Source organism: Cantharellus anzutake (genome assembly GCF_015039405.1).
Source record: "Cantharellus anzutake strain C23 chromosome Unknown EI90scaffold_129, whole genome shotgun sequence".
Classification (NCBI taxonomy): Eukaryota; Fungi; Basidiomycota; class Agaricomycetes; order Cantharellales; family Hydnaceae; genus Cantharellus; species Cantharellus anzutake.
Genome location: NW_024067079.1, coordinates 1 through 138,899, shown reverse-complemented (window position 1 = coordinate 138,899; position 138,899 = coordinate 1). Strand labels below are relative to the sequence as shown.

Genomic DNA, 138,899 nt, shown 5'->3' with positions numbered 1-138,899 from the left:
TTGAATGATATGTACAGGGTACATCAGAGGAATCAGCATCGGAAGTTATGTACAATGAAATTAAGTATGGTACACGAGGGGGGGAGAGGGCAGACTCCTTCCCAGTCGCTCACATGATTTCTCCGAGGTTTAGCCGCAACTTACGTTGCCCTCCGAAATCTGTCGAGCGACTGGTACAACTTGCAACACGTGATGTTCCCACGCTAAGTTGTAATGAGTTGTACATAGGTTACGGAATATAATTTGTAGTATTTACGCATGCGGTCATTGCACCCAACCCAACCCGTGGAGACTAAGGGAGCACATCCAAGGTTGTGAAGTCAATATCCGGGGGTGCGCGAAGTTTAACAGTTTATATATTACTTAGTTACAAGTCACTTGTTTGTGCCCGGTGGCGTAAGTGGTATGGCGTTAGCTGAGGCTATGCAGTCTTTTTAAGTGGCACATGTTCAATTCTCACTTAGGCAAACTTTTTTTGGGCCCTCCCATGGAATAATTGTTTGAAATGGTTGTTTTCTGTACACTAAGGAATGGAGGGTATGAAAAAAAAAAGTTTCCTAAGTGAGAATTGAACATGTGCCACTTAAAAAGACTGCATAGCCTCAGCTAACACCATACCACTTATGCCACCGGGCACAAACAAGTGACTTGTAACTAAGTAATATATAAACTGTTAAACTTCGCGCACCCCCAGATATTGACTTCACAACCTTGGATGTGCTCCCTTAGTCTCCACGGGTTGGGTTGGGTGCAACGACCGCATGCGTAAATACTACAAATTATATTCCGTAACCTATGTACAACTCATTACAACTTAGCGTGGGAACATCACGTGTTGCAAGTTGTACCAGTCGCTCGACAGATTTCGGAGGGCAACGTAAGTTGCGGCTAAACCTCGGAGAAATCATGTGAGTGACTGGGAAGGAGTCTGGGGAGAGGGACGCTATGTAGATGCAAGTTATGGTACAAGATGCCATCGTGTTAGGAACGCCAAACTGCCCCCAAACCCATGCAGAAGAACCTCCCTGGTGGGAAGCGGTATTGGTCATGCAGTTCGAACACATGGAACGAATTGGACGCAGAATTACATAATCACACCAACTTGATGATGAATTGTATTATAAGTACACGTGATGTCAAAGAAGAGTTGAACACGTAAGCACAAGTGGGAGAGTGTGCAGGTATGTAACGCCGCACATAGCTTCGGAGTGAAAGGAATGCAGTTATTCTGAAGGGTTCACCAGCTCCAGAGCGGAGAATAGTTTGCGTTTGCACGGTACTTAAGCCAGCGTTCGAGATCGAGATGTGTCCACCAGAAGTTCCCCCGCTCTCTCAAGTATGGTCTTCTCCGCAATCATACACGTTCTTGCCTATATCGGGGTCATCTCCACCACCCCCACGCCATTGGAGCTTGGCCAAAACCCAGTCTTGCCACTCTCTCCCCTGATCACCATCGTATATGACTCGGATCCTTTGGTTCCAATCCCCCGGCTCGAACATTGGGGCTACGTGACCTTCCAGTACGAGTTGGATCAACTCCATATTGCCGACGTTACCATAGGGCAGAGAGTCAACGTCAAATTACTCGGGTATGTCTTAGGAGAGCGAAAACACCTTACCGATGCGCTAGATTTGCTGAATTGTCTTGGCCCAATTAGAGGAAATTGGACGAATCCGGATGGATCGGTGCGTGCCAAAGTCCTTCCTGACATCGGAGGAGAACAAGGGTACATTGATCCTGATGGGGTATTCCATCTAAGTCAGTCATACTCCTTAATTTTTTTTTTTTTTTTTTTCGTATCTTAAACTCCCAATGAACTTAAAATGTGAAATCCATTAGATGTCCGACAAGTCATAGAGTTTGTGAGTGATAAAAGGTTCGGTTTCGTGAAACTGCATGGCTTCGGAAAAGTTGGTGGTGCCGCCAACGTCATCATGTTAGTTCACCCAATCTTCCTGGCCGGTTTTCGTCCCACCCCTAGTTCACTTACTGAAGCTTACAACACCCGAATATTCAGAAACGTCGAGACAGACTCTGCCGATAGTCTCAAATTCAATAACCAGCCATTGTGGGCCCCTGGAACTTTCTCCGCTACCTCCGTGTCAGCTCCTTTATGGGCGTTGGTGAGTTTTTGGGACCGGATCCTAAAACCGACGCGACCCCTGCTCATCGAAAACTCTTTCTCTCCGTATAGGGACCGCCTAGGGGCACACGCGTGAATGATGATGATGATATGTGACTGAGTGATGACTAAGCAAACTCTTCCTGACTTTTTTTTCCTCGCGACAATTTGTTGGCGGCGTCGTTTGTGTTCCTTGTAGATCAGACATTACATTCACTGAACGATATTCGCCTATCAACGTCCGTGAATTTCTCTGTGGTTGACTGTGTTATTCCTTTTGTAAATTGTGGTGCAGCGAGCCAATTTGGGGCCTTCGCTTTGCAAAACCAACTCATCTTCTAACCGATAGCCCGAGGTCTGGCTGGGGCTTGGGCCGTAACTAGTGTGTGCGTGTGTGTGTGTCAGGGCAACCGCATCGCGAATACAATATGTATGTGAGCTGACGGACACGAAGCCGTCGACCATTGTCGCTCCCCAGTAGTTCGGAGTTCCTACCCACGGTCGGGGGACGTATCGTATAAAGTCACCCATGACAATTGCCATGCAGTGGCAACGATCAAGTAACGGCCTCGAAGTTGTACATTAAGCGCACAAAATTTCTGGGGAGATAGGCAGTTCCACACGTGTGACAAATGCCCCTCACAAGTTCTGCCAATAATAATCCTGGCCTGTAGCCGCAGGATCCGTGTGCACAATTTGTGTATGTCGGCTGAGGCACTTGGTCTTTTCCATCGCATAACCTCATAAGTCATAACGGAGGGTCCTCTGAATAGAACTTCACCGTCCCTTCCTGGAGAAATATCCCGGTTAATATCGCTTACGATTCCCATGTCACAACCTATTGAACATCTTGCAGCTGCAGCCTTATCAACGGGAGTGAACACAGTTCCCCCTGGCTGAAAATTCGTCAGTGATATTTAATATTTAAGCTAAAAACCAGATTTCTCTTACCACATTCGCTCATGCCTGACGCTTGATAGGTACCGATCTGGCGGATGAGTAATGGCTTTCAGCCCCTGTTAGCGTGCATTAAGGGGTGCGGTGTGGGAGCGGTGCCAAAATGACGCGCACTGAACACACGTCATATCTCACTTGTCCACAAGAGAAGATGCGAACAATCCTATGTCACTACAAATATGTCAGCATGAGCAGTCGAAGCGTCGATGTCATCGCACATAAAGCTGATGGTACAACTATAAACTGAACCAGACCGATCTGGTGCGCTGAGGTGCGCTGAGAGTAAGTTGCCCATGACTTTCCTTTCCACATTTGGTTTAGTAGTATTCCCCGATATGTGGGTGTCCGCTGCGGGATTGGATTCAAGCTATGAGGGAGGACAGAGAGAACGGTGTCGCGTTAAATGTTATCATTCTGCTTACAACAACCAGGAAACATGCATTACGACTGGGGTTTGGTTTGCAGCCTGGAAACGCTCATGTATTTTAGTCAACACAACAGTAGCAACCCATCGTCATCCCCCGACAACGTAACATGTAGCTCTGGACTCCCTGTGAATGCCTGAATGACGCATTTTAGCCATCCTGACCCCCCGAGTAACACAGAAACCAGTGAGCGGCAAGTAGTGCAATAAGAGCTCCCTTGTAGAGGCGAAAGTCAGTGAAAGCGTTTGAGCTGTTTTCGAATGTACAACAAAGGGGACATCGCTACTTTCGCTTTCCCATGTTCACTCTTCCTCCGATGGGTCCGCAGTTGAGGGAGTTCAGGTAGAACGTTGCGTGCCGCGTTTGAAAGAAACTCATTGTATTGCTTGCCGTCTCTCCGAATACTCCATCCAAACTAACTTGGCTGCTTCAATGCTATCATACCTCGCATTCAAGGGTCTATTCATGATGGATTCTTTCTCAATACGCTCGCTCCCTTAATCTTTTCAGCCTCAACTTCTGCGATGGGATGTTTCCAGAGCAACCATCATAGAGGCCCGTTCATCCGTGAACCCTTGAATGCGAGGTGTGAAACATTGTCGAGGGAGCGAAAGTGTTGAGAAAGAATCCATCATGAGTGAGCGTTACTTCTCAGTCTGTCGTTGACGGCGTCGACATTAGAAACGGCGACATAATCTGACGTTCCATCACGTAGAAGCTCAGCGTTAAAAACAAAGCCATAAATTAAGTGCGAACTAATGGTAGCCAGAGACAACGTGAGAAACCAACGCCAGTCAATGGGTGAGCAAGAATCTCAAGCAACCTCGCCCGGTCGGTGGAGCCCGCGTCATGTTAGTAGGGGTTGATTGAGAGTGAGCCGTCCCTTCAATGGCGACCCGATGGCGACCCACAAATGTTTGATGGTTTGATCTTGTGCTTGTGCTTGATAATCGATGCATTGGTTTTAGAAAGACTAAACAGATCCGTGATCACAAACCATCGGATCTTATGAATAAGGCGGGGCTGTGCAGCTGCCAAGCAACGCGAGCCCTCACTAGCAGATGTGTCATCAGTTCCCATGAACGTGCAGGTTTACTGAGTTCTGATTCAGACTCACTACGAAAGCCCATGCGTCGCAAACATACTTAAGCCAGGCCAGGCGGCCCCCCCCACCAATCATAACCTCTTACACTTCGAGATGCTCTTTGCTTTACTTTTGCAAATCCTTCTTCACATTGGCAGCATCTCCTGTACTCGTAATACATTGCCAGAGCTTAATCCTCTATCTCCAAAATCACTTGTCCCGGAGAATAACTTGCTAGGTCGTGCTTCGAGCCCAACCCCCTCGCTTCAACTCAAAGGCTACGTAAACATCATCGTGGACCTCAGCCAGTTTCGTTCTATCTCCATTCCCGAAGGGAAAAGACTCAACATCAATATACTCGGGTAAGTCTCAGGAAAGCGACCTTTATTGGAAATTCTGAGTGTTTTCGGCCAAACAGAGGGAATTGGACGAATCCAGACGGATCGCTGCTTGCCAAAATTATCCCTAACATTGGAGGAGAACAGGGATACATCGATGCCACAAATGTATTCCATCTAGGTTCGTTTATGCTCGGAGTCCCCCAGACCAACCCAATGAACTTCAACATGTCGACTGTATAGATGTTCGATACGTGGTGCAGTTCGTGAGCGACAACAAATACGGTTACGTGCAGGCAAAGGGCCCGGGAAAAATTGGGGCATCTAACAAAGTTATCCAGTAGGTCGCCTAAGTATATTCTACACTTTGCTGTTCTTCATCGCTCATTCTACCTCCCATTTCCAACCCGACGCACAGGACCGTGGAGACGGACTCAACTGTCAACCTTACATTCAATAATCAGCTGTTGTACTCTCCTGGTATCTTCTCCGGAAACTGTTTGACTGCTCCTATATGGGCGTTGTAGTGAGTTCGGATCAGATCTGCACTTTGTTGCTGGAAACCATGTCAGTGAATCCTTTTCATCGTTTACCTTGCCTGTACCATTTTCGGGGGGCAGTTCCTTCGCGTAACTCGATCCAAAAAAAATACTTTTTTTCGGTACATATTCATTTCAACCCTTTCGCCAAAAAAAGCAGACGACAAATTATTTAATCCCTACTAATCGAGAGCCCCATAAACCACCTGGTCATCGGAAGGGACCTGTGGCTCCATGAACAATCGAGGATTCAAGATTGCGCAGATTCTACAAATATTCACCGGAGGTTAAATTCATGCCAACATCGACCTAACCCTTCAGGGATTGAATTTTGCACTTTACCCAATTACTGCATATTAGATTTTAAGGCCAACCTAACCACTACGATTGCGATTTTCCGACGCATAATAGTCTTTAATTGTAGACTGAAGGATCTTGTATCTAGTGCTTACATACCGCTAAATCCTAATACTGTACTATGAATGCGAAGGTATCCTTGCCCGCTTCAAGGAACGCCGCCCTCGGCGCGCGCGCAGGCTTCCAGCCCAACCACCCCTACGTCCGAGATGATGAGCATTCATTTCCAACGCCCTATATAATGGGCCTATATAACATTGTAGACCTCACGCTTCATACTGTGAAAACCATCCTAATTTCGCCCACGGAGGATGAGCGCCCCATCGGTCGCGCGCGTCTCACAGGCACACATTTTACCGTGAATGGATAAATCTTCGGATTGCTTCTTCTGGAGAACAATCGATCGCTAGCTTGTACATGAAAGGTGGCAACTATCATTATCGAAGCTCAGTTATTCAACGCATTACGTTAGCCCTCAATTCCTTGCGTATGCACAGGCGTTCATCACTGAATCATTGAACAAGAAACGGGGCCATCGATCGCTTCCTTCAGCGATATAGGGATTATGTCCTACATATGAAAGTTTCTATACAAGCCGTTTGCGAAAGGGTAGGTGGGGCAGGTCGATCATCTGCCTAAAGATCGCGGCTTACGGGAGGGGGTTTCCTTGTTTATGCGAATAGTTCAGCGCTAGCGTGAGTTGGCCAGGACTTCTGAGTCGAGCGTCGAGCACAACGTAGCTTCTAAGCCTCCACAGCGTCTGTGTCAATCAACAAGAAGACCAAAAAAAGAAAACAGTGAGGATCTTGGGGCAAACGTCCGTTCGCGGTCATGCAAATACCTCGGCCATACTTTCAACAGCACTAGCTCGTGGAAGTCGTAGTATGCTGGACGGTGAGATTGCACGGAGGCCAAGTTGTCTGGAAAGACGATAAGTTGGATATTTACACGAGCGACTCGAGGAAGCTCACGCCACGAGCTTTGGCCCTATTGCATGAGCCACTGTCGATTGCGGACGAGGGGATAGGGAGAGAATAAAATGGAGATAGCATTTTCCGGGCACAGCACAAGCAGATGCCCTCCGGTAACATCTCCTGGCATACGGCAGAACAGCTGGCGGAAGATGCAACTGGTCTTCGACATGGTACTTTTTTCCTAGGTAGCCGGCGAGAAGGGTCTGTGAGAACCATGCATCGCGAACACACTTAAGCCAGGGCAGGCGCCTTCGCCAATCGATGCCTCTCTCCCCCCGCGCTAAGCCTCCAGATGTTGTTTGCTGTAATAGTTTTGCAAGCTCTTCTTAGCATTGGCGGCATCTCCTGCGGTCATGCATCACCAGAGCTTGAACCGGCTCTAGTAATACAACCCTCCGTCCTGGGGGATAACTTGAGAGGTGGTGCTTCGAGCCCAATCCCCTGGCTTCAACTTGAAGGCTACGTGAACCTCATCGCAGACGTCAGCCAATTTCGTTCTATCTCCATTCTCAAAGGGCACAGAGTCAACGTCAATATAGTCGGGTAAGTCTCGGAAAAACGACATTGAATGGGGATCCTGAGTGTTTTCGGTCAAACAGAGGGAACTGGACGAATCCAGATGGATCGCTGCTTGCCAAGATTATTCCTAACATAGGAGGAGAACAAGGGTATATTGATGCCACAGATGTATTGCATATAGGTCCGTTTATGCCCGGAGTCCCCCTATCCCAATGGACTTAAACGTGACCCTCAATGTCGAACGCATAGATGTTCGATACGTCTTGCAGTTCGTGAGCGACAACAAATACGGCCACGTGCGGCTGAGTGGCCTGGGAAAAGCCGGGGTGTCCAATAAAGTTATCGTGTATGGTCGCTCTGGAGTTTCTTGATCGCTCAGTCTAACCTTCCATGTTCACCCCGACACAGGACCGTCGAGACAGACTCAACCGCAAACCTCAAATTCAATAACCAGTTATTGTACACTCCTGGTATCTTCTCCGGAAGCCGTTTGACAGCTCCTATATGGGCGTTTGTAGTGAGTTTGAATCAGATCTCAATATCTGCGGTAATTTAAACCGCGTACAATATCCGTCTCTCTCTATAGGATGGGCCTGAGGTTTGATCTGTGGACGGTGATGAGAGCCCTCACATAATCAGTGAATACCTTTTTGTCTTCCTTGCCTTCTATGCCATTTCAGGGTTTTTCCCCTCATGTACCTCGTTCTGGCAATGAAATCCCTATTCACGGAGGGAACCTGTGGCTAAACGATAGAGATATTCTGATGGATTCACATGCCATCAACTGAAAAATGTCAACCTATCCGACCGCGATGTCGATAGACCTGGGCCGCAATTCTGGGGCAAAACAACAAAACAGAACAAATAAAAAAGAGACTGGCTTACGTGATGCAAATCAACCTTCGATCCAGCTCACTCGGCACTCTTGGCTGAAGCTTGCCGTCAAACATACTCAGTGGACAGACCCTTGTACAAAACTACACGCGGAATATACGATTGGGGATTCAAGAGAGATACCTGTGATCTCAGCGCATAAAATACGTGTGCTAAGTCAACATCAATTAGAAATGTCGTCCCTAAAAACCCTTCATGTTTGGGAGAACAACTCGAGTGACGGTTACACTCGTAGCCTCGGATCCGAACCTTTCGCGAATCTCGTTCGATTTCGTCGCCTGCCGGCACTCGGGCGACACATAGTCGCAATTCCTTTGGTCTTGGAGCCCCTTATGTTGCCCAAGGGGGACGATGAATTGTTCTTGCATTAGCACTTGGGTTTTTTTTTTTTTTTTTTTTTTTTTTGGTGGAACCCCAGTAGCTTTCGCAATACATGGTCGTGTATTTGGGGTTTGTGTAGGGAGATAAGATCCCATAGAGTGGTCTGCCGGTCTGCCACCGCGGGGAAATGCGTTGCGCACTGGCCGGTTATCGGCGTGGGTTTCGATTTAGTGAGCGTGGCATCCATTGATGAGCTTGAATTTAACGTTGGTGCCACTCGTGTGCCAGCAGTTGAGTCCCCTGGAAGAAGGAATCTGAAGGTTTATATTCATTCAATTCAGTGCCTCCAGTGAAGCGATCCGGTGCTCGTCTTCAGTGTGGAGATTGGGATTTTTAACAGTATCGATATCGTGAGGTTTCACAATGCCATGTACATCGAAGGTGCTCATCGTCTCGGGTTTAAAAATTTGTTGGGCTGGGGGGAGGAGCTATGCCGGGCGACCGAGGGGGCTTATGGTGGGCTGGGACACTGCGGTGTGATGATCAAGGATAGGTAACCAGCCTCTCTTTATGGGGAAGAGGCTGAGTTGTACGTATACATATTTACAAGTCCTCAGAACAAACAAACAAATAGAAATGCACTAAGTCGGCAGCACAAGGCTACATGCATGAAAATGGGAAAGGATATCTACGTACATAGTGGAGTGATTCCACTGATGCAGACATACATGATGACTTGTTTATGTGCATGGAACCTGGGATTGAGGATTCAAAATAGGCCCAAAATCTCACAAATCCAAGCATCTATGTACCGGAATAGATAAACCATGACCAACCTCAATTAAAAATGTCATCCTATGAACCGATCATGTCAGAGACTGGGGATCAAGCATGAAAGATTTTTACTCACATAATCTACCTCCGTCTGAATGACAGAATCCCAGTGATCAACTTGAGTGATGGTTACACTCGGAGCCTGGGACCGGAACCGTTCACGAATCAGGTGAAATCTCGCCACCTGCTCTTCCTTACTATCTAGCCGACATATATATAATCGCAATTCTTCTATATCTGCGACATGACCTTGAATTTCCCTACGTCGCTGAAGGAAACAATGGACCGTTTCTTGCATGGGGTCCGGTTCCAATTTAGCGATAAGTACGCGGAGTGAGCGTGGCATGAATTGAGGCAGACGCATCAGGTTCACGAGCTTGAAGAGTTCGACGTTGGTGCCCCCGATGTGCAAGCGGCTGAGGTTTCTGGAGGAACCGATCTGAAAATTCATTCATAGAAAAATGAGTGCCTATGGGGGCGTGGTGGGGCTCACCAGGGAAGCGATCTTGAACTCATTCTCCATCTGGAAATTGGGATGGTTCAACAGTATCGTGAGGTTCACGATACCAGGAGCATCGAAGATGCTCATCATATCGGATATTGAAAATGACGGAATTGCGGGGCTGGAATGTGCTGCGCCGAGGGCTACATTCCTCAAGGCGGGCAAAGACACTGGGGAACAATGGTCAAGGATACCTTCACACTCATGGATTTCAAGAGTCTGCAGCGATTGAGACACGTTTCTGAGCATTGGTAACCAGTGCCCCGTTTGAATATATAGCCGATGCAGTCTGAGGGAAACAAGGGAAGTGATAGTGGGTCCTGGAATCCCTCCGATGAAGATCTGGGCGCCCCACCCGAGAGTAACACGCCGGAGATTCGGCAGCCAGTTGAAGACGTCGTAATAGTTACCCCGTGGATGCCCAATCAGGGTGAGTGTCTCCAATGACGTTGAAGAGCCAAAGGCATCACCCATTCGATCCAGAATCTCTAGAGTGATACATTCCCAGTCGGTGAAGTGGTCCATCAATATGTGTAAGCCCTTCCAAGTTATGTGAGAAATGTCGCTGTGAAATAGGCGCTCAAGAAAGTTCAAGATGTCTGGTATATCGTATCGATCATATGGATTCATGTCGATATAAAGCTCGATATTGCGGTGATTGGCGCGCGCCAGCCAAACACTTGCCAGGTCATACTTCCAACTGGCATCGATACGTGTCCATAATAACGGCGTATTGATGGAGAGATCCCGCCATGACTTGCTGACCTGAGAAATAGCGAGTAAGTATTTCCGGTCCCAGTGCCGGTATCGAGGCAACCCGATGAGGAAGATGTGCGAGAGAATGTCGGGGGGCAAGATGCTGATTGGAGTGTTCAAGGATGCGACGTCCAGTAAATAACTCGAAGTCCATTGTTCTAATCGGCCGAGTTTTCGCTGGAGCCCCAGGATCCTCTGGCGGGTGTCCCGTATAGACTGATTCCTGAGTTGGATCTGGGCATCGTTGCCCCATGCCCTGACATCTCTAAAATTCTTGAATACAGGCACCTCGATCCTTGGCATAAGAGTGGCCAGTTCATCCATCAGGTTCTCGAGGGAATGAACGCGAGAAAGAATTGTGGCTTCGGGGGAGCCGAAATCGGAGATCGGGCTCATTTTGAGGGAGTGTGTGCTCAAGGGAGACATCTGGATCAGGTTGCACCAAACGAAAACTTGCTAACGAGGCCTTGGATACTCACCGGGAACCAGTGGTGAGAGGCTACCAGTTGGAATCTAGCTTGGCGATATTAATGGCGGCGTACAATCAATCAGATCCCAAAGGTCCGGAATTGATGGTGCTTGACAGAGCATCGCCACATACCGGTCTTCAAAATCCAGACTTGATCCAGACCCTGGCCGGTGACCAAACTTACCGCTTACACCTCCGTAGATGGACTGGAAGGCCTATGGGCCGCTAGATCTCTGTGTTGTGTAGATTCATTACTACGAGCTTACATACGCAGATTAATTGGCACCCCCGGGCCTGGGCGTGTCGCTTGCAGGTCTGGTCGAATAGGCTTATTTGCTCGTGAGTCGTAATCCGTTGAATTGTTGTCAACGCGCATTTTATGCACTCTAAGCTAGAGGGTATGAGAACCAGGCCGGTCGCAGCTCCTATGATTACGACACTCCAATTCGGCGGGGGATAGCTGCACCCTCGCTGGGTTGTTGTTGTTGTTTATTCTGGATATTTAACCTGCAAACTGTAGGCTGCTCGTGAGAGCGCCAAGGGCAGGGGTCGAGATGAATACACAAAAATAAGGTGAGAAAATAAAGAAATAAGTCCGATTCGGGTGTCCTTAATCTCTCTGATAAGGCGTTGCCCAAATGCTGCTCCACTTTTGAGTTGTCGTGTTGGGTTGACCGTTTTTAGGTGTCGGTTTCGAAAATGGGATGGGTTCCGCCTTCCAGCGGTGTCATATTTCGGGGTGTGTCTATTCTGTCCTTCTCTCTTTCTCGTATGCTCCACTCGCTGACAGAAATCCTGCTACCCTCTCTATTCCTTTCTCGTCCACCAGGGGGTCGGCAAGGATCAGTTCACCTTCATCGTCTGGGAGCAAGTTTCGGTGGTGTTCGTGCTTGGGACATTCGAGAAGTATGTGTTCTCTCGTTTCTACGGGTTCTCCGCATGTGCAACTGGGGTTCTCTTCTGGTAGGAAGCGTTTGTAGAATTGTCCGATGAACGCATGGCCGGTGCGAAGCTGTACTAGGCGGCTGAAGGATTTGCGGGAGTGGGACTTAAACCGCTTTGTTGGTCGCAGTTGCGGTTCTATGCGGTTACAGCTTCGGTATTCTGATGGCTTTTGTTGTATAGGGTCAGTGTTCCAGCGAGAGATCCATTCGTCCTTATATTGGCGTTTGTTTAGGTTTCTCATGAATGCCGCTGAGGTTCTGTACGGGTATTCGGACGGCAGGTTGGAGCCTTCTTTGGCTAGGGTGTCTGCCCGTTCGTTCCCTTTGATATCTTCGTGTCCTGGGACCCACTTTATAATTACGTCACAGAGGGGGCGTTCTGAATGGTGTTGCGGAATCGGAGTGATTGTTGGATGTCCAGTCCTGGGGACGTGGCCATTATGCGCTGGAGAGCGCTGGGTCTTATTTGAATAATTTGTTCGCGGTATTTATTTTTCACAGTTGGCCCGGCGAACAAGAATCCCTGCTTCCAATTCGTACGGCCACCACTGACTTTGGCTTCCTGATCACCTTGTTATCACCTCACTGTAGTATTGGCCAGAGGCTGTTTCTGATTGAGTAGAAGCGGCTTGCTTCTTCTGTCCTCGGCCAGCCACCCCGTAAAGCGGCAGGTGACCAGCCTCTATCATATAGAGGTGGTAAACCGAAGTATCCCACATTAGGTACAAAGGTTCAAGAGTGCATGCTTCACGGTGCCGACGTGCTAGTTAGGGAGTGTGGGGACCCGGCGGAAACGCCACGTTCCTCCGCCACGCCTCCTATATCTCCGTTGATGTTTAGTATGGATGGTAAGCGAGCACATCGAGTGACAGCGGGTCACCGTGACGCCGGGCAATGTGAAGGGCGCGGAAGTTCCGATTTACACAATCCACATGCTAAGCCTATGCCCTCCATGGAAACGACATTGCCGCAGTTGTGAACCGCCTTCCATCGGCTAGAAGAACAATGTACCTCTGTCAGTCATCAACATCCAATGAACCAGTCGATTCATCTCAGGCTACAGACATCGGGGACGGTTTCATTATGCAAAGGAAGAGAGGTACGGAAGAGAGGTCGAGAGCATAAAGGGGAGAGAAGTAAACATAGAAAGCAAGGAACGGCAGATTACATACGTGCATGTGAAGAGAGGGGAGATCAAAGAAATAAAGTAGCTTTAGCTGATATCCATCATATAATAACAGTCGTCTAAGAAACGAGTTGAGCATTGACGCGCACTGCTTCTGTCCTTTTTCCAACACCGATGAACCACTCGAGTGCCGTCAAGGCTCGTCGTTCGCTTTCCTCTGCATTCTTCACCTCCCTTCCGCTTTCCTCCATTGCACCACGGAAGCGCTCACGAAGGTCCCACGAGGCGAGGCGGAGGACTTTTCTGGTCTCGCGTGAGATGCGATGCGCATGAGCCTCAGCGAAGGGAAGTTGAGCGATTGATTCAGCCCGTGTGAGTGTTGACACAGGGACGCCCGATGGGGTTGTTGATGGAGGGTTATTAAGTGAAGCCTTGATTCGCCGGCCAACGGTTTTAGGGATGGTGTTCGGGAGCTCAAGAACGAAATAAATCGTTAACCCGAGCGTTGCCGCTCCTAACACTGGAGCAATCCATTTCCTGGAGGACTCGTTGCCAAAAAGATCACTTATTCTCACGATACCCTCGATGAGACCTCTTGCGCCAATGGTTTTCCCACCGACCATCGTCAAGGCACCAATTCCAAGTCCAAGAGTGCCCAGGGCACTAGCGCTAGCCTCGTCGTCTTCGTCTTCAGTCTTCCCCCCGTTGAAATGGGACATGATGTGATGATTGATATCGATGATATCAACGAACGTAACCTGAGTGAGATCCTCACGCTGAGCGAGGAGACCCAAACCAAGGCCCATGGCCCCACCAGCGACGATGGCGCTGGGACGACGACCCCGGGCAAGACGGGGAACAAACATCGCCTCAGGAATGAAAACTCGCTTTGAACGAGGGACGTGCGCTGGTAGGTATTGTTCGCCAAGATCTGCTACGTGGTGGACGCCATCCAGAGTCATACGACGCGCTTCATCCTCGGCAAGTGCAACAGCGAGGTCCAATGATGCGAGAAGAGTAGTACGAACGCTCCTCGCATAATCCCAGATCCCAAGGATACCAGGATATTTAGGTATCGAAGGAATTGAACGCGACTGCTTGGAGATAGCAAGCTCGGACTCCGCGACAGCAATTTCACCTCGCGACACACGTTCAAGGGCGTTCGTAAGACGTGCCGTCGCTGCAGTTTGAGCATGCTGCGTGGTGTCTTCTTCCTCCGTCTCCAGGCTATCTTCCAGACTGTCGCGGCCTTTCTGCAGCTTGTGGAGAATGGGACGAACACGCTCGAGGTCCGATCTCGCCTGACTTGCTTCATTTTGCGCAACAATCGCATTGGCCGAAGCAAGGAGACCAACATCGGAGAGGATATGAGTGAGGTATGTGGACGCAGGCATAAGCTTGGACTTGGCACGCTTGACGAGGACGAATGAGCGTAAGGAAGTTTCGAGCTTGGCGAACGCGTCCGATGAAGCTGTGGTGTTTAAGCTTGAGGTGGCGGCTTGAAGGCCCTGAGAGAGCGCGGAGTTTGAGTCGACGAAATGCACGAGGTCCTCAGCGTCGTCCCAGGTTCTGGGGCTAAGATGCTTGATTTGTTCCAGCACCAAGCGCCGGCACCGAGACTTATCCTTTATTTGGTCGAACCGGTTGACAACAATGAAGAGGTAGGCCTTTTCGTTACTCGCGTTCCAAAGGAATTCCTTGGCCGACAAGGTGAAGTGATTTTCCGCGCTGACAACGAACACGATGACGTCAATCTCCTCCTGACGTGCAAATAGTGCGGTGGTCTTCAAACTGTCACGATTCAGACCAGGAGCATCAATCAAACAAATGTCAACAACGCTGTTGTTAAGGAGAGATTCAGGGGGCTCGCGGCGGTCGGAAACATAGAGTTTGAGAACATGCTGCGCATCTGATTCGGTGATGACGCTTTCTAGACTAGAGAGTGGGAAGCGGGTGAAAGTAGATCCGTCCAACCGATCGTAGACTTTGCCTTCGTTAATGATATGAGCTTCTTCGACTCCGTCGTTTTCCAATTTGTCATGAACCTCGCAGAACAGGGTGGTGCATGGCTGCTGGTCAACCGGCATGATATCACGGTGCAACAGTGCATTAACGAAGGTAGACTTTCCGGCGTTGAGGTCGCCAGTGACAAGGACTTTGCTAGAAGTGTCCAACACGCGTGTTTGGAGTTTGTCGATGTGATTGAGGGACGCGATAATACGTTCGTCCAGTAACTTGGCAATGGACGCCTTTTCGAGTTGAGAGACAAGTGCATCGGGGGAAGTGGAGGAGCCGGGACCGCCTAGTTTGAGATCCAAGCGGAGAACATGGAAGTCCTCGGCAGCAGAGTCTCCGAGGAGCGCCTCTGCCTCGGACATAGAATGTGAGCCTGGGGATGAGGAAATATTTGACACGTCAGAGACCGTAGCAGCGCGTTGTAAACCCTCGCGTTTGGGGGCGATAACAACGTCAGCGATGGTGGCCGGATCGTCTGCAAATGAAAGCGACCGACGCATGCTGACTGTTCCAGACCCCGCCGAAGCATCTGCCACGTTCGGAGTGACGTGAGGGTAGCGTACAATCCAAGAGTCTTTGCTGAACTGTCGGAGGGCTGTCAGGATCGATCGGGTCTCGTCAATAGCGTCGAGAAGGCTGGAAGACAATCAGGTTTAGAGATGCAAGGTATTGATGAAAGCTCACGAACCGATTCTTTTGGGATAAGTATGCCTCCTTTGCATCGGCAGAATTAGCTCTCGTGTTGAAAGCTTTGGCTGGCTCAGCGAAAGCAAGTTCCGACGAGTCAGTCACTGGCTGGACATAAGATTGAGCCATCTTGTGTCACCAGCACCAAGACACGAAAGAGAACTGCTGCTCCAAATATCCAAAAACAATTGGGAGTCTGTTCCCTCAGCGTTCTTTGTTTTCGAGTCGTTTCTCGTTTGTAAGAGAATGTGGGAGCACGAATCAGAGGCCTCACCGACGGCAGAAGCCGGTGAAGTGACCATCACATGATACATAGACTCCGATTCTCGCGAATTGCTCATGTTTTTGGTCCGATAAAATGACTCCTCAGGGCTTACCTCTTCCAGCGCCTGTTATTAGGTCTACTCTGATCGCATGCCACTTCATTGGCTTAATTCATCAACTCCTGAGACACCATCAGGATACAAAGTTGACGAAGCAACGCGCGAGAGTGGTCTATACTATAGAGGCTGGTAACGAGAGTGGTTGTCATTGCAGCGCGAGCGGTCTCGTTCCCAATAATAGAATGAGACATGAGGATTAGGTGTAGGGTTCCATTGTCGATTGCATTTGTAATAGAATGCAGGCTATGACACGAGTAATACATGAGTTATCGAGTAAAATATCTAGAAAGGATTGCTCTCACCTCAGTCTCGACCTAGAGAACTGAGGGTGAGGTCTTCCAAAGAAATAATCCGTCCCCTTATACGCGATCATTGCTCAGTGGCAAGACCATCGGATAAAGCAGGACAATAGTACAAGGCGAAGAACGAGTGAAATTTAAACATCCACGTAACTTCCAAAGCGCCCGCCATATCCATTTGCCACTCGGCAGACGCGAATGAATGTTGACATTCTAATAACTTGGATGTCTGGCAGCGGAACGAGCCACGACAATCCACGTAGACTCGAAGGCTTTTGGCCCTGGAGTGAGGAAAGCGGGTCAGAATTGCTCCAGTATTATTATCTCGAACTATTCAGAATGGTCATGCATAGCTGGAAACAGCCTTGGATGAATGTCGCATGTCCAGGATTACGCTGATTGCATAATCCGTAGTTCGAAACCGCTTGCAATGAGATCCACCACGTCAGAGGGAAGAACATCACAAATAATGCGCTTTTCCTGTAAAGAGTCTCTACAGGCCACAGGACGCATTCAGTGTGGGTCATTTGTCCTTATCTTCGGAAAAACCAAGCCGTATGAGGAATGATGAACGCAAGGCACAACATCACAATGTTGCAAAGACTGACCTTTTGAAGACATGATGATGGTTAGTCCAAAAGAGTGCGAGAGGAAGGCTGCCGGATAATGCGAGGTTCACTTGCTTCCGGTGTTAGTCGCGAAGAGGTGGCAAACATCGACAGGAGGAACTTTCATGATTTAAATGGGTTAGCAGTGAGAGCACATAGGTTTGCCTTTCCGATCGCGCCGTCGTCAGACCGGTCATGGCGTTTCATTGGTTCCGCTGGTGGAGGTCCAAGGGAATCAATCTACTTACTGTAGAACGAAGTCGTTGAGAAAGTTTCACACGGCATCCCTCCATCATAGTTATTATTCTTCGGGCCACCACAGTCTGCCACTGTGCTGTTGATTGCGTGTCACGCTTGATCCAATGTCTGAAGCATCACCAACCCACGTCTTTAAACGCAGTGTAAAAAACAAATCTCGATCACGTCGAGAGCAGACAGCAAATGATGAAGCGTCAACAGCTCCACTGCAACAAGAACCTGCTCCTTCTCAGTCATCTATGGAGGATGGCCCTATGTCCCAAGTAGCTAAACTCAAGGCCAAGCAACGCTCCCGTGCCAAGCGCCAAGGTGCTACTAACCTGAGTTTCGGTGGAGATAACGAACAGGTAAGCTTGAGCGTCACGACAATGATGCCTTTGTCGCTTATCTACGTGGAAAGAGAGCGGTTCCATCTCATTTTGTTGAATTTCTCTGCACCAGGATGGAACCGAGGAATTTAAAGTAAAGAAGAGTGCCCTCAGCAACAAGCTCAAGTTGCGCGATCCGCCCTCTACGCCAGGGTACGTAGTTCCAACCCTTGTAGAGAATCAGTTTCAATTGAGAAATCACCCAGCTCACCCACCCCCACGAATCTCAATCAAGCACGGCCAAATTTTGCCTCTCAGACGCCGGTGTACAGTCAAGAGTATCTCTCCGAGCTTAAAGCCAGCACCCCTTCAGCCTCATCTCGAGTCCGTGTATCGGACGTTATGGATGATGACGCGTCCATAGACATGAGCTATGACGAGTTTAACGACTCATTTGCAGGTACACAATCATCACCTCGTTTCCTGATGGTTGGCCTGATGAGATTATAGACGTCGTATCCGCCGATGCGCGTTACTCATCGATACCGGCAGAGTCTGAAATTCGTGCTGCTAAGGAGAAACGAGAACGACTTCGAATAAGGAGAACGGCTCCAGCAGGAGACTCGGAGGATTTTATATCATTGGAAGTTGGAAAAAGCGACAGTTCTCGGTCGCAAGAAACTCGGTTTGTTCGTGAGGAAGACGAGATCGGAGAAGGGGAAGAAGGCAGGTTTTTCCGATCTGATATTTTGTGTGATAGTTGTATGAATTCCTTTGCAGACATGGCCCAATACACTGGTGCACTTGAACGAATAGCATTAGGAAAATCGGCACGAAAGAGGGAGGCCAATGAACGCAGGGCCGCCATTGCGGAAATGATTCATATTGCGTACGTTCACATATTCGCACATACACCGAGCGTAGTCTTGATTTGTGCCTCAGTGACGAGGATGTCGACGAAGAAACCAAGGAATGGGAAGTAGCTCAAGAACGTCGAGGCGCAGGGGTGCCGGAAACGGATGATACCAAAGTTAGCACAGCTACCAAATGCGATATGCATGCTACCCTAACTTCTCTTGCTATAGGAAGCCCCCATTTACAAACCGAGACCAAGCAAGTTTTACTCCGTTGGGTATCGTTCAGACGCTTACTACCATTTTTCCTTAGTTCCCACACCAACCAACCTCCCATCGCTTGTTACAGCTATGTCTCGACTGTCTGGGACTCTTTCAAACCTTGAATCTGCACACACCCGCCATGAAATCGGTCTAGAGGCTGTTGAAGCGGAAAGGACACAGCTCTTGCAGAAAGAAATTGACATGAGGCGCATGGTGGAGGCAGCGGAACACAAGAGGGCGTGGTTTAACGATATGAAAGAATGGATGGACACCATTGCTGTGTTTTTAGATGAAAAGGTATTCTCAGCCCTCACAGTGAGTCTCATTGTACTTAATGTTTGGCAGTTTCCCAAACTCGAAGCACTGGAAAAAGAACATATCTCTCTGCTTACCGAACGCTACGATATGGTGGCGCAACGAAGGAACGAGGATGACGAAGATGATCTTTCCTTATTCTTGAATGTCCCTGCATCATCAAACGATGGGGAGGTAGATGATATGGGTCGGACGATTTCATCTGCGCCTCATGCTCCGCAGCGCGAAGCCAGGCGAGCTGCTCGGCAGGCTCGCATCGCTAACTCAAGATCACGGACCCCTTCGAAGAATCCCGCTTCATTTGCCTCACCCGACGACTTATTGGGATACTCAACAGATGCTGACCTTTCTGTATCGACGCAAGGAGATTACGATGCAGCAAGAGAAGATCTTTCTCGGAAAGTTTCCTCCCTTGTTGCAGACATCGAATCAGAAGAGTTTCTAGATCCTATGAAAGGTCTGGGCAGGAGATTCGCCGGATGGCGTGCGTCGTTTGAGGATTCGTACACCGGTGCATGGGGTGGACTCGGCTTAGTAGGGGCGTGGGAGTGGTGGGCGCGAGCAGAGATTGTTGATTGGGATCCACTAGATGTCAGTCATCATCTTGGCGTTCATGACACAGGCAATAACCACTTACGTTAGGATCCCCGATGTCTCGACTCTTTCCGTTGGTACACTGGGTTGTACGAATACTCACGATTGCCAAGAACAGATGCCGATGGTGACGACGACGATCACGCGGAAGCCCTTGGCCCCGATGGAGACCTGGCCAACTCGATGATAACAACGGCTATTATTCCTCGCCTATGCCAAAATTTTTCCAGCGGTGGATTCGATCCATATTCATCACGCCATATGAAGCGACTGGCTGACCTGATAGAGCAGATTGAACTCAGTGTTGAGAAAACAGATAGGAAGTTCCTTGTGAGTGCTCGCCAGAACATTGTCGAGCAGCAGATCGTGCCAATTCAACATCATTTAGGCATTGCTCAAATCGATTAACAACCCATTCCGTGAGGCGATTGATGCCACGAGTAAACTCCTTAGCCCAGCCTTGCAAGGAAGCAACACGAAGGCTGGGTTCGACCCTCAATCTATTCCTGCCAGGCGCCGATTCATTATTCGTCGAATAAAGCTCCTCACAAATCTCCTTGCTTGGCGGAAACTGGTGCCAGATGTCCCGGAATTGGGGGTGGATGACGCTATTCGGCGACTCGTTAATGAGGCTATCGTTCCCGTGGCGAATACGGGCTGGGAAGTTGGCGGGGAAGAGTTGCTTCAGAAGGTTAGTATTTTTGCCAATACGCACAATGACTTTCTCTGAGCCCTTCTAGGCCAAGAGCATGTTGCCGCGTGTCGTGACGTTGTAATCGTACGCTATCAAAATTGCACTGCTGTTACAAAACACGATACCTGCTCCCATATCTATAAGCCGTCCAGATTCCAGATTCCCCAGGCAGACTTTGTCGTATGTTACACTGTAACATACCTATATGCCCCCGGGCATCCATCGGGATTGTGTCTCTCATCCGCAACGGTGATGTCGGTTTGCTTACATCGCTGGGCGGGGCTGCAACGGTACCTCCAGGAACACGACAGAAGCAGCCCATCGGCAGACCTATGCCAGATGGTTCAAGTCTAAGGATCCCAACAGGAGTGCTGCGATGATGCTATCTGCTTCCCCTAAGTGAGATCTTGCCTCAGTCACAACTCCTTTCACAATGTCGCGCGTCTGTTCGACAGCATGCTTGACTGCCTCATCTAACGCGATATCAGTCGGAATACCATTCACGTTGAGGTAGAGGGTCTCCGAGCAGTGATTTCATCACACTCACAACCGTCGTTGTCTGAGTCTAGATATAGCGGACGGATCCTGGAATCAATCATCAGACAGAAAAATGGAAGGGTAGCTATCCACAGTCATAGGACTTGGAAAGCACTGTATCCCGTCTGATCTGCGAAGTTAAGTCAAGTACTGCTCAGTTAGTATCATGGTGGGGGACTACATGAGGATCTTGAGTGCTGTGGTTTTATTTTTTAATTTCCCGTGATTGGAACGGGCCTTATTTTCTTGTGCACCTACACATCTGGTTCAGGCCCAAGCAGGAATGGGCATTGCGCGGATTGCCCATACGTGATGCGTGTCGCCAACATTAATTTAAATTCGGCTTCGTTTAGGCAGTGACAAATCTTACAACTCATCATGGGGCCGCAGCTATCCACGAACCCGGAAAGCACCGCATCCCCTCCGGTCTGCGAAGCCAAGTGCCGGCTAGCTAGCTAGCGTCATGGTAGGGGACTACGTGGGAATCCTAGGTGTCGTGGTTCTTCATATCTCTCGGAACAAAACCTGGCCGGACGTCTGTTTATGCACTGGGCTCATGCTATCACTCTGGATTTTCCTTTGGTGCTTTTTTGCCTTCTGATTTTTTGATTGAGATTCGTTTTCCTTTTAGCGAATACACTGTACAGTCTGGGCGGCCCTTCTGGATGATTCGCGCAGAGATCGGGTGACCAGGTCATCGATTTTTGGTAACTCTGCATCGCTTCTTGAAGTCCTAGCTCGTTACTTCGCGATGAACCCTTCTACCTGATATGAGAGACATCTCTATTTTGTCGCCTCTTGACGGCATCGGGGGGCGGAGCTTCTACCTGTTGTGACTAGCACGGACTCATCGCGCGCCATTCGATTCGTTCGTTGTGATTTCTATCATATATGCTTTCTCCGCCATAATCTCATCATGACTGTCAATGGATGTGGCCAAGAATGAGACGATGATGATATCGGACTCGGATTTTTTTAAGGAGGGGTTAACCCTGTCGTTGACCATCAATCGGCGTGCGTATGGTTCGTGTGGATCCAAAGTTCGCCTAGCTTGATGCGTTCAGGTCCCGATCGGTTATAGCAGTTCCAATGATGAAGAGACTCGGCTGGGAACTGCATGCAGCCCACCTAACAGAAAAAAGGATTCCTGCCATCCTGATAGAGTCTGAATGTGGCCAAATGGCTCCATGATCGATATATAGTATATCCTTGATAGACACCAATTCCACGCAGTCAGGCTCCCCCCAAGTCGACCGAGTTATATTCACGACAAAACTCCTTGTGGCGACTTTAATCGAGGGCCCGAGCTAACTCAATTCTCGGGCGTATATATATTCATTCGTTAGAAACTTGGTTCATCGAATTATTAACCAAATCGGTATTAGATAATTGTTTATATCGTGAAGGATACATATGTACTAGGTTGCGCTGCTGTTTGTAACAACGTGAAGAACGTCAAAGGTGCAATGAAGGTGGGAAACACGAAAAAAATCAAAGGTATCATAGGCGTTAAAGTTATGTAACTCGATCATGTTAGGACCAACCGATTCAACTTGTTGCGGGGGTGGGAGCGGTGGCCGAACGGGCAGTCTTCTCATTCCCGCCCCTCATCCCAGCTTCTACATCCTCACCACCACTCTTCTTCTTCTCCCCCTCCCCCTCATCACCCACCACCCCCACCCCCTCCCCTTCCACCCTCTGTGCAGAGCTCAAATCCCAATTCTCATCCGTCTCCACACGAAGCGCCACGTCCCTCATCAACAACGCGAGCAACAAACCTATCCCCCCCAAAATGATGTTCGCCACCCAAATGTTCTTGGTCGATTTCGCATACGCATCTTTCACTTGGGAACGGAGAGGTTCGGGGAGGAACTTGATGGAAGGGATGATGGAATAGGAGATTTCGACCCCCGAGGAGAATTGAGAGAGGAAAGAGGCGGGAAGTTTGGTTTTTAGGGAATTTTGGAGGATGGTCGTTCCGATCGTGACGCCTATCGTCCTATATATATATATATATTTAGAGAAAGGTATTTTTCGATTAGTGGAAAGGTGGAAAATGGACGACGACGACCTGGCCACTTACTGCCCAAACTGTCTCGCAAACGTAAAGAACCCTAAAGCTCTCGCATTATCCTCCACTCGCAACGGGGCAAGAGTCGCAAACGTAGTAGCAGCATAGAGCATACCGAAACCCACGGCGGGAACGACTTGAAGCGCTATAGCCTTGACGATGCTCGAACGAGCGTCGACGGTCGTGTAAACGCCTTCCCCAACGATGATGAACACCCAAGCGAGAACGTTTTGGATGACGTATTTCCCGGTTTTCTCGGTCCAGATACCTGTTATGATGGCGCAGGGGGCTGGGGAATGGAAATGGAATTGTGGAGTTATATATATCGCAGTCGCAGCCGAAGATAAAAATGGTTTAAGTTTAGTAAATTAAATATACCTATAGACACACAATACACTCACCGATAGTGAGCGCTGTTCCAAAGAGCTCCAGACCCGAAATGATTGCGTTGGCACCTTTCACACCTTGGAAGTAACTAGGAAGATAATCTGTTTGTTAAGAGAAGAAAAAAAAAAAAGACAAAGACCCCGTCAAAATTTCTTCAAAGAAGAGGTAATAAGGTCATGGACAAAGTGAAGCCCAAGGACTCACATGTGACAAGCGTGACGATAGCTCCATGGACCATCGTAGTAAAGTAACCACTAACGCTCGTCCAGTTGTTCATCAATCGTATAGGAACGATAGCCGTCTCTCCAGCTAACAACCATTCGAAAATTCCAAAGACACCCATCCCAACTAATCCAACGAGTAAAGGAACCAATACATGCCAAGATGACCATGAATAAACGACTCCACCCCATGCGAGGGCTATGAGGATTGCAGTCGTGGAACCGGCGATGATGAAGTTGCCCGTCCAATCCATTCGGCGGAGTTTGGAGCGGAGGTTACCTTGAGGAGTTTTGAGACGAAGGAAAAAGAAGACGAGGGTGAAAGATATGACGGAGAGGGGGAGGTTCAAGTCTAATAAGCGTGTGTGTTTTTTTTTTTTTTCAATTCCCATTTTTCTCTTTATGATGATGAATGATGAATGAAGGCAAGGTACTTACAGAAAAGCCAGCGCCAGTTCCCGCTCGATGCGAGTGCGCCGCCAATGAGAGGACCTAGGACGGATGCGATAGCCCATACGGCACCGATGATACCAATGTATTTGCCTCGTTCGCGGAGGGAGACGATATCAGCTACGATAATTTCGGTTCTGGCAAAATATGTATGAGTTCCACTGTCAGTATATATCTCTTCTGATCCACTATTACAAAAAAAACTAGAGGGGGTAGACGGTGATTAAATAATAAGGACGTACAATGCGAGAATCCCTCCGCCACCGACACCTTGGATAGCTGTAAAAAAAAAAAAAAAAAAAGCGATCGGGTTAAATTTACCAGCTAAAGATGGACTTGAACGTTTCGAGTGAAAGTATGACAACATACATCGTCCAACGATCAACATGTTCATCGTATTCGCCGCTCCACAGACAGCGCTCCCGGCAGCAAACATGACGACCGCACCCAACATGATCGGCCGTCGTCCAAAGATGTCGCTCAGCGAACCAGATGCAGGCAAAAAAGCAGTCGAACTAAGTGCATAAGCTGTCCCGACCCAAATGTAATCCGTTCCACGCAGAGCTGCAATGATGGTCGGGAGCGCCGTTCCAACTGATGTCTAGTAAGGCATATGGGTGGGTCGATCGATCGCAGAATTTTAAAAAAATGCGTTATGAAAAAAGTGGTTCAAGTGAGAGCCCGCGCGCGTTGGGTGTGGGGGTGGCACGTACCACATCCAATGCAGAAAGGAAGACTGTGAGGCATACGGCGAGGAACACCAACCAAAATTGTAAAGGTTTCTTCTCTCCTTGAAAGGATTCGGAATGTCTCTCTTGGGCTACTACGGAATCGACGGGTTGAGGGGCGGCGGAGGTTACGGTCTCGCGACTGTCAACGGAGGTGGCCATGGAAGAGAGGTGGGGGAAAAAAATGATCGTATTGTGGGGGGGTGCCTGTATCTTTGTTCGCGTTTATAACATGCGCGGCTCGGGAGTTTATATTAAAATTATTGGGACTCCCGAAGTAAAGTAGTTGTTTGAATTAGGTCACGTATATTCAGTTCCCGATGACAACGCGGGAATCATAAAAGAAGCCCCTCGACTTGCGCCGCCAGGCACAGACACGTAAGTCGATCATCGTGCAGTAGTCATACCATACTATGGGTCGATCCCTCAGCAAGCAAAATATGAATATTGTGTGCGCGCTTTATGGCACTAGTGAATGCCAGTATAATGTAATCAATTAGGGTTAAATAAATAGATTTTTTGGCTTACTTGTTTAGGTTTTAGCTCGCTAAGGAACATATATATATAGAGCCGAAACCAGAAGCGGCGACGCGTGGGTTCCTCGTCAAACCCGAGATCCAAACAAAGCACCTCTCAAAGATTGGTGATAGCCATGCATACGCGGCAACAAGATCATTTCGTCAACTCGGGTTTACCTGCGCGTCTCTTCGGCAATGTCCCCTCCGGCCGTCCTCCTGCCGCGAGCCGCGCAAGCCCTTTTTCCAGTCATCATCTCATCATGTCTAACGTTAGGGGGTGTGCAAACACTGCTATACACGTCTCCAAGTGGATCTTCGACTTCACTCCTATAGTGTCAAGGGGTCTGGGTTGCTGGACAAGAAATCACCCATATTCATTTGAATCCTGAATCGAAGACTGCGTCTTCCTTCATGCACGCCGCACTCATATTTCAGAGACGGAATGATTATATTAGGACTGCGGATATATATATGCACCAACCGTTTTTTCATGAATCAGCAACAACGTAGCCAGTCATTACATATAGGGCCACGCACGCATCGGCACATATTACTTATTGGTTTGGGCGCAATGGAAACAACTCCGTTTGTTCTTCCGCGTGGACCGCGGCCATGTTCGATCAGCTCAGGCATTGCTCCGATCATCATGCAACCTCAAACCAACTAATCGTCCTGTTTCCTGATGCCCCCACCACAATCGCAGTCACTGCGCGTCCGCTGCATGCCGAGGTCGCGCGTCGCATGCATGCACCGGTTTGCCATGCAGTGAATCATGCATGGATGCCACGAGACGAGGTTCTCTCAATAATAAAGCATACGTAACTTTAGTGTAAAGCACCGACCGGCCTTTGGCAGACGACCGTAAAGAACTCTCAAGGCACAAATAAACCGAGCGCTCCATACTTAAAAGGCATCCCTCATATATATCTATACGGCTTGTATTACTTACTACCGGCGCCACTCACCAAAAACTCGAAAAGACCGATACGAGGTGGAACTGCTGATATTGTACCGAGCTAGGCTTCAAGAAATAAGCAGCGAAGAATGTGTTTCTCCCTGTCCATGACCTAGACATTTGAGCAGCCACCCCTACACACACACACACACACACACACACAATGGGTTGTCAAACGAACTTGAGGACTAGAGAAATGGGAATCACCAAGGAACCGGACGGAATCAAAATCAACGATGCATGAATATATCCCTACAATCTTTCACCATCAAATATTTGTAACGAAAGGATCACAGCACCGCGTAATATCTCCACCCCCACCCACCCTCTCTGTTTGGCAACCAATGGATTCGGGCCGCTGCTAGTATGACATGCACGTCTACATCGATTATTGTTCGCTTTTCTCTAATCACCGTCATTGGTCCTGGGAGGCAAGGAGTTGAAGAGTTGGATGCAAGTCACATAAGATTTTGTGCGAGTAGGCCATGAGCTTGGCTGGTCCTAGCTTACAAATGTAAAGGGGATCGAATGGTAGAAGAGAAAGTAAGCGGGATTGAGTGATGGATATTATCCTTTGCGCGGGCGGGCGGGTGGTGGTGGTGGTGGTGAATGGTCACCGAACGCGAGAATGGAAGTGACGATCCCTGCATTGGGGCCCAGAGTGCAAGAGCGGAGTCAAACAACTTTCGACCGCTTACACCCACTCCGAGGAAGTGAACGTACAATCAGTTGCGGGATTTTCTAATTGTGTGCAGACGGGGTGCATGCCATAGGCAGCGACTTTTTGACGGAGAGAAGACACACATGGTAGGTACATTGCAAAAAAAAAACCAAAACAAAACAACCGCAGAAAAACAGAACGGAGTCTTGACGGGATTACGAGATGAAAAAGGGTTGAGGGAAGGAGATTAACGCCAGACGAACGAGACTTGGAGAGCAAGCAGAAACCGAGGGCAAACATGTATTACTTTGACCCAGAACAAGATACGAGCCATGTCGAGCGCGAGCGCGAGCGCGAAGTGTCGTTTCGTAGGACGTGAGAATGAGAAGATCCAGATCGTCAAGTACATTGCGCAAAAAAACAGCCACACAAGGTGCAGTATGAGTAGTTCTATGCGACGTATGTAGCAAGAATGACAGTAGTGAAGGCACTCTGGGCTGGCACGACAAACACCAAAGACTTCGCATCGAGGCTCAAACTAGTTAAATCCTTGACTGCTTGACCTGAATCAATCCCTTCAACATATCAAAGCTATTCCCATCAGGTTGTAAATCGATGTATGGCTGGACGCGCGCGACGCCCCGATCTTCAGGAACTGCTCGGAGGAGTCCGTGATCAGCAGTTATACCAACGAGGCGCACTTTTATGGGGGGAGTTGCACTAGCCAGAGTCACGAGTTGATCCCTATGTGTGTAAGTTGTTGTTGCACCATATATGAGTACCCCACCGGTTAGACTTCCCACAGAGCAGAGCACGCTCACGAGTGTAGCCAGCGTTCAAGATAAAGATCCATGAAAGTGGAAAACGACCCCTTGGTGTTCAAGAACTCTTCCCAAAATTGCTCAAACTTTGCTATCAAAACTGCCGTAGTTCTTTCAAGAGTGAGGGAATTAGGTGGGCTTGGGATCAGCTGAGCTAACGAAGTGGTGGGTCGATCATTGAGCACGTTCAGGCCGATACCTGGACGGGGGAAATCAGCGTTCTTGGGGGACCAGCACTCTCGGAAGAAGAAGACGACATCGCACCAACCACGATGGTCACTTCTCCACCTGAAATATCGTTGCTCACGAGTACCCCTCCCAGCTTAAGGGTACGGCCCTCGACGCCATGATTGCCAGATTCGTAGGCGTAAATATCATTGGGCCACTTAAGCCTGACCTGTTCCCCCAAAGGGCCCATGATCTCCCTGCATGTCTCTGTCACCGCCAATCCAGCGAGATATTGAATAAAAACCAAGGACGGAAAGGATATTGCGCCCTTTGGGGGGCGCAGAACGATGGACAACGCCAAAGATCCCTTTGGCCCAACCCACGTGTTTCCCCCTCGACCTTTTCCAGCTAGCTGATAGGACGCTAATGAAACCAGCGGAATCGGCAGCGAGCGAAGGAGAATTGGGTTTCTAATGAAATTCTTATGAGTATATAGGGAATCGCGAGACGGATGTGCCCACTTGTCAAGTAAGGTCTGTGTAGAAGTGACGACTTCACCATATAAAAGCAATTCACCCAGTCGGTGGGTTGAGTTTTTCGGAAGGGTCTTTTGAGCCTCAGATAAATGCGAGAAGTATGTTGGTATATCAAAGAGAGGTGTGTCGCTCAGTGATGGGAACGTCTTTGCAGGACAGATCGCGATGGTTTTAGGAAAGGAAGTAGGTTGTTCGCTCCCCAATAGAGCTGGGTGACGAGCATCTTCGATAAGGCCAGATATATCGGGTTGTCGATAGATATGAAAAGTGTCATTGTGGTCTTGAAGAACATGATATCTCTGTGCCCCATTTGCATTTGGAGCAAACAAGTCGTTGTTCAAAGCCGTAAGAAATGACTCGCCCAAGTGATCAAAAGAACTCCCATTGACGAGCAATTGTGGGTAAGGACGATCGGCACGTTGGTGTACTTCCTCCGGAACCCGAAGTCGGAGAATGCGCAACATATTTCGCACAATTTCCTTCCTGGAGTTATCCGCAGCATGAATGTCCCTTGTTGAAAGTGATGGATACTCCTTGCTTATGCATGATTTTGCAGGCTCTAATGTAAGGGGAAATTCAATGTGTACACTGGATAGCAGCGCAACTCCTTGATTCACGCTGCACGAAACTGCAGCCACCAGCTTCTCCGCAGCCGGAGTAGTGTATCTGAGCAAAGGAACGACACCCTTCGAAGCTAGATCATCGGCTCCCACAAAGTGGCCTCCTCCATTGTAGTAAATATATCGAAGGACGTTGTCATGATTGATTCCCAGTTCTTTTGTCAGTTTCAGTTCGACGGCACCGGCACCGGCCTCTGAATCATATTCGAATCCCTTGAACACGCATCCTTTGCACGTCCCAGGGAAGAATCGTAATGGCCTATCCCCTACTACCTCGAACTCCGTTCCTACCTCCCATTCGACGCGACCCGAACCAAAGTATGCACCAGCACACAGCCCCAGAAACGAGCCCCCTCTCTCCACATAGGATCTAATCTGCTGAACAGCAGGGGACAGGCTGCTCACGTAAGGCACATCTCTTCCCCCTGGAATCACCAGCAGAGCACAGTTGGCAGTCCAAGGTTGTGACGTCAGAGCGATTGGTGTGATGGTTTGGACAGAATATGCAGGCTCAAGCAAAGACTTGAGGGTATATATGGTGTGCCTAAGAGATGTTTCGGAGACACCTGGCCCAGAGTAGACTAAGACGTTCATTTTTAATGGCGTGGGTCCCAGCCGGATGACCGTTTCTCGCTCTTCAAAGTTTTAACCTTAACCCCGAGTGACACACTCTCTGCTCAAAATATCAATCTGCGTTCGAATTCCCTCCTTCACCATCTGACTCACAACCTGAAATAGAAAAAGAATTGAGATAACCAGTAAGACCGTGAAGTCTCTGCATGAAATACGAAGACAATCACGAGACCCACATAAGTAAGTAGTCGCACAAATTGAAACACACGAGAGTGCAATTGATTCAGGCAAGATAGACAGAGGACACAGCCAAAGGCTCCCTGGCCTTGTTGGGTTTAATCAAGCTCTTGTATTCAAATCAGGCGCCACTTTCTACCTCTTCTCCTTCCCTAGTCTTGCTGCGACGAGCCTGCATAGTTTCCACTCACTAGCGCATTATTCTGGGAATTTTTTATGCGTATACTGAGCTGGAACATCGTAAGCTGCCCGCACTTGCAGTTTGCAATGATATGACGGTCGTTCTACTGCAGAATGGAATCAGAACCTTGCCACATTACCACCCGTACGTGCGGCCCTGCAGCCTCTTCAGTTATTTAATAGCCGGCCTCTCCCAGTTGGAATGCCCTCAAAACATGCGAAGCCATTCTTCCTGAGCTGCATTCGGACATCATTTGTTTCCAAGGTGAAAGTCATTTCGCTTCTGCCAGATTGACTTGCAGCCATTTATGCGAGCATAGAGATGAAGATTTCTAGAAAAGACTTGGATCGGAAGACTGCCGTTCCTGAGGGTTACGATTCCTTTTTTTCCTTTCCGCAACATAGGGGTGGCTATAGTGGTGTGGCTGTCTACTACAACCCTGATTCTGCCATCGCTGCAAAAGCTGAGGAGGGGTTATCTCTTCATATACAACCTCGTCCTCCTTATGCGCCTGCCGAACTCATATCCAAGTCTTACCCATCTGCGTCGGAACTGCCGCTATTTGAGGGTGAGCAGGGGAACACTCCTTCTGATCTCATCGCTCTTGACACCGAAGGAAGAGCTCTTGTCCTTGATTTTGGACTTTTCGTGCTTATCAACGTTTACTGTCCTAATGATGCCTCCGACGAACGGCTAGTCTTCAAAATTAATTACCTTCTTATGCTCGAGAGTCGGGTGCACGCATTGATAGAGGAAGGGCGAAATGTGATCGTCGTTGGAGATATAAACGTTGCTGCTACCCCGTTTGATCATTGTGAAGGTGGACTGGACAGCAAAAAGCAGGAATGGTATGATAATCCCGCAAGAGAATGGTTCCGAAAGTGGCTCGCTCCCATTGGACCTATGCATGATGTCATCAGGGAGGCCTGGCCCGACCGGGTGGGAATGTATACGTGTCCGTACGTTTGCCCTGCTGTTTTTGCTCTAATCTAATGTACAGCAGGCTGGAATACGAAGATTCAAGCGCGAGATACCAATTATGGCACGCGAATCGATTACATTCTCATGACCTCGAACCTCCTTCCTTGGATAAAAGGTGCTGACATTCAAGCTACCATTCGAGGTTCCGACCATTGCCCCATTTACGTGGATCTGCACGATGAAATAAGCCTTCCTTCGGGGGAAAGACGGGTTTTGCTCAATGAGCTAGGTGCACGCGGTCGCGATCCGCCAAATACCACATCTCGCCTTGCTGCGAAGTTCTGGGATGAATGGTCAGGGAAGCAAACACTCCTGTCCAGTTTCTTTGGGAAGGAGAGTAGTGTACTCCCAGAGCCTCCCCTTAGACGCACGCTCTCGGCTTCTGGTGGTGGCATCACTTTCTTTGAGGGGGAGGAGGGCAAGTCCACCGGGTTCGTCGAGGGTCCCGAAACTTTTATCACGAATATTCCCACTATGAATACCGATCCTTTCTCGACGCTTCCTTCGGGAGACGATGCGCAGACCGCTGGGGCCGGAGGGTTTCGATCCCAATCCCAACGAGGATCAGCAAGGACCACCAATGCCAGAAAGAGGGGGTCCACGGATCTTGTGAGCTCGACTTCCGGGCCAAGGGCTAAGAAGCCAAGGTCTGGGCAAGCCTCTATATCTTCATACTTTTCGAAGCCTCGAGGTCTGGCAAGGGCATCAGATCGGCCGAGCATTCCTGGTTATAAATCTCAGGGTTGGGGCGAGCGCTCCGAATCCCACGAGGAGTCTCAAGATGTAAATTCTCGGGTCACGTATCGCGTTGCATCAGACGATGAGATTCTTCTACAACCAGAATCTGTATCTGTGGCATTAGGTTCTATGCCAGACGAATCCGAAAGCCATCCTCAGATTGAATCTGACTGTGCATATACGCTTTTATTGTCTCAAGGATCGGAGAGTGCTCTCTCAGGCTCATCCAGCCCAAGATTTAATGATAATGGGATTGTGGCGTGGAGACAACTGATGGCGCCCATTGAACCTCCTTGCTGCACGGTACACAATGAACCGGCTAAACTATTGAGAGTCAACAAGCCTGGACCGAACAAGGACAGACAATTCTACATATGTTCACGGTACAGTTTCTCATCAAAATTGTCTGCTATCGGGCTAACGCTTTATTTCGTAGACCTGTTGGACCAGGTTATGATGCAGGCAAAATGCAGCGACTGCGCGAAGAGGTGAATCCCCGATATCGATGTGGTTTCTTCAAGTGGGCAAGCGATGCAAGGCGACAACAAAAGAAGCACCAGAAATGAATTGGGTAATCATTAGACGAAAAATTTCGCCTCAATTCAGGTTGGTCATGCAATAACATTCTTGCCCCTACTATGTGGTCGGCTTCGGCGAGCTGTTGCATACAAGGCAACTTTGTAGAAGGCAAATAATTCCCGCTAACTCTGTAGCGGGTCCTGCAAATTTTTCGACCCTGATTGAATGGGTTTGGTGACAAGGTCCTCTATTATTGCCAATTCTCTGTACTCTCCTCCCGCTGCCTTTTCCCCTCCTCCTTGTACTATCGTTCCCCTCTGCTACTTCTCTTGTGCTTTCCGAACCACCACTAGCCTCCAGTTCCTTCGCCGACGTCACAGGTGTGTAACTAATTCTTCCCACGTCTCCCAACTGAATATCCCTAGCTTTTATCACCCGCCGAATTGGCTTCTCACCAGTTGTGCTGACCCCTTCTCCGCGTGTGTCCATCTTTCGAACAAGATGAACCGTTTTCGTGTGTCATCGTCAACATTCAAGTATTGCATGTGTAAGGATAGCCGAGACGCCAATCGAAGATCGCGATGGGCTCCTACTTTGCTCAATGACAATATGCCGAAAGTACGAGACTCAGACTTAGCTGTACATACAGACCAGGCAGATGATGATCATTTGCTGCTCCATTTGACTGACTGTGAACGCTTGAATTCAAAGAATCGACGCACTGAAAGTGTCGACGTCTTCAATGCATTGTAGCATGGGCCGGCCTCCGGTCCGTTCGTCCGCTTCGACAGTACTCTTCTGCACCAATCTGAACCCAGTAGTGTTGTTTCGAACCTCCTATGTACTGGCTTATAACGTATCACGTTGGGTCCAGTCCAGGAATCCCTCCCCTGGCTCAACGGTCCTCTTGCTCTCCATTGTGGTCCTTGGGTTTCGCAATTAACATGGATCCAGCTTATCTCACGCTCAGAACTTTGAGGTGAACAACGTGTGGATCACATTCATCAATCATGAGGAGAGTGGGGTGCCTCATAATCATATTTGCCTTCAAGTGAGCACCCTACACAATTAGTGTTCGAGCACTTCCATTGATGGTCGGCCCTGCATTAGCGCATCACCAATGGATCTAGCCACAGAAATCCACAGGCCTAATTTCAGAAACGAGTGCACAGAGTCTTGCCTTGGACACACGCATATTTCTGGCACAGGCATTCCGATCCGAAATGCAACGTAATGCACATGGCTGAATTGGGCATATGGATCTCTGTGGCCAGATCCATTGGTGCTGCACGCTAACGCAAGGGCCGACCCATCCTTGAACGCTAATTTTGCAGGTGCTCACTCGGAGGCAAACATGAATATGAGGCCACTTTCCTCATCAATGAATGCAATCCACGCTTTGTTTGCCTCAAAATTCTGAGCATGAGATAGCATATGTGTGAGGGTAGCTGGATCCATGTTGATTGCAGTGAGAAGGCTGTTGAGTTAGAGGAGGGCGGGAAGCAGAGGAGAGTGGTCCGGTGTAAGTGAAAATATTGCTTAGTGATTGGAGGACCCTAGGTTACGGAGAATTGAGGACAACCAATTCAATCAGGGTCGAAGAATTTACAGGACCCGCTACAGAGTAGCAGGAATTACTCCGATACGCCGATAGTTTCATTCGAACTGCCTCATAATCCCTGAGCACACACTGCTACGTGGTGAGAAGTACCGCCTCCGCCTAGATCGTTCTGCAGCTGCCAGCAGTCTCGGATCAAGGGAAATTTCATGGGTCTCAAATAAGCGTGTTAGGTTAGTACAGTCAAAGTGGGATCTCATCACCCAGATCTTCAGAAGTTAGTGGGAGGAAAAGGTGTTTTGGTAAAACTATTCAGTTTCGGGACCCCCTAGCGAGTTAGCCAAGGCTCTATGTCACAGATTCTCACGAAAGACCTGATCGTCTTTGGTAGGCGGGTCCACAAGCGTAGATGTGCGTTACCTGCCTATGAATTTTGACGCAAGGGAACATGTTCCATTAATATCAGTAGGAGCTAAGGTCCAAAGATAGTACTGCACAGCAGCAGAAGTAAATGCTGGATATGGAATAAACCCCATTCATCCCGTTCCATTGAATATCATAAACTTGCAACTCGGTAGACCTTGATAGGTGTCAGCGACGAACTCAAATCACGAAAACGAGACTTGATACCTGGACTGAACCGCTCTTTAGATCCTCGAGTTTATAGCTAACTGACTCGACGCTCTGTAATCCCGTCGACCAAATTCAAAACCTGCTTAGGAATGGGAAGCAGAACTTACAGGGTACTGGTTTGGAGCCAAGACGGCCCGATACACGCGGACCTTGCTCTTTTTCGGCTCGAACTCGTGGATAATCCCAACTAAAGGGGTTCCACCTACTCCAACGTGATTAGAGTAGCCAGAAAGACCTTTGTGACCTTTGAACTTGGCATCTTCCAAGACGATCACATCACCTGGCATGATATCGCTCGACCGTTTCTGTATCGTAGATGCAACCTGAACGAACACCAAGTGACCAAATGAATCACTTTTGGCTGCCTGGGGTACGCCAGCGAGCACCTCGTGAACGAACCCTTCGGCACTTCCATCGCCTATGACCACTTTTTTGGACTTCTCAACTAAACTTTCAGCGTATACAAGGACTTGTGTTCCAACCCTTCCCCAAACTGCCATAAGCTCGTCTCCATTCAACGTCTGCCTTCTTTGCGGCTTTGCAGAAGCTGGGCTCTGCTCCGGCGGTGGCGATGGCACAGACGCATTAGGGTACACGGTGTCGTCGTCGTTGTGGTCCCCATCTAATCCGAGGGAAGATGTGGGTATCGTAGGCAGCTCCCATTGAGATGAGGTTGAATCAGATGATCTAAGACCGGTGGGAGCTGATAGTGTGGTAACTGGGGGAGGTGGAGGTGGGAGCGAGCGACGATTTGACGGAGCTCGCGTTGGACGTGGCGGAGGGCTAGGGGCTGTTTGAGGCCCATCCACAATAACATACTCTCCTGGATCCTGTATCGGAGTGGATGAATGAGGTGGCGGTGACGGAGCGGGCCACTGATAACTAGCCTTGCGCTGCCGCGCGGTGCCTAAGATAGAAGAATGTCGCCCTGGCCGTCCGGGTGGCAGAGGTGGTGGCACTTGTGGATTAGATAGAGGATCCCCACTCTCGGAGGGCAGGGAGAGCGCCGACTCATTTGGAGGATTGGGTACTTCATCATCGAGCTCTTCTGTCTCATTCCCCTCAGGAACCTCGGCCTTGACACCATCGTCTGAAGTAAGAGAGCGCTCAGGAACGAACGCTACTCCCTCCCCTAGCTTGTCATCCCCTCTCTCAGCTGGATCCCCACTTGGCTTTGCACCTGTCAGCATCCCAAACCGCAATCCTCCCTGACTCGCAAGGCGAGCAGCAATGGCAGCACGTCTTTCTCGGGCTTCCTCTTCAGTCTCTTCATGTTCCTCCAGACTTCCGTCGTTACTGACGGCTCGCGCGACATCAGGCGGTTCTCGCCGTATAGGGGGAGGCGCAGGAGGCGCGGGAGGGCCAAAGTTCAGACCACCCAATCGAGCCATCCGCTCCGCAATGTTCTTACGGTGCTGGGATCCGTCATCCTCTGCAGGATCTTCATTTTGTTTGGCATATCCGCTTGGCAAAGCCTCAGAAGACAAGCGCGCTGGCGGGGGCTGAGGATGGCTAGGCGCTGGAATGTTAGGGCGGCCCGGAGAGAAAAAATGAGGGTCAATAGGATCTGGGAATACGTCAAGAAAATGGATTGGAATTCATTTCAGTACAACTTGTTCATTACAACAATAACAACTATCGTCGCGTACCCGTATCGGCCTCATTCATGTATTCTCTGTCTGCCCCCAAGCTCTTAGGATCCTGAGTAATGGTAGGTTGCGGCGGAGGGAGCGTGGTGCGCCGCGCAGGTTTCGTGGATACTGGAGGAAGTGGAGCATCCAATGAAGTGGAACGGGATGGGATAGATTGTACGCTGCTGCGCTTGGTGTTGGAAAGGATGGACGTAGGTGAGGCTGGAGATTGAGGACTTGACACTGTGGGACGGGTTGCCAATGGTATAGAAGGTGGACGAGTGGAACGGTTGACCGCAGGAGATTGCGGTGAAATTTCTTCCACGTGCAGTTCAGCGTTCGACTGTTCTTCAGTTTCTTCATTTGCAGGAATTGCGTTTGGAGCGGGTTGTGGAGGCGGGGAAACAGCACGAAGGCCCAGTGAAGGGTCAATGTCCCATGCGTCTTCTTGGGCCTCACCATCACTGTTCTGCCGCAGACTGGGTGGGCGAATACTTGCCGGAGGATCAGGGGGAACGCCATCAGCCTTAGTCGGAGGCGGTACAGGAGGAAGGGAACGTCGGGCCGGTGCAGGAGGAACTGTAGGCTTTAACTCATTAGCATTATCCGCTTCGCCGGGTACAGGTGACGCAATTCGTTGGCTAACTGTTTCCTGGGAACCATGCTCATCCTCCTGGACCGGATCTTCAGCAGACTCAGCCTCGTCAAGGGAAAAAGATGATATTGCACCACCTAAGGTTGCAGAAAGGATAATATTTCCTGGCGGAAGAACATGTGGTGGCAACCCCTGCTCCGGAGCAGAAGAACTTGTCAGGCGGCTAGGTTCGGAACTTAGTTCTGTTGCCTCAGCTTGGGCGGAAAGTTTGGAATTCAAGCCAACGTCATCTGAGATCCTCTGTAATCCTACATCATGAGTGAGGTTCGAAGATGAATCAGCTTCATCCTCCACGTTCGCAGGTGTGCTTTCAGGCTCAGGACCAGGCCCTGAGGCGACTGGGACTGGATCAGTCTCTGGGGCCTTGGGTTGCGCCTTTTTTCTCGGTGGAAGCGCACGACGGGGAACTGACAGCGGGGGCGATTTGGATTCTGAAGAGGACGATGACTTGCGCTCGGGAGGAGGATTTGAGGACGCGTCTTCTGAAGTGGTAGCTTCTTTATGAGAGGTCAAAGGAGCGATGCCTGGGAGAGGCAATTTGGGAACAAATTCAGGAGTATCTAAAGCAGTGGATGACATCATAGGCGACCTGCTTTAAACAAGAAACTAACCTTCTGACTGGAGAATTTGGGAAGGCGAGTGGTTACCAGTCGAGTCTGCAGGAGCAGATTGCGCAGGAGGCGTTTTCACTGCAGGACGGCCAAATGCTGAAGGGCCCATTCCAAAGCGAGCGCCTCCAAGCTTTGCCATGCGAGCAGCGATGGCTGCTCGACGCTGACGCTCCGTTTCTTCCTCGTCATCTTCCTCGTCATCTTCTTCAACTCCAGCTTCTTTCACAGCATCATCAACCGCGAACGTCGCACTTTCCTCAGCAGGAAGTGATGGCGTGGAGATTCCTCCGCCCTCGACAATGCTACTAACAGGCTGAGGCGATATGATAGTAGGTACGACGGGGGGATTTTTGAGTGGCTTGGGCTTCTCCGGGATAATGGGTTTCGGCGCTGAAGCACCGAACCCGCCCTGATTCTGTAATGCAGCCATTCTCTCCTTCAAAGAAGTGCCTTTAATGCTCTCCTTAGCATCGCTAGCGGACATTCTAAACTTCTTGTCCCCGCGTTCGTCGACTTCATGAGTGGCCTCGGGCTTCGCCCTCGGCGACAAGTCAGCCGGTGTGAGTGATGGGGGAGTATTTGCAGCTAATTCAGCTTGCTTCTGCTTCCAAGCCCATTGGACTGGCTTCCCGCTCGGTGCAGGACGCGGCGGCGAAGGAGCTGCCTGGGCTGCAGCCTGCTGATTAAACGCAGCAATCCTGTCCTTGAGCGAAACAGGCTTCGGCTTGGATCCTGAGTTCTCGCTCATACTGGTGACTCTGTCAGTAATTCGTGCGTGGACCTCGACAACTTCTTCGGAGGTCGCGACAGGCTGATCTAGGTCACGGCACAAACCCCGACAACGTGACATTATTCCACGTGACTGGTTCTTGAACGATCAGCAATCTTCGGCCCTTTTGGCTTCAGATCCAAGTGGCTTCTCCAAACTCCTCTCATGGCTTTGTCTCAACCCTCACCGGTCGCGCCACACTCCGCTGCGCATTCACCATCCCCTGCACATCCGTCTAAGCAGCCGTCTTCGTCTTCTAAAATGAAACCAATTAACGTCTTCTCTAACGATGGCTCCTTTCTAGAACGACTTCAACGCAGTAAGAGGGTACGTCTCACCTTTGTGTGAATGCAGAAATCCCATCATTGATCGTCTTTCCAGGAAGAGGAGGAGAGGAAGCAGGCTGACGTCGTGGCTCAGAAGTAAGTTTTGGCTGCACCCCTGTTCCTGCAAGATGTGCCTGACTCATAGCTCTTAATCTCTCAGGAAACGCGGTTTTGATGACCGCTTTGTAAGTCCTGATACATCGTGGCGCTCCAGGCCCGTCGTTCATTTGTGTCATTTTATTTCACAGAAAAAGAGAGGCAAGCGTCCCGCACCTTCTGCAGATACACCTGACTCTGGCTCTTCTGGTGAAACTGATGAACCTGCCGGGCCGGCTAAGAAAGCCAAAACGTCCGAACCGTTAAGTAAGTGTGAGGGCAAGGCAAGACCATTATTCGCTGACGAGTTGCAATAATCAAACAGGTCAATACGAAAAGGAAGTCCAAGGCTATCAAAGCCGTCTCCTGAAGGATCAGGGCATAGGCGTGAGACCGCTTGTGAAGTAGTCTGTCCCATACTAGAGGATCGCTTGTCCTAACTCTCCGACATCCATCCACTGGCCACACTGTACGTCATGTAAATAATTTTTATTTATCGAAAAGCTAGAATGACTGCTATGGATTTGATGACTTCATCGCTGTGCCCATTATGCACCCACTTGCAGGGGCTCCGTTTTGATTTAGGCAGGACTCCAGCCTTGATAATAGACAGTTCCCTTCCCCCCTTGAAGAGTGATCAGTTGCGGAGCTAACCCATAACATAACTTTTTTCCCACTTGTGCCCCGCTGCTAACAGGGTCTGACCACCCGCCATGCTCCCAACATCACTGAAACTACACTCATTTCCCATTTAATTGCTCGTGTTTGCGTTTCAGAATTCGGTAATGTTCACCTATCATATACAATGTTAAAACATTCAACTCACCAAGGCGTGAGTTGCAGTGATAACACTGTGCATTGTTACTCACAAATCCCAATCCAGAGCGGAAGGCTTACGGCCAAGGACACTGGAGGGATCCCAGAAACACAACTCCGGTGGAGACGTTCCAACTGTCGAAGGGCTAAAGTGCATCGGGAATGCCATTGTACTGTCACATGAATGCACGGGTGCAGTGGCTTCTCATTGGAGGCACTTCCAAGGGGAGTGTTGGAAGCCATGTGCGAAAGTGGCACAATTGATATGATTGCATCAGCTCCAGACGCGATCTGATGGCTTGTTGCAGAACGAGCACCTAGAGGCTGGGATACTGCCTGATATGCACCTGACCCACCCGATTAGGGACGTGCCTGAACGCATTTCCCCGTGGTGGACTTGGAGCATAATACAGCAAATGTTATATATACTTATATACTTAAGTGAGGTTGAATGTATTGTTTCACAGTTAATTATATAAGCTTTTCCCGCGCTCAAGCCTGTTGGTGGCATCTTGCCATTGCGCTGGATAAACTGTGGTGAGACAATAATAACGAATGGAGAGGACGTTGGCATGAACCCATTGCAAAAAATTTCATGCGAAACGGTTGAGAACTGAGAGAGATATGAGTTGTGGCCCATCCCAGCGCGAGTTGTGTGCGTGGGAAACAGCGTCCACGCCTCATACAAGCTGTTTGACGATGTGCGCTAATAATATAGAATATGGGGGACGTTAATAGAAGCTTATTGAAAAAAACTTGACGAAAAACGAACAAGATTTGACAGAGATATGAATGTACATGTGTTTTTGTGTGAAAAAATGTGAAAAAACATCCCACCGCCTCATACACCCTCATTCGCGATGTGCGTCAATAATATAAAAGGAAAAGGGCGTTAATACAAGCATGTACAAAAGGGAACGACGAAAAACGAATGATAATTGACCGAGATACGAATCTACATGCTTTTTTTGTGAAAAAATGTAAAAACATGTCCTACCGCCTCATACGCGCTTATTCGCGGCTTGCACCAATAATATAAATTAACCAGGGAGGTAATTCGAGCCCATCAAAAGAAACCCGACCAAAAACGAATGGGAATTGACAGAGATATTAATGTACATGGTTTATTTGTGGAAAAATCGTGCTACTTCCTCATACACGCCGATTAACGACTTGCACTAACAATAATAAATGAAGAGGAGATTAATGCGGGCCCATTGCAAAAGACCCGACGAGAAACGGTCAAGAACTGACAGAGATACAAATCCAGTGTCAGCTCCGCGGATGATCTGTGCGTGGGAAACGTTCTCCAGCACCTCATAGATGTCTTAAAAATATGTAAAAATATAGATTACTTGCGTTGATAATATACAAAACATTATCCAAATTTTCAGGACATTTGGTCCAGTATCAAGCGAGATATATAGCAATTATCTACTTTGCCAGCTTTTCAATTCAATGGAACAAGTCATGTGACTTTGATCGGTGATCGGATCAACTTCTCTCTCTCTCTGCCTCTGCCTCTGCCTCTCTCTCTCTCTCTGTGTGCTTTCTGCAACCCCTGTTAACTATAACACTTTGGATATCTCTGATATTGAGCAACTCAACACTCTGTTGCCACTTCTGGGGGAAATCTTGCAAAATCTTGGGAAACTGTGATCACAATGTGAGATTCCCTCTAAAACTCAATCATCAACAGTGTTTCATGCCCAATCTTTAGGGCTGATGAAAGACAATCACGGCCTGAAGTATGAACACAACGAACACCAAGCCCTGAAACTTTTCGACGTGCCCACCGCTCAGAAAGTCATGATGAACGCCGCCTCCATTCTCCAACTGCACAGCGTGCTCCTGCTCCCCACCAACAGCCCCCTCAGCCTCTTCCACATGATCGATGGGCCCAAGCATTGGATCGCATCAATCAGGGAGATGCTGCAGCTCTGGAACGCTTGCAAGCCTACAATCAATTGCCCCCTCATCGGCCACTTAACGTGCGTGGAACACCCCATGGAAGGCCCCGTGGAAGGGCCCATGGTCGAGCAGGTCATGTTCGTAGTCAATCTTTACCAGGCCAAGGAGAGCATGGGCTACAACAGGGTCCTAGAGGTGGTATCGCAAGTCGTGCCCAATCACTTGGCCGCCGCTTCCCCTCTCCTCCACCAGCACCACGTGCACGTGGCCACAATCTCCCTCCATCCCCACTTCGTCCCCCAGTACCCCTTCATCCAGATCATCAGATCGTCCAGCAGTATTGGCTCCCATATAGAGAGGGTCCAAACATACAAACTGCATCAGACAATCTGGGCGAAATGAACGTTCGTTGCCCCTACTGTGGGGCTTTGCACTGGGAGAGGGAGAAACTTGCAAATTCGCGAGTCAATCACCCACGTTTTGGCTCTTGCTGTCTGCAAGGAAAGGTTCGACTCCCTCACCCACTTTCCCCTCCTCCACTACTCCATCGTCTCCTCACAGTCCACTCTCATTCCCCACATGAATCAGATGCATTCAAGATCAAGGCTCGAGAGTTTCGTAAACACATTCGTCGCTATAATGCTGCTCTTGCTTTCGTCTCATGTGGAATACGTGCCCAGGATGGTTTTGTCAATCATATGAACCAGCCAGTCCCAGGTGCTGGGCCATACACCTTTCGAGTCCATGGGCAGTTCTACCATCGCATTGGTTCGCTGCTGCCACAACAAGGGCAACAACCAAAATATGCTCAACTCTATATCTACGATCCCCATGATGATGCAGCAAGACGCCAGATGAACCAATTCCATATCGATCGAAATGCAGATCAAGACCCACAGCTCATGCTTGATCTGCATGATATGATGGTAGAGCATAACCCTTGGGTACAAGTGTATAGGTAAGCTCTTTTCCAAAGAAAATAGGCACTTAATCGATTAATTAAATGTGTAAAACAGAAACGGCCATGAGCGAATGCAGCATACTCCTCCCGATCAGCGTGACCTCCCTTTACGCATTCATATCGACATCCAGCAAGACCAACGGCGCTATAATGCTCCTGTCATGGATGAGATTGCAGCCATCATTCCTGGAGATGGTACAGATGTGGACAACACCCGCGACATCATTTTACATCGAGTCAGTGGCCCACTTCAGCGCATTTCTGAGATTCATCCTGCCTACACTCCACTCCATTATGTCCTTCTTTTTCCATATGGAGAGTTTGGTTGGCATGTGGGGATTCCCTTCCACAATGCCCAAACTGCAGATGAAGATCATGATGGGGAGCGCAACGATGACAACGATGATGAGGAACCAGGCGTTGCTGTAGTGCAGAGGAGGAAGGTCTCCCGAGTATCTCACACCCGATTCCATGCATACTGTCTATTCAAACGTGAGATCCAAAATCAGAATGGTCAGTGGGCCTCAGACTCAAGCCTTCTTTTGCATGGTGGTATGTAATTCTAAAACCATATATATATGATTGCTTCACTCACATCTTATTTTAGGCCGCTTATTCCTGCAGTATTTGGTAGATCACTGGGCTGCAAACGAGCAGATGCGACTTAATTGGGTCAGGGCAAATCAAAAGGCCATTCGTGCTGAATGCTACCAAGGTCTTATCGATGCTGCTCGCAGCAATCGAGACCCTGCTGAAGTTGGCCAGAGACTCATCCTTCCTTCCTCCCATCCTGGCAGTACTCGCAACATGCTCCAACTCTTCCAGGATTCTATGGCTATCACACGCTTCTTTGGATTTGCATCCTACTTTGTCACTGTCACTGCTAATCCACAATGGCCAGAGGTTCAAGCTGCTCTTGAACCTGGCCAGCAAGCTTCTGACAGACCTGACATTGTTTGTCGAGTCTTCTATCAGAAGTTACGTGCATTCGTCAAAGATCTTTACAAAGACCCTCTCTTTGGCAAGACCATTGCACATGTCCACGTCATCGAATTCCAGAAGCGTGGCCTCCCTCATGCTCACATCCTCATTTGGGTCAAAAATGAGCATCAGCCAAGGGTTGGAGATGACATCGATGCCGTCATCAGGGCTGAAATCCCTGATCCACAGACAGAGCCTGCCTTATATGCATTGGTCGTCCAGTGCATGATCCATGTCTGTGATCCCAAGCGGTGCCTTGATGACCATGGTCATTGCAAGAAAGGTTTTCCCAAAGCCTTTACTAATTCTACAACCATGGATGAAAGGGGTTACCCAACCTATCGCCGTCGAGACAATGGAAGGATAGTCAAGAAGGCTGGCAAACAACTCAACAACAGGCATGTAGTCCCTTACAACCCCCATCTCTTACTCCGTTTGGGATGCCATGTCAATGTAGAGTTTTGTGCAAACATGTATGCAGGTGAGTTATAATATCCTTTTCAGCTATATATTATATGTGAATGCTAAATTTCCCTACTAAAAGCAACCAAGTACATCCACAAGTACATTGCAAAGGGTCCAGACCGTGCCACTGTCATGTTTAATGGCCCAGATGAAGTCAAGATCTACTTGGACACTCGGTGGATTGGTGCATGTGAGGCATTCTGGCGCTTTATGGAGTATGAGCTTCATGTCCACAAGCCCAACATCATCCGCCTCCCTGTGCATGAGGAGAATATGCAGCATATCGTCTTCCACGAAGAAGATAATGTTGAGGAGATTCTGAATCAGAATCAGCAGACAAAACTCACTGCCTACTTTGCAGTAAGTCTTTACATTTTTCAGTCCACCATCAATCTCTAATCTTTTGATCAAAGGCCAATTCTGATCCACTCATTCGAGGTTTTTCAAGGCAATTTCTGTACCAAGAATTCCCACAGCACTATGCATGGATGCAGAAAGAAAAGGCTTGGAAGCTGCGTACTCGACCCTTCTTTGCTATTGGTCGTATGTATGCAGCTGCACCAGCATCAGGCGAGCGCTTCTACCTTAGACTCCTCCTTACAGCTGTTCGAGGGGCTACAGGCTTTGAAAGTCTCAGGACCGTTGATCATGTTGTTCATCCAACCTTTCGCCAAGCCTGCATTGCCCTTGGACTGCTTGAGGATGATGGTGAATGGCGTCTTTGCCTGGGAGAAGCTGCTAACCTTCAGACTGGATGGACCCTTCGCCAACTCTTTGCTTCCATCCTCCTTCACTGTCTTCCCACTCAGCCTGAAGCTCTGTGGAATGACTTCCGTGCCAGCATCTGTGATGACCTGGAAAGAACTCTGATTCGGAGGGGGTTGTGCCAAGCACCAACCCAAGAAGAGGTCTATGATTATGGCCTACACCTGATTGAACAGCTGATACATCAAGGTGGAAAAAACATGGCTCAAATCTGTCCCTCTATGCCACGTTCAGAGATTGACTGGGATGGGATTGTGGGAAATCCACTCTTGGCTCAGCACAGACACTATGACCGTAACTTGCTGCACCAGGAGGTCCATGACGCACTTCCATTGCTCAACGTCGAGCAGCGATTGGCATACAATACCATTCTTGAGGCATTTAGGAATGGGAGGGGAGGTGTCTTCTTCATCCATGGGCCTGGAGGCACAGGCAAGACATTCCTCTACAACCTCCTTGCCAAGACTATTCGCAGCAGTGGTGAAATTGTCTTTTGCAGTGCCTCATCTGGGGTGGCATCCATTCTTCTCCATGATGGCGCTACAGCCCATTCCACCTTCAAACTCCCTCTCCAGATTCATGAGGATTCCACCTGCAGAATCGAACACCATTCTCCTTTAGGTGATATTCTTGCTACTCAAAATGTCCTCTGCATCTGGGATGAAGCCCCTATGATGTCCCGTCATGCTCCTGAGGCACTTGACAGGACATTGCAGGAGTTACGCCACAATAATCGTCGGTTTGGAGGTTTGACCATGGTTTTTGGTGGGGATTTCCAACAAGTCCTCCCAGTTGTCCCCAGAGGCTCAAGAGAGATCATTGTTGGTGTGACCCTCTGCAAGTCTTCTATCTGGAGAGAGCTCAATGTCTTCCATTTGACACAAAATATGCGTTTGGAGAATGGGGCACACCCTCAGGTTAGGCAATTTGCTCGATGGCTGCTTGATGTTGGTCATGGCCGCAATCAACACTCGCCCACTCATGTTCGGCTTCCTGAATCCATGGTCATTTCAAGAGGTGCCACACTTGAAGACCTTATCGAAGTCACCTACCCCAATATTTCCACTCCTAATCACCCAGATCCATACTTTTCTGATCACATCATCCTTGCTCCATGTAATGCTGATGTCCATTCCATCAATGAACGCATCTTAGCCAAATTTCCTGGGGAGGAGATGATTTATGACTCTGCTGATTCTGCTGTGGACGAAGAGGGTGCTGACCATCCTGATCCCATTCCAGTGGAGTACCTCAACTCCATCAATGCATCAGGTGTTCCTATTTCAAAATTGGCCCTGAAAGTTGGATCCCCAATTCTTCTCCTCCGAAACCTGTCAGTGCAGGATGGACTTTGCAATGGAACTCGCCTTCGTGTTGAGCATCTGGGAAGGAGAGTGATTCAAGCCCATGTCCTTGGAGGTTTTCATCATGGGAAAGTTGCTTTTATCCCAAGAATGACCCTCACACCATCAGACTTAGGGGAGTTGAACTTTATCCTCAAACGGCGGCAGTTTCCAGTTGCATTGGCCTTTGCTATGACTGTGAACAAGGCACAGGGACAATCTGTGAAGCATGTGGGGCTTGATTTGCGTGCACCATGCTTCAGTCATGGACAACTTTATGTTGCACTGTCAAGGGTTACTTCTCCTCAAAACATTAAAGTCATTTTCCCTCCTGGACACCATGACTCTTTGACATCAAATGTAGTGTATCATGATGTTCTGATTGATTAATATATATCCCATTGCATCTTTACTTGCACAAGGAGGACAATATAACAAGAATAGGCTTTTCTCATTTCTGTGGCATGATTAATAGGGGGGGGGTTTGGGGCGCAGCCCCAAGGCTCTCCGCAGGAGTGGGGTTTGGGGCAACGCCCCAATGGCCCTCCGCAGGAGCAGGGGTTCAAGGGGCTGGCCCCTTGGTGCATAAATAATCACCATATATCTTATTATTTCTTTAGCACAAGGGGAACAATAATAACAAGGATGACATTGCATGGGGTCTGGGGCAACGCCCCAGGGGGGTTCGGGGCGCAGCCCCGATGCCCTCCGCAGGAGCTAGAGACCGCTAAACGCGTGGGTGTGCGAGGAACGAGCACCCCACGGGTTAAAGGTCTCTAGTCATTGCCACAGTGATGTCCAACACTTATGTAATTATATGATATATCGTGCCTCCTCTTGTGAGCGGTAACGCCACTGGCGCCGTGTAGGACGAAGAATGAATTATAAGTTGAGGTCGTCACATCGACAAGTGCCTATCGGGCTGTTACTGCCGATAGCGAAAGCTAGGCTATGGAAGGAAAAAAAAAAAAAAGAAGAAAGAAATTCATATGCATCACTATATATATAAACGTTAGCTGCATTGGTTATCTGGCATATCGGTGGCCCTGAGTATTTGAGACATTCTCATTCTTGCTTGTTTGAGGTTATTCGTGACATTATCATCTACTTCAGTAGAGGCTGGAATCGATCCTGCCTAACGTTACCACCGTTTCAATAAATACCCTCCTAGCTAGATCTCATTCTTGATATAAAGTGAATTTCTTTATCGTCTCCACATGCACACTCTCTGAGACAGTTCCCGTCTGCAGTCACATGAAGGAACCACCGAGTGAGATTAATAATTCGCAGATTTTTTATTAGCTGAATCGCCTGTTGCACATCTCATCATGGCCCCTCCCCAATTCTCTTCCCTATATGTCCCCTTTATGTGACCATAAGATGGTGCCGGGTAGTTATGGCCACCCGAACAATTAACTGGGGATGAGAGAGGGTGGGACGAAGCTTAGGAGTGCAAGCACTGCAGAAGCATGGGTCAAAAGAAAAATTCCTGCACGCCATTACATGCAAGTGCGTCGAGCTATGGTGTGTACGGCTGCCCATATGATCAATTGGAAGTATGAGGATGAGTGTCGAGACAATGTCACCTCATATTCGTTAGCACTTACACAACTTAACAACTGCACTCAACTCCAGTCCGAAACGTCCAGGATGGCCCCCCAATTACGTGTTCCAGACACGATTCTATGAATTGTAGAGCGGATGGGAATATGATTCGACTGCACCTCTATCCTAATGCGGACTAGAATAGAATAATACTCAGTCTCGCGGATGTGAACGCAATGAGAACTGAGGGCGTCAGCGAAGTAAACATCGAGCTTTTAAGCGTCGATTACTCGAATGTAACAGGAGTGAGGATTATTACAAATAAAGGAAAGTGAAGCGACCAACAGGTCGGAAAAAGGAAGATAAATGTTAAATAAACATATAGTGATAAGACAGTAGAGACCGACTAGAAATAAACCTAACATCAATCATCGGGCGTCTCACCGAGATAATGTAGGTCGGGTATCCTTGCGCTAAGCGTCGAACCAACCGTTGCTGTCTTACAACATATCCATGCTGAGGATTTCCCCCGGATGACAAGCGAAGGAAATAGCTCCCCACGCTACATGTCCAGGCTCCCGCACGGCTTGCCTCGCGGGCCGACTTATTCCTGGATTGTTGTGCTATGACGAGTCGTTCTATATCCCTTGACGACATGAACACGGCGGATTGAATGCGGGAACTCATATATCGCCTCTCGGATGTGCAGTTCCAGACAACGACCTACCTTCTCTTACTAGAGTGCTTGCGCTGCATCGCGGCAACCTGCACCAGGTGAAAACACATTCTGAAGAAACTGTGTGGATTATAGGGTAACAAGGGAAAAGATCGAAGGATAATAAATAATGTACTGTAGGACAAACGATAAATAATCAATTGACTGAGAGACAGAGAAAGATAGAACGTAATTTGGTCTCGATGAGGTGGTAGAAAGCCAAGGAGGACCAAAAAGATGAAATAAAAACTGCAGCACTCAGGATTCCCATGTAGTCCCCTACCATGGTACTAACTGAGCGGTACTCGGCTTAACTTCGCAGATCGGACGGGATGCGGTGCTTCCCGAGTCCTGTGGCCGCAGATATCTGTGCCCACATTCCCACCTCTGATGAATATCTTCACAGCTCAGGGCCGACGGACAGTGAGCAGAGTACATGTATATATATGGGTCATGGACATGGTCTTCGGTTCAGCTGAGATGAGGGAGAGTTGAACTTCGAGCGGAGATTCTAATTGAGGTAGGGAGGGAGATCGAGAGCGGTGCAGGGGCAGATCTTGTGTAACTCATTTCACACATTTCATACATGTGAGCAGGCCAGCCCTTTCCCTTGTTTCCAATCACACGAAAAGTTCAGCGTCGACAAGTGACGTTGGACAGTGCTTACGCTTTTACCGACTACTATCGAACAGGGCGGACAACATGACCCCATTTAACGCGTACATCACTTTGTCCCGACTGCGAGGACGAAACAATGTGCGCTTGATCCGAGACTTCGACAATACCACTGTTACCGTATGAGGTGTTGGAAACAGAAGACCGGCGATTGATGGAGATGCATATGGAGACGAAAATGGGAAGAAACAATGAGAGGTGAATTGTTGAGATAACCAACATGCATGTATGAAGAGAGATGAAAAGGACGCGCGACCGCAAGCCAAAGCGTCGGATTTTACGTAATGTTTATAAGACGAAATGGAGGACTAGCGATGTTGTCGCTCAGTCCCGTTGTACGTGAACTGAGGGAAGGTTGGGTTGTCCAAAGATTAGGTTTTTATATTCAGGCGCCATGAATGCGCACTGACTTTAATTTGGCACCGATGTGACCAAGAAAGGCAAAAGGTGGAAATCTAGACGCCACACGACTCAACATCACCAAACGTGAGTTGGTCACAGCGTACACCATAGTACCAAGAATTCTAACAGTGTTGACGATCGAAGGCAAAGTCGCCGTGTATGACCCTATTCGACCGTCCGAAATCAACTACATTGGCCATGAGAAGCTATTTGACAATAACACCCAACATGTCTTTCTAGAAAGCTTGACTGCAAGCACAGAGCCGTCTGTATGGTGGGTTTGTCATGGAAAAGGTGTCCAGGAGGCATAAAATACAGGCTCTGGCGAAAGCAGAAGTCCTCATCAAGCTCTCGTTGGCTGGATTCTGCTCTGAAAGCGGTCTCAAGTTCTCAGTTCTTCTATGCGGTACGATCTCAACTACTACGTACTCAACAGAGACAAGCGCGCTGCACGGCTGGAACGATGATCACCTCATGGGGTTAGCCCCCGGGCAACCACTCAGCACCGATGCCTTATTCTTGCCGGATGACTCGATCAGAGTCCTCGATCCCTCAACCAGCACAACTTACCCTCTCCGAACACTCTAATAGAGGCTGGTAACCTGCCTATTTGAACACCGGACCCGTTCCGTTTCCGCCAAATTGGATACGGTGAACCGTGCCTTCGCTAAGTTGAACTCACAGATTCTCTCAAAAGGGCTGTAAGGTACAAGGTTTCAGTCTCCAACCAAGCCGTCATTCGTAATTAAATCAACCATCGCTTGAATAACGGATCGATTCCTGAAGTTGAGCATCGAGCAGAAGGCGCAATTGGTTGACCAACACTCCAATGCGTGACCATGCTCGCATCTTAATCCAGCCTTGCTTTCCTACCGTTATTCCTCCTTTGGTGTGATATATGGTGACTTGCCCTCCAAGAAGCTAGAGTGGTACTTAATTGGGGAAATGAATTTTTAGAAGGGGATCTGTCGTACCGAAAAATTTACTTCGGTGGCATCCCGGAGAAATGTCTTTGTCGTAGCCGTCATAGGCAAGATATGGCGATTTGTACGACCTTCATTCTTATCGAAAATCGTGATCTCCTTTGGTCGAACGTTGCTTTCGGCATGGAGATACGTGTGGCGCGAGGCCAAAGAGCACCCAATATGACCGCTTTCACAAGATCCATGTTATCACTGTTCACATTTAGATAGGGAGACGTCGCGGAACCCAAAATCCGAGAGTGCTAAGAGGAAGTCCTGTCGTAATGAGGTGATATCTCAAATGCTAGATGCAGACATGAAATTCTGCAACGATGTGATTAAGAGAAGCGATAGGATGCAAGTATGGGCGCACCTCTTCCATGAAACGACGCTACGCATTGTGAGTGTTGCCAACGCTCTACACTTGTTGCATCTGTCAAGAGATCACTATTTGCTGTAGCAAACTGTAGTCTAGCCCTACGAATTTAGAGACTAGCCAAACATGTCATTCGAGTACCAAGTGGGATGTGTCATGCAAAACAAGTAAAATAATTCCGAAGGTACGCATTGTACTTCTTAGGCTCACTCGTAGAAGCGAACATTTCCAGCGGCAGGGAGTAGTTCCACGGGATAAGCGTAATTACAACTGGATTGACCAGGGGAGAGTCAAGTTCTAGACAATCACGGCAACACTTTACTAGCCGGAGCAGTGGCCGACCTACTTGGTAATGGAATTACCAGATGGGGATGTCATCAGTTCGAGTTTTCGCGTGGAGGGTAACAAGGACACCAAAACGAGGTGATGAAGAGAAGAGATCGTTATCCAGCAAGAAGTGATCATGGCGAGTGAAGGAAAGATAGTGTCAATCGGAGCGTTGAATTGGGACTGGGCTGGAGCGCAGAGACACGGTTGGTGTCATACTAGGCGTAGTTGGTCCCGAGAAAGTAGGACCAGCTGATGAAAGACCATCGATCGCGCGACACAGTGCGTAAGAACTAGGGTACCCAGAAGCAGTGTGCCTACGGCATGCTTGGTCCGCAGGCGCGGGACGATGCATGTAAAAATGAATGAGATGGTTGCAATGTACGGAGTGAGAGGACGTTGTGGGAAGTGCCTCGAAGCGGTTGAAAAGGCAATGCGAGTGGGAGGTGTGCCTGCTTGGGAAATTAATAACACCATGACCAGCCCTCCATTCCAAATCAAATGACGCATAGGCTACCTAGAACACCCCTGGTTAAAGGGGCCGATGATGGGAACTCGCTGCAGGGAGTGCTTGCGACGAGTTCTGTACAGGAAGTCGCGGCCATCGATCATCACATCTACCTATTGAATGTAACAAATTACAAAGAAATGTAAAGAACTGCTCGCAATGCCCAAATGTCAACGGAATTCTGCCTCAACTAATCAAACAACAGCAGCATTCATCCTTCTCTTCTTTCTCTCCTGATCCTCCAAAATCAATCTCTGCGCAGTTGACATGGGCTGATCATCTCTCCCCCGCTTCACCCCACCCGCCGTCATCTCACCGCCCAATGGTGTGCTACTCGAAGCAGGCGTAGACGAAGACGGCTGCTGTTTGGCTGCCATCTTGAACACGTTCATTCTGAGTGGAGCTGTTGGCTTGAGAGACGCAGTGGCGGGTTTGGTTTTGAAAACGTTCATCTTCAGTGGGGCTTGGACAACGGGGGTAACAGAGGGAGTGGGGGAAGATGAAGTAGCAATGTCGGATGTGGGTGCAGTTGGGACAGTAACGCCTGAGGAAGGGCCATCGCTAGGGGGCGAACCGCTCGATGGTGGTTCCCAACTAGGCGTGGCTTCTGGAGACGGAGAGGAGCCAACTTTCTTGGGGCCAAAACTGAGTTTGAGTGGAGCTCCACCCTCCTCACGTTGAAGGCCAATTTGACCATCAGGATCCGAGGCGGGGTCAGGCCCTCCAGCTTCGACCTCTGCTTTAGCACGGGCGATCTGCTCTGCAATGAGCATTCGTTCACGCTGCTCATCAGAAGTCGTTTGACGTTCCTTCTTCATATTCGCTTCCTGGGAGAATGAGAAGTAAAAATTGTTGAGTACTGACAGTGAGTTCCTAACCAGACGATGGGACAATTACCGCTTTCGCCAGTGCCTTTGGACTATTGTCAATCCATGCTATGAACCAGCCTTCATCGGTTTCATCCACACGAGCAACACCAGTGCGTCCAAGATGTTTCGCGAACTCCGTGAGAGAGACCCATCTTGTTGAGTTCATGTGGAGGTGGTGGCGATCCTGAATGTACTCTTGGTACACACGATTAGCCTTCACTCTGTTCGTGCCGAATCTAACCAAAATAGCCGGAAATGATAAGAAGTCCCTCGGCAAAAGGGTTTACTAATCTAACCGTGTTGAGAGCAACTGGACGAATGCGTGCTGGAATTCCGCGGAAAAATCGGCAATGTGTTTCCCAGCGTTCTCGCCAACGACAAGCATCTGACGCAAGTGTGATTCAGTGGAAAGATGGCACTTGAACCCGTTCGCATCTCGGCATTGTTTCTGGCACACTTGACAGTACCAGCGGAGCCGCTGAAGCCCCTTCGCCTTCATGGCATTTGCGATTGCTTTCCTGGGAGTGGTAAAGTCAGCAAAGTTCGGAATGTCCCTGACTGCAGCTACCTACGGAGTCCCGGGTGCTGCACGAGGCATTGCTGGAGAACTAGTGGCAGTTTCAAGCTGGTTTGTAGAGAGTCAGCTCGATGATTATGTAAGAGTCGCCCAACTTGCCCACGTGCGACCGGTACATCCGATGTCGGAAAATCCCGTATGTATCCCAGCTAGAAAGTTTGAGCAGGTTGCGTGGGAATTGTCTTTCCGAGAACACATGTCTCTGTGGTGACTATATCTTTGAATGCGACCCTAGTTTTGGGTGACCGCCGCTACTCCCATAGCTTTACGCTTCTGGATTCTTAGCTTATATTTTCACTCGGTGTAATGCGAGTCCTGCGGAACTGGTTGCACGTTCTCCTGTGGCATGGCCTGTTGTTCATTTTTGGTGAGTAAAATTACGTTCTATTACTCTTTAGACAGGTTCATTTGTGCGTCTTCTTTGGCTTTACAGTCGCCGCCGGAGCCGATGTCCCCCTTGATCAGCCCGCGTCACAGCAAATAAGTACATCAGCCCACTCCGACCCCCCACTTGCTACATTCTCTCCCAACGCACCCCCAGATAGTCTCTTTTCCGGGATGTTCAGGGATCTCAATTTTCTTGTTGCTGAGCATGACCAGTCTCGCTCGAAATACAACCCTACGCCAAATGAAAGTAACACCCTAAGTCAAGGCCTTATTGAGGATGCAATGGATCGACTTCTTCCTTCGCTTCGTATTAGAGCCCTCATCTCTCTCCTTGATCTTGAAGCATTTGTAGCCGAGGATGAAGAGCCTAATCTGGACTTCAAGGTTGTTGTGGACTTCTCAGATCCCGATGTTAGTGCGCAGGTGGCAAAATTACAGTCATTATACGCGTCTAAACGGGCAAGACGCGCGAATCTGGTGGGAGGGAGTTGCGACGAGATATGTTCTCACCGAAATGAGATATCTGTAAGCGCATTAGTCTTCAAACACCCTGCTCATGCACTAACGCATGACTATTGACAGCGCTGCACAACTTCACATTGCCTGTGTGACGAAGAGCTCGTGAAAGAACTTGGGAAGTGCGCGTATTGTGTGACAGAGCGTATCAAGTCGGAGCGATTCACGGCTGAAGCTGAGGGCATGTTTGCTGGTGAGGTCTATTTTGAACTGGTGCCACCGCAAATCCAGTTGCTCATTCCGTTAACAGACATCCTAACTCTGTGTCAGGACTATAGAAAGAAAGAGTAGGCTATTGTAGACCAAGGGAATCGACTTCCTCAAAAATATCCTTCACGCGAGAATGTGGATATTTTATTATCATTTCTCTCTCACTATGCCAACGTAGATCAACAATGTGGTGTGCTCCATCTGTGACTTCGCAGCTTTTGTGACTGCTAAACGTTTCGAGCCGACTATGCACCGCAGGGGGTGTATGTCGCAAGCGCTAAGCTGAGGACCGTGAGTCCACGCGAGTTCAACCTGGGACCCTCAGGCTGCTTGTGGGAGCGCGTGGTAGAGGAATTTCCAGCGTCAGTGCGGAGCACAGAGTCAGAAATGGTCTGAACTTATTCGCACTCGTTCAAGTGAGTCTCAAATCATCCTCCACTGGCGACAGTGTTGACGCTTCCGCCACTCAATGCGGATGTTGTCTCAACACGCTCCGCCTGATACCAAGAATTCTGCCCCCGTGGTACAAGTAGGTCAGCCTAAGTACCAGTCCAGATTCGGGGACACAAGAAAGTCTCCCCCCCCTGACCGTCATTCTGGCTGGAGCCCTGCCCGAAGCATGCCCTGCAATGTAGAAAACGTTACATTCAACTGGATGATAAGCTCTGGCCGTCGGCTTCTTGCATCCTGTTGCAGATTGCAAACCGTGGGCGGGTGTTTGTTGATGATTACTGAGGCTAAACAGTTCAAATCTGATATGGCCCCCAGTTGGCACTCGCTGCCATGGCGGAAAAGCCGGCGATAGGTCTACGATTGGGCCTAGTCGCTAAGGTACATACTTGTAGCGCTTCGCTCTGTAGGAGAGCTCAAACCGAATAATTGATTTCCCATGGTGCACTGGAAACGTGCAAGACCTTGGGCTTTGTCCTCTGCAGAAAGCAAGGAGGGGAATAGATAGGATCATTATCATGAAACGATGGCCAACTTCACCCTTATTCTTCAATGCTGGCCGGAGTTACGCCAGACGCTCATTAATTACCCCTCCTGCTCGCATGCTCATTGGCTGGGAAATGCTCTTTTCCCACGGCTTCTTGGTACACTTCTCTGATGTCTGGGATGCTGCACGAGTACTGCGGGATCCGGGAGCAATTACATGGCGAATGTGTCTTGAGGACTTTGTTTTACAACGCCACATCAAATCATGCTGAGAGTCTGATTCTGAAACTAACACAGAAACATAATCGTGTTGCAAACAAGTACAGCCGGTTGTTCAGACGACTCTGTACTCGGATTTAATTTCACAACCCATACCCACCCGCACAGGCGATGAAGTGCTTCTGGAGGTCCTTGCAAGCCTCTATTGCTGTGTTTGGATTGTGCTTTATAAAGTATTTGTTTCCCACAGCCTTGGTGTTTGGGAGGGGACAGCATCTTGAAGCATTATCGATATCCTGGCATCAAACAACAAGACAGAAATACTCACGGCTTAATCTCCTCAGGATTAAGACGATTGGGGGGCTGGTTTCTGTGGTGTAGGCGCCACTTCCCTGGTGCTTTTGAACTGCGCTGACATGACTTGGGGGACCTCGAGGTCTTGGTTGGGAAATTTCACACATGTAGTGGGGATGTAAATGCAGCAGCCTGTAAGCTTTGTAGGTTTAGTCTGGGCCTAAGGGCTTACGCGGGAAATGCTAGCCAAATAACTCGATTCGAGGCAGTTACAAGAAAGCTACGGTGAGGCCAGGTCTATATACACACGGGAAATCAGTATGATAGATCACCAGCCGCTGCAAAATTCTTCATCCTACCTCACGTACTAAATACATCGCGGAGTCAGGGCTGATCCTCATCTTTCAGCCATGTTTGGTAGATAGGCAGAGGTGCTGGAAAGCCCAAATGCGTTTCTTACTATTAACCAGTCGACGCGCCTTCGGAGGTGGAAAGCGTAGTCCGCATAGTTGCTCAAAAATGACACTACTAAAGCAACAAAATTCAAAATCGTTGACCCAGAATTAATTAACAGAAGCGGAAGGCATAGTATGGGAGTTTTTAAAAAGTACTGTGCCAATGTCGGATGCTCCTATATGACATGGTAGCATCCAACGCAGATCGGGCGTGTCCAAAGTTCGAGTAGGGGCCGGGGCAGAACTGTAGGCAGGTCACCAGCCTCTATTAGAAGCAGAACTGGAATGCGGGGAAGTTTGATTCGATCATCTAATTCTTGTGAACTTCCACGCCACCAAGCGCTATCCCCAGGTGTCAGAATATCCGGCTCAATCTCCCTCGACAACGCCTTACACGATCAATCCCGGGGATCATTCCCGTTGTTAGCTAGGCGCTGGGCTCATTTCTATCACTATCAACGTTGCCCCCTGCTCATCCTGTGTACTATTTCTCGACGGGGTTTGTTCGTTTTTAAGAGAACGTACCACCAACTGGGTAGTTGTCATGTGTGACGAGGGATATGTTGACAGGATGCAAGTCTCTGAATTTGGTATCTGCTCTGTATGGTAGGACTTCTTGCTTTCAGGCGTGGTAGCCTACAAGAAAATCTGCTTTATGTTCAACGGATACCTGGGACTCATTCGGCATTTGACTTTCCCGAGCGGCGTCCCCCTCCAAGTACGGAACAAACGAAGTATTTTCGGCCATTCAGATCAACCCCAATGCACAATCTTCGCTAGTTCCTTAGGAGTGCAGACCCTCGCTGTGCTGCTGAAGCATTGTGCTTCGTCGGATCAATATAGCCCATTGGGATCTTTCCTAGCTGTCTAATCCCTCTAGCGTTATTATACGCGAGGAACGCGCCTAATCGGAGTAGCGGCAACTTCGCGCGGTTGCCACCATCAACTGCAATATTTTACCGCAACTCCCTCAATCGCATCCGGCCCGTTCCCCACAACGAATTCTTTCCGTTGTTTTCGCATTTGGATTCTCTTCACTTAGTTCGGTGGCGGCTGGCGCGGGTGATTGGTGACTGCAAAGCAGAATGAAATTCTGGCTAATCAACATTCCCGGAGGATCTTGTTTCTCGATGCGTTCTTCCAGAGCCTCAGCGCCTCTTCGTTATATGCCGCGCTGCGGCACATGGAAAGAATATTGCCACGACCCTGTACGATGTACTAATTATTTAAGCCACCGACTCGCCTTGCCACTCCTCGTGAGCAACATCAGCTGTGTGTTCCGATCACATTCGGACCCGCGCTGTTGAGCCTCCTTGTTGCGATGAGGCTGGAACCGGCTCAGGCGCCATGATTTTATGGGCATTCATGGGGTGTTACTCAATGGTACAAGTGTCCAACAGAGAATGATTTTCCTTATCGGAGGCGGGTTGATTTTTTACCCAGCGGTCGAGGTCATTTGCAATTCAGAACTAAAGACCAGCACTTCGATTGAAACCATTTGTTGGTGTAAATTCAGATGGGAAAACACAGTACTAGAAGCTTGCGGGGGCAGGACGTATGCTATGATCGATATCCATGTTGCCCAGCGTATCCTCGACCCTACAATCGATGGGGCCATATGTTGTAGTCCGCCGAGCCCGGAGTCGCGCATTGGTCACAAAAAAACGTGTGAAGTGGTGTCTAGATTGGGTCATCCTCATGACGACCTCGGGTAAAACGAGGTACATGGCATCCAACACCATGTGCATCCTCAGATTGCGATGCTAGGTGTTGCGCCATCGAAGTGAAGTCGGACAACACATCATTACTCAAGCTCTCGTCCAGTCTCTGGAGTTAATTACCGATCGTGCGCTAGATGTGTTTCGCTTTCTCGTTCCTAGCGAATGTCACCGAGAGAGTGATAATGGACGGGTGGACAGATGTTATACGTTTTCTGTTAGAATATCGACGACTACCGAATGGCTACGGAATATGATGGACGGTTGGGGAGTTGGGGAGTTGTGATTATTTGATCTTCACATCATTGTGGCTAACGACGCTTATACCCAATTGGTTCCAGAGACGCGTGCTTTCACCGACACCACGCGATCTCGATAATTTTTGTCTTGATTCTTTTTCATCGTCGGCTATCACAGACCATCGCCATAAGCGATATTGGTGCCACTCGTATAAGATACGCTGTTGCGCCGTAATTTTTCCCCTCCCTCGGTTCTCCACATCGAGACTGAGGTGATGCCATTCTCTTTTTACCACGTCCGCGTGTATTTTCATGTTATAGTCTAGGCGTCTAGTCTAATTGTTTTACTTTCCTGCACAGAGACCTTCCGGGATAATGGTGAGATTGGCTAGAGTCCAGATGGGCGCAGAAAGCGTGTGAACGTGTCGCAAATCAATTACATACCGAATCAAGCGCCTGTTTCCTACCTCTGCCAAAAACCTGAAGCACGTACAGCTTTGTTCAGAATGCCACTGGTTGACGTCCTAGTTCTCTCCTCGGTTCTATGGGCTGCCTCTTTCTTTGTTGGCCTTCTCCCACTTATATTCTCACCCCCACGTTAGCCATTTTCCTCGAAACCGAAGCGCCCGCGCTTAACCTTTGCTCGCTGTCTATATTACTAGGACACGTCATCGCGCTCCTTTCAGTGCTGGGGATGGGGATACTACTTGGAACATCTATGGGCGTTATTATTCCTGAGTGAGCAACCCGGCATTGACCATCTCCATACAAAAGTAATGCCACTAAGTTTTCGCGCGCTAGAGGGATAGAGACAATATATGACGAGTACTTCGCTAAAATTAGAGGAGCGGGCTCCGACTACGTTATTACTAAACCCCCGGTGCTGACGATTGCGTTGTCGCTGCTCTCTGGCTTCACAGCGATGCTGGTCATTGAGCAGGCGTCCTCCCACTACATTGACCGTGCTGAAGAATACATCCCGCTGACGACGAAGTCTCAAGACGGCAGCGACGAGTCGCAAATAGCAATCCCTATTTCTGGTGATGCTTTGGAAGATGATCTGGATGCAGAGATTGCATTGCTTGAAGGAACGCGAGGGCCTTACGAAAGCAATGCATCTGCACCTCTGGACGTTTCACCCATGGCCTCTCGCCCCGATCCGAGATTGATGACCCTTGGTCTCATTGTCCACTCTGTGTCGGATGGGCTTGCATTTGGTTCGGCTTGTGTTTCAAGGAATGCGAGTATCACCAGCCAAACGTCGTCCCGTCAAACTTCGATTTCTCTGGTAGTGTTTGCTGGAATCATCATTCACAAAGGTACGCGTGTCTTCGTTCTATATATTGATTTGATCCAATGCTTATATCTGGATTGTCCACTCACGGCATCATTATTAACACTGAACGCCATCTCGGCCACGGCTTTAGCTCCCGCTTCTCTGGCATTGAGTACAACACTCTCGTCGTATGCGTTGTCCGCTCGAGCAATCCGCAGTCATATACTGGCATTCTCCGCAGCCGCTCCAGCTGGTGCTATTGTCAGTTATCTGGTACTGAATGCTTTGCGTGACAAGAACTCAACAGTCGCCAGTGGGTCCTGGATCGGCCCAGCTCTGCTGTTTTCGGTGATTGGCCGCTCCGCTTCTTCCCCTATTCATCCATACCTAACGGATCTAATTTTGGTTGCTGCAGGGCGGGAGTTTCCTCTACGTCGCAACTCTTCTTACACCACTCTCCACTCGTTCATTTCCAAAGTCCCACAATCATGAACTATCGGATATAGATATAAAACCCACCACTCGTCTGTTGATTATCATCATCGGTATGTTTGCACCCGCCTTACTTGGAGGCATACTTGGACACGGTCACTACGCGGAAAATTAGTTGGTAATGTCAAATCGTCCATAATGTCGCCCCGGCTGTTAATTTTTTTTGCACTTCTAATCTGCGGGCTAGATGGGGAAATTTTGACCAGATGGGCTGGGTTGGGGATTTGGATTGGTAGAGATGATCATCGAGGCGGCTGCGGTGCAACGGAATGGACTCGGACAAAGTGCCTGGTTTGAGTTGCCAGTCATTGTACATAGCCACAGTCATCACCACAGCGATACACTTTGCTCTCGGGGATGTCAGGATTGATTTGATAGGGTGTGGCTTTCCCCCGGTGTGACTCGTTGCACAGGTTGTGGGCGAATGGTGACTTGTGACAGGCATCGCTACCATTCAATCGTGACATCCATCGCCCTTCCCATCAGCAGGCGTCTGCACATCAGGTCCATTCAGTGCTAACTGTTTCATCACGGTTCGAATGCGATTTCGCATCAGAATGGGGGATAGACGCCCATCATTTCACACAAAATCCATTATAAGTGGCCGAAAGCCACCCACGCAGCCGGCAATTGATTGCGAATGCCCCTCGTTTTATCGTCGTCTGCCTTGAGTCCTTCACCCCTCGTGCTCAAGTAGTTCGACAGAGAACCCGCTATAATGAGCAAGCTGGTGATGGATGCTGCAGAATTGGAGAACTGGTCAGCTTCACAACACGTAACCGTGGCCACTTTCTGTCTGCTCATTTACGATCATGGTTCGTCCTCAAAGCGTTGGAACTTAAAGCGCAGCTGTTGACGAGTACGCATTCCTCCGTTCTCTAGTTCTCACCTTTTCCGATGAAGTGAACCTTGTATGGCAAACAAGAAGTGTCAACTTGGTGAAATTGTTGTTCATTTTTAACCGCTACGCCGTCCCGGCTGTCATCGCGGTCGATACTGCACGTAAGTTCGTTTATTGAATTTTGAATATTTCTCGACCTGACTTTTTTGGGCCACGCGGACCCTGTAGTTGTCACTAGGATTGTATCTATCGGCCCGTGGTGGTGGATTTTTGAGATCTTAATGGAAACGCTATCGTTGTGGTCTACAACCCGTGCGTGATCTCTCTAATACAACTTCCGTATGCCTAACTTGGCCCTTTGACGACAGTCATAATAGCATTACGTGTTCGTGCGCTCTGGGTCGACCGAAAAGACATTAGGCGCATTCTGATTTGGTCGTGGTCTGTTCACGTTGTCACGTCCTTTGCTTTGACAATAAATGTACTCGCCCACTGTAAGTCTCTCACTTTTGCTCACGCGATGATGAAACTGAGATTGTGCGTGGCGTTCGTGGCGTATAGCTTCATTCGAGTCAGATTATTTCAATGTCTGCATGGGGTCCATAGAGTACTGGTGGACTCTGTGGGTGCCCGGGATGTTATTCCATCTTGTGATTTTTGGGTTGATGGGAGCAAAGGCTTGGTTCACCCCAAGGTAATTAGTATGCACTAGAATCACGGGCCTTCGTGACGCTGACAACACTCTGGGTTATTCAAGGGATGAAAAAAGCCCGCTTCTGATCATTCTATTGATCGATGGATTTATATTTTTCTTTTTTGTATTTTCTTTGATGCTCATCAACACGGTGATATGGGCTCTGGAAGTGGTACGTACATAAGTCATCAGGCCGCGAGACGTCACCTCACCGATCTGTTCGACTTTAGCCCTCTCTTGTTCAACTACCCCACGAGTGCGTAGACATACTACTCTCCAATACAAAGCTTCCCGTGAACTAACCTCCCAATCGTAGTTCCGTTTGGGCACTCTGCACGATTGCCATTACTCGTCTGCTCCTCTCGCTCCAGAAGCGCTATCACGCGCACCATGTCTCACTGTCTAACGATGATGATGACGAGGTCGACATCGAGATCAGGGACGGTCTGCCCGCACCACTCTCTCCCATTTTCTGGCTACGCACGCCATCGCGTGTGGATCCGCCATTAGACGACCCGTTCTATGCGTATTACGCTGCTCCATTCCCCGTCACACCAACAAGTGGTTTGGGGAGAACACCTACTATCCAGCAGAATTCAAACAAATCAACAAATAGAACAACTGCCACTAGTTCTAGAACTTCCAAGAGTGCCAAGAGCCTCCCTCCTGGAGATGGGGACTCTGAGAGAGATGTGAATCACCACGCTATGTTAGATTTTTGGAGGTCTTCACCTTTGCCGGGGTGGATACCACCTGTACCACCCATTCCCGCACTGACTCCTTTTTCAAATGTATAACATCCTGGACAATTATTCGAGTATGCCGGCCGATAGCTCGGACATTCAAACCCAGTACTTTATCAATTAATATGATTTGTTCACCTGTATCCCCAGCCGTATAGGGCCCACATCGGCCAACGTAATGCACACCATACTCCAATAATTAATATCATGCGTAGTCGTTCCAGTTTCGTCCAAGGTCGAAGCGGGTGATCCCAGCATCTGTAGCGGCCCATAACTTGGGCTCTACTCGCCTCCCCGCTTCGTGGTCGGTAATCCGTAAACTCACGTATCTGGATCCTCGGGCATTAAATGCCTGACTTAATAATGGAAGGGGTCGGTCCCGCTGTGCATGCCGACTCTGCGCCAGAGCACATGGCTCGGGCGCTTCTAAACGCTCCCCAGTTAGTGTACTCCACCCTCGGATTATATTGTCTTCTCCAGCCGCGAAGATGAAGTCCTGCGAGGGTGTAGTGGCAATTGGCTGAAATCATCAAACAACAGCGTACTGAGAATGACAGGAAACAGCGGGTTAGAAGTGGCTTACCGGACTGATGGTGACGGTCGAAACATGGCCGCAGAGAGACAGCAAGGGGATTCTTCTGGAATCTTTAGTTGACGAGTTGACATATTTAGCGGACCCCGGACGCCTTAGCATCCTCAAATCATATATGTCCAACTATGGGTTAAAGGAAATGAATTGGACTCGTTGAAAAGGGTCATCAGAAGATGTCCTTACCGAGCCATCAATCAATGCGGTAAGCAGCTCCCATTCCCTTAATCGCGAAAGGCCCGTTACGGACGTGGGCGCTTGTAACAGCCTCTTCCCATATTGATCATCCCGTCCCATATCCAAGACGTGCACAGACCCGTTTCGAAGGCCAGCATACACGCATGTCTAGAAGCACCGTTAGTGCCATCAGCGGAATGAGGGATTCCGCATCTGTACCTCATCTCGTCCAAGGGTTAGTGCGTCACTCCCAATCCGGAGTGTCCGTGCAGATTGAAGATTATCAAGGTCAGAGACAATCCAGAGATGGTTTGTCATACCTGGGGAAACAGGTATTGAACAACGAATGCGTGGGATCCTAGCAACAAAGGACATACCAAGTACAAAGGAGGTCTCGGCATAAGTCCCACACCAGACATCCCAGACGTTTTGCCGGCGCTCGATGATGATGCTATTCCAAGTGATCCACGCAAGTTACAGCCGGAACTGTGGTCTGACATTCGAAACTGTACCCTTCAGTGTTTTCGCTATGCTGTGCGCTGGAAAAAGATCCCACAAGGACTTTCGGATGAGGTCCGAACGAAGATGCACTATGTTGTGACCTGTAAGCCGACGATAGTATGCATTCATGAGATGATCTTTTACCCACAAGAATTTATCCTTAATAATGCCGCATGATGATATCTAAGGAGTGAAGTTTGTAAGTCGTCCTGTGGTGGATTATGTACTAACGGGGGACATCAAACCGCACTGCCCACTCCACAATCGGTGCGTGTGACGACCTGTAGCATCTTCTACCGTTCCAACATCCGAATAGATGTAGACAAAACCGTTCGTATCACCAGCCACCTGCTTGGTATCATCCGTACATGATACCTCGCGAGAAGTTTTAATCATGAGCTTAAGCCGAATATGGAATATTTGCTTACTGAGAAGGATCGAAGTCCACACGAAGGGTAGTTGGGATATGACCAAATTATCTTTGAGTAACAAGTACTAGCGTATTGTAGCTTCAAAGAATCACTATGAGGAACGAAACGCGCTCATGAAACTTTTAGAAGAAATATCACTACACTGATGACGCACTGCGCCGCTCTTCGCCAATGGTGAGAACGAAAAGAACACAGGTACTGTGCAGTAGAGCGTTTTGGTAATGCCGGAGCATCGTCCAGATGCAAATTAGGACGTCTCGACCTTGATGATGGACGGATGTCCTTTGATGCTCTCGAGGATGACTGGGAAAACTTGGCTTCTTTCGGGTGATTTTTGTCAAGTGGAAAATATCTGTTCTTCTCAGCATCATAATAAAATCCAGGAATGTCCCCCTGAGAGGGTGGCATGATGAACTATAATGAAGCACAAAATTTGACTTGGACAATTAAGCGCCGAGGTGTGGGTTGCTTAAATTGCAAATTGCTTCCGCACGTCAACCTGGTCCGCCGGCGCCTAATTAGGAGTGACAAGTGTTTTTCGCCCACATCACATTCGCATCCAGGAGTCTAGAAGAGACATCAGAAAGGATCTACCTCGCTCTCAACAACATTCTGGGTGATGTCGTAACATTCGTTCGAATGTTTTGGCCCGCCCAAGTGCTCCGGTAGTTCAGGCAGGATTCCAGCCTCTATGACTTCGTAACATGTGGTTTGGAGCTCATCTCGTGAGCTAGTATTTCTTACAGAGCCCCCAAAAAGGGGACTAATTCGTCATTTTCTGGGTTATAGTATGTTACAGTATACGACGACTCACCCCCCGCACCTGATAGTCCCTCTATCTATAGAGGCTGCTTCAGCCTAGATAATCCCATGCTGCCGCGGAAAAAATTCTTTGGCATAACCGATCGGACACGCCCATGTTGGTTACATTACGCGATTGGTTTTCTGCTGTGTCATTTCGGACGGCCCGACATTCAAGCAGTTTGTTGGTCAATCGAATCCCCGTGAGATGTCGAGCGTACAAGTGGGAAATGATTGAAATCATTTTCTCACTAGTCTCATTGGATCTCACTTTGGGGATATGATTGTAGCAGGACTACTGCGGCGTGTATGAGACGTGTTTCCTTATCCGCAGGAGTATTCCAACAGAATGCTTTTAAAGAGATTCGATGCACGTACTTCGCTGGCTTGAGCATTATAGCTTCATATTCATTGGCTTAGGGGAAAAGTAGCATACAATCGAGTCCAAGTAAAATTACGGCATTAAAGGATACAGGAAGCGTTCATGACGCAAGTCCCAAACGTAGAATTTACATTAAGCAAGATCAAGCGAGAATGTCACAACATGCTACAACGCAAACAAATAAAAACGGATTAGGAACATGAACACGGGGGAATATATAGGGGGGTCCGAGCGGGCTCATATAGTATCATACGCTTGACTACCTTCCAGCAATGGCCTGAGTTTATGCATGCATTGCACTTGGGGTGGAGACGTCAGACATCTCTTTCAAAGGTCAGAGTGTGTTAAAGGGAAACGTACGCCAAGCGGGGTATAAATTGGTGAGGTCGTAGAGAATATCGAGCAAGATTTTGAGTCCTTGATCAGCTGCGTTGAAGCGCTTCACCTCAAAGGGCGAAGCTTGCGCCCGTGTACGCCAAAGCTCTCGCAGGACGACTTCCACGCCAGTATAAGTATATGGCTGTCCAAAGTGGCGGTGTGAATTTGTCCTATCAAAAATCAGAAAAGAGTTCACTCACAATCAAGAACACATAGCCGTATAGAGGGGGCAGTGTCCCACTCCCGCGAAGCCGTTGGGTGAGTGAGATGAGGTTATATGCTGCCCCTAACACGGTCTTATAGGACTCCCCTTCGGCGTCGGCCTCACCACCGTCGATATCCATGCTGTCTGGGCGAGACTTTGGGATGAGGATGTTAAAAAGTAACATGGTGCACACATGGAGGCCAAAGTGAGCTGTGGCTAGGTGTGGATTGACGGGGCCCACGGTTTCAAAGGGCTGAATGCCTCGAGGGTCGTCAAGAGGTGGGAGAATGTGATGGCATTCAGAGAGCGCCGCTGATAGCGTTTGAAATGTTTTCCATAACTCGGGGGTGGCCGTCGGCTTTCGGTCTGAAGTGATCAACACAGCTTAGAAACCCATCGACAGAACTCGGCCACAGTACAGACCTCCCAATGCATATAGAAATTCGCGTGTCTTCGCGTACAGGCATATGACCTTGACGTTGAACCACAATGCACTGCCATAGGGGCCACGTATCTACACAGGAGTGTTAAAGGAGTCCGAGCTCACTGATGGGAGAACGTGTGACCATACCGATATTGACTGCGGTGGGTAAAGGGCTTCGAATGACGTAAGGCTCTAAAGCCATCTAATAAGCTGCCTGTAACGAAAAATGCTTAGGAACCAAAACTTACGTCAACTGGCAAACTTGATGGCAAACCAGTCCCCGCACTGATAGCAGCATCTGTCATGTAAATGGCATACCACATAGCATTTGGCTCATCGGTCAAAATCGTGTCCGTATCCGGTAAATCGATCGCATTGACACTGCCCTCCTCTTCGCCAATTTTACTCGGATCCCTTGTCTTCGCGATAGTTGTTCGAGAGGGTAAGTACGGCCGTCGGTGTAATCCACATGCAACAGCGAAACGCACGGTGGCGCCCATGGTGCTATAGGATTCCACAACACGACCAACCTGACCATAGTAGCACCCAAGGATGATGCTCGCCCAGATGAAATGCGAGAGCCGGTCACACAGTGAAAGGGATGAAGTGAGGTGAATGCGAGTGAGGTCGAGGAAGTGAGGCTCATACGCGGAAAGTGTGGGCGGTTCGGGACAGGGAGAAGGACTGTCAAAAGTGGTAGCCGTGGAGGAAGGGGAAGAAGTCCAGCTTGTCGACGAACTAGACGGAGTGTATGCAGAGGAGGATGTGGAAGATGTGCCGGTGGTGTCTGCTGGAGAGGCACCGGCCATATATGGCTGTGGGCCGGAGTCTTTTGTTGAACCAGATGGCACAGGCAGGGTGAACGATGGGGAATCAGACCCAAGTGGCAGTATGAACGAACATGCTGCGAGACAAATGGCGGAAATAAGGCAAGGATGGATAGCTCGCGGATCATCTTGTGGAAGATGTAGGCGGGACATGAAATCCATCACATTGACGTTGAAATGGAAGTGTCCTCGCAGAGGCATGAAAACTCGAACCCTGTATGAAAAATTCAAGGGACCACCACGGTGGTGCAAAGGAATATGGGACGTACAATTCATCAATGAGTTCGAGAGGTGCATCACATATCTTTGGGTTCCATCTTAGCAGTTTTTCTTCTAGAGAGGTGCGTGACTCGACGGATTCATAACCCTCGTTGAGCACCTTGGTCACAACCCCACCCTTGAATGCATCTGGGTCCAAATTGTATTCATCCAGAACATTGAGGTCAAGGGGAGGATAGATAGGGAGTCGTGTTCTCATCGACATTGGAGCAGGCGGTGGAGTGAGACCGACCTCTACCTCACCCGCATTCGCACGGCAGACAAGTGCGTGTGACATTCCAGAATGGGAGCGAGGGAAGTTTATGGCCATCTCCCGCGTTATGGTTCGCTCGAGATCACTCTCGACTTTGGCCATTCGAGTCGCAAGGGGGTGGATGCGGGTCTTCCTGACAGGTATCTGCTCGAAAACACACTCCCTGCGCAGGCGATCGCAACGGGCACATATGGGGCCGCCAGTACATTTCTGATATCAGCAAGCGGAGCAGTAATTTGGTAAGGCAGTAGACGGGGGAAGGGGCCAAGAGCATTGAGTGGCGTGGTGTATGACCGGACAGGCTGGAATATCACTCACAGTTTTGAGTTTTCGGCACTCCCTGCAAGCCTGCCCTTTACCAAGAGTGCTTCCATGTGACATCCTGGGAGGGTACGGATACTGGGAGAGAGCCATGGCATTCCGAGGCTTAAGGGCAACTGCTGTGGCTTCCATGCGAACACAATTAAACGCTGTGGGGGAAGGGAGGGGGAGCAGACCGAATGAATGAATCCGCTTTCAAGTGGAAGTTTGGGGGCTGAGAGTATACATACAAGTAGACACCGTTTTGGGGGCAGTGTCAGGAAACATTGTCAGAGGATTGCCGTGGTCCAAATCCCTTCCGGAGTTGATCGAGCGAGCCGGGGACGGTATCTGGTACATAGCCATTGTGAAGAAATCAAGAGAGCAGAGGGCAAGTCTTGAAAGCAGAGGCAGACGCCTCAGGGTTGTAGTATACGAGTTGTATCCAAGACAAATATGTCAGCGCGATAACCCAGTTGTCACAGGGGTGGCCAATGAGGTTCTTTATATCCAAGAAGGGAATCTTCCCTCAACAAGGAGAACAAGAATTTGGGTTGTACACCTATAGTGCTTGGGAGTGAGCAGGTTACGGAGGGATGGGCAACAGCAAGCAATGATAGGCCGGCAGTCTCCAGCCATTCAAAATCCCCCATATCATATTCATGATATTAGTTCAGTCAGTGCAACAACAGCCGCAGCAACGGAAGCGCCATCTTCGTGATGGCAACTGGATTCACAAGAAGCGGTGCTGCTCATGGCTAAAGACTATCGAGTGACGGCTGACGGCTGATGGCTTGGCTAAGCGGCTCTCCCCTGACGATCCAAGATGGACAATTTCAATCGCCGACCTCAAGATTATTTACAACTCGGATGATTTCTCGCGACTACAACACCATGCATCGTTTGAGACAAGAGCGGTATCGGAGCACCGCTCGCCGAAGACCCCCCAGAATGAAGTTCTATCCCGACAAAATTTCGGCCTCAAAGCGCCTCTCGATTTCAAAAATGACTCATCGGAATCTTCGCTCAACTCTAAAACACGTGCAGCATTTCGTGCAATTCAAGCTGCTGGGAAGAATACAGGACAATCGCAGTATTGTCTATTCCAATAGAGGCCGGTACCCTGCCTAAGTATTGGCCCCTCAACGATTTGGCGTGGTTGGTGAGATAAACACGTCCAAAATGATGATGTCTTGCAAAATATTTCACGATGTGAATGCTAAGGGCGGAATTCGCTTAATGTGATTGGCAAAGGTGCAAGCATTGAAAGCCGTTCCCGCGTGGCACTGGAGATGGAAATGAATAGGATTTGTTCACGCATGTGGGTTGTGTTCAGATGCAATGAAAGTGCTTTGGGTTAACAGTCATTTGAAGAAACACAGCAGGCAAATAGGTAGAGAGGCAGTCGACTCGGATGCTGGGAGCCAGGAGACCGTGCAGTAGATGGCCAAGTAGCCAGGAGCATCGAGATTAAAGAGATATCAAAGGGTTGAATTAGCCAAGAGGTGAAATTATTCAGTGTCAAGCCCAAAAATCAATATTGCCATCAGCCGGGTGCTGAATTTCACGTGGCTGAAATGGTACCTTGCCTGGCAATCACACCGCCTTGAGGATCCATTCCCAGGACGTCACAACACAATGTTAGTGGCAGCAAAGGAAAAGTCAATGTCGGAGATACAGGACGAAGGGTGTTGAGGTTTAGGAAACGTCCATCTACTGCAAGCCCAGGAAGTGAACTAATGCTTGCGGCGTTGTGACGATTGCAATGGGTGGGATCAGACAATTCAGAAGATGAAAGTGGAGGCAATGAGTCTGGATGGATGGCAGTGCTTATGCATAGCAACCCGGCGCATCGCCACCGGTCCAACCCGTGCCCACTTGCGCGTCCTCGGTTGCGTGCCAAATATCTGACAGCTTAAGGATTGAATAGCGAGGCGTTTCAGCGTAGAGTTGACATGGCGGAAGCTCCAGGAAGCAATCCACCGTCGGTCAATGCACTGTCTAATCCACAAGATGACGCCGATCGTGTAAGCACAACCTAACTCTGGAGTTCGGCTTGGTTCTCTGATCTGGCGGTTATGAATCTTTTGGGCGATTTGTCTCTCCACTGGCTTTTCTTGCTCCCTTGCCTCAGATACGGCTTAAACGACTAGCGAAGCTCCAAACCTCAGCATCTCCCTCTGCCAGTCCATCACCTTCCTTGACGCCACTTCCTGAATCCTCCGCGCCAAAGCCCAAGAAGACAGCCGAGCTGCCAAGGCATACTACAGAGAAGCAGAAACCACTCCCTAGACCTACACCAAAGCGTGTTCTCCAAGACACAGCCCCCGATCCCAAGGTACGGCCCCCTCCAAAGAAGGTCGCCACTCCTATCGCATTCAACATGTCCAAATGGGAACCTGAAACCATTTCTCGCGTGCTTAACGTTACGCTCGATAGGGAATATGCCGAATCCCGAAACTGGGAAGTGGTGTGGTTGAAAGAACTTAGTATCGAATTGACATCCGATGGGTCTACGCTTCCGTCGCCATTGTCGGTTGATATCCTTGACCAGGTCATGATTGCACGCTTGGAGATAGACCCAAGTTATATTTCAGATGACCCTGAAATCATTACCGTCATCTCAAGCCTGCCTTCGGAACAAACTATATTCGAGTACCTCGTTGGCTGCTGGAAGCGTATCAATGCATCCCGAAGTGCTTTGAACAAAAATGTGTTCGCTCCCGAATCCCGACAGTCACTTTTACGGGCCAACACCATTTTGGATCAGCTCAGGGATCGTGTGATTTCGTATGCCGGCCTTACTATCCAAGATCCGACTATGTTCCCACAACCATTGACGTCGAAGCCACTAGGTTATCATGAACTCCTCGCATCACTACTATCTATTGGGGGGTCTGGGCCTCTATTGAGTTCTAACGCATCTGTCACCACTCTCGAGTCCTATGAAGTTGAGCCCTTTATCCAAGACCTGGCCCGGAGATTTGAGGAAGATCCAAGTGATCTGGAGAGTACATTCTGTGACGTTGTGCAGAGTGGCATCATCCCTATCATCTTTAAAGATGAAAATGGGTTGGGCAGTACCGTGACTGGACCGACCAGCTGGCGAGCCGCTGTGACCGCGATGGAAACTCTTGTCTCAGTAAAGAGCATTGCAGCCATGGTATGTGAAATGAGTAGGTGTGTGTGGGTGCCGTCTCACTACCCTACAAGATGACGAGGCTACCAAGTTGGTGCCCACCTTCGGCGAGCGCCCATATGATAGAGAGAATGTCGTTACTGGGGCCTATTGCCCGGCTTGGCGTGTTTTCTAGGGAATGGGTAAGCAGTTGTCAAAGGTGTTCTCCTAATCAGTCTGATGTTTAATGCACCATCAGCCTGCGCTTACAGAAACTTCTTTCTCGAAACTTGAGAGCCGTCCCAGGGAGGAGGCCGAGGCATCCAAAACAAACTTTCGCCAAACTCTACGACATCTCCAAGTAGGTTCTTTAGTTGTGAGTATAAGAGGAAGTCGCCTCAATAGCAACCCTTTAGACCTCTCTCTTCAACATTGAGAACTCCATAGTGCGAGCAGGAACGGCGTCCCGTGAAAATCTCCTTGATTACTTGGCACATGTCCTACATATAAACCTCAAGCGAGGCGGCACCCATACTGATATGAATACTGTTGCTTCTGATGGCTTCATGATCAACCTCCAAGTCTCTCTGCTGAGATTTGCGGAGCCCTTCCTCGATGCGAAATTCACAAAAGTACATTTGTTAGATTATCGTCACCCAACCTGAGCATTTTCTCATATTTGTTGCCGATTCTCAGCTAGATCGCGTTGACCCGCTGTATTACGCCCATTCCTCACGACTTGATATAAGCGAGGAGACTCGGCTACTCATGGATGCAAGCCAGGCTAAAGCGTTTCGTGAGGCGCATCAGTCAGACGGTGCGGAGTATATTTTGCCGCTCTTTCGAATTTATCTATCAATCTCATGGTTGCTTTTTAGGCGCTCCCGCCCCCAATTTTATCTCGGACGTATTCTTCTTGCTCTCGGCATACAATCATTATGGACTTGTGCGAACGATGACTTCGAATGACGCAATATATCGGAATGCGGATGACCTTCAACGAAGGTTGGAACAATATCAGAATGACACTTCGTATCTAGGCGTGAGCGTTTATGAATTGGACAGCAGATCTTGGAGCTTACCTTGAAATGAAGACGCCGTTGCAACGCCAAGTGGAGCAATTGATCGAGCGTATGAAGGTGCAGCAACAGATTCGTGCGGAGGGTTCAAGGGTTCCAAGACTCACTTGGCATTGTTTAGGAACAAAAAGCAAAAATGTCGTCGCACATTTTTACGTATCAACTCCAGCTTCTCGATCCGGAGTTGATTGATAGGATGATTTCGTTCACAACATTTTCCATGGCTTGGATCATCCGTCTAGTTGATCCGTTGAAAAAGTATCCGAATTCATCTCTCGAGTTACGTCGAAGTCCGTTTTGCTAGGCGCCCGTTGCTTATTAACAATTTGTAGACTTCCTTTACCACAAGAAGTTCCAGAGATTTTTAGGCATCTTCCAGAGTACTTTGTCGAAGATGTGATCGAGTTCTATCTTTACGTGGTCAAGTAGGTTCCCTTTGTCTTATCAAAATACCGGCTGTGTCGGCTCAATGGGCCTTACAGGCACACACCGGATAGCATACGAGTGGTGGGCAAGGAATTGATAGACTTCATCCTTGCCTTTCTGTCTTCTCCATGGTATATCAAGAATCCATTCTTGAAAGCCAAAGTAATTCAAGTGAGTTAGATGAGATATTGAATTATCGCTTTTTTGAGCATTTTCCAGATACTATTCTTCGGGACTCTGTCGTATGCGCAGGAGACGTCAGGTGTTTTAGGGCCCTTGCTAAACACCTACCCTCTTGCTTTGAAACACCTGATGCCAACGTTAATGAACTTCTATGTAGGCAAGTACAGTGAGGGCGTTTGTTGCGTTTTGATTCCTCATTCGTTATAGATGTCGAGAACACTGGTGCTTCGAGCCAGTTCTATGACAAATTTGGTAAGAATCCCTTGCTCGTCCCGTTTGTCGATTAACTGACGAGTGGCTTTTCAGAGGCGCGGTGAGTTTTTTCGCGTTACTGTTGGTCTCGCGTTGAAAATGGTTCCAGCCGCAACATTGCCTACATTTTCAAAACAGTGTGGGACAATCCCAACCACCGCGAGGCTCTCAGTAGGGAGGCAACGTGAGCGTTCCATTAAATCCATCTTCACCTACCTGATTGCCTCCTTCCAGCAATATTGACAGCTTCGTGAGGTTTGCGAACTTACTCATGAACGACGTCACATACCTTCTGGATGAGTCATTATCAAAACTTGCCCAAATACACACCATCCAGCTCGAGATGCGTGACCAGGAATCATGGGGAGCAAAGGATCCGAACGAGCGAAGGGAGCGAGAGGAACATCTTCATTCCATCGAGGGACAGGCCACCAGTTACACCACCTTAGGCAAATCGACTATCGGCCTCCTCAAGGAGTTTACTGCGGAAGCCAAGACACCCTGGATGTCCCCTGAAATTGTTGACCGTCTGGCCGCTATGCTTGATTATAATCTAGCCAAGCTAGCTGGACCTGAATGTCAAAACCTCAAAGTCGAGAATGTTGAAAAGTATCGCTTTAACCCCAAACAGCTACTGAGCGATATTCTCTCTATTTATCTCAACCTCAGCGATGAGCCAGATTTCATCCAAGCGGTTGCTGCTGAGGGTCGGAGTTATAAGAAGGAGGTCTTTGAACGTGCAGCAGGGATTGCTAGAAAACGGATGATCAAGACAGAGGACGAAATTCAAAAACTGCGACTATTCGTCGTCAAAGTCGAAGAGGCGAAGGCCATGATTGACATTGAGGAGGATCTAGGGGAGATACCAGAAGAGTTCCTTGGTGAGAATTGCCCAATCGGTTCCAAAACTCTGGGATTCAATGACTATCTTTTCCAGATCCACTTCTCTTCACTGTCATGCGAGACCCTGTCATATTGCCGAAATCTAGAGTGATTATCGATCGGTCGTCGATCAAAGTGCATTTGCTCTCCGATCCCACCGATCCTTTCAACCGCTCGCCCCTCAAACTTGAGGATGTTATTCCGAGTATGTCAATGGGATGATATGACACGGAACTCTTTCTCACCGACTTTCTAGATGCGGAATTGAAAGCGAAGATAATTGCGTTCATGAAGGAACGGAAAGCTTCTAAATCAGCCTTGGACATTCCTAGCGAAGAGCTAGTCAAGGTGGATGACGTAATGGACATTTCATGAATTTGCATGGACACACATGCTCCTCTCCCTTCCATGTAAAGGCATTTGCTAGTAAATACAGTAGGTAGAGTGCTTGATTGATTCTATGGAGCCGAGGATAGTTCTCGCCACCAGTTCCCTTAGAAAGCTTATGAAGCCGTCGATGTCTGGGCATCCTCGTCAGGCCATCCTTCCTTTATTAAACCCCGCAAACAGGGCACGTTCCTAAGATAATTTCTTCTTGATTTCCGCGGACGTTTTTGGCCTCTGTGGCATCGCTAGAATTGAGGCCAAAAGACCTGGTAAGCTAAGGATTTATCCTTGAGCAGTGGTTATGAAGACAGCAGTGAGTGCTATCAGTGGCCCCTCCGTGGGAAAGCCAGCGGAAGCAAACTTGGCAAGTAAGTGCCGCTTCGGAATCCGATGTCAACGAACGACAGCTCCAACTCTACTCCGAAATCGGAAGCCAAGCCATCCCTCATAGATGCGATCAGAGTATCTATCTACCAAATTTCTTAATTGGATATATACAATTCATGACCACCCCTACAGACCATCCAACCCGTTGATGATTTGAAAAAGTTGCCGACATACCCATGCGCACGAGAGAGCCTCATGTATGGTATAGCAAGTGGTGCTGCTATAGGAGCTGTACGGACAATGAACGCTAGTGAGGGCATTCGAGTTACTCCCTACTTCACTAGGGCTGATCTGCACTTTTGCAGGCATTCGCTCTTCATGCAATTGGGGCATGGGAGCATTTATATTCATCTCTGGAGCCTCCTGGTATGTGATAGGGGAGACTGTTATTTCTTATGTGTGTTATTTAACGTGGCCTATTTTATCCAGGGCTATTTGTCGGGCTGCGCGCGAGAAGGAGCTTCACACAATGAAAACGATTGTCGAGAAGTTTCCTGAGCGGAACATCAAGATTGCCCAGAAACGTGCGGAGCAGAGACGGCAAGAGGTGGCTCTTTCAACAGCGTCCCACTCAGCAATACCCTCGAACGATCCGCCCGGCTCTACTGGAGCAAAACGGTCATCATGGTTCTCGTGGTTCCGCTGATCTAGCGGGCGTAATGGAGACCAATCAGGAGCATCATAACATCCTGGAAATGACCCCGAGGCTTCTATTTCATCCAGATGGGATCGTTGTGTCTTATTCGCAGACGAAACATACAGGTGCCACGTCCGATTTGGGGACGAGTTGAGACCACCTCGGATTCATTCGTCACCGGATTCCACTACAGATGGGTCCCAAACGCTGGCTCGATAATTTTCAACCAATTCGGGGTCCTTCTGATGTGGGAGGGAAACCAGCTATCAAACAGTGAACGTAATTTTTTTTTAATGTGCCTGCCTTAAAGTATCCTTGGAACTCAGCGAAACCTCCACGCAATATGCATATCTCTTGGGGACTGATTTGCTCCGGCGTCAGCAAGCCGTCTCGCGCTTCGCGGAATATCTAGCAGCCCGCACATCAGATATAGCGCAACAATTGAACAAGCGCGTGCCGCTCCCTCAAACGTACCCGGGCTGCTTGAGGTCCTCTTAGGGCAGATGTAACATATTCATTAGCTCAGAAATCTAGAAAGATCGCAGGATCTCAATACCTTTGCTGCGACCAATAGCAATGAAACACGACAAGTGGTGTAGACTTTAGCCGCTCGACAAGCCCGTCAACTCTCTCATCGAAGAGATGGGATGGGATATGGATGCAGTTTGGAATGTTGCCGCCCTTGTATAGTAAGCAAATGGAAAATAAATCACAAAAACATCAAGTCGAAGGGTGTGCATCGGGGAATGGCCCTGATGTACCTCCATTATGGCGATGGAAAGTGCATTACATCGAAGTCTGCATCTCTTACATCCACAACGGCATAATCGATGAGGGGTTTCCCTGAGCCTTTGATGATATCTCGAAGTTCCTGGTCGGCAGACAAAGTGCAAGTGAGTAAGTCCGCCAAGTAAATGCAAGGGATATGTGTACATTCGAAGTGATCCAACGTGTTATTCCTGATGCCATCGTCAAAGTTGAAAGGTTGCAATATTTGACCAGCATTCAACGGCGATCACCGGTAGCCGTGTGGCTCGATCAAGGTGTCAATGACGTAGACATTGAGCCAAACGAACTCGCTCTGACTCGCTCTGAAGACGAACACACTATGGCTGCCGAAAACGCAGGGCTGTACCTCGAAATGCTCAAGTCCCATTCGGACCACATCTTCCGACATTATAACGGCTCTCCTTCAGAAGATTCACTCCCTTTCGAAGAGACTTTTGTTCCTCCTAACACATACTGGACTTCTGATGAGAAGTATAAACTTTATCACCACCTGCAGAGGTTTTCGCGCTTTCGTCTCGATCTGGTTGCGGAGGCTATGGGAACTAAGACTGTTGTTGAAGTTAGCACTTACCTTGGACTCGTGGCTCGTGTCGTGCACGAACGTTATTCCCGCCACGCCGCACCCAGACGCGACAGATTCCCAGCTGCAATAGAGATGAAAAATGCCTGGGTAGAGTTCGAGGAGGGGATGTCTCAATATGTCCTGGAAGCTGAGGATGAGACCATCCGGTCAGAACTCGCCGCGAGCCGTCGTCTGTCATGCAAGAATGCTGGTGTCGTACCGCATCATGTAGGCGTCGGTGCATTCGTTAAGGAATCTTTTAGGATGTTGAGGTCAAAGAAACTTCAAAACGGTCATGACACTCCTGCTTCGAAATTATCGTCCATACCAACGGGATCTTTGAAAATTTCCTGGATCGAAGAAGACCTGTTCAGGGAGCTCGACAAAGATAATCTTTCGGTGATGGATGACATGCTAGACTCTCATTATGGATTAGACTCTTCGTCCCACCACGCACCTCTCGCTTCTAACTCGGACGCTGCACATGATAGCCATTCAGATGACGATAATCCGTCTATATCTCCTGCCTGTGACTCGCTGACTGACAAAAAGGGCTCGCTTGAAATCAGCCGTACTAAGGTTGCAATGATGTCACCCCTCGAACGCCGGCGCTACCGTAAGCGCCTATGGATGCGCAAGAAGAGGGCTCAGGAGAAACTCGCCATAGAGGGAATTGATCCTAGCTTTGCAGTCTTCAGCGAGTCTACTGGGAGGCTCAGCAAGCGTAGAAGGACATCGGCGATGGACCCTTTCTCTACTCCCAGCACCGTTCGTGCCTTCCCTGAAGACGCTGCATTGGGTGACCCGATGAATTATCAACGCAAGCGCACGGAGAAGTTTGATTTGGTGAAGAAGGTAGCTCAGTATGTCAACTTCACGGCGGGGAATTTGATCCAGGATGATGTCGACATTTTTTATTTCTCCAGACTCGGAAACCTTCTTCGGTGTGTATTCTGATTTATATGTCGTTGATTTTTTTTGCTTATGCCACCATCATATCAATATTCGAAGTATGTATATGTCATCACTTCTTCCCTTGCCAGAGTCTCGCAATCCTTCGCATGGTGGCTCAATCGTGTCCTCTCCTAACGGGATAGCTAATCCTGCCGTTTCCTATTCTACAATCAAACAGATCGCGAGAGATCTTCGACAATACCTGGAAATCGTGATCCAACGAACGATACTGATTGCAGAGAATAGCCGGGATACTAGAACTCAACCTCAAGTGCGCGCGCCTTCCGCTCTGCCAAGGGTATAGAGACTGATTTGGATAATTTTGGTACTAGATCACTAAATATGATGTACTGAAGTCTGCCTCTATTTTTAGCCGACCAGGAGCTTTCTTGTCGAGAAAATCTTTCATTCAAACTTTACCTTCGCGCCTTTCCCTTACCGTTCTTGATGGGAGTGTGCCCGCCGACGTTTCAGATCTCGAAGGACTAGTGGAATTTCAACCGCGAATGTGTATCGAGGGCCCCAAAGATATCTTCATTTCTTGTGCGGACATCAATGGTCCGTCTCTCTCGGTTCCGGTTGAATATAGGCGTCCAAATCGGATGGCCATGTTCAAGAAACGCAACTATGAAGACCAGGATGACGAAAACTTCTTGACTATGTGGGGGGTGGGACAGGATGAGGGTATACCTGGATGCGAACTGCTTCCGGAGGTGTCGTGGCCAGTGGAGTACGACGAATTCCTGGAGGAGTTGATTGACGAGGACAAACTAGACAAGAGGGACTCTAAGGGGGCCGCGCGTTATCATGCTGCACTTTGGAATATGTTTCAGGCTGGAGAGTAGGAGAATGAGAAACGGGCCCCTCATTCAGATATGGGGAGATATCGAGGCGGAGTGAACAGGTGATGAGAAGTGTGCCAACAGTGGGATCGTTCTACACCCGAATAAAATTGACTGAGATGTTTGGTCTATTTTGTCACCCCGCGGTCGCCTGACGACGCAACCGCCTTTTTGTTTGATATTTGGGGTTTGGTCTTATCGATCGACGAGATCTAGCTGTTTCCAGTCACGACCTTAGCTATGAGCGACCACTTATGCAAGTGACTTGTCCATCATCCCCACGTGCATAGATATTCATCAGAGGTGGGAATGCAGGCCCGACTATCTGTGGCCATAGGACTCGGAAAGCACCGCATCCCGTTCGATCTGCGAAGTTAAGTCGAGTGCCGCTTAGTTAGTACCATGGTAGGGGACTACATGGGAATCCTGAGTGCTCTACAGTTTGTGCTTTTTTTTGGTCTCTCTCCCTCGCCTCTTTTCTTTCCAAGCTATGAGCGCAAATTTCGTCAACGGTGATAAAATAGTGTTCTCAAATTGATGGCTTGTGGGTGTACATCAAGAGCGCGGGCACTGATTGGCGCACCCTCTCTGGGGGTGACTCGGTTCGGTTCTGGACCGTTTCAAAGGATGGTACCAACTTTGTTGAAATGTGATAAGTTCAATGAAATATTCTATTTTCGACGGAACATTCTAAGCATTAAGAGTCCATAATGAAGCCCACCCGCTCTGCGCGTTCTATCATGAGATTTTTCTTGCCACTTTGCTATATCTAATGCCTCCCTCTCCTCGAAATAGTTATGCTGCATATCAGCCTTCACGCTTTGAATAGCCCCGAGATCTCGGGAGTGAGACGGTTCTCACATAGCAGCGGAAAATGCCCTTTCACATGGGATAGAGGATGCTGGGACCAAGAGCAGATCCCGGGCGATGAATGATATGTTGATAATATTTCTACGGTTCTATGGTTTGGTTCGGAACCGGTTCGCATTTTCCCCCTAACTTTAAGAACCAAAACCGTCGGTTCTCGGTTCGGTCCTGGTTCGAACCGGTTCTCCGGCACCCCTAACCCTCTCATCGGATGATAACGCTTGTTTGTTTTTTTTTCCTTAGTGGAACCCTAGTAGCTTTCGCAATACAGGGGTTTGTGTGTATTCCTAAATGGTAGGACTTTCCCGGGCTGCCACTGTGAGGAAATCCTTTACGCACTCGTCATTGACTCTCCAGCCCGGTCACGGGGGGCCCGGTATACCCATGGTATACCCATGGCGCATCACCTATTCGGGTTGGGCTGGGTAGGCCCATTACCTTGCACGTTCATGTCCTGATCCAATCCCCGAGCTCAAGAAGGAAAGAAGGGGTTTGGTTGCGATCGCTGGTGTAACTTCGTCCATGCGGCTGGATTTGTGAACTGATCATGCAGGTTTACCTCATATCATCAGGTACAACACCCAAATCATGACCTTCCTTTGATCCATTAGAATCGGATGCGCTTTTTGTTTTTGACGTTAGCTGTAATACACCACGTTTTGAATACTAAGACCCCTCGCGAAAATTTGGATTCGCAATCAGCTTGCCAAATGAAAGTGATCAAGTGAGAAGGGCAGCGGCCACGGGTTGCGTCAGACGGTAGGTAGGTGTTGTGTAAGCCCATCGTAGCTTTGATTAGAGTCATGTAAATAGTTGCGCTAATGGTTGTTTTGTTTGGAAATTGAATAGATGGTGCTTATGTATTGCTAATTGTTGACACCGGTGCCGGCCAATCGCGCCTTCGTCTTTCGTATTGTAGGCGAGCAACATTTTCGATCCTTCGACTGGCATGGTTAAGATGGATGAAGAGTACCTTTCCGAGAAAGAATTTGACGATTATGTTACCGACTCTGGCAGTGATGTGTACGAACCGGACGATGACGACGATGACCAGTACGGGGGCGAGTTGGGCGGAATCCAAGACTACGAAGTAGACAACTTAGAGAATGCCATAAACCAAATGCAGGGAGATTTTGAGTGAGTACTTCTTTCACAGGTTGCTCTCCATACTTCCTGCCTCCCGCTTATCCAGGATTTTCATGCAGTCGCATCGTCAAGTCGAAAGTTCAGTCTTCTGGACCTGCCAGGGGACCTATTACCGGAAAATGGACTTTCGAGTTCGAGGAGGAAGATGACACAATGGACTTCCAACAGGAGCTTCGTGAGACATCCGGAATTGGCAAGAAGAGGAAAGCCGTACGTCCATGTAGCAAGCCTACGTGTGTCATATCCCCAATGTTTCGAACAGCGTCGACCCAGAAATATGCCGGAATTATCCCCACAAGTTAAAGATCTCATATCGAAGGGTATTGAGGCTTATACGAATAGTAGTATTGAAGAAGCAATTCCCCTCTTGAGAGAGGCCATTCGCATTGAGCCCCGAGCAGTGGATGCGTGGACGACACTTGCGGAATGCCATCTTGACCTTGGGCAGGAGGTGGAATGCTTGCAACTCCGCATAATTGCGACGCATCTCCGGGAGCCTGACGTTGGCACTTGGAGGGAGCTTGGGCAGAAGTCAAAGTATTTGCCAAGCCCTTCGCACATTTTATTAGGGTCTCACGCGACTTCCGACTTTCAGGGAGCTGGGATATCTGCAGCAAGCCATATATTGTTTTCGCAAAATTCTCTACATCGATCCTCAAGATTTGGATGCTCTTTGGGATTGGTCGTATCTCCTTAAGATGCAAGGAGAACCCAAGAAGGTGCGTCCATACATTTCTGACGTGTGCCGTTCGCCAAAAAATTCCCCAGGCTCTCGATGGATTTCTCAAAATCATGAAGTTCCAACATTACGACCCGAACGTCCTTGAGGAAATTCGGTTACTTCTCATCGATCTTGATGACGCACCAAGGGCGACGAGGTTATTTCAGGATGCGTTCGACTTCCACACTAAACGTCAGCCGGAGGGCCCTCATTCTGAAAATGATTTCGGCACTCGGCAGATTATTGCTTTGACTGACTTTTACAATAATGTCAACGAATATGAGAAAGCGATTTTTACCATTCGGAGGGGTGCTCGATGGCTTGATGGCCGCTTTCATGAAAGTCCAATGTGGGATCCTGTTCAAGATGATAGGGAGTTCGATTTACCCGGCTATGCCAGAGACGAAGGAATCAGTCGAGGTCCTGGCCCTGGTTGTTACCCCTTAGATATCAACTTTCGACAGCGGCTTGCAATCTCCAGATTGAAGATTGGTGATTTCGGGGAAGCTCAGGTATGAGTCTACTGCGACTGCACTGGTTTCATAATGCTGATACACCCAAACTAATGGCTAGATGCATGCATCCATTGTCTTAGCCACTGAGGATGTGGTTGAGTTCAGCATTCTCTTTGAGGAGCTCGCGAATGTCTACTTTGATTTGGGTATGTATGAGGATGCTCGAGAAATCTACATCAAACTAGCAACGCAAAACGAGGTCCGGTTTCGCATCCCTAGAATCAGGTGCTATATTCATACAACATCATCAGACCAATTCTACCTTCATTATCCTCCGCATCGGAGCTTGTGATCGCAATCTGGGTAATTATGAAGACGCTATAGAGTCGTATCAGTGGGGTAGGTACCCGATAACGCCGCTGTGGAGCACCTTTATGAATGTTTCTCTCGTAGCCCTCAAAGTGGATCCTTCCCTTATCGAAGCAAAAAGCAAACTTGCCGAAGCTCTAGAAATCATTGGTCGACTTCAAGATGCTTTTGATCTCATCAATGAAGGTAACGTCTCTGTTTCCTCGCCCATCGAATTATTGGGGTTGGCTCACCATGGATGTAGTGCTCGAGTTTCGTCGGGGCGTGCCTACTGCCCTGCCCACAGTCGAAGGGCCTTCTATGGAAGATCAATCGTCCGGAGGGGCAGCCCAGATGATTGGCAGCTTCTTCGACGAGACACGAAAATTGAACACAACAAAATCAGCTGCAGAAAGGAACAAGATATCCAGGGAACAGTTGCGCATATATGAGCAAGCCAAGCAAGAGCAAACGATAGCCGTGTTCGAGAGACTGGATCAGACCGAGGAGGACATGCTGTCTCAACTTCCTGGTGCAATCCAGATTTGGTTGAATGACGGCGGTGATCTTGTTGAGGAATTCCGCATTACACGCCAATTGTTTATGGTAGATAGGGTATGTTTCCCTATCAAATGGGTTTCCCCATAGATAACTTCCGTACAGACATCCCCATATCGTGGCATTATTATTGAGAGACGTCAAAACAGGGACCGGGGGAAGAATAAGTCAGAAAGTGGAGATAATGAAATGGCGTCTCGTTTGGAATTGGAAATAGGTGTCTCCCGACCTGGGAACTTGCATAATCTTGCACAATCTTAACGACCTATTGTAGCCCAGGACGCCGCGGCAGGAGGAAAGCAGCCCAGAGGCGTTGACAATTTCCGGGGGGTAACATTCGCACGCTGGTTGTCTATGATCACTCAGGTTCGTCTGGAACTAAGCACTAGCACTGATATCAAAACTGTGTCAATTTCTTGGCAGTACTGTTTTCTCCTTACACGAGAGGATCAGTATGCTCTTGCGGATGAAGTGCTTCGTCACATGTTACTTTCCAATGCCTACAATGATTTCAAGAATCAGAACACTATCAGGATAACTGCAGCGAGTGCGCCAATCGACTATTGTGCTTCATTTAAATGCTGACCCCATTCTCCGACCAGTATGCGCCATTCGAGCCCGACATTATCCCAACGTTATGGAGCATTGCCAGAAGCTCCTCAGAGATCATCAATTTAACAATGATCCGTTTAGGTTCTTACTCGCTGGTCTTTCGAAAGGAGGTTTGGATGCGAACGAGGCATTCATCGCCACGAACTTCCAGAAAATGGCATTGAGGGAACTAAGGCTCTGGGAAGCGAATGCTCGTGGGGATCCTCTGGTGCTTCGACAAAATGGGACCCGCTGGATTGCAGTACAGGGAGATGACGCTCTCGACGATGACGAAACTCTAGGGGAGGAGGATGGGTCCCGTTCTAAGAAGGGGAAGACAACGGAAGCGAAAAGCTCCAGAGGCTCCAACTCACAGGAGAATTTTCCTATGCCACTGCGTCCCAAGAAGATGAGTCCTTTGATCTATGCATTTTATGGCTACATCATGTTTTGTGCTCGGAGCTACCAAAGTGCCAAATGTTTGTATGTCCTACGTTGCTTCACGCATCCACCAACGATTACATCATAGGGTACCTCTTGCAAGCTCACGCCTTGCAACCTCGAGATCCAGTCATCTGCTTGAGCCTGGCCATTGCATGTATTGGTCGTGCAATGCAGCGGCAAGCAGACAATCGTCATCACCTAGTTGTGGAGGTGAGTCCCACCGAGTGCTGATGTGCTAGTACTGAATTGTCTAGGCAATGGCTTTTATGAGCGAATACAGGAAGTACCGAAGACCTTCCCAGAGAGAAGATGAGATTGAGTACAACTTCGGTCGTGCATTCCATCAACTTGGTAGGACTATCCTATGTCAAGTGATTCGCAACAAGGTTTATCAAAATATTCTTATCAGGTCTTTATTCCTTGAGCGTTAACCACTATCAAAGAACATTGAAGATCATTTCAAAACGACTAGAACAAAATCCAAATGTGCGTAAAGCCATAATCAGTCGATCCAATTAAGCGCTCATGTCTGAGCTAGCTGACGGATTATGGCATGGCTCGAGAAGCCGCTTACAATTTGTCACTTATCTTTGTCACCAATGGCTCACCCGGTCTTGCAAAATCTCTGTACAAGCAATGGCTTTCCGTCTAATGGCCTATTGTCATCTTCCATCCTGTAGAAATTGATCGAGACAGATAGTGCAGAGTGCTTTGGCTCTGGTTTTTTTTTTTGACGAGGCAACGATGAGGACGGGCCCGATAGGGACAACACAGATGTGTATTCAAGCTTTCTCTCTTTTGTGAGGCTCTGGATTTATATTCAACCCTGAGCGACCACGGGTGGCTACCTATTGATAGGCTCGTACCCAGTCGTCCTTACGGTTTAGTTTGGTCCAAGTCTATTGCGCTTGTCGAGTCAACGCCAGCCGCCACCAAAGTTGGGCTAATCGTATGGCAGCAACAACCCTCCGTCCATATTCATGCCAGAATGTACAGCCTTAGATCTTGAGGCCATCGGGAACATGTTAGGGTTTGTGCAAGTTGTGTTCTTGCTTGTGGTGACAACCGGCAGGTTGTGCGAGCAGGGTAGCCAACGAATACGACTTCGGCATGCACCAATAGTGGTACATTCGGGGACGTTCCGCTTCGCCCTCGAGTCTTGAGTTTCCGGCCTTCTGGCAACACGAAAAAAGCTAATTCGGCCGTCAAGTCGCTTGAAGATCTATATACATATTTCGCCCACGCGGCGCTTCACGCCACCGCGATGATTCTAGAATGAACTATCAACTATTCAAACTTTGCCCCAAGTCGAAACGCTCTCCCTAAGCCCTCTGCAATGTTCTCTTGAGTTACGCACATCATGTGCGTTGTCTGGGAGTAATCACTAATCCGATGGGCACGTCATATCCATGGGATGTCTCTTCGTATCCGGGTTGTGGCACCCGACATGTTCAGTGTCCGGGATGGGGTTTGGCGTACACATGGGAGGGCACGGCGGTTTTGTTGCTCGGAGACCAGATGGAGTGGGGGCTCCAGATGGGAAGACGGGACCAGGACCGAATGGATTGGGGCGTTTGGGATGTTCAGGGCATTCAGGGCCTTCGGGACCTCCGGGGCCTCCAGGACCTCCAGGACCTCCAGGACCTCCGGGGCCACGTGTGACGGGGGGACTCTCTAGCTCTGCCACACCTGGGATGGGCAAGATGGGGAGCCCATGTAGCCTTACCGTGTGGGAGGCGGGTGGGACACTGGATTCGTGAGGCGGCTCCCAGGGACACGGCGTTGTGCTGGGTTCCTGTGCCGGTTGTTCTCCAAGGTACAAAATGGTCACACTGGAAGAGGAGACGGTAGTGGAAGTGAGAGGTATCCCGCTGGCTGTGGTTATTTCGCGAGTGGTCGCTTCCTGCGGACCAACCCATTCTCCGGAATCGAGACGAGCCGAGGCGTTGAAGAAAGTAACAGTGCTGAAGTTTGCGAAAGATTCGGAGTTTCCAGCCTGGAACCCTCCGATAGCCCATATGGCAGCATATCTATCACAGATAGGATTTTCGACGGTGGTGACCAGTCCTTCCGACTTGTCTTCCGTATTCAAATTCTCAATAGTTGTGGCGAACGTGTGGTTGCGCAACGCTTCTATAGATATCCTGGCTATGTCACCGGTGCTAAAAGTTATGTTTTGGATAGTGAGTATATCCAGATAATCCGCCCCTGTGTATGACAACGGCGATCCATCAATAATCAAAACGCTGCACACGACCCAGCTTCAATGGGTAGTTACCAATGACATTAACGGCCCCGTTGGGACTGATTGACAAGCTGACAAGCGTCAAGGCGGCATTTTCGCAGTGAAGGCCAACTGCTGCAGTAATACTCTGCTCCCCAGTGGGATCGGTTGAACGGATTGTTGGAATGACAAAAGTTGAGGTGACATAGTCATAGCTAGTCTACAAGTGCGAATGAGTGCACGGTTGAATGGTGAGATCCCAGCTGTGCGCAAGTGGGTACTTGAGCACGGTGCTTACATCATTGAGAATCGCACCAGCCCATGCAAGCTGAGGGGTAATACTATCCCTGCGGACAAGGCCAGGTTTGGCTAGACGTTTAGTAAAGCCACGCAGAGGGAGGGCTCGACTCCTTGACCTTAAGATGAGATTGTTAGGACGGGCCGCAATCGGAAGGGCCAAGGCAAGAAGGGTCGTGAAGAGGCTGATTGGCGGAAAAGCCAGAAACATTGTGGTGCTGTTTTCGTTGAGCCATCACCCACTACTGTCTTCTAGTTCTTATAGCCTTTGAGCAGCACTGATGCAGTTACTACCGCAGCTCAAGGTTGATGTGTGGCGCCAATATTGCAAAGGTCACAGCCGGAGAAATGATTGCATTAACGTGAAGGACTTGAAGTGTACTTCCGGAGATTGCACCGCCGGACCGTCACGCAGTAATTGAGTGTGTTGGCAAGCCCCGATATCCATCACCTACTTCCTATGATGCCCGCAGTGGCACAATTTGAACCCAGAGTGCGCTGTCTGCCGTTAATCCAATCTATGCCTTGCTGCATGCATGGTATCAGCGGCGATAAAGCCTCTGCGAAGGAATACACCATCAGCGGTGCAAAACCTTGGCGAAAGAACACGCCGTCAGCTTAGCTGCCAGAAGTGCGGCTGGTCGGACTTTCCGATGCGTTGTCACTAGCGACACATTATAAGTTCTGGATTGCTTAATGATTTCGCAGTGACGGCACAGCGTGACACTTCATGTGGCACAAATACAATTCGTGATGTGGTTACCACATCAGGTTTGGTGGGGGGGCGGCACTAAATCACTTGGACATTCCAGCTCGGGGTGTGTGCGGATCGCAGAAGGCGAGACGAAGTCGGACGAAGCTAAAGTGGCGGAGTGGTCCTGGGCCGTGCCGATCTGACAGGGACCCCATACACACGGGCAATTTCCTCCAATCATTAGAGCAAGCCACCATGATGCCGTTCTGCTGCTGACTGCTGACGACACTCAACGGTGTTGCGACGCTGTGTAGGAAGAAAAAAAGAGTGGCCTCACAAATGGGGAGCTTGGAGAAACGAAGACGACAGGGACATGGCATACAGGGCATTTCCGTAACTTCCTGTATTGTTCAGCTTGACGCAGTGCAGTACACACAGGTCATTACTGTCAGCTTAAGGAACCTAAGTGCCTGCGTGGTACAACATGACGCGTACGGGTCAGACCTGGGTGCGACTTAAGGTATATAAGAGTCAAATGGTACAGCGTAGCAAATCGGACCCATCCCCTAACATCCAGCGCCCCTTTTCCCTTTCCATCTGAGCATAGAGAAGCAAGCCCTAGCTCCTTAATCCGCATACTGAGAATCCCGGGATGTTTATGGTGGGCCCAAAGACCCAGGAGTGGGGGGGGTGGATGGTGGGGTGGGAGAAACAGCACGCCTATTGGTCATTGGCTATCCCTACTCCATTGTCGCCGCACAAAAGATGATATGCATGACAGGAGATGGAGGCGATGCAATCCAAGGCAAACGCGACGGGTTAATTCCAATCCAGATGCACACGAACGAATAAACGTAATCAACAGGATAGAAATGTCGCGCTCGATAAATCAAGACGCACGGAGTATACGGATGTAAAACAGTCGAAGGATGGACCCTTAGGACAAAGCACTAACAGCGATGGATTGTACAAATCCTTCGATCCGGATGCGTGCGCGCGCGCGAGTAAGCGACGCACATGCTAGCCATATAAGAGTAGTATAGGTAAATGTAGCACCCCTCAAGACCCAAGCGTAGAGGGCATCGTCCTACTGTTTTGGCACCAGTGGAGATCAGAGGGTAGTGACTGGCTGGATGGTAGGACTAGTCGTGGGTATGCGAGGGGCAAGTGCGAAGATAGTTGGCGGGGAGGGATCGATTGTAATTAGGATCACGCTGTTCAACCCTCCCCTCCTGAAGGTGGGTTGGAGGTGAGGAAGCAAAGATCGTGGAATGGGTAAAGGAGTACCAGTAGTGATGATTGGTCATGTCGAGAGCAGAAGCGGCAGTGGGTGAGTGGAGTGATCAGGATGATCGCAAACAAACTAGCTCTCCCCGGAGCTGCAAAAAGCAATATCGGGGTCCCTCTAACCTGCGGTATATGTATTCTCCAGAAGCTACGACGAGCAATGGAAGTGCCTCACACCCTGTCTCTGCCAATCGCGAGCTTGGAGCGAGAAAGGAATCCGGAGCTTCCACGAAGGTGTTCTGAAGCAGGGGCACCTCCTTTCTAGTGCGGGGGTGACGTGAACAAACGGTCTACCCAGGGGGCTTGCAATCTTATGGACGCGGAATTTGATACGCATGGCGAGCTGGACACAATGCAATTGATGAGCGAACCTCGCTACCTGCGCACTCTCTAGGGAAATTCAACGAGGCTCTCTGAAGAATGTAAACAGGCCAGACAATGCGACGCGTGCCCTAATGAGGGGAACAGGTGCCAAGTTTTTTGTTCATGCAAACGGACGGAAACAAGGGTCGCGAGCCTTCCCCTAAGCGGCGGCAGCATACACATATCTAGGCTATACGACGGCTGTCCTGCGGAAGTTTCGTCTCGCAACACTCAGAGATCAAGCGTGTAAGTCCACTCGATCGGCGGCGTAAGGAAGAGGTTGGGCTCAGACGCAGCGAAACCCCCCAACTGGCGGTCTGATTCGATTATAGGGCACGCGTCCTCCGGCTGTTAGAAGTTCTTCGGCAGATGAGAAATGGCGGACGGGCATTGTCTTTGGCTGGGATGTGAGAAGAAATAAGAGAAAAACTTCAACCGCTGGCATGGCAGCAACTGGTGCCTTGTACTTTGTCAAGGAGTGCTGACGGTGCAGCCGGACTCCGCATTGCAAGACGTCCCCGGCTAAGGGAGAGTAGCCGTGCCCATGGCTTGCATGTGCCATGCGTGGCACCTGACACATGACCTGATGTTGAACATAAGTGTAGCGGAGTTGGCCGAATTTATTCGTCTACATATTCCAAGTGGGGCGGAACTTTCCGCCAAATCGTCGATCTTTCCCTCAAATTGGTAATGCCGCTTTCTCCCAAGGTCCTTTCGACCTCGCGCACCTTTATTAAGCTGTCAGCCTTCCCAACGCTCTCCATTCCACTACACTATGGTATTTCTTTATCCGATCTAAAGAATGGGCATTGCACTTTGTGCTTCCTATATCCCATCAAACCAACTGGTGTCATGTTGCCTTTCGAGCATTTACTACGACCGCTGGCAGGTCCCCAGCCTGAAGTTTATACACTGGCACATGCACAATTTCAAGTGCACCTGCTGTCTGTCCTCATTCTCACCCACAGATTTTCGAGGTTAAAATTGATAATGAAACCGCCCTTGCTGAGCAGACAAGGTTGTGCACATTATTCAAGATACAGGTGGGAAAGAAGGCGTTTGAGGCACGAACGCAAACAGGAAAATGACGAGCCGAGGCACAAAATGAGCCGGAAAGATCCGTCGCGACGTTTTCGAACTCCGGGCTCGGCCTCTACTTTTACCGGACCCTCCACCTATAATAAATCTCCCTGAGTTCTTGACGAACTTCACCTCGAACCTCTCATTTACAACGGAAAGGTAAGCTGTAACTGTCGTCACAATCGAACCAGATGCTTACTGCTGTTTTCATTGGATGTTGAACGTCTCAATCGCATTCCCTTCCGAACTCCGCTCACCTCACTTGAAGCTGTGCAAAATGGCACCCATCTCGACTGAAATCACCAAACTCTTCGGTATCCAGCACCCTATTCTGTTAGCTGGAATGAATGTAAGTAGCTAGTTCACTGCCACGTTGAACTGCCAGTGACTTGCGAGGTGCCAGGTGGCTGCTGTAAGAGATTAGGACTTGCGTTTACATCAGGATGAGCCTTCTTAACCCGTTCCCGCCGCTTTACAGGGGCCTGAACTGGCAGCTGCAGTGACAAAGTCAGCTCTTCCATTCAAACTTTTGCTCTCCCCGCGCTCATTTTAATTTTCCTTCAATCATTAGTGCTGGTGGCCTCGGCGTCATTGGAGGCGTAGGGTACACGCCCAAATTTCTCCGGCAGCAAATCGAGCTTATCAAGAAGGACTTGAAAGACCCCAATGCACCTTTCGGAGTAGACCTACTCATTCCTCAAGTTGGGGAAGGTGCTCGGAAGACCAATTACGACTACACGAAGGGGTCATTATCTGAGCTTATTGATGTCATCATAGAAGAAGGAGCTAAGCTTTTTGTTTGCGCCGTTGGTATGTTGCTTGACTACCCTAGATTCCGAGTGTCAAAATTGCTCATGTGCGTCACATAGGTGTCCCACCAGTTGAGGTAGTTGAAAGACTCCACAAAGCTGGTATCCCCGTCATGAATATGATTGGGCATCCGAAGCATATCCAGAAAGCCCTCGCTCGCGGCGTGGACATCATATGTGCGCAGGCCGGAGAAGGTGGTGGCCATACGGGTGATATTCCATTTGGCATACTAATCCCAGCATGTTTGGATGAGTTGAAGGGGAAAAAGAGTCCGTTGACGGGCAAACAGGTTCGTTCCCTATGGTGATCTTACCCCAGCCCTGGGCACTGAATACCTCATTCCAGGTGCCCCTCATTGCAGCTGGTGGGATTTCAGACGGGCGTGGTTTAGCTGCCGCTTTGGCATATGGTGCACAAGCTGTCTGGGTGGGGACACGTTTCGTCGCCAGTGTGGAAGCTGGCGCACCCAAAGCCCACAAGGAGGCGTAAGTCACTATTTCCCCCGCCTCAATTCGATGTTTGTTTAACTAAATCTCACGGTATAGTATCCTATCAGCTGGGTACGGAGATGCTGTTCGGACGCTGATATTTACTGGCCGTCCCCTTCGAGTCCGAAGAACTCCCTACGTTGAAAACTGGTGCGCCCCCTCTTGCCTAGTGCTTTTGCACATCGCGCTAACCAATGTCCCTGTTCTCAGGGAAAAGAACCGGCAGGAGGAGATCAAAGAGCTCACCTCACAAGGGGAAGTGCCCTTTGAGGTTGATTTGGCGAAGAACCCCAAGGTGATGAGCGAGGGGAGGTCATTCCTCCTGGGCGAAGTCTCTGCCGTGATCAAGGACATCAAGCCCGCGAAACAGATAGTAGATGAGATGGTCGCTGAGGCTGTTGAAAAGTTGAGGGCTGCGGGAAGCCTTTTACAGGAAAGGTCCAGGCTCTGATATTTATGATCTCCATCTGGGTTGCCTAGTTAGTTTAACCTCTATCGCACCGGCACTACGGGACGTGTATTCTCAACCGTCGATAGCCTGTGGCGGTATTTATCAAATATAATGCACCATGTCCACAGACACTGTCGCATCTGTTATCCAATAATGAAAGTCGTCGACCTTGTGCGCGTGATTTGTCTGCCTGAATTCCTGCTAAACTGTACGGAGCGGGTCATGCAACATGGACATGTATCTTGCAATTTGATAGTAAGTCATTTCTAGTTTTGGGTTCTGTGAGACCTCGGTCCTGTCAGTCTGTCCAACAGCTTTCATGCCCGATCACCAAGCTACACCTCTTCCACGAATATGACTCAGTCGGTCGTTTCGCCAACATACTCAGTAGCCTCACCCGCTTTTCTCCCATCTTACTTAGGACGATACACTTTCATTGCAGTTTGTCACACGTTATATAATGTACACATGTCAGCCCCGATCACAAGTGGCAGCTAAGAGAATCCAATCGATGCTTTGTCCCCCCCCCCCTGCATACTGTTTTCACAACATGCCACACTCATCACCGAATCACAACAGCGTGTCTGCGGAAGTGGGGCTTTCCGAGCTGTGGCTGCTGCAGCAGAGGGACATAACGAAGAACCCGGGTACTGCACCCGTGGAATCTCAGCAACCTCACCGGACTTTTGAGCTGCTTGAGAGGTCCTAGTTGACGCACCCTGCGACGCGCGTATAAGCTTCCAACGCCGCCGTTTTAGCCTTTATCTTCGAAGTGCCTTGTCCGGAAGTGAGCACCCTCCCGTTCACCTGAGCTTGGGCCCTCCAGAACTGTTTTCTTTCAGCATCCTGCTTCAGGTGGTAAAGCCACGCTGATGGTGGAATCTGATCTGCACGGAGCGGGTTTCCAAGCGGAGGCGGTGATGGTGGTGATGGTGGCGTTTGCGCAGCAACTGGCGTCATTGCCCATGGAGCCGCATCAGTAACCCGAGGCACAAGCTCACGCAAACGTGAGGGCACGAGTGCAGGTGACGGTGGAGGAGTTGGTAGGGGATTTGGCACTGTCACTGGTGCTGACGAGCTTTCGGCTTCGCCATGTCGATGTGATTCAGTTAAAGCCATCAGCCGAGGTGGTTTGAGAACGACTGAGAGGTGCTGGTGGACAAAGTCGAACCCTCGCTCTTTGGTCAGGGCCCCAATATACGCCTCAAATAAGTCGGCTGTAAAAGTTACCAGATAAGGCGATGAAGAAATAATGTCGGGGAGCGGTATACACATGGTGCGCTTACCGTGTATTTTTTTGTTTAGATCCTGAGATATATCCTGCCCACAAACTTCATTGTAGGTTACAAACAACCCATACCTTACCGACAACATGCCCAGATACTTATTCGAAACCAGCTCAGCGCGAATGGTACATGCCTCGCCAGTTTTCAATTGAGGGGCTAACTCCTCCAAGAGCAGCGTGACGCTGAATTGAATGGCAGCATCGCCGAGCCATTCTAGACGCTGATTGTCTCGTAGACCATCCTCGTGTTCAGCCTGGCGGGGTGTAAAAACTAAATTGCCTAAATGGGCAGAACGAATCTTGGGTAAAGGAGGCAGCAATGAGATAGGGGGTGACGATTCTGACGAATGTGATGGCGCAATCGGCTCCGGCTCCGCAGAAGATGAAGCGGAGTCAGCGTGAAAAAATGGCTTGCCCCACTCCGTTGAAGAGCCTCGGTGACACGCGGCGCTTCTTCGAGTGGAGCTGCTTTCAGTTTCGTCCCTGGTGGCCCTCGCCGTAGCAGGTGTTGCATCCAATTCGAGCCCCTTCGCCTCAATCTGATGCATCGCCGACAGCCACCAGCCTGTCCAGAGCCAGAACCAAAAGGCAAGAAGTAGCTTGGGCTTCAAGTAGACGACGACCAGCGTGAGACATCCGTATGCCGCTACTACAGCTATCGTCTTCGTCATCGAGTTGGACCAATTTACGGGCAACCTCTCTACTATCGGGGATGAAAAGAGCGGCGGGAAACCGGGCTATTGGTCACAGTGATTGTTTTGAGCTGATTTCATCTGCTTACAAGTCTCTCAGTGACTCATACACGACGAATTTGGGAAGTTGGAGGTTGGTGTTTGAACAACATGATAACTTAGCGAGAAGAGACAGGAGGCAAAGGGGCAGGTGACAATGGTACGCATATATAACTTTGAGGAACGGTGGACTCGGCTGCTGGCAATCGACGCGCAGTTGGAGGTTGTCCAAATCGAGTGCAACCAGCGGGCGTTGCCGAGCGCCCGCATGGACAATTCCCGCAAGAGAATGAAAATCATATCATAATGAAGTGAACAACCAGTTGTTGTTGATACTGCAGCTCTACCATCACTATCCTGGCCCTCGAGGTGTCATTCGCCGATTGCTCACCACTGTGTCCAGCCCCCATTCTGACTCTCAGTACTTTTATATCAGAGGGAAGGCCCCTAACAATTGGAAGTATATCCAGTTGGAATGCGAACAACCATTTCTTCGCCCATTCACCTCGACAAGGGATTAGAGTATGTGAATGCCGTGATTTTCGGTTGAACTACTCATTCCACTCAACCTAGCTAATTTTGGATTCTGGCTGCTGGATGACAACAAGTTGATGGACACTTCGTTGCCTCACTCTATATAATATTGTCATAGAGGCTGGAGTCCTGCCTATTGCCTTCTCATATTGTGGCCGGCTTATTTGAAATCTGTAGCCCTGACATGACCAAGGAACAAGTATTGGGATTCACCAGTCTCTGGCTACTTTATCCAGATTGCCATCCGCGTTGCCGAGTGCTACATACCATCCTTCGTGATCTGCCTCACTGTGCGCGCAACAGTCTACCACACCCAAACTCCGTCCAAGTTCGAGGTGTATCTTTCTGTTACTGGGATTTATATTAGGATTACTTAATACAGATGGGTTGTTATTTAATGGAGGTACGAGATTAAATTAGACTTGTGCGCACTCAGTCTCATTGCACTCATTGGTCTCTTTTCGTGCGTGGCATTTTTCCTGGTGGTGCTTAATCTTATGCGCCGTACCGGCTGTCGGCCTTACGCATACTGTGCCTTCCGAGGTTACAGTCATGCCGATTCAGGTTTTTGCTGCTGCATTCCTGGGTCGATTCTTCCGGACAATCTCATCTGTGAGTTTCGTCCGCCTATGCTACAGGGCTCTGGCCCTCTTATACCTTATCCTCTGCTGAAGGTGTGTTCTTTCTTAGTCTTTTCTTTTGTCCTGTATGCTGTTTTTTGATGAAGTCTTTCCTTCGTCTTCCTTGCATCCGGTAAGCCTTTCGGTCTTGCCAGTGAACCTACAAAACGCCTCTGAGATGAGCGCAAAAAATCACGTGTTTGATGAATTTACACAAATATGAAAATGATGATATTTTTTCTGAATCCGCCAATTACAATGAAGGAAATGAATAGGATGCAAGCGTGAAGATGCACGGGCAGGGGCCCGGGCGCCTTCATGACTGTGGGGCATTTAACGGAAGGGAACAGAAAGTTGCATGCAGTAAGAAAAAAATAGTGGATGAAGGGGGGTGAGGGAATTGTGAGGCCAGTTTAACTATACATATATATGGTTTGGTCAAGGTCCCTAGTGATGGTGGTTTGGCTTAGTGGCTGGTGCCGGGTTCTCTTCAATCCTGTGTCTGGATGGGTCTTGGTTTGAGTCCTGTATGGTGTTTCTTTTTTTTTTCTCCCTTAGAAAACTTTTAAGATGAAAAACTTCAATTCCAAGGGGTGATCAATGTCATGAAAAATGTACATTGGGATCCATGTGAGGTCTACTTGGTCTAGCGAATTATAGTGCTGTTTATGAGCCTGTCTCCCCCCTCCCCTGCTTGTGCAGGTTTGATTCATTCTTGGTGGATTTTTTTTTTGCCACAGTTATTGCATGAGGATGACTTCAATGTATATATAACACCGATAAGCAATGCTACACTAACTGCACTAAACAAACCCTATTCCGGCCACATTCTACAATACACAAGCGCTGTAATGGTAATTAATAATTTTAGTTTGGTAACTGGGTTGGGTTGGGGAATAACAGGGAGGGGTCGATGAGACCGCACGCAATGAATATTTATTACATAATAATGTCACATGTAGGCACTGGTCGTTGGCTGGTTTCTAAATCAATTCCCATCATTTTTTTTGTTCGGCCATGATCACGTGTATATTTCCTTTTGCGCTCATCTCAGAGGGGTTTTGTAGGTTTTCTGGTCTTGCTGAGGGGGAGGTGTTGTGACCTTTGGTTACTCTCAGTGGGTGGGATCCCGATTGCTTACTTAGGTTTTTCTAGGTTTCCTCTTTTCGGTTGTTTCCTTGCCCTCTGTAACTTCTGTCTTTCTTTCCTTATTGCTCGTTGTCCTTGTCGTTTGCAAAACATCTTTCGAAACCAAGGTTTCTCACATCTGAATTCAACTGGGAAGAGATTCATGTCCAGGGAGACTTCTGAAATGGAGATACTAGGAATTCCTGGTGTAATGGACGTATCTACAATGAAGAGCAACTCAGCAGCTGGACTGAGTGCTGATAAAGAGAAGGATCGTGAAGGAGCTATGTCTATCTTTGATAAAGAACCCAAAGATGGTCTTGAGAAAATACTGAAAGAGGCATCTTCTACCAAAGATTTTCGAAATGTGAGACATGAAGTTCTCGAGCTCATTGAACAGTTCGATCTTCATGACAAAAGAGAAGTCATCTTCTCATTCGTCGAACAACTCGAGAGAGGAAAAGGAGGAGCAAGGATTGAAGATGATGGAAAAGGAAAAGGATGAGACCCCACGGAAAGACCAAAGAAATGCAAACTTGAAATATCCCGAGGTCAGGATGATAGAAAGAGAAAGAAGTGTCGATCTTTCTTCCAGGATACCAGATCTGACCTATCTGACGAGGACGAACCAGGAGGGAGTTCGTCTGGGAGCTCTTCCAATTCCTCTGATGATGCCAATGTTACCTTCGCTGGCACCAAAAGGTCGGATCATCACAGGAATTACCGGAACCTTCCCCTGGCGACATGAACCAATAAGATTCGGGAATATTTCCTGGAACATAAGAAAAAGGCCTTACAAAGACTCAAAGGGCAACTTCACAAACCCAGATTCCCAGAGTCCCTCTGGGAAGCGGTTCTGCTCAACAAATACGTTGATTTCAACAAAGTCCATGCAATCCAAGTTGATAGAGCCCCAGAGGAAGAAGTCGTCCATGAATCTGGACCCTTCAAGTTCATCTACGACCAAGCTGGATCTAAGAAGGTGATCTGCAGCCAAGGGGCATGGATCATGGCGTTTGATGCCTACGCTGACGCAGTCCTTTACATCTACTCGCACAGGAAAGGTGAATTACGAACCTACAAAGAATATATCTGTGATTTTTTCAAGAGCGGGGGTCCCTTCAAAGAACAATCAGTTATCGACTTCGACATCATGTTCCAAAAGAGACTCGCCGAGGATGCAAGGCTTACTCTCGACGATGTTGAGTTGTGCCACCCTTTCTTCTACGGAGGTGGAAGTGGAGGAAAGGGAGGAAAGGGAGCCTCTTGGAAGCAAGGTAAAGTCGACAGGGAAGTTTGTAGACATTTTAATGCGGGAATCTCCCACTTCAATTGCCAATACCGACATGTATGCGACAAGTGTGAGGGAGAACACCGAAGGTCGGCTTGCCCTACAAAAGACGTCAAAAAGACAGAAAAGAATTGAAGAGTGGAAGGGGACAATAAGAAACCCGCATTATCTCAGGGGTTTTATTTGGGGAAAGGAGGATCCAATCACTCCATCCATAATGTCCACTCTCTTTCGAGAACCTCTTCCATCTGTTCCTGTTGATGATTTTGTTCACATTTTGGTATCCGAAACGATTGAGGAAAACCCGGAACTCTTCAAGATTGTGACACCTATAAAACCGGATAGGCTTGATGAGTTGTTGCAGCATCACCCGAACTGCAAGCTTGTGGAGTCAGTGGTTTCAGGCTTTTGATCAGGTTTTTGGCCATGTGCGCAGCCGGAACTCCTGATTTCAATGAAGAGAGGGCATGACAATCAGCGTCTAGTGGAGGAAAAGGATGAGGTGAAGAAGTCATTTATGAAGATGCAACGGGACCTCGAGATGTCATTAGGATGTTACTTGCCATCATTCGGCTCTTCTTTGCTACCAGGAATGATCACGCAACCTTGTTTTGCAGTGCCCAAGCCGGGTTCAGCGAAGTTTCAACTCATTAACAATCACACCGCAGGGAGTTTCTCTTTGAATGTGGCGATTGCCCCTGAAGACGGGTCTTTTAGACCTGACAATCTCCAAGATTTGGGTAAACAGTTACTTGCCTTTCATGCAAGTTTTGGTCATTCGCCAGTGTGGTTGTTCAAGTCTGATGCAAGTTCGGCTTATCGACTATTACCTTGCCACCCGAGATGGCAGGCAAGACAAGTGACGTTGATTGATGGGGAATATCACGTTGATCAGTGTTGCGTTTTTGGGAACCAGGCTTCAGGTGCAATCTGGTGTACCTTCTACATGCTTGTTCTTTGGATTGCCATTTATGAGAAAAGTATTCCTGATCTTCTTCATTACGTTGATGATGTTTTTTCTTTTGATGTCCAGGAAGATCTCAAGCTCTATGTTCCATATGAAACACGGTACCCAAGGAAGCAGGTCACATTGCTCAGACTGTTTGATGAGCTCAGAATTCTGCATGGGAAGAAGAAGCAAGAATTTGGGAAACAGCTTACCATAATTGGTCTCCAGGTTTCTCTCAAGTTGATGACGATTACGATGCCCGACGATAAACAAAGATCTTTAATCGAAGATGTAAAGTCGTTTTTAGTTGGAAAACTTCGACGTCATCCACTCCAAGAATGGCAGTGGCTTTTGGGGTATTGCAACTGGGCCTTGAATGCTTACCCTCTCCTTAGACCCACACTTCAGTCATCGTATGCTAAGATATGGGGTAAAAAACTTGCCTTGGCACCTATTCAACTGAACAAGTCAGTTGTGCAAGACTTGACCTGGTTTATCCAGTGGATCGTGAATTCACTGGGAGTCAACTTCTTGGATGCCCATTCTTGGCAAGAACAAGATGCGGATCTAGTCTTCCTGTCCGACACCTTGAATGTTGGTCTGGCTTTTGGTCCCCAACAGTAGACCTGGCGTTTGTTGCATTGATCGGGGAGTCAGATCTCCAATATGGGGACACGTTTTTCAATGAAGTGTTAGCAGTAGTCTCAGCGATTGAGTGGGCTGCTCACCTTCCTGATAAACCGCAACGAATCCTTTTATGAACTGATTCAATGAATACCGTTGATATCTTTCACTCTCTGGCGGTGCAACCAAACTTTGTGTTGTTGCTTTTCAAGGCAGTTGAGATTATGATGGACTTTGGGGTGGATGTGCGAGTAGTCCACATACCGGGTGACAAAAATACCGTCGCAGACGCTTTATCACATCATCTTTTTGATACTGCCTGATGACTGCGTCCTGGGCTCGACATTGCTCTATTCAAACCCCTGCGGGAGTCACTGGGGGTTCTTCGAGAATGAACTCCCTCTTGAGTGCTAGGGCACGTCAGCCCAAGCATGCCCCATGGACAACAGATCGTCTTCATAGCCAATGTTAGAATGGGGCGGAAACGGACGACTCCGGAGTGGAATCGGAGACTTAGCATGGAGGGACCTTGGCCTCAGCGACTCAAGCGGAGCGCTGTGCCATTGCTGTTTGTCCATTTGGTCCTTAATTTCACAGTAGGTGAGCAGGAAGTCTCTTGGGGGCATTTCAGGTCGATTTCGGACTGAAACCAAGATGAGTATGTACAAGCGCCGATATATATAATGGAAGGGGCAAAAGCACAAAGAGAACAAAGGGTGACCGAATCAGAACGAAGATGTCCGAACGGGAACAAAGGGTAGAGGGAGCGGAGCGGTACCGAAGGTCATAGGGCAAGACCTGTGATACGTCCGAAAGGAGGTAGGGAGGGCGAGGCCCAGAGGGGCAGGAGGATGAGGGGAAGTGGGGATGATGACTAACTGGCTAGAATAGAAAGAAGCAGTAGTCCAAATAGGGATGAAGGGAAAACGCGAGAAATACATTACAGGCGGCGAGAGTGCCAAAGGCGGTCCGCGAAGCTCGGGGGTTGCGGAGCTTACGGAGGTTACGGAGGCAGGGTTGGAAGTCCGAGGAATATTGGCAATGGTGTTTATGTAGTATGAGGTCACCAATGCAATGGACTAAGGCCGAGGTGGAGTCAAAGTCCGAGGTAGGGACTATGACGGAGGCTCGGAGTAAGGTACGAGCGGTGTCCGAGTGCGAAGTACGGAACAGCGGTGGAAGGTCGTAACTTGGCGGAAGGGTGGCGGAGGAGTAACGGAGGGAGGAGAGAGGGGACAGGTAAGGGGAGAAGGAGTGGCGGAAAGGAGAGTAGTCAGGTCCGAAGGCGAGTATCGGAGCGGACGGGGGAAGCGTAGGAGGATAACGGGAGGGTGGAGGTGTTGTGAAGGGGGAGCGGAGTAGTAGGAGGGGTGGCGAGTGGGGCGATGTTCGGTCCGAAGGTGAGTATCGGAGCGGACGGAGATAGGGTCGGAGAGGTAAGGGGGAGGTGTGTTTGCCAAGACCGAAGGTGAGTATCGGAACGGCAACGGTAGGTTATGACTCCGGAGGTGAAGAGGGTGGAGGTCCGGAAGTCGGGTCGGGGTCGGGTATGCATGGATATGACAGCCAACAGGTGATTTATTTGTCCAATGCTCTTGATGCATCGACAAAATCAGCATATCAATCCGGTATTAATTCCTACATCACCTTTTGTAACCTCCATAACCGTGACATCGAACTGTCAGGGACGCGTCCGGGGTTGAGAGGGCCCGGGGGTAGTATCCGGCACTGAGGCTGTCGCGGGGTGTGGAGCGGGCATGCGTACTGGCGGGCCCGATCCGGGACAGTGGTCCCTGGCCACTCAGACTGAAGTGGAGAATGTGAGAAGAAGGTTACTTCTTCGGTTCCCACTTCAGGTACATTTATGTACATGCGGCTTGAGTCACATGACAGGTGCCACGTCATCCTCGGAGGCAGCCGCAGGCATCCGGGTGTCCCCGTGGGGGATCCCAAGAGCGTCCGCTGCATGCGCGCGTGCTGGGCACAGCAGGAAGCCGTCCGGGGTGTGTGGGCCGGACGGGTCAATAGTACATCGATACAAAGGAAGGTGGTCCGTGTAGATAGAAAGAAATAAACAGGAAGAGGAAGGTGAGAAGAATGAAGTAAAGAAAGGGGAAAGAAGAGGGAAAAGAAAGGGGAGGAGAGGGAGGAAGGAGGGGGGAGGGGGATAGACAGCGGGGAGCGGGTGTGGTGTGGCCGGGTGGGCCCGGGTGGGCCCGGGTCAGGCGGGTGTGCCCTGACACGAACCAACACCCGAGACAGTCAGTTTTTTCATTTGCTATATGGCAAAGCAAACTGGGAGATCCGGTAATCCTTTATCCATCCGAACGATTATTTCATACTTATCAGGAATCGTCCATCATCTCCAACCTTTCTATCCAGGAGCCCGAGCTGTCAGAAAGCATCCTCTCATCATTGGGGTTCTTCGTGGTGTGGAACAAACAGATGGTGAACCGATCAGACAGAAGTTACTGATTGAATCTCAGCACCTGCATCTTCTGGTTGATCGCTATGTGATTTCGTCAGAGTTTGACAATCGTTTGTTCTTGGCGATTTGCTTCACTGCCTTCCACGGTCTTCTTAGGATCAGGGAGTTAGTGGTCCCAGATGATACTTCAAAATTGAACTTTTGGAAACTCACCCTACACTTTTGCTGGGACTGTTGCCCCGCTAATTGCTTGCATCTCCTGCATGCACACAAGTTGTTATTTAATGGAGGTACGAGATTAAATTAGACTTGTGTGCACTCAGTCTCATTGCACTCATTGGTCTCTTTTCGTGCATGGCATTTTTCCCGGTGGTGCTTAATCTTATGTGCCATACCAGCTGTCGGCCTTATGCATACTGTGCCTTCCGAGGTTACAGTCATGCTGATTCAGGTTTTTGCTGCTGCATTCCTGGGTCGATTCTTCCAGACAATCTCATCCATGAGTTTCATCTGCCTATGCTACAGGGCTCTGGCCCTCTTATACCTTATCCTCTGCTGAAGGCATGTTCTTTCTTAGTCTTTTCTTTTGTCCTGTATGCTGTTTTTTGATGAAGTCTTTCCTTCATCTTCCTTGCATCCAGTAAGCCTTTTGGTCTCACTGAGGGGGAGGTGTTGTGACCTTCGGTTACTCTCGGTGGGTGGGATCCCGATTGCTTACTTAGGTTTTTCTAGGTTTCCTCTTTTCAGTTGTTTCCTTGCCCTCTGTAACTTCTGTCTTTCTTTCCTTATTGCTTGTTGTCCTTGTCGTTTGCGAAACCCTCCTCCTTCCCCGGTCTCCTCCCTATTGTAAATTAACCAGGTTGCCTTCAATTCCAGAGGTTCTGGCATTTGCCGGGACTCCGTTGTCAGGGATCAGCAATGACCCTGGACCCTATGCTGGCTGCGCGTATGCGCGTGGGAAGTATGCCGGTAATTCCCATCTACTCCGCCTACCTAAGCCCCGGTGACCCGGATCATCTCCGGCATTGTTCTGGAACATTCTATGATCACGTGATTCTATTGGCAATCTGTTTGGTTTCCTTATTGCCAGACTCTACATGTATATAGCTGACCCTAGGATGGGGACATCCCTTTCCCCTGGCTTTGATCACAGCTAGGTTATCAGAGCATCTTGCGCGAGCACGCACATCCCCTGACATCCGTCCAAGTTTGAGGTGTATCTTTCTGTTAGTGGGATTTATATTAGGATTACTTAATACAGATGGGCATCTACTATATATAAAGAGTGTGGACATGCTCCATGAATCGCGAATGCCGATTGGTTGGAGCGAGGTCTCACACACTCTCATTGGATGAAGGCACTTACTTCAGCTCTGTCATATCCGTGCATACCCGACCCCTACCCGACTTCCGGACCTCCACCCTCTTCACCTCCGGAGTCATACCTTACCGCTGCCGTTCCGATACTCACCTCCGGTCCTGGCAACACACCTCCTCTCACCCCCCATGCCACCTCTGCTCCTCCTTCCCTCTCCTCCCCTATCTCCGTCCGCTCCGATACTCACCTCAGACCGAACGCCGCCCCTCTCGCCACCCTCCTACTACTACTCCTCCTCCTACTCCGCTCCTCCTTCACAACACCTCCACCCTCCCATCACCCTCCTACGCTTCCCCCATCCGCTCCGATACTCACCTTTGGACCTGACAACTCTCCTTTCTGCCACTCCTTCTCCCTTACCTTTCCCCTCTCTCCTCCCTCTGGTACTCCTCCGCCACCCTCCTGCCAAGTTACGACCTTCCACCGCTGTCCCGTACTTCGCACTCGGACACTGCTCGTACCTTTGCTCCGAGCCTCCATCATAGTCCCTACCTCGGACTTTGACTCCACCTTGGTCTTAGTCCATTGCATTGGTGACCTCATACTACGTAAACACCATTGCCAATATCCCTCAGACTTTCAACCCCGCCTCCATAAGCTCCATAAGCTCCGTAACCCCCGAGCTTCGCGGATCGCCTTCGGCACTTTCGCCGCTTGTAATGTATCCCTCGCGTTTTCCCCTCATCCCTATTTGGACTACTGCTTCTTCCTATTCTAGCCAGTTAGTCATCATCCCCACTTCTCCTCATCCTCCTGCCCCTCTGGGCCTCGCCCTCCCTACCTCCTTTCGGACGTATCGCAGGTCCTGCCTTATGACCTTCGGTACCGCTCCGCTTCTTCTACCCTTTGTTCCCGTTTGGACGTCTTCGTTCCGATTCGGTACCCTTTGTTTTCCTTGTGCTTTTGCCCCCTCCATTATATATATATCGGCGCTTGTACATACTCGTTTTGGCTCAGTCCGAAATCGACCTGAAATGCCCCCTAGAGACTTCCTGCTCACCTACTGTGAAATTAAGGACCAAATGGACAAACAGCAATGGCACAGCGCTCCGCTTGAGTCGCTGAGGCCAAGGTCCCTCCACGCTAAGTCTCCGATTCCACTCCGGAGTCGTCTGTTTCCGCCCGGTTCTAACAAGCTCCCATTTGGGATGCACTCACTTAGCTCATCGCCGCTTTAGGGCTCTTCCTCACCCATTTTGGTTCTGCTTGCTTAGATCATCACCGATTTGGGATCCGGTCGCTTAAGTCATCGCCCATTTGGGGCCAGCCAGCTAGCTTATCTCATCTCCGGTTGTGTTTGAGTTTCCTGACCGGCCCACATGCATCATCTATCTCATCGATGCACACTTCTTCACATGCCACTCCAACCTCTTCACCTGATCTGTTGTCTAGAGTGCGACTATTGATCCTGATTGACGACGACAAGTATTAGAATACCAACCTTGTTTACATCAGGTAGTTGTGTAGCGGTTATTCGTAGCGGTCATTTGGGGGCGCTTTGAGGCGTTGGGGGCGTTTTGCCCCTCTTATTCAACTTAAAACTCCCTTTGTACGACGACGTTGCCACTCAGGAATGTCGCGTATATAAGGGAGGAATTTCTTAGACTTTTCTCCCTCAGATCTCTTATTTGAGTCTGAGGTGAGAACCATTCTATATCTCCTATTATAACTCATGTATAACTCTTGTCACAGTCTTACGTGACATAGGTATTTACAACTTAGATCTCTTATTTGAGTCTGAGTCTTATGCAACATAGTCACTATTCTAATAGGTTATGAGCCTAACTATGACCACTAATGTTACAGCTGATGGTTCCAAGAGTATTTACAACATCGAAAAACTCAAAAGTGATGGACGGAACTATCGGATGTGGGCCATATGCAGCCGAATGATTCTTGCTGATCGAGGACTCTGGGATATCGTCAATCCCAAATCGAAGCACTTGACCAGACCTTCTCCCCCTCCCCCCCCTTCCCCTTCATCCTCTTCTGGTAAACAAGCTGCCGCCTCATCCACCCCTGATGCAGACGAATGGGACAGAAAGAATGGCCATGCACTGACCCAGATCGGACTTACCCTCGAAGACATGCCTTTGTCCATTATCGAAGGGAAGGATACCGCGAAGGAAGCATGGCTAACCCTGTTCAAATGTTACAACGGTGCTGGGGCACAGGATGCTGCGAGAGTTATGACTCAGCTTCACCACTTCAAACTGGACGACTCCAAGCCAATGGAGCCTCAACTGATCCAGATGCGTGAACTACGAGACCGCTTAGCAAGTCTTGGTGATACCTACACTGATGCTAAATTTGCCATGATTGTATCGGAGGCACTACCAGATTCGTATGAGACACTACAACAAATGACACTGGCCAATATCGATGATGTGTCAACACTGGCTTGCGAAAAGTTGATAGCACAAATCCTCAGAGAAGAAAAGAGGAAGGCAAAACCATCCTTGTCTACCGTCCTCATTGCCAAATCTGGAAAGACACCTGACAAAAACTCCAGTAAGTCTGATGGAAGGAAATCCAACAAAGAACGTCCGCGCTGCACGAATCCAAACTGCAAGCGCAAACTCGGACACACCTTTGAACGATGTTGGGCTGAAGGGGGAGGATCGGAGGGACAACGTCCACCTAAGGCGGACGAAGGACAGAGTTCGTCAAAGGGGGCCAAGAGGAAGGACGCTAAGGTCGATGTCCTCATGGCAGAGGAACATGCGGCTGTTGCAAGGAGCGATCGCGACAACATGACTGAATGGATCATGGACTCGGGTGCATCATCTCATATTTGCGCAAACCGGCATTGGTTCTCAATGTACTCACCTCTCCACCCTCCTCGACCAATTTACCTAGGTGATAAATGAGCTCTCTTTGCTACTGGCCAGGGACAGATCGAAGTTGTCCTAAATAATGGGACTAACGATCGCCACATCATCATCAGCAACGTCCTCTACTGTCCAAAGATTGGCACTAACCTCCTATCCGTTACACACCTAACTTCCGTTGGAGTGCAAATCCAGTTCTCGACTAATTGCTGTAAGACCCTCAACCCAAACAATGAGCTACTCGGCATTGCAAAGGCATCAAATGGCCTCTATAGGCTACCCTGCATCGTCAGCCGACTGGAATCTGCATTCATCACCAAGAATCTTGGGACTGGGAATGTCGATACCACACTAGTTGCTCGAACAACAATGGCAACAGCATCTCTTGATGTCTGGCATGCCCGCTTAGGACACATCTCGACTCAGTCGATACTGAAGATGGTCCGTAGTGGGATGGCCATGGGTATGGAAGTAGTTGGAGATGGAAAGGGAGGTTCGACCTACTGCAAAGAATGCGAGGCCTCAGGACATACACGTTCCCCCATTCCCAAACAGACACTCACCCGTTCAAACGAAGTTCTTGGACGTGTGTTCTCCGATGTTTGCGAAGTCCAAACTGTGACTCGCGAAGGATATTGGTACTTCATCACCTTCGTTGACGACCACTCCTGATACCTGACCATCTACCTGATCAAAAAGAAAAGCAATGCGCTTGAAATGTTCAAAGATTTCTTGGCCCAAGCTGAACGGCAGTCAGGGAAGAAACTAAAGATCCTGTGCACTGACGGTGGTGGTGAGTATTTCTCCAATGAATTCTCCCATTACCTCAGGGAGATTGGTATTGTCCATGAGAAAACGAATCCCAATACACCACAAGAAAATGGCGTCGCTGAGAGAGTTAACCAAACACTCGTCACAATGATGATCACCATGCTCAAAAGCGTGAAGTTGCATGTGGGTCAAACAGCTTGGCCTTATGCACTTCGACATGCTGTGCTCATTAAAAACATCATTCCCCACTCCGCACTCCCCGATGGCATCTCTCCACATGAACTCTGGATGGGAAATAAGCCGTCAGTCTCCACCATACGTACCTTCGGCTGCAAAGCTACACTTGCCATCCCCGAAAAGCAACAGGACAAACTTGCCCCTAGGTCTATCACGGGAATCCACTTGGGTCTTGCTGTTGGCAAGAAGGCGTTTGTGATCTACGAGCCTGAAGCCTGCAAGGTTCATGAATCTCGCGATGTACATTTCTTTGAGGAGTCTCCCGAACCCAAACGCGTCACGATTGAGTCCTCTGTCATAGAGCCGTCATTGCATGTTGTTGATAAGGATGAAGAGGCAAGAGGAAATGGTAATGGTGATGGAAGAATGGGAGAAGGAGAGGAGATTGGAGATAAGATCGATGAAATGGATGACGGTGAGGAGGAAGTCGGGGATGGTGGACAGGGTGATGAACTCTTAGGGGGAGATGTGGAGGACGAGGTCATCCCAGAAGCTCCCCAACGATCAATGCGCGAACGGCATACGCGAATCCGAGATGACGATGACTGCTATTTTGTTACTTCCTACAATCAAACCAATCAACCTATAGACACCCAACCAGTGGGCGTTGAACATGCCCACATAGCACAAGTCGAAGTTCCACTCGCCTATAATGATGCCATGAACAGACCTGACTCCGACCGTGGCTTGAAGCCTGTCAAGACGAACTACTATCCCTCAAAGAAACCCGGACGTACATTCCAGTTAAAACTGATGAGGTTGAGGTTCGTAATATCGTCAGGTGTCGTTGGGTATTCGCGTTAAAGAAAAAGGCTGATGGAATGATTGAGTGCTATAAAGCTAGGATTGTGGCCAAAGGTTTTGGTCAAGTTTATCACATCGACTACGATGAGACATTCGCACCTGTTGTCAAATGGGTCTCAATCCGGATTCTACTTGCTATCGCTGCACAGCTTGATCTTGAAGTCCATCAGATGGATGTTAAAACCGCATTCTTGAATGGTGACCTAGAACACACCATCTATATGAAGCCACCAGCAGGTTGTGCCAATTATGGGAAGGATGACATGATTTGGAAGTTAGAGAAAAGTTTGTATGAGCTGAAGCAGGCTTCCAGAGCTTGGTACGAGAAGGCGAAAGAGGAGTTCGGGAAACTTGGGTTTCTCCGATGCGACTCTGATCATGCTGTGTTTGTTCAGCATGGGAAGGGGAAGATCTTCTGTATCATTGCACTCTACATCGATGATCTCATGATTCTGTCTAACAGCCTCAAACTACTCAGCCACAAAAAGGCCCAACTCATGAAGGCATTCAATATGAAGGACCTTGGCAAGATCAACTGGTTTTTAGGACTCGAGATCACTCGCGATCAACCGCGGCACTTAATCTATATCTCCCAGTCACGCTACGTTAAAGACATCCTCTCTCGTTTTAATTTCACTAATTCTTGCCCTATTTCAACTCCAATTGCATCCAATTTTAAGTTACCCCAACTCGATGCACCCAAAGTCAATATCCGCGATTATCAATCTCGTATCGGCAGTGTAATGTACGCCATACTAGGTATGCGTCCTGACATTGTGTATGCAGTGGGCGCTCTTAGTCAGTATTCTGCGAATCCTGGAAGGATCACCTCATTGCTGTCAACCACATCTTCCGGTATCTCTGTCATGACCGACAAATCCTGGGGCTCCGTCAGCAGCGAATCAATGCCAATAGGTGAATCCGCCGACCCGAAACCCAATCTAACCAGCCCCCAATCCGATGTCTGGCCCCCTGCCCTATCAACCATGCACTGCATCCAGACCTCCACCCGCATCCGGACTTCTGCCCGCATCCGGACCTCCACCCGCATCTGTACCTCTGCCCACCTCCACACCCTCTGGACCTCTGCCACTCCTGGTTGCCCTCCACACCCTGTGGTCAGGCCAACACTCCCCTCCAACCTTGCTGGCCATCATGCTGCCCTTGTTTGTGACGGCACTGACGGACCACCCTCTGTTGCGGACTTGTCAGCACCGCGCTGATTTCCATGTCCCTTCACGGACTTGTGTCAGCACCGCACCGACCCCGCTTATTTGTGGACTTGTATCGGCGCTGCACGCTGACCTCTGCTTTTCTCTGGCCATCTTGTCACTCAGCAGCATACCATTCATTCCTTGCCGAGTGCCTATATTGTTCATCCATTCATTCACTTAACTTGCCAATATTGGCACTTGATCCATGTGCTGATGCACTTCTTATTACCTGTCAATATTGGCACTTGATCCGCTTTTGTTTAGTTCATTGCCTCCCATTTCCCGGGCTCTTGTCCTTCATTCAGTTTGACAATCCCCGCTTATTTCCGTGCCGGACCAACCGGTCCTTCTGTGTTTCCTGTCAGGGCATACACCCTGACCTAGCCCATACCCGCATCCACACCTGCACTCGCACCTGCACCCGCGACTGCACCCGGCTGCTGCACTTCCCACGCACGCCCTGTGCCAGATGCTCAGTGCAGCCGGATGGCCCGGACCTCGGGTCTCGGGTCTCATGTGACTTCCGGATATCTCCGGAAGTTTTCGATGTATTGTGGCCACTGTGGGAAGATGAGAAGTTAACTTCCTTCTCATCTCTGACCCACAGTAGATTGTGCCCTGGATAGGGCTGGCCAGACCTGAGGCTGTGGGCCATAGGGGAGGGTCATGGGGACCCGGGAGTCGTCCCCTGACATTTCCCTCCTGCCTATTTATATCCTGTAAATACTTTCGGGACCTTAGTCTGAAATCAACTAGAGTACCCCCCCTGTCTGGTCTGAGTCTCTCCTTCTGCAAAGGGGGCTTCCCCCCCTCTGAGTCCGTGCTCGCGGAGTCCACGCTCCTCCTACAGGTTCGCTCCACCTGCAAGTCTTGTTTGAAGTCCGCTGTGAGTGTCAATCCGTAAATATGGGATCTCCCCCAAACATCAAGCTCAGGGCACAGCGCTCCACCTGAGTCACTGAGGCCGCGATCCCAATCTGCTAACCTTGAACAGTGCTTCCGGACAGCCCGCATATCCGCATGTGCGCTCCAACAGACCTCTGCATCACCTTCGACCTCAACTCAGACAGAACCCAATCTGCCTTCTATCCACCTTCTGACAGTGTTCCAACTCTGCCACAATCTCCGACTCCGACAATAATCCAGTCTCTGACAATAATCTCCAGATTCTGACAATCTCAATCACTCACAAAACTATAAGTTAGTTTACAACGGTAAGACACACGACAATGACTTCACAGGGTACTCCGACTCCGATTGGGCTGGTGACCCATGCGATCATCAATCAATTTCCGGGTTCGTGTTCAAGATCGCAGGAGCCGCTGTCTCATGGAGCTCGAAGAAACAATCCTCAATGGCACTTTCGAGTACAGAGGGAGAATATATGGCATTGACACATGCTTCTAAAGAGGCCATATGGATACAACAATTTCTTGGTGATGTCCTTAGTCCACCTTCCATCCCACACACCATTCTCAGCGACAACCAAGGCGCTCTTGCCTTAGCTGCCAATCCCACTTTCCATGCTCACACTAAACACATCCACGTTAGACAACATTTCATCCGAGAGTGCATGGACAACGGTGACGTCAAACTCGACTACGTACCAACAGGTGACCAGGTGGCCGACGTCCTCACTAAGGGACTCGCGCTGGCCAAACATGACAAGTTCACAAAAGGGATGGGCATCATCGATGTTAATCATTGTTGAGTGGGCGTATTAGAATACCAACCTTGTTTACATCGGGTAGTTGTGTAGCGGTTATTCGTAGCGGTCATTCTGGGGCGCTTTGAGGCATTGGGGGCGTTTTGCCCCTCTTATTCAACTTAAAACTCCCTTTGTATGACGACGTTGCCACTCAGGAATGTCGTGTATATAAGGGAGGAATTTCTTAGTCTTTTCTCCCTCAGATCTCTTATTCGAGTCTGAGGTGAGAACCATTCTATATCTCCTATTATAACTCATGTATACTGTACCCACGTGACCAACTACTGGTCACGTGTCACGCTGGCCTCCCAGTCTGGCCGAAATGACGGTCATGTCACGCATCACGCTGGGGGTGTGGTTGAACAGCCCATGTCACGCAAATTCCTTGGTGGTGGCTCAGTGGCTATGCAACTATATTTCAAATGCCCTTTTTAGTCATATTTATATTAGAAGTGAAAAATCTTCATCTCCTCCTCCAAATTGCATGTCTGCCTCGCTCACATTCCACAGCCAAGATCCAAGCTGAGGCTAGAGGAAGGGAGCGTGGTTATATCATCAAGGGTGCCGGAATTACTGGGAGATGCAGATAAATTTGTTTGGATGATGGGAGTTTGAACCGGAGAAACCCAGCGACGGACAGGGTGTGTCTGGGAAAGTAGGATCCGATAAGTGCATTTGGGATACCGCTGTACAGGATGGGCTCATCTGTATAAGAGCAGATATGTTGCGCAAGAGCAAAACTTAGGTGCAAAGAAATTTTAAAGGGAAACTCATTTTCAAATTAATCACATTTATTCTGGCTACCAAACGTGACCATCAGCATGTTGGTTTCCTTTTGGATCATGCTCCCACGGTCAAGGTCACGCGCCTGCCGGTCGGGTTGTCATGCATCAAAATGAGCTCCCGGTTCATCACCTGGCAGAAATTTTGTGTCACGCTTGGGATGCACTGGTAGTTGGTCACGTGGGTACAGTAACTCTTGTCACAGTCTTACGTGACATAGGTATTTACAACTTAGATCTCTTATTCGAGTCTGAGTCTTACACGACATAGTCACTATTCTAATAACAAGCCCACCATGGCTAATGTTGTACACTCTGCACTGCTACCTTGAGTCTAACATGGCGAACACACTCCACATCCGTTTGTAAACCGTGCCCATTCTTCATAACGTTGTACGCTCCTGGAGTACTGCACAATTCAAAGGTTTTGCGGAGTGTGAAACATGATGATAAAAGAAGCCCCATGTACCCACCTTTTTACGACTGTCTGAGTCGTCATTGAGGGGCGATGTCAGAGACGGGATTATTGTCGGAGTCGGAAGTACTGTCAGAGTCTGGAATATTGTCAGAGTGAGGAATATTGTCAGAGCCAGGCAGACCGTCAGAAGTCGGACTGAAGACGGAATGGGTTTCTGTCTGAGTCGGGGTCGGAGTTGATGCAGAGGTCTGTTGGAGCGTGCGCGCGGATATGCGGGCGGAAATGTGCGGCGTGTCCGGAAGCGCTGTTCAAGGTTAGCAGAGTGGGATCGCGGCCTCAGCGACTCAGGTGGAGCGCTGTGCCCTGAGCTTGACGTTTGGGGGAGATCCCGTATTTATGGATTGACACTCACAGCGGACTTCAAACAAGACTTGCGGGCGGAGCGGACCTATAGGAGGAGCACGGACTCAGAGGGGGGGAAGCCCCCTTTGCAGAAGGAGGGACTCAGACCAGACAGGGGGGTACTCTAGTTGATTTCAGACTGAGGTCCCCAAAAGTATTTACAAGGTGTATAAATAGGCAAGAGGGAATATAGAAAGGCCGGTCAGTCTGGTGCGGTCCGGCGTGGAGATAAGCGGGGATTGTCAAACTAAATAAGGACAAGAGCCCGGGAACTGGAAACGAGGAACAGATCAATAAACAATAAGTGGCAAGGGTTATTGATGAATAACTGAATGAGATCAATAACCTAGTGCCAATAAAGAGGGGATCAAATGCCAATATTGGCAGGGAAGCAAACAATAAATGGCACTCGGCAAAGAATGAATGATAAGCTGCCAAGTGACAAATGGCCAGAGGAAAAGCGGAGGTCAGCGCACGGCGCCGATACAAGTCCGCAAATAAGCGGGGTCGGTGCGGTGCCAACACAAGTCCGCGAACAGAGGTTGATCTGCCAGCACTGTCACACAAGGACAGCATGAAGGCCAACAGAGGTACAGAGGTGTTGACCTGACCAGAGGTGTCAAGGGCAACCAGAAGTGGCCAGAAGGTGCAGAGATGGGCAGAGGGTGCGGAGTGGGCAGAGGGTGCGGAATGCACGGAAGCGGGGCATGGCTGTGACCACATAGCGGGAAGTGATGAGTGTGGTTCGGATGGAGACAAGGCAGGCATGACTGAATGCCGGGGGCGCCAGGGGCTCAGGGACTGGGGGTGGGGTCGGAATACCGGCAGGGTCTAGGTTCTGATTACTGGCCAAGTCTCACGCAGTAGGGCAGGGGGGCCAGACATGGGGTTGGGGGCTGGTTAGGATGGGTTTCGGGTCGGCAGATTCGCCTATCGGCATTGATTCGCCGCTGACGGAGCCCCAGGATTTGTCGGTCGTGACAGGCGAGATTTTCATCTGATGTGAGGTCATGTCAAGCCCTGAAAGTGCGCTCTAAAGCCATGGAATGATATAGGTATATACGAGGAATGACGCTGGGTGCCCGGCTAGCCAATGAGAGAGCAAGAACGTGCTTCAATGCACTGTTGAGACTCTGTACATTGAACGATTCCAGGAGGTTGTGTCGTCGCAATCATTGGGTAAGTGTGTCAACCAAGGTATAACCTGGTCGTTACGTGACGTGTCAAATGAAAGAAAACACAGTCAAAGTGTCAATGAGCACGGGTGTCACTAATCCAATAGTAGTTGGATGGAAGGTAAAAAACTTGGCCGCATTCATCGTGAACAAATCGATGTCAAAACATACCACTTAGCCGAAAGAAAGCCGATCTGTTCTGAACACGCACAGGAGACTCTCCAACACCGATTAAAGTCAATCGAATTCCATCTCGGATCCGTCATAACTCGAGGTCAAGGCTAAAACCTTAAATCCAATCAGAGAGCGAGAAAACGGTGGTCCAGCTGAAAAAAAGAACACAGCCGTAGGTTCGCCTGATCTTGTTGGGATAGCTAGCTGGGGTCGACCAGTTGATTCTGCATAAATGGGGCCATGGAATCTGCCGCAGGGCTTTCCATTAGGCGCGCCATGGAACAAACTGCGCCTCGTGGCGATCGCATGGCTGTGAACTACGCAGCCCTCGCCTGTCCTCAGTTGCGCGTCAAATCTCTCCTCCCCATCCATCAATCCGCCCGTTACCATCATGTCGCTGAGGCCAAAGGCCCGTGCTCTCCTTGCCGCGGGAGGTGATGTGGCAGTCCCAGTTTTCACCGCCGTTCGTGCTACGTCCAATGTGCTCCCTCCCTTATATGCTGCCGCCGGGGGCGCAGTCTTTATCATCGAGGAGGTCAAAGTCTGTAATATTTTTACTGGGTCAGGAACGGTCTGCATTGTGTAGAAGTCCAATGAGAATAAGGAAGAATGGGAGTGTTTTGGAAATTATATCGCTAACGCCGTAGCCAGGGTAGCAGCAGCCATGGATTCATATGATGCGTCCAGCGAAGAGGTCAAGCCATGGGTGGAAAACATCACGAAACTGGACAAGTAACTAGCATTTGCTTTAGACCTTGCCGTCGTATAACATGGGTATTTCCTAGGGCGTTATGCTTCAGTGTCCTGTCCTAGTTGCATGGGTCTAATAAATTATTTCTTGGACACACACCGAATTTGAATCGAGATTCCCTCGCTTTCCGAATCGTTCGATGGCTCTGCCACATATCTAGCATGTTGCTTTTGTTCAGTTGGCCAAATTTGAAGTCATATCCAGGCAAACGCCCCTCTCGATCCCCTTCATAATTTTGTCTGAGCATTGCGCGCTATCTTGGTTTTATTTTCCTTTCTTTACGATCTGTCCAACAATTAGTTGCAGCGAAATCCGCGAGAAAGTGCAAGACTGGGCGGAACAACGCGAGCAAGTACTCTGGTCTGAAGTTTGTAGGAAGTGATAAGAATTATCGGTTTATTTTTATTGCTACTCTCGGGTTCTTGCGGTCCCTGAATTTGAGTATCGAGCTTCGTTCATATTTTATCCGCCATTTCATGTCTTCTGTTTTCCCGTCGCTCTGATGGAAATTAGCTCCAGAATGACCGCCTATCTCATATATGAACTCTGCAGCCAAAGTCCCTTTCCCTCATCAAACGCCAATTATTGATGAATCGATCGATGACAGGTTTGAAGAGGTGTGGAGGGGCTCTACGACGGTTAGTAGTTAAAGTGCGTTGGACACGCAAAGTCTTTCCCCTATCCTCCTCACGACTACCGACCAGCACTCAGTGAAGCCTCTGACCATCCGTAGCCATTGAATTGCATGCCAACATGCGGCGCGGGAAGCTTAGACAACCGAGGCTCGGTCACCATGAAACTAATTGGAGAAGTCGACATTTCCGGACCGGACTGCCGAATCAGAATGTCCCTTCGAGGCACCCCGAACACACAAGTATTATCTTTCGAGGCCGAGGCTAGATGACTAGAACCCCTGCAGCTTCTGGCAAGCCCCAGTAATTGTTGGCTGCTGCAAGATCAGCGTTAGATCGATCTGCAGAAGTACCCCTATGTTGACACGCAAGACAATAACCATGGTCCACCATAATGAAATAAGTGATCCAGTCAAGAAGGAATCTGCACTGTAGCAATTACCGTCTGACTCCAAACTCGTCGTTGTGGGAATACCACACCCAAACTGCATCTAAATTCGGGGTGTGTGTCTTTCTATTGCTGGAAGGATCAACACAGATGAGCATTGGGACAGCTAACTGGGATCGACCACCTGATTCTGCATAAATGGGGCTTTCCGTAGGGGGACAAATTGTGCCTCGTGCCGATCGTATGGCTGTGAACTGCGCAGCCCTCGCCTGACCTCAGTTGCGCGTCAAATCTCTCCTCCCCATCCACCAATCCGCCTGTTACCATCATGTCGCTGAAGCCAAAGGCTCGTGCTCTCCTTGCCACGGGAAGTAACGTGGCAGTCCCAGTTCTCACCGCCATCCGTGCTACGTCCAATGTGCTCCCTCCTTTATATGCTGCCGCCGGGGCGCACTCTTCATCCTCGTGGAGGTCAAAGTTTGTAATATTTTTACTGGGTCAGGAACGAGAGCTGACGGTCTGCATTGTGTAGAAGTTCAATGAGAATAAGGAAGATTGGGAGCATTTTGGAAACTACATCGCTGACGCCGTGGCCAGGGTAGCAGCAGCCATGGATTCATATGATGCGTCCAGCGAAGAGGTCAAGCCATGGGTGGAAAACATCACGAAACTGGACAAGTAAGTGGCATTTTCTTTAAACCTTGCCGTCGTACTAGTATAACATGGGTATTTCCTAGGGCATTGGAGAGCATTAAAACCGAAATCGTTCGTCTACACAGAAAGATGGAAAAGCGATCCGCCGTCCGTAATTTCTTCTCTCACATGAAGAAACCCGGAAGGATCGATGATTTAAAGAAAGTGTTTAACGATGTCTTGGCATTGTTCCAGGTAAATTATGCTTGATCCTCGCACGATGTTGCCACCCTAACCTCATCGCAGCTGGGAACGAACCTGACGATTGGCGCAATAGCAATCAATCAAGATCGGTTGACTCGTGGAGTAGAGAATTCTTCTTTCCTTAGTGAACTTAAATGCCCCGTTATTGCCCACCACGATTCAACTCAGGCGTGCCTGGAAGGCACCAGGACCGGCCTGATTGATCGTATTATGACTTGGTGCCGTAATACGGGAGACAGCGAGAAACGTGTATTGCTGCTGACGGCAGTGGCCGGTGCCGGCAAAACATCCGTTGCGCACTCGGTCGCAGACGAGTGCGCAAGAGATGGGGAATTACTACTTAGTTTCTTTTTCAGGGCAGGAGAGCAATCGCGGCCGGATCATCTGTTCAGCGGCATGGCTCGATCGCTGGCAGCACACGACCCAGCATATCGTTCCTACGTCGTGTCCCTCATTCAGAAAGATCCAACTCTTCCAACTGCCCCGTTCCCCATGCAATTCAAAAAATTATTAGCTGAGCCTCTCCGTCTGGTAGCCCCACTTCCCCATCGTCCTATCGTAATCATCATTGATGCCTTGGATGAATGCGAGAAAGAAGCATTCGAGTACCTTGCCGATATACTTCGAGAACATGTGCCCAAATTACCCTCCAACTTCAAATTCTTTCTAACCTCGAGGCAATTCGACCTTGTTGATCGCTTTCTTCCTTCTGATTCTCCTATTGAGCGCCTCAGCATCAATCTCTCGGACGACGCTAACATGGAGGACTGCAAGGTCTACATCCGGATGCAGCTACGCAAGCTGAAAGATGCACATCCCCATTTGAGGGAAGAGGAGCTCTGGGAGGAGGATAAATTGATGCAAGATATTTTGGAACGGGCAGGTGGGTTGTTCATATGGGTCAGTACAGTGTTCCGCTACATGAGGGGGGCTAGTCCTCCCATGAAGGTGCTAGAGAAGCTGCTCGATGCTACTGCGGACCGATCAAAGGCTCCCGCCGAGGGGAAGATGGATAACCTGTATACAAGTATTTTGGAGAAGTGTGACTGGGAGAACGACGACTTTGTGCATGACTACCCGATTGTGATGGGAGCAATATTGATCGTGCAACAACCACTAACTGTTGAAGCTTGGGATGTCGTTCTGTCTCCGTTCCTGGAGTGTCCGATCCGGTATACACTAGCTGAGCTCTCCCCCCTAATTTCAGGAGTTGGGGTTCCTGACATGCCGATTCGTATTCTGCATCAATCATTCCGTGATTTTCTCCTGGAGCGAGTCAGTCCACAATCATCCACGCTTTATCGTTTTGCAGTGGATGCGAGGAGGGAGAATGACAGAGTCTCCCTGCGCTGTGTCGAAATTCTGAATGAGGATCTCTCCTCTCTGGAGGGTTTAGGGTTGGTCGAACATTTGTCTCAAAAGGCTCAGCTGGCCCCTATTCTGCAGGGAACGCTGTCGGAACAGTCCCATTATGCATGTCAGCATATCGTATATCACCTCAACCAAGTCCAAGAGCCGCCAGAGATGCTCACTCGGTTAGTTTACACATTTCTTGATCAGCAAATAGTGCATTGGGTGGAAGTCTGTGTGAGGATGGGAGGGTATATTAGTGTATCATCATTCCCCGAGTGGGCCAAGGTATGAAATATCAATAGCATTCATCCGACGTCTCATTCAGTCTCGTATTCCTTCAGTTAAGCGTTGATCGGACTTCAGCCAAAGCCATTCACACATTGGTCAAAGTGTTTGGTGATCTGCGCAGAAATCTCGTTCTTTTTAAGATCGCAGGAAGCATATGAGTTGGCGAATGACTCTGTTACACTCTGTCGTTGCCTTATGTCTGTGGACTCTGAAACCTACGCCGTGGATATGGCTCGGTCACTCGGAGGTCTAGACGCATCGCTCACCAACCTTGGACGTTATTCCGAGGCGCGTCGTCCGTGTGAGGAAAGTGTCAAACTGTGGCGGGAGCTGGTCGCTATTCATCCGACATCATACACCCTAGATTTAGCCGGAGCGTTCAGGTGTCTTTATGTGTCATTCTACTTTCTCGCACAGCATTCCGAAGCACTCCCGGCGATCGAAGAAAGTGTCAAACTTTGTCGTGAGGTAGTTGCCATCCAACCAACACACAAGCCGGAGTTGGCTCGAGGGCTCCGGAATCTTTGTATATCACTCAGCCGACTCAGGCGGCACTCCGAGGAGCTCCCGGTGATCGAAGAAAGCGTTGAGCTCTCACGTGAGCTGGTGACCGTTGATTCGGCCTTATACGCCCCGGAGTTAGCTCGAGGGCTTCGGATTCTTAGAGCATCACTCTCCCGTCTCGGACGGCATTCCGATGCACTCCTGGCGGCTGAAGAGTGTGTTAATCTCTGGCGTCAGCTAGTTGCCGACCATCCAATGTCATACACCCCGGATCTAGCCCGAGCGCTCTGGGAGCTCAGGGTATCACTCTCCAATCTCGGACGGCATTCTGAAGCGCTTCAAGCGATTGAAGAAAGTGTCAACCTTTGGCGCAAGCTCGTTGCCGACCACCCGGTATCATATACCCAAGATTTAGCTCTTGCGCTCCGAAATCTTTCTGTATCATTCGACAATCTCGAATTGTATTCCGAGGCGCTTCCTGTGATCGAAGAAAGCGTCAAACTCTGGCGTGAGCTGGCTGCCGTCCACCCGACCACGTATACCCCAGAATTGGCTCGAGCACTACGGAACCTTTTTGTGTCACTCGACAAACTCGGACGGCATTCCGACGCGGTCCCAGTGATTGAAGAAAGCGTTGAATTCTGGCGCCAGCTAGTTGTCGTCGATCCGATATTATACGCCCCAGGGTTGGCTGCAGCACTCGCGGACCTTGAAGCAACCCTTGACAATTTCGTGCGGCATTCTCAGGCTCGTGATCGAGAAGCTTAAATTCTTGTACCAGCAGTTGCCATTCACCCAATGTCACCCACTCTGGGGCAGTGTCCAAACTGGGCATGTCAAGTTTAATCATCATGTTGGATTATCTTTTCTGACTCTTCCACGCGATTTTTCGAACAATAACAACCTCAACTATGTATATGTTGTTATTTAATGGAGGTACGAGATTAAATTAGACTTGTGTGTAGTCGGTCTAAAAATGCGCTCTCTGTTTTTCTTCCGCATCTGGCACAATCCCCAGTGATGTTTCATCTTATGCACCGTACCTGCTGTTGGCCTTACGCATACTGTGCCTTCCGAGGTTGCAGTCATGCCGATTCAGGTTAATTGCCGCTGCATTCCTGGATTGATTTCTTCAGACGAATTCTGTACGTGTTGTGACCTCTGCTGAAGATGTTTTTTATTTCTTAAGTCTTATTCCCTTTGGCCTACAAGCTGTTTTTTGTTGAAGTTTTTTGTTTGGCTTCTTGTTTCCGGTAAGCTTTTCGGTCTCGCTGAGGGGAAGGTGTTGTGACCTTCGGTTACTCGGTGGGTGGGATCCTGATTGCTTACTCAGTGTTTTTTCCTAGGTTTCATTACCTTCGGTTGTTTCCTTGCTCTTTGTAACCTCTGCTCTTCTCCCTCTTGTTCCTCGTTATCCTGGTTTTTGTGTTAAATCTCATCGAAACCAGGGTTTCTTGCATCTAAAATCATCTGGGAAAAATTCATGTCCAGGGAGACTTCTGTTACGGAAGCACTCGGATTTTCAGGTGTAATGGACAAATCTACTGTGAAAAGCGTCCCAGCGGCAGGACCGAGTGCAGATAAACAGAAAGATCAAGAGGGAACTACGTCGATCTTCAATAAAGAACCCAAAGATGGACTTGAGAAAATTCTGAAAGAGGCATCATCAACCAAAGATTATCGAAAGGCACGAGGAGAAGTACTTGAACTTATTGAACAGTTCAATCTACACGACCAAAGGGAAGTTATCTTCTCATTCGTTGAACAACTCGAGAAAGGGAAAGGTGGAGCGAAGATTGATGACGAAGGAAAAGGGAAAGGACGAGACCCTGCCGAGAGACCCAGAAAGCGCAAGCTTGAAATTTGACCAAGTCAGGATGATGGGAGGAGATGAAAGCAACGGACTTTCTTCCAGGATGCCGGTCTCGACCTCTCTGATGGTGACGAACCAGGAGGGAGCACATCTGGGAGTTCCTCCGATTCCTCAGATGACGCAGATGTTACCTTCGCCGGCACCAAAAGGTCAGATCATCACAGGAATTACCGAAACCTTCCCCTGGCAACGCGAACCAATAAGATTCCTGGAGTCTCTCTGGGAAGCAGTCTTGCTCAACAAATACGTCGACTTCAATAAGGTCCATGCTATCCGAGTCGACAGAGCCCCCGAAGAAGAAGTTGTACATGAATCCGGACCCTTCAAGTTTATTTACGACCAAGCCGGATCTAAGAAGGCCATCCACGGACAAGGGGCATGGATCACAGCGTTTGACGCATATGCGGACGCAGTCATATACATCTACTCACACTGGAAAGGGGAATTACGTACCTACAAGGAATATATCCGTGACTTTTTCGAGAGCAGGGGACCCTACAAAGAACAATCTGTCATCGACTTCAACATCATGTTCCAAAAAAGACTGGCCAAGGATGCAAGACTTACCCTCGACGATGTTGAGTCATGCCACCCTTTCTTCTACGGAGGCAGAAGCGGAGGAAAGGGAGCGAAAGGAGCTTTTTGGAAGCAAGGTAAAGTCGACGGGGAAATTTGTAGACGTTTCAATGCAGGCATTCCCCACTACAATTGCCGATACCGACATGTATGCGACAAGTGTGAGCGAGAACACCGAAGGTCTGCTTGCCCTACAAAAGATGTCAAAAAGACAGAAAAGAATTGAAGAATGGAAGGCTGTGATAAGAAACCCGCGATATCTCAGGGGTTTCATTTGGGGAAAGGAAGATCCAATCACTCCTTCCATAACGTCCACACTTTTTCGGGAACCTCTTCCATCTGTTCCTGTTGATGACTTTGTTCACATTTTGGTATCCAAAACGATTGAGGAAAATCCAGATCTTTTCAAGATTGTAACACCTGTGAAACCGGATAGGCTTGACAAATTATTGCAGCATCACCCGAATCGCAAGCTGGTAGAGTCAGTGGTGTCAGGTTTTCGATCAGGTTTCTGGCCATGCGTGCAGCCGGGTTTACTGATTTTGTCGAAGAAGGGGCATGACAACCTGCATCAAGTGGAGGAAAAAGATGAGGAGAAAAAGATGTTTATGAGGACTCAACGTGATGTCGAGATGTTGTTAGGCCGTTATTCTTCATTGTTCGGCTCATCTTTGCTCCCAGGGATGGTTGTGCAGCCTTGTTTCGCAGTTCCTAAGCCAGGATCGTCCAAATTTCGTCTCGTCAACGATCACACCGCTGGTAGTTTTTCCTTGAATGCAGCGATTGCCCCGGTAGATGGGTCTTTCAGGCCTGACAATCTCCAAGATTTGGGAAAACAATTGCTTGCCTTGCACGCAAGTTTTGGTCGATCGCTGGCATGGTTGTTTAAGTCAGATGCAAGTTCGGCTTATAGACTTTTGCCATGCCATCCTAGATGGCAAACAAGACAGGCGACGTTAATCGATGGTGAATTTCATGTCGATCGATGTTGTGTTTTTGGGAACCGTGCCTCGGGCGCAATTTGGTGCACATTTTATGCGCTCATCCTTTGGATTGCCATTTATGAGAAAAGTATTCCTGACCTTCTACATTATGTTGATGACATTTTTTCTTTTGATGCCCAGGAAAGTCTTGAGCTCTATGCTCCTTATGACGATCAGTACCCGAGGAAGCAGGCTGCTCTACTCAGACTTTTCGATGAGCTCGGAATACCACACGAAAAGAGGAAACAGGAATTCAGAAAACAGCTTACTATAATAGGTCTCCACGTTTGCCTTGAGTCAATGACGATTTTGATGCCCGACGATAAACGAAGGTCTTTGATCGGAGATGTGGAATCATTTCTAGTTGGGAAACTTTGTCATCATCCACTGCGGGAATGGCAGCGGCTGTTAGGCTATTGTAACTGGGCGCTAAATGCTTACCCCCTCCTAAGACCCACACTTCAATCTTCGTATGCTAAGATATGGGGTAAAAAACTGGCCTTGGCTCCTATTCAGCTGAATAAGTCGGTCGTTCAGGATCTATCTTGGTTTATCCAATGGATCGCGAGTTCGCCAGGAGTCAACTTTTTGGGTGCCTGTTCATGGCAAGAACAAGATGCAGATCTAGTCTTCTTGACCGATGCTTCGAATGTTGGCCTGGCCTTTTGGTCCCCCACTCTGGACCTAGCGTTTGTTGTGTTGATCGAGGAGTCGGATCTCCGATTTGGGGACACCTTTTTCAACGAAGCTTTAGCAGTAGTCTTGGCAATCAAGTGGGCTGCTCACCTACCTGATAAACCATGACAAATCCTTTTATGAACAGATTCGATGAATACCGTGGATATCTTTCACTCTTTGGCAGCACAACCGAACTATGTGTTATTGTGTTTCAAGGTGGTCGAGACTATGATGGACTTCGGATTAGATGTGTGAGTGGTCCACATTCAGGGTGACAAAAATACCGTCGCAGATGCTTTATCACGTCAACTTTTCGATACTGCCCAACGTTTGCGTCCTGGGCTCAACATTGCTCTATTCAAACCCCAGCGGGAATCGCTGGGGGTCCTCCGCAAATGAATTCGCTCTTGAGTGTTAGGGCGCGTCAGCCCAAGCATGCCCCGTGGACAATGGATCGTCTTTGTAGTCAACAAGCAATTTATTTGTCAAATGCTCTGGATGCGTTGACAAGATCAGCATATCAATCCGGTATTAATTCGTACATCACCTTTTGTAACATCCATAACCGTGACATCGATCCAACTCCCGAAACGATCAGCTTTTTCATTTGTTACATGGCGAAGCAGACCAGGAGGTCTGGTAATCCTATATCCATCCACACGATTATCTCGTACCTATCGGGTATTGTTCATCATCTCCAACCTTTCTATCTGGGAGCTCAAGCCATCAGGAGGCACCTGCTCATTGTTGGGGTCCTTTGCGGTGCAGAACGGACAGATGGGGAACCAATCAGGCGGAAGTTACTGATTGAATCACAGCATCTCCATCTTCTAGTGGACCGTTACGCCATTTTGATGGAGTTTGACAATTGATTGTTCTTGGCGATTAGCTTCACCGCCTTCCACAGTCTTCTTCGAATTGGGGAGTTAGTTAGGCAGGTGACCAGCCTCTCTTTAAGAAGAGAGGCTGGTTTCACTTGATGGGTTACTGAATGTCGGGTCTACTGAATTGCAAGAAAAGGGTCTTACCCAAGGTTTTTCCGAGATGATGACATGAAGGAATTGCGTAACTCGAGGAGGGTTGTTTGTTTGTATTTACCTTTTGCCTCAGCACATATCTGATACATCACGACAAAAATCTCTAAAATCTCCATGTAAAGATTATTTTCTAAATCGCCAAATACTTACACTAATAATCCAATCCTACCACAACATAGCCATGCAAAATGAGAATGCAACACCCGGTAGCTTACCACAGCGGGGCTGACCACCTTCCACTAAGCGCAAAGTGTCAGCCTCGACTCATCCACATGTCACCATTGAGCTGCTCTCACCGTCCAAGAGGGTCAGAGTGAATGACCACTGATCATTGGATCCAACAATGCCCTCGATGAATTCTGGAACTTTCGGACTTGGCTTTGGAACTCAACAGTCACCACCCCCAGCAGCGTTCCCTACCCAAACCTCGGGCTCCTACACATGGTACCCTAAGTCTCCTTGGTCTATGATGTTGCCCAGTTCAGCTTCAGCACCTAACCTCATGTCCGACTATGGTGATCGGCCTATAACTATGTGTGAGGTCTGTGGAAGCTCGAGGGTCAGTCGCTCAACCCGAGCCGAACAACATAGAAAGCAGCACCTAGCCAGAAAAGTGGAGGTTGTCTTTGAAGTCTTGCGTGCTCAGCAGCTCACAATTGGGGACTTCTTGATGAACATCGTGGACCAGGATGAGCTGCTCAAGAAGGACATGAGCCCTTCCACAAGGACCGAGATAATGTGCTTCTGTCAGGGCACACCCGCCTGACCCGGGTCCACCCGGACCCACCCGGCCACACCACACCCGCTCCCCGCTGTCCATCCCTCTCTTCCCCTTTCTTTTCCCTCTTCCTTCTCCTTTCTTTATTTCATTCTTCTCATCTTCCTCTTCCTGTTTATTTCCTTCTATCTACATGGACCATCTTCCTTTGTATTGATGTACTATTGACCCGTCTGGCCCACACACCCCGGATGGCTTCCTGCTGTGCCCAGCACGTGCGCATGCAGTGGATGCTCTCGGGATCCCCCACGGGGACACCCAGATGCCTGCGGCTGTCTCTGAGGATGATGTGGCACTCGTCATGTGACTCAAGCCACATGTACATAAATGTACCTGAAGTGGGAACCGAAGAAGTAACCTTCTTCTCACATTCTCCACTTCAGGTAAGTAGTATAGTTTTCCCCTTTAATAATAATAACACATTCTCCACTTCAGTCTGAGTGGCCAGGGACCATTGTCCCGGATCGGGCCTGCCAGTACGCATGCCCGCTCCACACCCCGCGACGGCCTCAGTGCCGGGCATTACCCCCGGGCCCTCTCTACCCCGGACGCGTCCCTGACAGCTTCCTGCAAGGCCAGAGGAAGTCAAACTGACCGTTAGATTTTGTACGCGTGATTACCAAACACCCAATGGCTCGCTATGGAAGAAAGGACAGGCCAACACATAGTGTACCTTCATATGGAATCCCAGTGAAGTTCCCCCAGTCCAAGGAGAATGCGAATGTGCCATGTGTCAGGAAGTTGCAAGTATTTACCGATAGCTCATTTGAGGCACTCCAGAAGTATTTTGTTGAGCAAGTTATCGGGTGTGTTCAGTGGGAGACCGGACAGCTACAAAGGGAGCTGTCATTACGCAACCTGGACAATGAGAAGCAAGGCTTCTCATGGGAGACCATAAACGAGTTCTCTGTGGAGGAGACACAGTGGGTGATGATGACAAGAGTGCCAGTCATTTGGACAATATTAACAACAATTGCTGTTGGCGATGAGAGGGCGATGTCGCTGAAGGGACATGCAGCAAGTGGGAAGAGAGTGTCAGAGACCAGGTTGAGACGAAGGAAAGTCTCCGTGGCGGAGGGCTTCGGCCTCAGTGACTTATGCCAAGAGCGCTGTGCCTAGTAACATGTCCGTGCCCTAACTTACTAACTGGCAACCAGAACTGAAGGGGGTTAACTCTAGTCGATTTTATTGCTGAAGTGTAACCTATGTACAAGTTGGATATATATATGGTTACAGCGAAGATGGGTCCGCAAATGGCGGAGCGGAGCTAACGGGGTTAAACATTAGCCGACTGAATATTACCGACGAGTCGGGCTACAGGGTTAACGGAAAGGCAGGCAATAACCCAGAAACGGAAAGGAGGGATAGGCCCGAAGGTGGACTCTGCAGGGCAGGCGAGTGTATTGCTTAGCGGAGGCGGGAGTGCGCTAGCAGATGTCGGAGCTGTCCGGAACTCTTCGGGGCTCCGTACTTAGGGAGGCATAGGTAATTGAAAGGAGGGGGTGGTGACCATCGAGGGGTACCGAGGGGATTGCGGAATACGGGAGCTCTGAGGTTAGTGAAGAAGGAGCGGAGGTAGACCGGAGGGATCAGAGGTACCGGAAGTCATTGGCCGGGGATGGATATGACAGAGAGATGGGAAAGGTTCAAATCATGTCCGAGATCCATACCTTGTGAGTTCGATTTCATGATGACAAAATAAAATAATGGATCCACACACATTTGTTATTTTCCTAGGGTTGTACCATTGCACTATGTATGATGTTGAGCTTTGGGAATCAGCGAATCAATCGCATTCAATCGATTCTCAGCATGTTGATGTTTGTGACGAACACCAACCAAACAACAATTTCAATTTTGAGTCGAATTGGTCTCATTGTTGCACACAGTACGACTCACAATCGACTTCACATGGCAGCTGAGGGTGCATCGGCAAATCTAAAAGCACTAGGGCACCAACTGGTGGAAAACAAAGTTTCAGTTCATCTGGTCTACGACAATCTCAATCAGTACCATCGTTTATGGCGCCCATCACTCGACAGTTGCACATCACTAGAAAGTGGGACCGCTGCGACACTCATTATCCAGCATGATGTGGCAGAGGGGGCCTTTGACGGGATTGAATATGAACGACGGCGAGCCTCAGTCCGAAGGGAACAAATCACTTACGAGAAGATCTGGGGTGACATCCAATTTGACCATCTAGCCGCAATTGGAGCCACCAATATCCTTCAGATCCTTCTTGAATATCTTCCTGGCCTCGAACGACATCGCGGCGCTGTTCAACATTTGTATAGCCATCGTTTTGCGAAGCATCCTGTCAAGATTCAGAAGACCGAGTATTACCCAATGGAGACCAGTTCTTATGATGAAGTGCAAAATATTGGGAATCGTGAAGTTCTAAAAGACCTCTTGGTGCGCCAACTTGGAGTCAAGCCAGAGGAGTTGGATGGCCAGATGATTTCCATATCCGGCGATTGCTCAATGGCTGCAAAGCTCCGTTCCCTCAAGCGACATACATCTTGTGGACTTTCCTGGTTTACTTCTCAGAGATTTGCACTTGTATTGACGGAATTATGGCACATGAGGTGGGCTTTCATCAAAGGCATCTTCCGGCTTCACTGGGCTCCAAGCACCATGAAGGGTGACTCCGGTTTGCACATCGCTGCGGAAAAACTCAGATGCAAACTCAACTCCAGTGACCCGGAGTTTTATCCAGCTGAAAGGCTTGTAGAAACTGTCCTTGCAACAATGACTCTTCATTATGCAAGGTATGATCCAGCTATTGTCAATCACTCTGACGTGTCAACCCCTTTTCTTTCTACAGAGCCGTCCTTCGTCAGAAAGAATCATCCCTCTTCATTTCCAACCTCAATCGCCCACCACACCTAATAGAAGAGCTTAATCTCCATTTGTCCCCTGGCCGCTTTCTCTGGACTTGTACCTTTGATGAGCTACATGATGTGGCCCAAACCATTTTTGCAACATTTGCATCGACACAATCCGCTTACATGGCACTTCATCAGGACACACAACATTCCATCCAATATTTCCAATGACACATCGATCCTGCACGCGATTCCCTCTACCCAATACCACAGGAGCTGAATGCTGTGGTGAGCTTGAGCCCTGACGACTCAGATGACAGCAGCGATGCTGATCATAATGGTGAGGATGGAGTATCATCTTTACCAGCTGGTCAGAGTCAACATCGCAGCAAGGACCACGAGAATCTGGATTGCTTTGATGATAGTGCCCCCCTAGATTCCCCGAACACAAACACGGGTGGTGATGTCCTCCTGTTCAACAACATACTTCTCTACTGGGACATGCTACTATACTGGGAATTTAGATCAAGTATAAAAGATAGTGACATTGGTCGAACTTTTGAGGTCATTAAGGTGCATTGCATTGACCTTTCCTCATCTTTTCTATCCTTGATATATAATTAACAGTGGCTTTGTGTCTGGTTCTTTGGGGCTGGTGCGACAAATTATGGTCAAGAGTTACTGCACCAAGCCCTCGATTTATGGTTTCATTTCACCGAAAAGATGAAGGATGCGGTTTTCAACAACTATGTCATTAGTCCATCGGGCAGAGGTGAGGGTTACGAACGAGATTTACTTCAAGAACACAACAACTTCTGGCTCAAGTGGGTCTTCAATGGTCGCCTGGCAAAATTCGATTCTAGTTTTCTACGTGAGGCTGTTGCGCTGAACATTGTGCCACTGAAAGAACTTGGGCAGACAATCTTGCAAAAATTTGGCCTCAGCAACATATATTCTGGGCGCTCGAAGGCCAATATCCAGACAGACATCAACTACCTTGGCCACTCCTATCTTACACAGCAACACCATATTTACCAACCTGGCCGAGTCCAGTTGTTTTTGGCAATGGACGGTATTGAGCAAGGAACTGCAAAGCTCGAAGAGGGAGCATTGCAAAAGTTTCTAGATAAGCACTTTTATCAAAAATGATTGTAAATATACAGAATCTATTTGATGATATTTCACTGTTTTGCATCTAGACTATACCTTGCACGCTCAGTGAGTTTGATCATGCGCGGCCCTGTCACCATTTCCACCATTGATATATCTCGACTCGCATAGACTTGCGGTGTTTCTCCCTCTGTTCCTTTGCCTTTTCCCCCCTGCCGTTCTGCAGCACCACCTTTCCCTGCTGCTTTCTTGGCCTTGTTTGTCAACTCGCGCCTCTGGTTTTGTGCTGCATACTGGTCATTCAACTTCTGGATAAGATCCCACAGTGTCTCCTGCTGGGACAGTGTCATGTGTGAGACCGTATTCATGCCTGCCAAGTAATTGGACAGCTTTGGCTCCATCATGAAGGAATGTAGCCGTTCAGTCAGTTTTTTGACCTCCCCGTTACTCATGATATGACCTGGGGTAAAATTTTGTTGCAGTGATTCAGGAAGCATGAACCAAGCACTGTGTCGCCAGGCAGTAAGCCGGGCCAGTGCGTCAGCTTTCTGTTCTTTGGAGAGCTCTTGAAAATTTTTCGGACGGTGTAGGTGGGCACAGCCGGTACCATGCAAACAAGCCGATTATCGCGATTCTACCACCCATGTCAAGCACCCCACTCCCTAAACACATCTACCACTGTTTCAGATACCCCTTCCACGTTTTCCATATTTTTCCGATTTTTTCAAGCCATTCCTGACCACGGACAACCATCAGTTTCCAAATTGGGTAACTGTCACCCGCATATTCCGCCGCTTCCTCCATATCTCCATCAATTCTCCACCGATCCGGACGAATTTGGTATCGTTGGAAAGCCCTTGTTAACACGAGTCGAACGATGTTACGAGTGACGCATTTGGTTCAGCGGTTGTTCCGATCGCCATGGTTCTTTATTTCCTTAACAACATCAATATTGCTTTGATATTGCTTTTTTCTTAAGTGTTCCTTGTGGATCTGTTGCCGTCATAGACCCGTCGGATCATTCGGATTTCCACGCGTATTTCTTTCATATTTATAGTTACCCTCTTTCCTGTATTTACAAAAAGGACTCCCCCAACAGAGAGGTGCTCCCAACAAGAACATGAAGTTCTAGCAAAGTTTACCAGCGCCCAGAGCGGCGAATACGAAGCCAAAGAGGCTCAAGACATAGTGCAGGGACAGAGTTCCCATCAGTTTGATTTCTAGTGAGATTTACGAGATTTATCATTTTTATCACATCGCACCCGGACCATTTCTCCTCCCCTCCTCATCATCCAGACCTCCCCTGAGCATTCCCAACCCTAGGCCCCCTCTCTTTCTCGTTAGGGTGGTAGATCCCTTGCCCCCTTACAACGGTCTTTTGGTAGAGGCAGCATTGTCACTTTTGAGTTGGTTTTCCTGCATGCGCTTTCGGTGATGTAACTTTTCACCAGACTCTCATCACAATAGAGAGTATCAGGCTGACACGTTCCACAGCAGATAGCTGGCTTGCTGAATGCATCACCAAAATATGCACAGAAGACAGATCTTTGGCAGCCATCAGGAGGTGGATTAAAGAATGCGACGAGGCCTGGTGCAACCTTGGCCTGGTACTCCCGATGTGCAGCAACTTGTGTTTGTGTTAGAGGCTTCCATTTTACTGATCCGTCAACATAGGTCCCATCCTTGGTCGATCCATCACACATCTCTGCTGTAATCTTTAGATCGTCAGGCCCATAAACAACAAACATCCCACCACTACCATCCCAACTCACCCGACCTGCCCACTGTGTCATCTCCTCGAAAGACTTTGGCAAGTCTACACACACCACATGCTGAACAGGTAGATTGAGTCCCACATTGGCGCAAATGGTTGCAACAATATAATGGATTGTTCCAGCCATCAGCCACAACTGTATCTTGCTGCGATCCTCCTTGTGAAGTTCAGCATGGAATGGCCAGATGAGATCAGGTATGTCAATCTCCTCTGGTGCGACTTTGTGTAGTTCACGTATTAGCCATTCGCTGAATGTTGTTGTTTTCTCCACCGAGTTAATGGCGAATATTGTTGGCATGAGATCGGATGGTGACTCGAGTTTTTGTGGGATAGCCCATGCGAAATCAGGAAATTCGAGTCCCTCGACAGAATGGTAACGTATACGGGCACAATATTTAAGGTCAGCCCGATCTACTGGAAGTCTGACATCATTGAAGCTCATCCCATGGAAACCCAGCGTGAACTGAATTTCCAACCAAGCCTTCTGATTCACGGAACCAGACATGGCCAAGAATGGGACATTGGATCCAATGCGTGAGCGTACTTCTGCCAAAACTGTCAGGGCCTGGCCTCTGTCCGGGGGCAGCCCTACCTCAGAACTGGACACTTGCGGTGTCCCAGGCAGCCAAGTGCTGGATCCTACCCCAAGCTCCTCAAACTCACTAAGCGGGGATTGAGTTGTCATGTATTATGGAAGGTAGCTACAACTTGCCTAAGCAGGGATTGAGTTGAGAAGAAGGGTAAGTTTCCCTATTCCCCGCTTGGCTACTATAAAAGGGAAATGTACTATACAGTTTGTAACGTGACTAAGGGTAGGAGCTGAGCATGTTCCCGCGATGTGGAAAAGGTGTCACATGGGTTAAGGCGAGTTGCTGGCCTTGACCCACGTGATTTTTCCTGCGGGTTCGCGTGTGGGCTGTAGTTGCGAAAGGTGTGTGAAGATGGGAGGATCAGGGAAGTGGGGGGAGGTCAGGGAAGGTGGTTCTGGGGTTGTATGGTCAGGTGTGGTTGCCCTGACAAAAACTCTATATTTTGGTCAAAATTTATCCCAGTCCTTCACTAGGTGAACCTCATCTATTGCACAGAACCCTAATGTTTTCTGAAACTTGGGCATGTGAAGGAGTTTGGCAGCCATGCTTTCGGTAAGCATTTCAGGACTCATTCCTATCACATCCCACTGAAGATTCTGCACCTCATCCCACAGGTTTCGTTGATTTAATGCAAAGGCCTCGGCAATGGTCTCCACATTGATTGCCAAAAATCGAATATTCTCACTCCTTGCATTTGTCTCCTGGACTGGAATTTAGATGGTTTGTTCACGACTGCCCTGTAGATGTCATCCTTACCTGATCCGCCATCAATTCTACAGTGGGATAGACAATGATGGCGATGTGTGGCCTTTTCAATATCCGTTGTGCAATCACCAGAACCATAGTCAACATCGATTTCCCGCTCCCTGTGCGTGATGTGAGAAACACATCCTTGTTCTGGCACAAGTGTATTGCATTTTCTACCTGCCATGGATGTGGCTCCACATGAAACCAGTTACGAAAAATTGCAGTCATCCATGGGATAGTCTCTGGTGTATATTCCTCCAATATTTTGCCAAGTTGCTCGATTGCATGTTTATACTGTGAATTTGGTTTGTCCCACAGTGTCTCATAGAAAATCGGTGGAGCAGCCATTGAGCAGAATCTGTCAGTGCATCGGGCAAAAGTTCAGGTGATTCAATCCAAAAGAGGCCAAAGGCACTTGCCGAATATATTGCTTAGTCATCTACTCACATAACCATGCTTATGTAACTGGACCCTTTTACAACAATTCAGTAGACCCTCAATTCAGTAACCCATCAAGTGAAATAAGACTAGGAGTTAGTAGTCCTGGACAATACTTCAAAATTGAACTTTCGGAAACTTATCCTACGCCGCTCTGTGGAGTTTATTCGACGTGACGCCATAAATACATACCAATTCTTACTGCCTACACATAAGACCGATCCTCGTTTTCACGGGAGTCTCGTAGTCATCCAGTCTCGACTGTTCCCACTGGACCTGCTCTATTTTTTCAAACAATACGTTCAGAGTCGTGACGCGCTCTTTCCTTTTTTCCCTCATCTTTGGATTCGTGGCGATGGCTCTTTACCATCCCGATCCTGGTTCTTGCGGAAGCTACATGCTGTTCTTCCCAAGGATTTCTCCGGTCATTCTTTCCGTTCCGGAGGGGCTACACACTTAGCTTCGCAACGCGTGCCTGAGTCTACGATCCAAGCACTCAGGCGCTGGTCGTCTGAGGCGTGGCGCTCTTACATTCGGAAGAACCCAGTGCTTTTGTGTGCGCGGGCTTCTAACGCTACGTCTCTGTTCGATTCTTCTTAACCTCTTTGTCTTTTACTCCCCTTTCTTTTCACCACCATCCCTCCCCACCTCCTTTCTTCTACCTGGTAACCAGGTCGTCTTCAAATTCAAGAGGTTCTGGCATTAGCCGGGACTGTTGCCACGCTATCTCGTTGCGTCTCCTCCGGCGTGCACACAAGTAGTCATCTCATCAAATCCCCTCATTAACACGTCATCATCATTATCAAATCACAATTGCCAACCAATCAGAACCAATCACAACTCTACTCTTCGTCACAAATCCTCAATAGATGGCATCCTCACCGTCATCAAAGAGGAAGGCGTCTCTGGCCTGTACAAAGGCATGGGAAGTAAGCTCGTGCAGTCCGTTTTAACCGCCGAAATTCTCTTTGCAGGCCAAAAGAGGATGTATGAAACCACCAGAGCGGTGAGTGCTTTCCACCCGTTTCGGATTTTTTCTCTAGTTAGGGCTCCAAATGACCTGTTGCTACCATTAGGCATTGACCTCCACACCTGTGAAGCGGTGAACCCCTCCAACCTATGCTAAACATTACTTGATAGATGTGCAGTATCTAAATCGGTTCATCACTACATTTTTCATATTTCCGGACGATTGACGCCGACGGCAACTGATAATCCTGACTGAATGTATTGTCAAGGATCGGCAGCTGGCATCGACTCTATAGTTATATGTAAATGCTTGTAATCTCGAAGGCTATGCTGATATGGTGCGGCTTTAGATGAATGTGGCAGTGCCTTCCGCAGCCATCATTCTACGATTGTGCTTGTTGGCGTGAGCAGGCACTTGTTCTATCAATTTTGTTATGCCAGGGATCGGGCGACAATCTCACTTCTTTCGTAATCTTCGATCTGAAACTCGAACTCGATGTCAGCTACACGGCAACTTGCCAGCGCCAGTTTAGACTGGTCCCGCGAGCTCAACGTGGCGGAGTGGGCCCCTTGCGCATTGTGCACCGCGCTTTGACAACCAGACTTGATTTCACAAGGTTCCCTTCATCCTGACACCCTCGTGGCTTGACATGCTGTGGACTCTGAATTAATGATGCCAAGGAGTTGACACGCATCAATTTACTGTCTGTAACAGAATATTCAGCAGGGGATCGCTTCGCCCAACCCGTGTTCTCTCTGAGTTAACGTTTTAGCCAATTGATGCTCAAAGAGGACAATTGTCGATGGTGGGTGCACAACCACAAACGCCGATTACGCCCTCGTGTTCTTCCTCTAACCATCCCGTACGCGGGATCTAATAGTCTGTGGTCATGGTCTACCGAGTTCTATGATTCGACTCGCAGCACAGGTCTCTGATAAAGCGGTTTCACCTTTCGTCGCGAGTTGACCTGCCCCCATGTCCAAACGTTCACCGATGGGATGTGGGGCTGTGGGGATATTGTTCGTGTTGTTATGGGCACTCAGCGGGGGATACTCAAGCGGCGCTACATAACATTGTAACTGCGCAGCGGTACAAGTAGCTAAGGTAATAACAAGATATCAGTGAAAAGATGAGATGCGAATGAGTGCATATGTGGAACATAGTAGCGTAGCGCAACGTAACATATGGACAAAGGGTGTAATATTAATGACTAATATGAGTGATATGATATGATATGCGTACCGGTATGTCATTCATCCAACAGTTCGTGGATATATGGGCAGTCCCACCCACTGATTGGTTGTTACAGCTAAGGAGAAAATGGTTTGCTCTGTTCTTGCTTTGGGCCTCAGCGCACTGGCTACTCTTGCCTTTGTTGCTGGGGTTCCAACGTCGCCCAAGTCCCTCAAAGTTTCAATCGTCTCTTTTGCATCGACCATTGACAATGTCGATGAACTTACACTGCTAGTTACTGTGACCAACCCGACGTCTCAGGACATCAAGGTGATCAAGTATACAAGCATCCTCGACGAGTTACCTACTCGCTCGTTCATTGTCACTAAAGACGGAAAGAATGTTGATTTTAAAGGCATTTACGTACGTGTTGTATGCCTCTCCGTGTTGAGTAACCGCTAATTTTTACTCTCAGGTAAGGCCGCACATGTCCAGCGAGGATGCCTATATCACTATCCCTGCGGGAAAATCCATTTCCGCGAATCATTCGATTGGTGAATTGTATGACTTCGAATCGGCGGGGGTGGGGACATTCTCGTTTAAGCCTCTCACCAACTTCCAAGTGCGCGACTCAAACTTGAAGGCCGAGCTCAACTCCCCAGAACTCCGAGTGCGCATCAATAAAAGAGTCAACAGTAAGAAGGGGAGCCACCAGAAGAGATTATCTATTCCCAACTGCCCCAACAATGGTACGAGGCAAAACTTCATCAATGACACCTTATCCGAGGCTCGTGCGCTTGCTGGTGGCGCGGCTACAACTATTCTGACCCACCCAAATTCGAGCCAATTCGAGAGGTACTTTGGGGCCAACCCTGATAAGCCAGTTTGGTATCTCTTCGACAGAATCGCACGTGATTACAACAGCTCTGTCAATGGAATCCACACGTATGTGCCATCAACTAGTGGCAAATCCTTCAATTCTCTAATGAATGTGGAACACTTCCAAAGTTTGTCCTGCACTGACCCATTCAAGGCCTGTAAGGGTGGAGTTCTCTCGTATACGTTCCTGTCTAGTGTCAATGGAACCACAGTGGGCAGCGATGTTAGTTCCAACTCATTCTATTTGGTTTTGCGCTCAACGCTTATGGTCCAATGATTAGGTTTTCTTCTGCGATGCGTTCTTCAGTTTCTTGCCAACGAATGCTGTTTGCAGTGGAGGGGCCTTCAACAATACTCGAGGCAATGTTTTATTGCACGACGTACGTTAACTAAAGTTCACACAAAACAAAGTACTCAATAGGAAGAACCTTAGTTCATTCGAGGCATTGGGGAGACTGAGGACATTATTCGTGGCTGTTCGGCCTCTGCAGATCTTCCAGACTCAGACAAAGTGAAGAATGCGGATAACTATGTGGTGAGTTCGCCACCGCCACCCCGCTTTACAGAACCTAGGTTAAATAAATCGTTGCAGTGTATGGCACATCAGATCAAAGTGGATTACTGCAATCAATCTGTTCCGTTGAGCCATTGACAGGACAAGTATTGGGGTTGGCTTACTAATTACATTGCGTGTATTCTTCTTTCCACCTTGTATCGTATCGCGTCCCCAGTTGAATGGTGGATCAATAACAATTCAAACTGTACTACACTTCCAGGCATTTGAGCACTGATAGCAACATGTCCTCCATGAGCCACGGCAACATGGGAGATATAAGACGAAATGGAGGACTAGCGATGTTGTCGCTCAGTCCGCTATGCGTGAACCAGAAATGTGTTGAAATAATCACCGGCCTAGCGATGTTGTCCCTGGTGTACAAAAAAGGAAGGGGAAAACTTAGACTCACCTCAGTCCGCTATGCGTGAACTGAGTAAAAGTCGTAAGGTCCAAAAAATTGGTGTGTTATAGTCAGGCGCTATGAATGCGCACTGACTTTAGCAACAACTGACCCAAAAAAGTAAGTCTTAGCGCCGCAAGACTTAACACCAACAACGTGAGTTGGCCTCAGCGTACGCTTGACTCCCAAGAAATCTAACAGGAGAGGCAGTCAGTTTCTTGGCATTCGCTCAAAGCCCTGGAGTGAAAAGGGAAGCCGGTGTTATGGAATGACCTTGTGGCGGATGTGGGGTCTCGTGAAAGTCGGCCGCTCCAACTTCTGACGGCACTGCTTTAATTCATTGCCTTATACCGCATCGGTCACGATGGATTCCTCAAGCGTTTCTGAGTGTCCGGTCAGACTAAGAGCAGGCCCTTTCCATCCCTTGGTTCGGGGGGAGATGGAATCGACCGGGGAGTATGACGTTTGAAGTAAACCTAACAACCCCCCCTTAGTAGAACGGATAAAAGTCACATGCACAGGCACGTGCGCTGAAAAATTTCTCGAAAATCATAAAATTAGTTCCGCAAATCTGATTCCACATTTTCCATATTTGTAATGTTTTTAGAAGCATATTTACAAATTAAATCCAGGGATAGTGTTAGCGGTGTCTCGGCCTAATGGCTAATTCATAATTAGCCCTCATTCTTGGCTTGGTTGGGTGACAGTTTGACTCATGGCTATGGCTATCTTTTTTTTTCTTTCTTTTCTTGTTGAAGTCACGAGTCACCGGAACCTTCCGGGGCATTTTTAAATTTAATGGAGGCACGAGATTAAATATGACTTGTGTGCACCGGCCTCAGCGCCTCAGTTTTCTTCTGGGTATCCACCGTGCCCCTTTGCTAGGTCAAGTCCTCGTCTGTACGCAATATTCATTGCTTTATGCCTTTAGACTGTTCATCCGCAATGTTCAGTTTTTCTTAGTTGTCTGGTATGCAATTGTGTCCATGTTTCTGATACTCTGCTGCTTGATCGGTACGTTGGTGGATTTTCTTTCTCTTTACACGCGTCCGCTGTACGCTTCAGCCTCCGTGCCTTCTTTCTTTTATGCGCGCCCGCTGAGCGCTTCGGCCTCCATGCCTTCTCTTCTGCGTCCGCGGTACGCTTTGGCTTCTCAGCCACCACCTCTCGCGTCCACTGCATGCTGTTGTTCTACAGTCTTTTACCCTTCTTGCGTCCGTGCACGCTGGAGTTTATTTCTTTTTTCTATGACTCTGTCATATTTTCTTCTAACTAATTCTCTTATTAGTTCTGGTTAGGGTGGTTGGTTCATGTTGAATATTCGGTCTTGCATTGGATAAGGCAGTTAGCCTTGGTTACCCTTTGCAAGTTGGATCCCGGATGTTTACGGTGTCTTTCATTTTTCGGCTCATGCCTTGTTTCTTGTAACTTCACTTCTTCTCTTTTGTTGGCGCTTCTTGCTGCTACTCTCTGTCTGTCTTCATCGTTACCCTCCACCTGCCCCATCGCCTCCTTTTTTTTGGGGGGGGGTTTTTGTATCTACCGGCTCGCTTCAAATCAAGAGGCTTCGACATCTTGTCGGGGCCATTGCCATGCTATATGCCTTCGCCCATGCACAAGCTGGATTATTGTGGGAAATCACTAGAAAATTCCCGCTTAGTCTGTGCTTGCGTACGCACGCTTGCGCAGTTACTTATTTTATGTATATCATCATTCATAATAATTGTAATACATTTCATGTATGTATAAATACACACAGATGTGCATTGAGCAAAATCATCAGAAAGTTTTCTAGCTTACCTCTGTTCTTGCGAGTATAACCGCTGAAGTAAGCGGATTGCCTTATCAGGAATCCCTACATTACAACATTTCTTGGCACTGGGTGGGGTTGGGCCTAATTGGGTTGGTGGGTTGGGAATTGGGTCGGGAGTTGGGTTGGGGTTGGTGGCTGTGTATTGGGTATGTATTACTGTGGTATAACGACCATAAGTTCAGTCGCATGTCGCACGAAGGTTTTGAACTGAACTAAAAATAGTGTTGTCACATGTCGCAATGGAAATTTGAACTAATGAAGAAGGATCTGCAACTATATTATGTAGGCATATCAAGAAAAATTTTGGCCAGCCAATGCCGTCGTTACCACCCATCCCACCATCTATTTCGTGCCACTAAATCCACGGGTTTCCTCATCCTCTCCCCTTGGCGCACCGGCCCCGAAGGGATTGAATCCCTACTACAAGAAACCAAGCTGCCGTTGTAGTCATCATTGCTTGAACCATCACCAAGCGACAAATTAGAACCCATATCATTGGCATCCTCCTCAGGAAAGTCGTTATCCAGTTCATTCGCAAGCGTAGGTCGGGGCTGAATGGATTTCATGCCCGGTTGAAGCAGATGGCCCTCAGGAATCTCCCCAGTGAGAGCGTGGGCAAGTGCAGCGCTGAAGGGGACATCGGATGGTTCATTATCGTCAGATGAAAATGGAGGTTCATCTGATTGTATGCCATCTGTACGTTGAGTGCGGTTCAGTGGTACTTTGGGGACTGAGCGTGGTTTGGAAAACTCCGAAAAGAGTGGTGGATTGTCGATATGGAGGGTCCTCAGGATGTCCAGCATCCCTGGGCTAGTGAGACTTGAATGCGCTAGACTGAATTCGCCTGATCGTGCTTTCTCAAAGGCCTGAGAGGAAGAATAAGTATGAGCACGGGAGAATTCAGTTATGAGCTGTGCACCTTGAGTACAATGTGGGGTTTGTTTACTTCGTGAAATGCCTTGACAAGCGTACCAACCATCCGCCGTCGTAGTTCTGGGAGCCCTTTTTCAACTGTAACAACATTTTGGTTCTCTTCTAGCTGCTTGAGGATGTCATTAATTGTATCACGGCGGTGTTCTCGATTGATGGCGAGCTTGAACGTCTGTTGAATAACAAGGTCACAAGGCTGAAAGAGGCCTGTGCAGCCGCCTGGAACGTAATCGAGGATGATCCAATGAAATCGGCCATAAAGCCATTCCCGAAATTCCTGAGATGTGTGGACAGCCCACACATCAATTTGCCAGATACAATGATAGTCATCTGAGAGCGCGAGTTTCCTCTTCTGTCCCATAAAGTATGGGACCAAGATATCCTCAACATATTTCTTCATTGTTTCGGTGGTTGCCCAGTATGTGTCTGTATTAGAGACAACGAAGCAAAACCCCAATTCCAGGGCTTCATCATAGAAGGGAGATGATGGAGGGGGGAGTGATTTGGATGAGTGGCCACGGAAAACTGCCTGAAGTGGCAACATAACTCCATTTGCGGAGATTGCAACAGTCACTGTGATCGCGCGCTTCTCCTCCTTTCCAAAAACTGGCACTTGCTCTGCACCAATTTGATCCCATGTTGATGTCTTTGGGTCGGAGTAGATGACTTGTGTCTGGTCAGAATTGACACGGAGTTCGGCAGGTACGTTGTATGAGTGAATCGACCATGCTTGGCGAAGCAGGGAGGTACGAATAAGCACTTCAGCATCGCGTGGTACCTTCTGTGGAGCCCGGGTGGGCCTGTGGTAGCTCCAACCCATAACATTATGGAGAAACTTCAGGACCCATCCCTCAGTTGCACGAAAGACGCTTCCATCCTTGAACTTCGTCTCGAATATAGAAGGATTGTAGAACTGAATTGTTGCGATTATCAGACAGCGCGCATCACTGAGAGATATTGCAGCACCTATCTGTCGCAAGCACTTAAGTTTCTGAGTAATCTCAGCAGTTATCTCAGGGTGACCATCCTGAAGAGAGAAGAACCTGGTATGAGAGAACTGACGGAACACCCAGCGCATGTTACATACCAAAATTCCTTGCCGAGTTGTTTTCCCCCCAGGAGACTCTCGTTGTGCTGCCTTCCTTAAGGCATCATCATTCCACCCTTTCCCTTTGACAATATGTCTCCCAATCACTTGAGATGTGAGCTTCTTGAATAGCGAAGGTGATGTGCGTTGTGCCTGCTGTACAATCTTGGTCGGGCCCACCCAACAAACTTTCTCTGCTGCCTCTGTTAGAAGTAGAAAGAAAGTGGGGGCCCACCAATATGTCCGAACAGCTTCTTTGATCTCCTTTGTCTGTCGCCGTCCAGATTGGTGAGGGCCTTTCATCTTACTTGTCTCACGTTCCTTGATCATAAGTCCACGCTTAGGACGTGACACTTGAGCCACATTCAGTGGACCTGCGCTTTGAAATAGGCTTTGTGAGCTTGTCATGATATCTGGAGTGTCGATCCGGCACTGTTCATGATAACTTTAGTGAGAAAAAGAGAAAAGAACAGTCGGCTGGGGCAGCACACCTTTTTATCACCATTTTTTGGCACATCGGTGAGAGTTCTCTTCCGATTAGCACGTAAATTAGCTTGTCGCAACCGGTTGTATTCCCTTCGACTAGCTACAACTGTTGCTGCCCTTAACTTTGCAGCCTCAGCCCGTGATGCAGATGATTCATGTAACACTTCAAATTGTTGCTTTATCTCA

General features: G+C 48.8%; 20 protein-coding genes across 20 annotated transcripts; 13 read left to right on the top strand and 7 right to left on the bottom strand.

The window, feature by feature from the left end:
- Positions 1–7,075: 7,075 nt before the first annotated feature.
- EI90DRAFT_3087925 (uncharacterized protein) lies at positions 7,076–7,345 on the top strand (the record flags this gene model as incomplete). The annotated part of the gene is made up of 1 exon (XM_039062244.1): positions 7,076–7,345. The coding sequence occupies exon 1, from the start codon at positions 7,090–7,092 to the stop codon at positions 7,342–7,344; it is 255 nt and encodes an 84-aa protein (XP_038908957.1). The 5' UTR covers positions 7,076–7,089.
- A 1,703-nt stretch (positions 7,346–9,048) lies between these two features.
- EI90DRAFT_3087923 (uncharacterized protein) lies at positions 9,049–11,207 on the bottom strand. The gene is made up of 3 exons (XM_039062243.1): positions 9,859–11,207; positions 9,442–9,804; positions 9,049–9,386 (listed from the first exon to the last, which is right to left on the bottom strand). Exons 1-3 carry the CDS (start codon positions 11,047–11,049, stop codon positions 9,369–9,371), a joined length of 1,572 nt encoding a protein of 523 aa, XP_038908956.1. The 5' UTR covers positions 11,050–11,207; the 3' UTR covers positions 9,049–9,368.
- A 47,094-nt stretch (positions 11,208–58,301) lies between these two features.
- On the top strand, positions 58,302–59,678 carry EI90DRAFT_2946115 (Zinc/iron permease; the record flags this gene model as incomplete). Its single annotated transcript, XM_039055333.1, has 6 exons — positions 58,302–58,392; positions 58,458–58,533; positions 58,597–58,757; positions 58,797–59,114; positions 59,223–59,419; positions 59,487–59,678. The coding sequence occupies 6 exons, from the start codon at positions 58,302–58,304 to the stop codon at positions 59,676–59,678; spliced, it is 1,035 nt and encodes a 344-aa protein (XP_038908955.1).
- Positions 59,679–60,022: 344 nt separating this feature from the next.
- On the top strand, positions 60,023–62,050 carry EI90DRAFT_3087857 (uncharacterized protein). The gene is made up of 9 exons (XM_039062242.1): positions 60,023–60,378; positions 60,446–60,565; positions 60,633–60,716; positions 60,773–60,898; positions 60,966–61,098; positions 61,162–61,270; positions 61,329–61,354; positions 61,415–61,779; positions 61,831–62,050. The coding sequence occupies exons 1-9, from the start codon at positions 60,282–60,284 to the stop codon at positions 61,893–61,895; spliced, it is 1,125 nt and encodes a 374-aa protein (XP_038908954.1). The 5' UTR covers positions 60,023–60,281; the 3' UTR covers positions 61,896–62,050.
- Positions 61,961–64,022, bottom strand: EI90DRAFT_310780 (uncharacterized protein). Its single transcript, XM_039062627.1, has 10 exons — positions 63,694–64,022; positions 63,537–63,630; positions 63,340–63,483; positions 63,257–63,291; positions 63,120–63,197; positions 62,985–63,058; positions 62,827–62,927; positions 62,617–62,775; positions 62,425–62,556; positions 61,961–62,361 (listed from the first exon to the last, which is right to left on the bottom strand). Exons 1-10 carry the CDS (start codon positions 63,945–63,947, stop codon positions 62,047–62,049), a joined length of 1,386 nt encoding a protein of 461 aa, XP_038908953.1. The 5' UTR covers positions 63,948–64,022; the 3' UTR covers positions 61,961–62,046.
- Positions 64,023–65,660: 1,638 nt separating this feature from the next.
- EI90DRAFT_310693 (uncharacterized protein) lies at positions 65,661–66,923 on the bottom strand. The gene is made up of 3 exons (XM_039062618.1): positions 66,826–66,923; positions 65,978–66,770; positions 65,661–65,919 (listed from the first exon to the last, which is right to left on the bottom strand). Exons 2-3 carry the CDS (start codon positions 66,755–66,757, stop codon positions 65,833–65,835), a joined length of 867 nt encoding a protein of 288 aa, XP_038908952.1. The 5' UTR covers positions 66,758–66,770; positions 66,826–66,923; the 3' UTR covers positions 65,661–65,832.
- A 2,848-nt stretch (positions 66,924–69,771) lies between these two features.
- On the top strand, positions 69,772–73,550 carry EI90DRAFT_2946157 (ubiquitin elongating factor core-domain-containing protein; the record flags this gene model as incomplete). Its single annotated transcript, XM_039055335.1, has 15 exons — positions 69,772–70,551; positions 70,602–70,709; positions 70,766–70,867; positions 70,923–71,138; positions 71,203–71,323; positions 71,385–71,548; positions 71,601–71,645; positions 71,707–71,864; positions 71,918–72,010; positions 72,068–72,182; positions 72,231–72,360; positions 72,402–72,468; positions 72,556–72,630; positions 72,681–73,327; positions 73,384–73,550. 15 exons carry the CDS (start codon positions 69,772–69,774, stop codon positions 73,548–73,550), a joined length of 2,988 nt encoding a protein of 995 aa, XP_038908951.1.
- Positions 73,551–74,071: 521 nt separating this feature from the next.
- On the top strand, positions 74,072–75,206 carry EI90DRAFT_310087 (uncharacterized protein). The gene is made up of 4 exons (XM_039062567.1): positions 74,072–74,177; positions 74,235–74,352; positions 74,408–74,468; positions 74,532–75,206. The coding sequence occupies exons 1-4, from the start codon at positions 74,106–74,108 to the stop codon at positions 74,746–74,748; spliced, it is 468 nt and encodes a 155-aa protein (XP_038908950.1). The 5' UTR covers positions 74,072–74,105; the 3' UTR covers positions 74,749–75,206.
- EI90DRAFT_2979655 (Rhodanese-like domain-containing protein) lies at positions 74,569–76,045 on the bottom strand. The gene is made up of 6 exons (XM_039055976.1): positions 75,673–76,045; positions 75,530–75,610; positions 75,296–75,420; positions 75,214–75,232; positions 75,019–75,147; positions 74,569–74,978 (listed from the first exon to the last, which is right to left on the bottom strand). Exons 1-6 carry the CDS (start codon positions 75,742–75,744, stop codon positions 74,907–74,909), a joined length of 498 nt encoding a protein of 165 aa, XP_038908949.1. The 5' UTR covers positions 75,745–76,045; the 3' UTR covers positions 74,569–74,906.
- Positions 75,769–77,493, top strand: EI90DRAFT_3087835 (uncharacterized protein). Its single transcript, XM_039062241.1, has 3 exons — positions 75,769–77,033; positions 77,223–77,315; positions 77,377–77,493. The coding sequence occupies exons 1-2, from the start codon at positions 75,848–75,850 to the stop codon at positions 77,288–77,290; spliced, it is 1,254 nt and encodes a 417-aa protein (XP_038908948.1). The 5' UTR covers positions 75,769–75,847; the 3' UTR covers positions 77,291–77,315; positions 77,377–77,493.
- An 11,745-nt stretch (positions 77,494–89,238) lies between these two features.
- EI90DRAFT_2946056 (2-nitropropane dioxygenase) lies at positions 89,239–90,710 on the top strand (the record flags this gene model as incomplete). The annotated part of the gene is made up of 8 exons (XM_039055331.1): positions 89,239–89,310; positions 89,365–89,373; positions 89,440–89,468; positions 89,533–89,771; positions 89,831–90,060; positions 90,117–90,256; positions 90,317–90,409; positions 90,470–90,710. 8 exons carry the CDS (start codon positions 89,239–89,241, stop codon positions 90,708–90,710), a joined length of 1,053 nt encoding a protein of 350 aa, XP_038908947.1.
- A 477-nt stretch (positions 90,711–91,187) lies between these two features.
- On the bottom strand, positions 91,188–92,916 carry EI90DRAFT_3087813 (ribonuclease III domain-containing protein). The gene is made up of 3 exons (XM_039062240.1): positions 92,777–92,916; positions 91,997–92,695; positions 91,188–91,927 (listed from the first exon to the last, which is right to left on the bottom strand). Exons 2-3 carry the CDS (start codon positions 92,664–92,666, stop codon positions 91,416–91,418), a joined length of 1,182 nt encoding a protein of 393 aa, XP_038908946.1. The 5' UTR covers positions 92,667–92,695; positions 92,777–92,916; the 3' UTR covers positions 91,188–91,415.
- Positions 92,917–93,703: 787 nt separating this feature from the next.
- Positions 93,704–94,477, top strand: EI90DRAFT_3293871 (uncharacterized protein; the record flags this gene model as incomplete). The annotated part of the gene is made up of 5 exons (XM_039067404.1): positions 93,704–93,872; positions 93,899–93,934; positions 94,156–94,271; positions 94,324–94,396; positions 94,439–94,477. The coding sequence occupies exons 1-5, from the start codon at positions 93,813–93,815 to the stop codon at positions 94,475–94,477; spliced, it is 324 nt and encodes a 107-aa protein (XP_038908945.1). The 5' UTR covers positions 93,704–93,812.
- A 17,865-nt stretch (positions 94,478–112,342) lies between these two features.
- Positions 112,343–112,930, top strand: EI90DRAFT_3159095 (uncharacterized protein; the record flags this gene model as incomplete). The annotated part of the gene is made up of 2 exons (XM_039066217.1): positions 112,343–112,735; positions 112,781–112,930. Exons 1-2 carry the CDS (start codon positions 112,586–112,588, stop codon positions 112,928–112,930), a joined length of 300 nt encoding a protein of 99 aa, XP_038908944.1. The 5' UTR covers positions 112,343–112,585.
- Positions 112,931–115,072: 2,142 nt separating this feature from the next.
- On the top strand, positions 115,073–117,775 carry EI90DRAFT_2946132 (uncharacterized protein; the record flags this gene model as incomplete). The annotated part of the gene is made up of 2 exons (XM_039055334.1): positions 115,073–116,500; positions 116,579–117,775. The coding sequence occupies 2 exons, from the start codon at positions 115,073–115,075 to the stop codon at positions 117,773–117,775; spliced, it is 2,625 nt and encodes an 874-aa protein (XP_038908943.1).
- Positions 117,776–122,229: 4,454 nt separating this feature from the next.
- Positions 122,230–122,920, top strand: EI90DRAFT_3159093 (uncharacterized protein; the record flags this gene model as incomplete). The annotated part of the gene is made up of 2 exons (XM_039066216.1): positions 122,230–122,270; positions 122,334–122,920. Exon 2 carries the CDS (start codon positions 122,498–122,500, stop codon positions 122,918–122,920), a length of 423 nt encoding a protein of 140 aa, XP_038908942.1. The 5' UTR covers positions 122,230–122,270; positions 122,334–122,497.
- Positions 122,921–124,843: 1,923 nt separating this feature from the next.
- Positions 124,844–126,909, top strand: EI90DRAFT_3134990 (uncharacterized protein; the record flags this gene model as incomplete). Its single annotated transcript, XM_039064700.1, has 4 exons — positions 124,844–125,703; positions 125,760–125,895; positions 126,034–126,333; positions 126,388–126,909. The coding sequence occupies 4 exons, from the start codon at positions 124,844–124,846 to the stop codon at positions 126,907–126,909; spliced, it is 1,818 nt and encodes a 605-aa protein (XP_038908941.1).
- Positions 126,910–128,210: 1,301 nt separating this feature from the next.
- On the bottom strand, positions 128,211–129,329 carry EI90DRAFT_3134989 (uncharacterized protein; the record flags this gene model as incomplete). The annotated part of the gene is made up of 1 exon (XM_039064699.1): positions 128,211–129,329. One exon carries the CDS (start codon positions 129,327–129,329, stop codon positions 128,211–128,213), a length of 1,119 nt encoding a protein of 372 aa, XP_038908940.1.
- Positions 129,330–135,185: 5,856 nt separating this feature from the next.
- On the top strand, positions 135,186–136,017 carry EI90DRAFT_3087778 (uncharacterized protein). The gene is made up of 2 exons (XM_039062239.1): positions 135,186–135,411; positions 135,686–136,017. Exons 1-2 carry the CDS (start codon positions 135,216–135,218, stop codon positions 135,712–135,714), a joined length of 225 nt encoding a protein of 74 aa, XP_038908939.1. The 5' UTR covers positions 135,186–135,215; the 3' UTR covers positions 135,715–136,017.
- EI90DRAFT_3021816 (uncharacterized protein) lies at positions 135,706–138,635 on the bottom strand (the record flags this gene model as incomplete). Its single annotated transcript, XM_039057704.1, has 7 exons — positions 135,706–135,936; positions 136,077–136,089; positions 136,198–136,345; positions 136,368–136,422; positions 136,606–137,076; positions 137,183–137,221; positions 138,228–138,635. 7 exons carry the CDS (start codon positions 138,633–138,635, stop codon positions 135,706–135,708), a joined length of 1,365 nt encoding a protein of 454 aa, XP_038908938.1.
- Between the last annotated feature and the right edge of the window lie 264 nt (positions 138,636–138,899).

Excerpts from the sequence above, each read along its gene's own strand:
- EI90DRAFT_3087813 (XM_039062240.1), bottom strand. The coding sequence starts at position 92,666 with ATGACGAAGACGATAGCTGTAGTAGCGGCATACGGATGTCTCACGCTG. Across the intron at positions 91,928-91,996 it reads TCTAAACAAAAAAATACACG|CCGACTTATTTGAGGCGTAT; the intron begins GTAAGCGCACCA and ends TAACTTTTACAG.
- EI90DRAFT_3087923 (XM_039062243.1), bottom strand. The coding sequence starts at position 11,049 with ATGTCTCCCTTGAGCACACACTCCCTCAAAATGAGCCCGATCTCCGAT. Across the intron at positions 9,805-9,858 it reads AGTTCAAGATCGCTTCCCTG|ATCGGTTCCTCCAGAAACCT; the intron begins GTGAGCCCCACC and ends ATGAATTTTCAG.
- EI90DRAFT_3087857 (XM_039062242.1), top strand. The coding sequence starts at position 60,282 with ATGAGCAAGCTGGTGATGGATGCTGCAGAATTGGAGAACTGGTCAGCT. Across the intron at positions 60,899-60,965 it reads AATAAATGTACTCGCCCACT|CTTCATTCGAGTCAGATTAT; the intron begins GTAAGTCTCTCA and ends CGTGGCGTATAG. Across the intron at positions 61,099-61,161 it reads AAGGCTTGGTTCACCCCAAG|GGATGAAAAAAGCCCGCTTC; the intron begins GTAATTAGTATG and ends GGGTTATTCAAG.
- EI90DRAFT_3087835 (XM_039062241.1), top strand. The coding sequence starts at position 75,848 with ATGGCTGCCGAAAACGCAGGGCTGTACCTCGAAATGCTCAAGTCCCAT. Across the intron at positions 77,034-77,222 it reads CAGACTCGGAAACCTTCTTC|ATCGCGAGAGATCTTCGACA; the intron begins GGTGTGTATTCT and ends ACAATCAAACAG.
- EI90DRAFT_3087778 (XM_039062239.1), top strand. The coding sequence starts at position 135,216 with ATGACTTGTGTGCACCGGCCTCAGCGCCTCAGTTTTCTTCTGGGTATC. Across the intron at positions 135,412-135,685 it reads GATACTCTGCTGCTTGATCG|TTCTGGTTAGGGTGGTTGGT; the intron begins GTACGTTGGTGG and ends TTCTCTTATTAG.
- EI90DRAFT_310780 (XM_039062627.1), bottom strand. The coding sequence starts at position 63,947 with ATGCCACCCTCTCAGGGGGACATTCCTGGATTTTATTATGATGCTGAG. Across the intron at positions 62,928-62,984 it reads CGAGACCTCCTTTGTACTTG|GTATGACAAACCATCTCTGG; the intron begins GTATGTCCTTTG and ends CTGTTTCCCCAG. Across the intron at positions 62,362-62,424 it reads CGACCGTCACCATCAGTCCG|CCAATTGCCACTACACCCTC; the intron begins GTAAGCCACTTC and ends TGATGATTTCAG.
- EI90DRAFT_2979655 (XM_039055976.1), bottom strand. The coding sequence starts at position 75,744 with ATGCTGGTCAAATATTGCAACCTTTCAACTTTGACGATGGCATCAGGA. Across the intron at positions 75,611-75,672 it reads CACGTTGGATCACTTCGAAT|GAACTTCGAGATATCATCAA; the intron begins GTACACATATCC and ends TCTGCCGACCAG. Across the intron at positions 75,421-75,529 it reads TAAGAGATGCAGACTTCGAT|GGCGGCAACATTCCAAACTG; the intron begins GTAATGCACTTT and ends TTACTATACAAG.
- EI90DRAFT_310087 (XM_039062567.1), top strand. The coding sequence starts at position 74,106 with ATGTCAACGAACGACAGCTCCAACTCTACTCCGAAATCGGAAGCCAAG. Across the intron at positions 74,178-74,234 it reads CCCTCATAGATGCGATCAGA|ACCATCCAACCCGTTGATGA; the intron begins GTATCTATCTAC and ends CCACCCCTACAG. Across the intron at positions 74,469-74,531 it reads TTCATCTCTGGAGCCTCCTG|GGCTATTTGTCGGGCTGCGC; the intron begins GTATGTGATAGG and ends TATTTTATCCAG.
- EI90DRAFT_310693 (XM_039062618.1), bottom strand. The coding sequence starts at position 66,757 with ATGCCTCTGCGAGGACACTTCCATTTCAACGTCAATGTGATGGATTTC. Across the intron at positions 65,920-65,977 it reads CATCAAGTTTGCCAGTTGAC|CCTTACGTCATTCGAAGCCC; the intron begins GTAAGTTTTGGT and ends ATGGCTTTAGAG.